Source organism: Zalophus californianus, chromosome 4 (assembly GCF_009762305.2).
Source record: "Zalophus californianus isolate mZalCal1 chromosome 4, mZalCal1.pri.v2, whole genome shotgun sequence".
In the NCBI taxonomy this organism is placed as follows: domain Eukaryota; kingdom Metazoa; phylum Chordata; class Mammalia; order Carnivora; family Otariidae; genus Zalophus; species Zalophus californianus.
This window is the reverse complement of record NC_045598.1, coordinates 29331918-29474770: the sequence shown is the minus strand read 5'-3', so window position 1 is coordinate 29474770 and position 142853 is coordinate 29331918. Positions and strand designations below refer to the sequence as shown.

Genomic DNA, 142853 nt, shown 5'->3' with positions numbered 1-142853 from the left:
TGAACTGGTTTATATCTCTGATCCAAGGCTCTCCCCCAACCTCCCAGTCCACGTCTTACTCCACAGTTCCACTTAGATTTCTCAACCACCCTGAAATCCAATATATAACCAAAATGAACTCAAGATCCTCCACTCACCCCATTCCACCAAAGCAAACCTGGTTCTCTTTCAAACATTGCCACCATCCATCCAGTTTTGCAAGCCAGAAAGCTGGCAGCCGTCCTTCCTCCTTCTCTCTTCTTCATCCCCACCAATCACTCTCCAAGTGCATATCGCCTCCTAAACACCCCTCACCACCTCCACTGCCTTCTCTCTAATCCAAGCAACCCTCACTTCTTTTCAATACTTGCTTATCAACTGGTCTCCACACTGGACCCCTCTACCAATTCCAATTTCCATACAGCACAGAGAGTGATCTTTTCAAAAGACAAACTTTATTCCTCTCCTGGGCCCTGATATCTTCCATGTTGACTTCTTCTTGGGCTCCAGGTGGTGACAGAATGGCTGCCACAGCTCCAAGTTGCACATCCCCTGCCTGTTAGTCCAGTTGCCTCTTATCCAGAATTCCTTGCAAAACCCCATCGCATCTCAATAGCTCTAATCTGACCCGGTGCCTATCCCGAAACCCAACACTACCAACCAGGGGGATGCAGTGTCATGAGTGGCTTAGCATGGGTTATGTACCCACTTTTGGAGTTGAGGAATAGACCCCCAAATAAACCACATGTGCTTAAAAAAATTGGGGGGGAGGTGGATCTCCAAACGGCTGTTTCTGCAGGCAGAACCAAAGGCTGTAGTACACCAAAAAACAGATGGTGTCCACTGTAGTCGCCAATACAAACATCAGTCGTGGTATATAAGCATTTCCCAGAGTGTGTTCAGTTGAATATTAACTTCTCAAAACCCTCTGGGATAAGGGCTAGGGGAGGAAAGATATTCATGGGTAAATAAGTTTGGGAAAAATTGAATTCTATCCTGCTGCCTTTAGAGAGGCACAGTGCATGTTCGCATATTAAGGGCACTGAAATCTCCTACAGCCAAGAAACCACTCTGGCTTTCTTTACCCAGCATTTCCTAAATATACTTGGGTGCACAACTCTTTCCCCCACTTTATACTATAAAATTAACTTTGAAAAACCTCACTGCATTGAGTTCTTTTGTCTGCTTTTAGAGTTTTTCTCTCTTCCCTTACTTTCAGCTGTGATTTCCTGCTGCTTCCGGTGCTTTTGCTTCTAGAAGCCACTCTACACCTGTTCATTCTGCCTCTAAATCCTCTACAGGCTGCACAAACAATAGCAAGCACCATCAAAACTTTTTGTAAAGTAAGAGAAAGGAGCTCGAAGCAAGGTTCTGGTGTATCTTCCTGTGCATACAGTGTGTTGATCCTGTCGCATTTTGTCTTTGTGGTTCTGATTATTTTAGCTTTTGATCCTTGACTATGTTCCAGGGAAGATGGACTGTCTGAGAACTGGGTTCTAGATAGAAGACCGCTGTTCTACCCTGACCGCTCTTTGTAATACAATGGTGGGACCTGAGACAGGAGAATGCTGCAAGGCAGGGAGACAGCAGGGTGACCTGAACACCTATCACGTAACACCCAGGAGGCAGCCGGAACAGCCCCAGGATTTCCAGGCTGGCTGAATTTGAAATGCTGAAAATGCATTTCAATAGGAAGCCCTCTGTCAGGTTCAGGAGAGATTTCACTGGGAAAGGGACAGAGCAACCAACAGGAAGAACCATTGTAAAGCAGAGTCCAAGAGAGATCCTGGAGCTCTGTGCGTGTGTGTGCAACTACTCATGCATGCATGTATACGCAGAGATGAAAGGTGCCTTTGGAGGAGCCTAGGGACACATATGGGGAGGACTGCATGTGTGTAAGAGAAAGGCAGAAAGAGACTTGGCCCCATCCGACCAGAGGAAGGGCACTCAGATAAACCCAAGGCATAGTGCTGCAGCGATGATGTTTCCCAAATCCTCAATCAGGAGTCATGGACTTCTCTGTGGTCTGATATGTGAGTTTCCCCCCAGTGTGTCTTGTGATCCTATTCACTATCTGATACATAATCGGACCCATGGACTGGCCTGTGGTCTGATTTGTGGTCTGCCGGCGTGGTCTGTCGCGGCTCCACCACGAGATCGAATGTCCAAAATCTGGGGCCAGGCGCAGGACACACAGGTGCCCAGGGCTGGGAGGCGCAGCCCTTCTGCAGTCTGTCCAGGCCCCCTTTCGGGAGAGAGGCATCGATGGCCCCTGTGAGTTATGACTTTTATTATGCAGAAAACAGGCACATTAACTTCAGGTCCTTTGAAAAATGTGGTCCTGTAATCAGAGGCTGTGTCTGTCCTGATGCACGGTGGCACAGGGCCAGGGAAGTGCAGGCATGAAATAAACATTTGGAAAGACAACTGCATTTGCAGATCTAAGAATTGAGTTATATTCATTTCTGACAGCTTCCTGAATCACAGCCCTCGTCTCCGCCCGGCAAAACTGGGACCTGGCCCTTTAACTAGACTCCATTTCACATAATTAAAGACTCACAAAATTAAATGGCCTGCATGGAAAGTGGCTTTCAGTGGACTAAATGCCGGGAGCAATCTCCTCGCCAGAGTGGAAAAGTGACACTAGCTTGCAGATCAATATCATCTCTGTTATTAATATCAAAAGCACATTACTTTGTTTTTGCCTGGCTCCCCTCCAAGCCTCCGGCCCTGCCGCGGAGCAGTCATTTGCTCGGGCCATAATTTACTTTGGTGAGTTTTTAAGGTATTGTTTTGTCAGGACCAATCACCGTGACGTTATAAATGGCTGGGAGGACTTGCACTCCCCCTCAGTGGCATATGCAGCAAAATTAATTTTTAAAAGTTTCACGTCAATTACTCCTGTCCTTGAGTTATGCAAGGGGACAAAGGAGCAGAGACGTAAGGACGTGAGTGATCTCAAGCAGATGAGGTAACGACACACAGAAGCCGGGGCTGCAGACCAGAGCAGACATTACACTATCTTTAATTGATGCATTGAATTAAACAATGCTAAAGCCAAATAAATATTGACCACTTAGCAAAAGAACATTGATTTTTATGATGGACCACAATGCCATGCTCCACTTTGCCAGTTGCGGGTCTCGAGCTGGGGTCTCATCGGTTCCCGAACAGTCTGTGGCCACACTACACAGAGGGATGCTATCGCCCTGTGGTCGGACTTGGGGCATAAATGTTGTCGCTGCTTCTTGCTGCGTCTGGCTTGCCTGCCCTCGCTCTGGTCTGACCAGGTGCTCCCTCTTTGGCTTGCTCGAAGGAGAGCCCAGGCGGGGCCCTGCACCCTCCGCTCCCGGGCGCCAGGACAGAGGCACCAGGCAGGCTTTCCCTCAAGAGTGCCACACCATTTCCTGTCCTCCTTTACACTGCCCAGAAGGCTGTCCCTGAACCCAAAGAAGTAGCTCACCTATAAGAGATTTTCAGGGCAGTAAAAAGATTCTGTATGATATTAGAATGATGGATATATACACGTTTGTCTGAACCCATAGAACACGCACCACCCAGAGTGAACCCTACGGTACACCATGGACCTTCGGTGACAATGAGGTGTCGGGGCAGGTTCATCGATTGTAACAAATGTACCATCTCCTGGGGAATGTTGACAATGAGGGAGGCTGTGCATGTGTGCGGATGGGGGGGGTGTGGGAAATCTCTCTGCCTTCCTCTTAATTTTGTTGTGAACCTAAAATTGCTCCCCCGACCCCAGAGAAAATTCGGTCTCTTATTAGATCTCACCTTCAGCCCTGAGCACAAAAATATGAGCTCTCTCATGTCTTCTCTGCCTGCAAATCAGGGTATCTCCAACTTGTGGAGCACCCGGATGCGCCTGGCCCGAGACCACACACTACGCAGATGCTAGGTTCACTGACTCTTCCGGAGACTTGAAGGTGGACATTCACTTTCAGGAGCGGGCATCCCAAACCTATGGGCCTTAGGATTTGAACTCCTACAACCTCACAGACCTCAGCTGCCTGTGTGTTTCTACCCCAAAACTTCTACCCTTCTCCCGCTGGGACGCAGGCTCTACGAGGGTGGGGACTTGTCTGTCCTTTCCTGCTATATTCCCGGTGCTGGCACAGTGCTTGCCCACTGTAGGCGCCTCGGGACTATTTGTGGACTGAATGAATGTCACAAGAGAGGCAGTAGGAGGTAAAGTTCAACATCATCATTAGAGAGGGACGGGTCCCCATTTGGCACCCAGTCACAGGGAGCCGCCTGCCAGGATGCCTTCATTCTGGAGGAGTAAAGCGAAGAACAGGTCAGGTAGTGCTGTGCTCAAGCCAAGTACGCACTTCAGCTCTCTGCACCAGGGTTAAGAACTACAGAGTCTGGTCTGGCTGGGAACCTCCCATCACACTGGGCTCTGAGATGTCTGAGCGAAGCAACCATGGGATTTAACCAGAGGTGGGACAGGTCCTTTTTCTTGTTTCTCTACACTCAGGTCTCAGTGGCCAAAGCAGGATGAAGGTGGCAGTCAGATAGGGCCCCTGGGCTTTGGAGAGCGTCTTACATGTATTATGATCCCCATTTCACACCGAAGGAAACTGGAGCTCAGAAAAGCTACAAACTTTGTCCAGGGACTTGGCATCTCCACCCAATAGTCAAGTAAAGACTGTATATTTCAGTGTTCAAATTGTTTCCCCAAATCTCAAAGCTGAGCATTGCAATGATCGAGTATGCAGATCTTGGGACACACATTTCAGCATTCCCCCAGAGGTTGCCAAGTCTTGTGAGCACAGCCCAATCTGTGCCATGCCCACAGGGCTGCCCTCTGTGGGCACTTCCCGGAGACGGCTGGTGTGCAGGCAGCTCAGCGCCCAGGGTATGCTAGGGGTGAGCAAGGTGCCCGTGTAGGCCACTATATCCCTGTGGTGGCAGGAAGGGCAGCTGAGGGTAGTGGAGGGAGCTCTGGCCTGGAAGTGCCAAAGGCTCACCCCCTTCACCCACCAACAAGCATTTGATGCCTGCGCTGTGGTAAGTGGGGACCGTGCTAGGGTTCCATCAGCAAATGAGGCTGCCGTGTCCTTGCCTTCACCTGGCTCATGGTTGGTAGAGAAGGAGACACCGCATTGCTTCAAAATTCTTTAGCTTTTATTTATATAAATCTCAAACAAGGGAGACAGCTTTTAAATACATTCCTAGCCTAGTAAGAAAATGCAGAGTCCCTCTACATAGGTAGGTTAATTAGAACAAAATCAGGGAACCTATGCAGTGACAAACACAGGTTTACAATCAAGTATTTACAGGAAGTATTCGAACAAATGTGTTCTTTCAAACACAAGTATTTACAAGACGTATTTTAACAAATGTATTCTTTAACCAACATTCATAGTCTCAAGGTAACAAGGGAACAGTCCTTGAGGGAGAGCTATTCACATTTGACTAGCACAGACTATTAGTGCTTTTAATAAATACTTAGAAACTTAACTTCCAGATGCCAAAAACCCTAGTAAGTATAGATTTAATGTAAATGTTATGGTAAACAGTATACAACCACACTTCTAATCTTATCTATTTAAACAAAGGGTGCTTGCTCATTTAGTGCTTTTGTCGATTACTTGGGTGCTCAAAAAGCTCTTATCCACCAGAAAGCATTTGTCAGGCACCCACCCCGGGCTGGGCTGTGTGGGACCCCGGGTCTCAGAGCTAAGACAGCCACAGTCCTCGTGCTTGAGGAGCTCCTGGTCCAGTGGAGAAAGGGACACCAAAACAGGCATCACGGTGTGTGCTCATGGCAGAAACTGGGGAAGAGCAGTGACAGCATGAACTTACAGCCTACAGGGGAACAAGAAGGAGTCACAGGGAGGGTGTCTGGGAGCTGAGTCCCAAAGAGTGAATCAGGGTGCTCTAGGAAGTACAGGGAAAGGCATTCTTGGCAGAAAGATTTATAGGTGCAAAGGTCTTGAGGTCTGACATTGTGCGGTCTATTTGGAGAAGAGTTTGGTGTCGGTTAGCATTTGTGGCTGTCTTAATAATCCACTTTCTGCTCTCAGCACAGAGGGGAAATAGAGTCTACAAACGTAAACTGGATGATGTTTCTCCCCCGATCCAGCCCTCCAAGGGCTTCCCATTGCGCTTAGGATAAAATCTGAAGTCTGACCATGGCCTACAAGCTTCTGCAGGATCTGACCCCTGCCTGTCTCTCCCCTTGGTTGCCTATCACCCTGCCCCTCACTCTCTGAGCTCCAGCCCCATTTCTGTTCCTTGAGTTGGTATAGTTCGTTCCTACCTCTGGGCCTTTGCACATCTTACTCCCTGCATGTGGGATGTTCTTCCTCCAGATCTTCCTTCATTTGGCTTCTTCTCATTCAGATCTTGGTTGAAAAGTCCCTACATGCTACCCAAAGCAGCGTGCATGCACATGTGTGCACACACACGCACACACACCCCAGCCCCATGTCCTCAGTCACTACCTATCACACCAACTTGCCTTACTGATATCAAGGCACATGTTACTATCTAGGATCATTGTGTTTATCCGTTTGTTGATGGTAACACCGCCGAGGATAATCACCTGGTCTTCTCTGTTCACTGCTTTGTTTCCAGCCCCTAGAACAGTAAATGGAACATATTAGGTACTCAAAACATATTTGTTGAAGGAAGGAAGGAAGGAAGGAAGGAAGGAAGGAAGGAAGGAAGGAAGGAAGGAAGGAAGGAAGGAAAGAAGGAAGGAAGGAAGGAAGGAAAGAAGGAAGGAAGGAAGGAAGGAAGGAAGAAGGAAGGAAGGAAGGAAGGAAGGAAGGAAGGAAGGAAGGAAGGAAGGAAGGAAGGGAGTAAAGATCCTGGAGGAGTCTTGTGCTCCAAATCTTGGAATATTTGAGAGAGAAGGAAAGCAGAAGAGGAGACTCCTTCACCCCCATGTCCACACTGTGGGAAGCAAGGGAGAAAATCCCAAAAGATGGAGGGAAGGACAGAGGCAAGTTTGAGAGCACTGGGTCAAATCCAGGCAGGCCTGATTCATCCATCACAGACCAGCAGGCAGCTCCCCACTTCCCTGGTGCTTGAAGGAAGTAGGTGAGCATGACCCTGAGAGAGAGAATGTGGGTGAAGGTGATGGAGGCCTTGGGGAGCAGCCAGTGCACAGCCTACCTGCTCCTCCCCGACCTTGAACATCTCTGCAACCCAGGGAGGTAGAGCCAGGATTGCACTGCGTCTGACGCCAGAGAGAATTCAGGACTGCCTCTGGCCAGACTGAAACGTTCACATCCTTCAACAGGCCTTGCCCTTCCTTGCCTCCATGCTATTCCCTCTTCCTGGAATATGGGTTCCCGTGGTTCATCTGGCAAATCCTTACTCATCCTCCAAATGTCAACTTAGAAATCACCTCCTCCAGGAAGCCCTCCTTGACACTCTTCTGCCCCCTGTCAGGCTGGATTTGGAGATCTTCCTCATTAGAGCAGTTGTCATCCTGTATTGTAATTGCCTGCCTCCGGGGTCACACATACCCAGGTTTAAGTTTCAGCTCAGCCAATTACCACTCAATCTCTTTGTGCCTCAGTTTCCACATTTATAAAATGGGAGAAATAATATATATTTTGCAAGTATGTTGGGAGGATCACTTGGCATGATTTCTATAGCCAGTGAATGATAGGTATTTAATAAATATTAGAGATAATATGAAGAAGGAAAATTTCCAAATCTATCCCAAATACCTAATGGGTGTGGCAAAAAAAACAAAAACAAAAACATCCACAGGACTTGGAATCCAAAACCCTTGCTCTGCCACCATTAGTATGATGTGAGTAGGTGTCAAACTCCCTCTGCTTCCAATTCCTCCTCTGCAAGATAGGATTTCTAATACCTTCCTCATGGGATTGTTGTAAGGACTGGACTTCTTCAATGGTTTTTCAACTATGTAAAGAGCACCTGTTAGGTGCTTGGCACTGGGCTCAGTACTAGGGTTAGATGTAAGATGACCAGAGCCTGACCCTTGTATTCATGGGGGGCTACTGGGGCCATTAGACTGGCAATGACAATGGTAGAGCCCATGCATGCTTATGTTCAGTGGTATTTATTGAGCACCTACTATGTACAAGCTGGAAGCAAAACTATCAGGTAAGGCTCCTGCCCTAATAGTATTAAAAATAATAGCTAATATTCATTGAGCATTTAGTGCATGACCCGAGGCTTAAACTCTTTCTGCTTTCTAAAGCACAGAAATAACTCACAGCCACCTCCTAGGATGGCAGGGAGGAATATGTGAATTAATGCATGTGAAGCTCAGAGCAGAGGTCCTGGCACCTCATAAGTGGTCAGTAAATGGGAGCCATGATTCTATTTATTAGCTCACTAGGTAGCAGCCTTAGGTTTAGAGCTTTACATGTTATATCTCGTTTAACCATTTAATCTGGGGTGATAAGTATTAACATACTACACGTGAAATCGCCTATAAACTTAAAAGCCTTTACACCTCTGAGTATTTGTTACCATTTAAGGGGGGCCATCAGAAGACTGAGGGATGGGACAGGGTGGTGGGCGTGGGGCGAGATCAGCTAGACACAGCGCTGCTGCTGGAAGGTGAGCCTGGATTGGGGGGGGGCGGGTTGGAGAGCGGGATGAGGGAGGTCTGAGCCTCGGCGGCGGGGGGCACAGGGTGGGGGTGGCAGTCTCTCTCCTGCCAGCCAAGCCGCCAGGGCGTTTCTGCCGCTGCAGAAGGCCAGATTCAAACAGGGCAATTTAAAAACATGTACAAGGCATAAAGCGAGTGCAGCTGTGCGCAGATGCTGCCGAACGCTCCGTGGCTGCCTCGCCGTGGACTCTAAATGACAATAAACCTTCCACCCCTTATAAATTAAGCAGACTTTCAAAAAAACCGTATCTCCTCCTGCAACTTTTTATGGCTGTTTGGCAACTTTAATCATTTTGCAAAATGCAATTCCTGGCCATAAATTCTCTCCCAAGTACAGATTTAGGGAGATCTAGAGGCCTGCCGCGGGTTGATAGGTAAGTTTTAATCTGACAAGGCCAAAAAGTCTATTCGATTTATAGGGAGGCGGCAGATACCCTGTAATTACACCAGGCCCGACCTCCAGGGAATCTCAAATGCGAGGGGGTGGGGAGAAAGCGGGGAGGAAGCTGCCGGGGGGCAGCGGCAAGGGCAGCTGGGGCCCCCTCCATGTGCCAGCCCCTGGCCCTGATCCATGGGTCACAGACCTTGGTGATTTCCCACAAAGGTGCCAAGACCTTGGGTCCCAAGTCATTGAAGCCCCTGATTGATGTATGTGCATACACACACACGCACATCCACACACACGCACTATGCCTGTGTCCGGGGCTGGTGCCTGTCAAGAGAATCTGAGCTCTTTGGAAGGGGGTCATATATCCCAGAACAGGGTAGAGAGTGAGCCAGAAGGCACTGGATTTCATTCGTTTATGCATTCAACAAATATCTAGTCCAAAACTGTACTGTGGGTCATGCGCTGGAAGAGGCGCTGGGGACAGAACCATGGACAGTGCATTGACTGTACCCAGCCCGGGGGACCTGAGAAGAGAGCTCAAGTGGGGCTGTCCTGTGCCCCCACACAGGCTGCTTCAAGCCCAGAGGAAAGACAGCCTTTCCTGAGCCGGCTGCCCAGGGACATGCCTGTGCCTCTCACCGGGGTGCTGGCCTCCCTGCAGCCCAGCTCTAATCGGGGCAAGCTCATAGTCGCACAGGACCCCCAAGGAGCATACTGGCAGTCTGCAGGCTGAACATGCCACCCAAGGTGCTATTTGGCCAGCAGCGGGTTTTAAACATTTTTTAATTCGAAATGAGTTTTCTCTGGCCACGGTGCTGCCACTCTTTTTTATCTTACACCCAGAGAATACATTTACATGAGCTCCTGGAACCTCAGGGCCTATGAGTGTGAGACCCCCGGAAGTGGGCTAAGGGTGGTGATGGAGAAGTAAAGGGATCCGCAGGAGCTCCAGGCACAACCCAGACCCCCCGTGGAACTGTGGTGGGCAGGTGACTGGCCCCAAAGATAACCATGCCTGTCTTAGCCTGTTTGGGCTTCTGTAACAAAACATCTAGACAGAGGGGCTTAAACAACAGACATTTATTTCTCAGGTCTGGAGCCTGCAAGTCCAAGATCAAGGTGCCGGCAGATTTGGAGTCTGGTGAGAGCCCACTTCCTAGCTCACAGATGCCCATCTTCTCGCTGTGTTCTTCACATGGTGGATGGGACCAGGGAGTTCTCTGGGGTCTCTTTTATAAGGGTACTAATCCCATTCATGAGGGCCTTACCCTCATGACCTCTTCTAATCCCAATTGCCTCCCAAAGGTCCTACCTCCTAACACCAACACACTGCGGGGTAGGGTGTCTCTAGGAGACCCATAAACATTCTGTGCATAACAATGTCCTCATACCTGAAACTCTGAATATGTTATGTTACATGGCAAATGGGAAAACAAGGTCGCAGATAGAATTATGGTTGCTAATCGCCTGACTCTAAAGTAGGGAGATTATCCTGGATTATCTGGGTGGGCCCAGTATCATCAAGAGGCAGAAGAAGAGTCCAATCAGAGGGATGAAATGTGAGAAAGACTCCACTGGCCATTGCTGGCTCTGACGATGGAGGAAGGGGCCTTGAGCCAAGGAGCACAGCTGACCTCTAGAACATGGGACAGGCGAGACAAAACAAAGCAAAACAAAACAAACAAACGAAAACAAAAACCAGTTTCTCCACCCCCCAGGCCCTTTAGAAGGAAACACAGCCCTGCCAACACCTTGATTTTAGCCCAGTGAGACCCACCTGGGACTTTTATCCCCCAGGGCTGTGAAAAAATAAATCTGTGTGTATTATCGCTAAGTTTGTGGTGATTTGTTACAGCAGCCATAGAAAACAAGTGACTTTTAAGCTGAGGCTAAGAGATCCATAGATATGGGCTGGGAGTGTTTCTGGTGAAGGAAACACGCACACCATGTCAGTCCTCCATCTCATCTTCTTGCTCTCCAGGGCTCTGGGGTTGGGTCTGGTTATCCTGGACACATGAGGCATTTGTGGCTATGGCCTCCACCTGGGGGAAGGGTGCAAGCAGAGGCTGCCTAGGGAGGACAGGCCATAGCCAAGTCAGTCTTTGGGGGTAACACTTTTTAGGTCTTGTACCAGGACCTGTATGGATGTTTTATGTGGATTATCTGCACAAGCAGTGCTCTGAGACAGGTCTTACGGTGGTCAAGAGCCTGGGATTCACGGGCAAACTCTATCTGCTACCGACTGTGTAATTGTTATTGAACCTCAAAAAAACATTGTTACTGAACCTCTCTGCTGCCATTTCTTCATCAGGACAGTGGTGGTAATGACAGGACATCATGGGGCTATTGAAGATTAAATGAGATAGTCCATGCAAAGGACTTCCAACAGTGTCTGGCGCTAAGTGGATTCAGGCTGCCATTGTCGGCCATGGTGAGCAGACTCTACGGTGATCCCCACCTCCCGGTGTTCACGCCACATGCGACCCCCTCCCATGAGTGTGGGCTGTACCTGTGACTTGCTTCTAATCCATAGAATATGGCATAGGTGATGCCATCTCACTCCCATGATCTGTACTACATGATATATCCAGCCGTGTTCAAACCCCCAACCCACAGGAACTCTAAGAAATGCGTGTTTTGTAAGGCCACTAAGTTTGCGGTAATTTGTTAGGATTTGCACAGAAATAGACATCAGTTAAGTACTCTTATTTTCCCATTTGTAAGGTGAGGACCTCGGAGAAGGTAAGGACCTTGCTCAAGGTCACAAATCAGTAGAGGCACAGCCAGAACTCAAGCCCAGGACCGTCTAAATCCAGAACCCTTGCCCTCAGTCGCCATGCCAGGCTGCCTCCCTCCCTCCAGGGTAGTGGCTCACCCAGCACAGGCCCCTTCATCTGTTTCTTGCCTTTCCTGTTCTCCCGTCTCTCCTCCAACCTCTCCCAATCTCACCTTTCTCCCTCACCTTCTCCTCTTTCTCCTCCCTTCCCCACCAGGGGACAGTTGCCTGGTAACAGTCCTGGCCTTCCCAAACCCCTCCCTGCGGAGAGCCCTCAGGCACGTCGGAACAGAAACAAGTGGGCAATCTAGAGCAGCCTCAGCATTCCTAGCCAGGACCTGGATGCCCACACCACTCTCCCCTGACCCCAGCAGAGAGCCTGAGGTCTTCTTCCAAAGGGCCAGAGGCAGAACTGCCCAAGGCAGGGCTCTGAGGCTCAGACCAGCCCATCACACATGCTCCCAAGCCCATGCCTGCAGCTCTGGGTGTGGGACAGGCCAGCACCCCTCAGCTCCAGCCCATCTGCAGGTCCCAAGCCCCACCTCCCTTCGCAGTAAAGAAAGAGGGACTTCTTTAAATATGGAACAGAATAAAATATAGATAAGCATTAGTCAAATGAAATTAATGCTTTCAATATTGTTTTAGGTTTGCTCGTATGCATCAAGCGTTTATGAAATTGCAGTTTATCACGTGGGGATATTGCAGTTATATATTAGCTGACTGTCTGGTGGCCACTCCAACAGCTCTCTCTGGACCCCGGGTCGCCCTTCACAGGCAAAGTCAGTCTTGCTGACATCCATCTCCTTCCTCTGCCGACTCATCCCCAGATGCTGATAAAAGGCCTTGCCCCCAACAACGTATGAATATTTAAATGACAGTTAATTATTCAGCATATAATGATATTATTAGCATCCACTTCATTGCTGGCTGTGGGCCCAGCTCTAAGCCTTGTCCCACACTAACAGGAGTCAGGGAAAAGCCAAAACCCAGGCGAGCCTTGGGTCTGCTGCATCTGCAGGGGCCTGTTATCATTTGGGGGAGATGTCAATTCACAAAAATGATCACCAGGATCTCCCCCACCTACTCCATGTCAAGTCATGGGCTGGGTCTAGGGAGGAGATTTAACCAACATAGTCTCTGCTCACAAAGTGCTGACAGCCTGTGGGAATTCACATGCACCCTGCCACGCACTTGACACAAGCATCAGTAGATTCGTAGAACAACCTTATGGAGCCAGAACCATTATTATCCCCATTTTCTTATAAATGGGAAATCCAAAGCTAAGATTGCTAAGGTGGCATGAGTGAGGTCCCACAGCCAGTGACAGAGCCAGGGTGCAAGGCTGGACAGCCCACTCCAGGGCCCTCACTCTGCCAGCCAGCAGCCAAGCTCTGCCCCCAGACAACAGGAAAGATGTCTGACAGAGATACAGGCAAAAGGCTCTGAGATCTGGAAGTGAGGCTGAATAAGGGTGGAGGTGAATTGGAAAAGACTTCTAGAAAAACATGGAGCTGGACCTTGAAGAATGAATAGGCCTGAGGCTGAGGCTGGTGGTACTGGGTGGTTGCGGAGAAGGCATCCCAGAGGGGTCAGCACATGGAAAGGCCTAGAAACTAGTGAGATTCTGGAATATGCACAAGGCAAGATTTGCATGGGGTATGTAATGGGAAGGCAATATGGGAGCAGATGACAGAGGGCACAGAACGTAAGGTAGGGAATTTTGGCTTTATTCTGAGAAGACTGGGGATCACATAAGGTTATGGTAGACTATAAAAATGGACATAAATTTTCCCTTCCTATAAAGAGGTGGAATTTGTCTCTCCACCCCAGATCCCAGTTACATCTGGGCTCAGCCACATGACTTGCTTTGGCAAGCAGGATGTTAGCAAAGGTGAGGCAAGCAGAGCTTTGTAAAATGCTCATATACTGGGGCTTACCCTCCTGCTATTCTTGGAACCCAGAGACCACCATGGAAACAAACCTGAGAGTTTGCGTGGAGAAGAAGTGAGGTGTCCCAGCAGAGCCCAGCCCAAATTGCTGACAGCCTGCCAACAAGTTGACATGTGAGACCATCCTGAATCATATACCCACCAGCGGCCACCAGCAGATCCATGATAGAGCTTAGATCAGTGAGCCAGCCCAGACCAAGACAACGACCCAGCTGACCAAGAAAATCATAAGCTAAACAAAATGGTGGTTGTTTTAAGCCATCATGTGTGGGGTGATTTGTTAGGCCGCAACAGCTAACTGATACAAGGGTTTCACCAGGGATGAGCTAACCAGTTGTTTTACAAAGACAACTGCAGGCACAATGTGGAGGACAGGTTAGAAGTGGTGAAACAGGAAGCTGGAGACCGTCGAGGAGGCTGACATCAGAGTCCAAGTGAGAAGATGGTCTTATCAAGGCAACAGGGATGGGTAGAATGAGAGTTGTCCCAGGGTCTCCCAGGGAGACACAATGATGTTAGGGAAGCATTCTTTGAGGCTACTCCCTACGGACACAGATAGATGCACACACACCCAACACCCTTGGCTGCCTTGGGGGTCCCACACTCAGAAAGAGGCCCCACACCCAACCTTCTGCCTACCTCCACTTCCATCATCCCATCCCCTCACCCCTCTACTTACTGTCCTGCTCCAGATCCTTATCCACCCCAAGACAGGATTACATACATAATGGAGGCAACAGAGTGGAAGCTGCAAAGAGCACTGTACAAGGAGTCCAGAATCTCACCTGTACTCCATTCCTAGCTGTACCTCCTACTGTCTGTCTGACCTGAGGCAAGCCTTTGCTCTTCTTTGGGCCTTGGTTTCCCCAAATGCCTTCTGCTTAGACTCTAGGTTTGTGACCTGGTACTTTGGGTTCCCAGGATTAGGAGGTCTCCGCAGGCCTCACTGCCACCTTATTCCATCTGTGACTGAATCCTTAGGAGAGGCAGAAGATGTGCCCACTTATGGGGCACCTGGGTGGCTCAGTCACTGAGCATCTCCCTTTGGCTCAGGTCATGATCCCAGGGTCCTGGGATCGAGCCCCGCATTGGGCTCCCTGCTCGGCGGGAAGCCCGCTTCCCCCTCTCCCACTCCCACTCCCCCTGCTTGTGTTCCCTCCCTCACTGTGTCTCTCTCTGTCAAATAAATAAAATCTTAAAAAAAAAAAAAAAAGATGTGCCCACTTACCCATCCTGCCCCACTGACCAAAAGCGTCTTCCTCAAAGGCCCATCCCAGCGTCCAGCCCCTCCGAGTCACTGTTCAGGGCCTTCTGGAGACATGAGCTCACTGAGCGCACCCAATACAATTAAATCTGGGCAGCAGACTAGTTCATCCATTGGATGAGCAGAATCCTGAAGGTGAGGGATCCAGGGAGATGGGGCAGCACGGTTGGACAGAAAGAGCTCAGGACTTTCTGGGGATAGGAACATCTAAGTGTGAAGTTAACTCTGCCATTCAACTGAATTTGTGACCATTGGCAAGCCACTTAACTTCCCAGAACTGCCTCCTGCATGAAGTGGGCATCATAGCATAGATGGAAATACCAAGTTCCATGCCTGTCACCCAAAAGTTCCTTGGCAATGTATGTTTCTTTCCCCACCACTGCCACCTCTGAGCCTCAGTTCTTCAACAATAAAATAAGGATCTCATTCTTCTCTCCTCAAAATTGTTTTAGGAGTCCAGATAAGATAACTATGCAAAGTTCTTGGTATATAATATGCAACCATTAAAGCTTATTTCATTCTTTTAAGGTGAACTTCAAGAAAAGCCCAAAGAAACTAGGATGCCTTGCTTATGTGTCACAATATGAAGTGTACCTGGGACATGTTCTTGTGAACAATGTTTAATTTGAATCTAATTAAGCATCTAGGACTAACCTTCAGTTTACAGGATAAACTAGGGAAGGGAGAACAAGTTAAATGACACCAGATAAATTTAGTGTCTAGAATTTTCCACAAGAAAACTGGCCTCCATTCTTCAAAAAGTTAATGTGATAAGGAAAAAAGTTAAGAGTTAGATTATTGTAAATTTTGAAAGACCAAATGTAAAACATATACTTTGATTGGATTCTAGTTCAAAAATTTTTTGAAAACAGCTATAAAAAGCATTTTAGGACAATGGGGAAATATTAATATGAACTATAAATTGCCTAATGTTCTGGAATTACTGTTAATTTTTGCATGTGCAATAACGGCACTGTGGATATGAAGAAGAATATCCTTATTCTTAAGAGAAGCATGAGAAGTATTTAAGGATGAGGTGTCATGATATCTACAACTTATTATCAAATAGTATACCAAAAAGAAAGACATGTAGCAAATATAGCAAAACACTAACAGATGCTGAAACTAGATGGAGCGTATATGGGTAATAATTGGACTATTCTTTAAACTTGTCTGTAAGTTTAGAAACTTCCGAAATAAAATGCTGGAGGTGGGGGGTGGGGGGAATCAGACAGTGGATCCAGAGCTGGGCAAGAAACTCAGCCAGCTGCAGAGGCCCTCCTGGCACTGTGTGGCCAGGCCATCAGAGGACAAGGTCTGAGTCACTGTTGGAAATGATTCTTCCGGCTCTGGCTCAAGCTGGAGAGGGCAGGAGGGCAAGGGGTTGGGGACCAGCTGCAGCCCTACATCCCCCACCACCACCCATCTTGGAAAGGTCAGCTTTCCAGGCATCAAGGAGGGCCCTGTCCCTGGGGAGGCTGGAGCAAGGAGCATTCTGTGAAGTTCAATGCTCCCTGGCCGGGAGGTGACCATGGTCACCAGCCCCTTGGGACAAACATGCTTTTGTTTTTGTCACTTTGAGCTTTTGGTCCCTGGTGCAAGAGCTGCTATTGGTTCTCACTTCCAAATGCTCCTGTAGCAACTTCTCCCCACCTCCTTATCTCTGCTGGAGGATGGGGGAGCAGCTATCTAGGCCAAGAGATATTTGTGGCATTCAGAGGGATGTTTGGGGATCACAGGGATTTCTAGACTGCATGGGTTGGGCCAGGCAGAACAGAACTAATAACCTGGGGGTGCTCAATGAGGGGGCCTCCAGGAGACAGGACTGAAGAGTAGTTTAGGCCCCCAGAAAGAGTGCAGATGGGGCCTGGATAAACTCTGAGGCGGGCAGGGATTATCATGGGCTTTCACCCATCCACAAGGCTGCTGGAGGCTCCCATACAGCCTGGAGCCCTGAGACTAATATTAGCCAGATCTCAGAATCCAGAGGAGAGAGCTGTGGGACCCACTGAGTCTGGGGTAAGTTCTAGCACCCTCATCAACCTGAGTGCAGACACAATAAAGGGACGAGACCGGTGCAGCTGAGAGCACATGGCAGCTGAATATTTATTGAGCCATTCCCAAGTGCCAAGCACTATGCTAAGCATGGTTCATGTATTAACCCATTCAGTTCTACCAGAAGTCCTACTTATGCTCTTTAACTATAATCAGAGGATGGGGACCATCCTTCTCCTTTGGCTGGGTATGGACAAATAATCGTGAAGGAAATACTAAGTAAAACAGAAATGGTGTCTAGCTCATGAAGCACGGTGAACCAGGACTTGACCCAAATGGATGGTCACTCCTGTTCCTCTGAAAACAGCACCAGCTCCAACCTAGCACATGGACAAATAGGGCATCAAAAATTCAAGTGCGGGCCATAGTGAAGGTTTTCCAGAGTGGGTCTGATTGGACATGTCTCCCTGAAGAGGGAATTCTGGGGTCAAATGGGCTTAGGAAACTCCACAGACTACGTTTCCCCTCTTGGAGAGTCACAAAGTACCTTAGCACCTTGTAGGCTCTGGAAAGTCCTGGAGTAGAGACCCTTCCAATCCTGTTCAACCCAATGCTTCCCAAAACTATTCACCCTCCACACCCTTTTTCTTACATAACACTTATTAAAGCTCCAGCCATAATGTATTGGAGCACCTTCAGAAAATTCTGCTACGGAGTCACCATTGTAGCCTGTGGAGTCTACAAATCTATCTTACAGAGAAGCTTACTCACTGAAAGTCCTCCCAACACATGGGACAGACTAAAATTCAGTAAGATGTAGACCTGAACTCACCCCAATCCCTGGAAAGGGCAGATATAGGGGGAAAAAAGTCCTTCTGAGATGGATGCTGAGTTGGGGATAGGGGAGAGGAAGAAGGGTGGTCTGGGGAATTAGTCAGTCCTGAGACGGTTCTCCCCTTTTTAAATCAGATCACAACCCAAATGGAACAACAAAAGTGATTGTATGAGCCAGAGTCTAACCAGGAAAACAGAAACCCCCTTAAAAATTTATAGGAGGGGCGCCTGGGTGGTTGAGCATCACTCTTGATTTTGGCTCAGATCATGATGTCAGGGTCATGGGGTGGAATGATCATCGGGCTTCATGCTCAGCGGGGAGTCTGTATGTCCCTCTCCCTCAGCTCCTCCCCCTGCTCACTCTCTCTCTCTCTCTCTCTCTCTCTCTCAAATAAACAAATAAATACAATCCAAAAAAAAAAAAGAATTTATAGGAATTTAGTGCCAGGAATTGGTTTACATGGGTGATAGAGAAGCTGAAACCCAACCATGTGGCAGGGAGGTGATTAAGAGTTTAGCAGGAAGCCACTGTCACCTCTGGATTGGAGAGACAAAGGGGGGAGGAGTGTGTCACTGGAGCCCAGGGGCCAGGGTCACCAGCAGAACTGGAACCACAGAACGTGGAGGAGTTGGAGCCACGGAAGAGAAGCAGCCTCTGCCAGAGAAGCCACCAAGGCAGCAGAAAGAGAAGGAGAAGGGCATCCTGGATTCTCCACCATCCAATCTTCTGCCAGTGCCTCTTACTGGTCCAATCCAGAGGTGCCTGGAAATAAATGCAGCCTGCAGGGGTCAGCTCCCCAGCATAGACAGGCTTGGGATCCCACGACCCCAACAATCAATATTGCACATAAACTCTTGAGCCTCATTTCTTCATCCCAAAGGCCTCCACAAAAGAGGGAGTGTTGGGGATCCTCCAGCCCCATCCCGACTGCCCCAGGTGCAAACAGCTCACTCCTCCGAGCACAGGCCAAAATACCGAAGGTAGACCTGCATGGGAATCATTGTGCTGCTTGGCAAGCCTTCCCTGCCTGCAATCCAGAGCTTTGAGCTCAGTGGAAGTTGTGGATTGGATTTAAAACCCAGCAAGGTCCAGGCAGAGGGCACCTGAAATCTGACCACCTTCAACCTCTACATCCCAGCTAGCCAGCACCAGCCAAGGCCATTGCAAACTTCGTCAGTATGAAATATAGTCTAAAATGTTCACCAAAATAATCTGAGCAACGAAATGCTGAAAAGGGCCCAGCTGGCTGATATAAATCAGATTCCCCAGAAAACAGACTCTGGGATGGGGAATCTGTAAGGAATCCAACACCTGTCGGGAGTGAAGGAAGCAGAAGTGAGCAGAGGCAGAATTTGAACTGTGACACGGCCTCCACGAAGGCTTTGGCTGATCCCCCCACATCCCATAGAAACGGGCAGAAGAGTGTGAGAGACCCCACCTGAGCATGAGTCAAGGATTTTCCTCTTTTCCCACGATGTTGGTGATACCCGGAAATGTATCTTGTTATGTGAAGAAACGAGGTGTCCTGATACTGGGGCTTTTAAGCCAGTAATATATTGGAAGGGTTCTGCCCAAAAAGGGGGATGTGAGTTTTATGGCTGCTAGCCAGAAACCCTGCTTTTAAACGGTAATTAGCTCTTGGATGCTCCTGGTTTGTTAAAATAAAGTCATGTCGGTGGCATCCAGGAGACTGCTGCTCTTTTCCTTTGGAAGTGAGAAGACAGGCACCCAGCCGCCGAGAAGCTGGAGCAAGCATTTTAATAGAAATTAGCATAATTAGTGGTTCGGAACTTATCACTGTTCCAGCCCTGATCAGTCAAGAGACTGATGCTGCTAACCTCCCCTCTTGACTTGTAGCAAAAACTGGTCAGTCTTGACCCAGTGCAATGGTTGTATATGAAGGGATCAGACCATGGCCTTAAGAACATGCAATTCTTTCCATAAGGATATTTTTCAGGCCAGACGGTATCTGGAAATGACCTTATCCTACAAAAACCTGAACTGGTTATGATTCTGCAAGCCACACCCTCTGCCCCGGCAGCCCAGTCAGGCCAGCCACAATGTAACCATGAGAAAGGCATTTGTATGTAGACTAGACCCCCAGGTAAATAGAGATGCCCTCTCCCCAGGTAAACAGGCCACGGCCACAGGGAGGAGGAAAATCACCTCGTTAGAAATACAGTTGACCTGGGTGCTATATTTGAAATTTGAACTTTTCAGACCAAGCCTGGGAATTCTCTGCTGTTAGCATTTAAAAGAAGTGACCCTGCTGGTGCCAAGATGTGAGACTTGAGTGTGTGTGTGTGTGTGTGTGTGTGTGTGTGTACACACACATATACATATATATGTAATATGTATGTATGTACATATATAATTAAATTATATATGTGCGTGTATGTACACTATGCATTGAGTTAAGCACAGAGTAAGCTCATTCCAGAGCAGACTGTGCTGTTCTCAGTTAATCCTGTGGTTGACTCTCTACATCACAACCCCCTTCAGATATCGTTTCCCATCATTGGGGTCCAGAGTAAGCAGCGCAGGTAAGAGCCCTCACCCAGATCAGGACTTTAGCCAGGGAGCATCCTGTCCAGACACACCATATGTTATACTTGCTTTGGGGAGTGTGTATGAGTTTGGACAAGGATGTGCCTACAGGCCTGTAAGGGAGGGCATGAAGGCATGCAAGGATCTCTGTATGCCTCACCGTGTGTGTGTGTGTGTGTGTGTGTGTGTGTGTGTGTGTGTGTGTGTGTGTGTGTGTGTGTGTGTGTGTGTGTGTGAATGCTCTGTGTTCTGCCAGGGAGGGGGCGGAGAGGAGCACCTCATTTTCCTGGGTCGGCAGTTTCATGGCTCAGTGCCTCTGGGGTCGGGCGCACACTGCATGTCCTGGTATTCCTTACAGCCGTTTTGCCTGCAGCAGTCACACAGTTGAAAAATCTGGGTCTGTGTGCTTGCTCAGAGACTCTGCAAAGGCAAACAAGTAGAATTCGTGGCCATTTTGCAATCCCTGCTCATTAGACATGTCTGGGGCCTTGCAAGTGAGCTCTGAGGATAAATAAGTATAAATATTATATTTGCCTCCAGGTTATCTTTTAAAAATGTATTTCCCTCTCCCTCTACCTGCCCCCTCCCAGCCCCCACCACCAACTGTCAGTGCCTTCTGAAAACTCGTGGGTATCAGAAGGGCCATAAGTGAGAGTCTAGGGTCTTCCTAAGTTGTTTGCTTCCCTGACAGCTGGCCCCCGTCACCCAGTCCATGGGGTGGCCAGAGGCAGCAGGCCACCCTGTGAGCTTCTTAACGTTCCCCTAGGTGGGGAGGAAGGGTGTGAATGTCCCCTTTGTGGTGAGAGTCTGAGCCACCAAGCAGCATCACACACAGAGCTTGTCAGGGGTTTCTTCCTCGCCAGCTGTGTCTGGCCAACATGGCCAGGGTCACAAAGGAATTAGGGGCAGAGCCAAGGCCTATGGGTGCCAACCCTCAGCTGGCACGATGCCACTCCCTAGAAGGAACTAAGGTCCCCACATCGGGGCAGAGGACGTTCAGGCACCTCCAATTTGCAGGTCATTTGGTTTTAAGAAAGCAAACCTACTCCAGTAATTCAAGGAAAAGGGGATTTGAAGGAAGCATATGGGGATGCTCACCCCCTGAGATCTCCTGAATCAGTAGTGTTTTCATGGGTGAGATTTGGGAAGTGGTATTTTTAGAAAGCTGTCATGTGATTCTGGTGTTCAGCCAGAGTTGAAAGCCACTGGTGTGAAGTGAGAAGAAAATGGAGGGCAGAGCCCCGCTCGTCAAGCTTTGGATGACTGCAAGCATCAGAATCTGCATTGTGGCAGATAGCCTTCTGGGGCTCCCTCCCTCCTCTCCAGCATTACAAAAAAGTGTCTGCTCTCTGCCCATGACAGCCTTTCAGTGGTCTAAGGAAGAAAAGAGTCCCCAGCATGGATCCTCTCCCAGCTGAGCTGCCTCAGCCCTGCCTCATGGGTCAGCATTTCCAGTCATCCCAATGACCCCAGCTCCCAGACAGTATCCTCTAAGTGAGCCCCATGTGCCGCTGTCACCTAAAGTACGAGACACAGTGGGATCTGCTCAGGGTGCAGCCAGAATAGCAGGTCAGGGGCTGCTCCAACCATCTTGGGAGATGGTCCTCCCTCCCTCCTTCCTGCCCTGGACTCAGGCAAAGAGATCTTCTTGGTCTCTGTATATGGGAAGGGATTGCACCACCCTAGCAATAGGAAAAAATGCACCCCGCCCCTTGCATAGCAATAACAGCTGCCATTGGTTTAATACTTCCTGTGTACCAGGTAGTCAACTGATTGCTTTACATGCATGATCTTATTTAATCTTTACTATAACAAAGATAGCATTATTAGCATTTTGCAGATGAGGAAACTGAGGCCCAGGGCGGTTGGATAACCATCCTAAGATTACCCTGTTGGCAAGAAGTAAAGACAGGCTTTGAATCCAGATATTTCTCTTGACCACCATTTTATATGGCCCATAGAATCTTCCTAAAGCAACAGTCAGCTGCTATGTGGACCCCTCTAAGTGCCACTATGGGGAAAGGAGCTTCAAGACTCCACTTGGAGCTCAGGACTTCTCCAGAATTCTGGGAAGAGACAAAGCATCTCTACTTATAGGAAAAGGACTCATCTACACCTTTTGCCTAAACCCAGAGTCATGTCATTTGACCATTTGAACATTGCTGGGCTCCCTAGGGTGTGACCAGAGACCATGGGCTACACCAAGTCTAAAAACAGAATTTGGGTAATAAGATGAGAAGAAGGTCAATGAGGGAAGACCCCTAGAAATCACCTGTTCCAACCCCCCTCATTAGACACGGGGAAACCCAGACTTAGGGAGGAGGCTTTTCAGTGCCATCAAGCCACTTAAGAGGAGCAGTGGTGATGGGTTTCATCTCATATACCAGCTCTTAGCAGGTGGCTGCCTTTGAGCATTGTGCCAAGAAGAATTCTGAAGCCATATCAGTGGGAACTGATGTTCTAGTTAACTGGCAATGACCACCATGGTTTCCAGAAGAAGTTAGGGCAGCAAGCGTGTCAAGTAACACCAGCCCTGTGTTAAAGCCATGAGTAAGTCTCAGGTCTCCTGACTGCAAGTGTTAACACCCATCAGGTGCAAGCATACTAGTTGATTAGGAAACATGCTGGAAAATTGTGAAACAAGGTGTCTCAAAATGTCTCAGGGGTTGTCTTAGGCATAACATATTTGGTTGCCAAAACAGGAAACATTCTCAAGTTAGCTTAAATGAAGGACAATTGGTTGTCAGGATATGATAGATCTCATAAACCCTCAAGGACAGGAAACAGTGCATCCAGCCCACAAGAGTCCCAGAGATAGAACTGTAACCTCAGGGACAGAGACAATTCTCTTTGCTTCTTAAAGATACATATGGCAGAAACTAGTGGCTACCCTATACGATAGCTATGCCCCCACCTTCTTCCTTGCCAGCAGAGCACAGACTTTGTCCAAAATTCAGGTAATATTGAGTCTAGCCCAAGGAATGTATCCTGACCGGCTTAAATCAGTCTTTTTTTTTTTTTATTTTTATTATTGACGTATAGGTGGCATACGATGTTATATTAGTTTTAAGTATACAACATAGTGATTCAATAATCCTATATGTTACCCAATGCTCACCATGATAAGTGTGGTCACCGTCTGCCACATACAACATTATTACAATATTATTGACTATGTTCCCTATGCTCTACTTTTCATTCCCGTTACTTATTTTATTTATTTTTAATTTTTTAAATTTTTAATTGAATTATAGTTGATATATAATATTCAATTAGTTTCAAGTATACAGCATAGTGATTCAACAATTATGTACATTGCAAAATGCTCACCACAATAAGTATATTACATTATTGACTAAATTCTGTATGCTGTACTTTTTTTATCCCTGCGACTTATTTTATGACTAGAAGTTTGTACCTCTTAATTCCCTTCACCCACTTCACCCATCCACCTTCTCCCCTCCCCTTCAGCAAACACCAGTGTGTTCTCTATGTTTAATGAGTCTGTTTCTTCCTTTCATGGTGTCGTTTAAACCAGTCTGGATAACCCTATCCCACCTTGCCAGTGGTTGGTTTATTCCAGTTCTGGGGGATGACATGGAAGAAAGTCTGCAGGGAGCTCAATGAAAGAAAAAGACACAAGAATAAGCTTACCCTTCCCTTCCTACCTTAGATGTGGCCATGAGGTTGTTGCCATGTGATTGGTCCCGGCTGGTCAGGTGTTTACTCCTGGTCCAATCATTGGTGAATAGGTGTGGATTAGCTGTTATAGCCACCTTGCCAACACTAGAGGAGACATCAACGCTAGCCAGCATCAATGGCTACCCAAAGTGTGCACCATCTTGGACATCCAGCCCAGCTGTTTTGAAATAATACTAGCCCTAGCCACACTCTGACTAGGACATCTTGAGAGACCCCCCCCAATGAGAATCACTTAGCCAAGTCCAGTCAACCCATAAAACCATGACAGATGATAATAAATTGTTTTAAGGCATTAAGTTTTGGGCTGCTCTGTTACATTAAGTAACTAAGACATTATTAATATAATTACAACATAATTGTTATTCTCTCTTTCTGTGTACTTCCTTGTAACTCCAACTTGCATGTGAAGGGAGTGTGTCCCAAGAACAAATGGACAAGCTGGGGAATCCATCTTTGGCCCCAACTCTACCTTTTTGGTTCTAGTGCCCAAGTAGTACCATCTTACTGATTTAGTCCCTGTGTCAGTGTCTTGGTTCCAAATGCCTAGGAGAAAGAATCTAATCGGTCAGGTTAAGTTAGGTGTCCATCCCTGATTAAAATCATTTCTGATCAAGAATAAAGGTCACATGCTGCATAATACTGTTGGGAGTGGGGTGCAGAATTCCCTAAGAAAGTTTGTGGCTATGGAGGAAATAATGGGCATTTCTTGCAGGGTATCTCTCAGCTCACTTCTTCTATGTTGCTTTTTTCCCTCAAGCTCCACATGGGGCCAAAATGGCTGCAGCAGCTCCGGCGACTACATCCTCTTGAATTCAAGTGCAATGAAAGAGAACCAGGCTCTTCTGATAGCTCCTCCAAAAGTCCTGAACCAATTTGCAATCAAGGGCAAGACATGCTCTAATTGGGTAGGCCTGGAACATAGACTCCACCCACGGAATCTAAAACTCTTTCCAAAAGAAGGGTGAATGGATATTGGGGTGTGTGTGTGTGTGTGTGTGTGTGTGTGTGTGTGTGTTTGGGGTTGGAGGGGACAGATAATAACTCTCCACTGTACTCACCAAATACCAGATTTGGAGATTCCCAGGATCCTCAAAAGGATGAGGGGGGGTGTTCTGAGCAATGGATGGTGTGTGCTGGTCACTGGAAGGCACAGCCCCTCTGTAAACAAGAGTAGGTCACCTCTTTCACCTCTTAGTCTTAGGCAGTTTTCACCAGTCTCAGTCTTGTCTTCTTCAGGCTCTAAGTTCTGGCTGCTTCTACCCTCCCTCATGGATCTCTGTCACACTGCACCATGATTGCTGGACTAGCATCCTGCTCCTAGAAGAGGCAGCCACCAGCAGTACTGCCCGGACACCTCTTCAACACTAATTACAGCAACAATAATAACTTCTCTAGAAATCCACGCCATCCTGTCAGTCACTGGGACGGGCTGGAGGAGGGGAAGACAAGTCCCTACTTCCCCAGTACCTACCTTATCCTGGGTACTTCTGGCTATTTCTGTTCCCCTCAAGGTCCCCTATTTGACATTTCTATTGACAACTGGTTGTAACTGCCCCCCAGTGAGGGTCAGTTGGAATACCTGACTTCTTAAGACTGACAATTATGTTGCATGAATCAAACAGACATCCTCAGCCCCAGGATGGCTCTGGCTGGTGTGGGAAGTAGCCAGTCTGGAGGGAATGAGGAGAAGTAGGCATCAGAAACCCAAAATCCTGTATTGGCCTCAGAGCCATTCATCAGAGGCTGATATTTCCTTCATTGCTGGCCCAGGGCCAGGGGAGTGAGTGGCTCATTTCTGTTGCATTACGGTTTGAGTCCACATGCAAACCAGAGGGCTGTGTCTATAAATAAGATATTATAGTTAAATCAATATTGATTATTAGGAGTTAGTGTTATATTTAAGGCCATAAAACTGAATAAATATTATGGTAAAAGTGTCCTAAATCTCATGGGCAAAACCATTGAGACATAGGCCTTGGACTGATGGAGCCATGACCCTATTACCCACTCCCTAAAAGGAACTGTCAAGCAGATGACTATCCCTGATGGGGGCAAGGGAAAGTCAAAATATGGGACAATGGTGATGTCCTCCAACACATTTTTCAGCCACATTCTTAATTTTATTCAGACCTGGGTACATGTCACTCAGTGTATGCTCAGCTGATTCTCATGACCGGTAGTAAAAGGGTAGATTGTTCACAATAATGACAACTGTATTTACCAACTTTATTTTTCTAAGAAAAGCATTTTTCGGATTTAAATAGTATTTCATGTTAGAAAATACAAGATACAAGATAGAAAATAGAAAAGACAAGATAAGCAAAAAGAGGATATTAAAATCCACCCAGAAACTTATTCTCCAGAAATAATCACTGCTAGCCTTTCTGGTATATATCCTTCCAGTCATTTTTCTCTGCATGTGTGTATGTATGTGTGTACATCTTTTAATAGGGTAGGGTAGGAATACACAGACTATCCAGACAGATTACATTCTATTGTGCATACTAAAATCTATTTACTTAGCCCCTTATTACTGTATATTTAGATTGTTTCCAATACTAATTAAATTACTTTTCAGTTTTGTTCATTCGTTTATAAATAGAACTAAAAAGTTCTTAACTTGAGGAAATAAGCCTTTATTTTTCCGGTCAACTAAGAGGAATGAAACCTGGGGCACCTGGGTGGCTCAGTCGTTAAGCGTCTGCCTTTCAGCTCAGGTCATGATCCCAGGGTCCTGGGATCGAGCCCTGCATCGGGCTCAGCGGGAAGCCTGCTTCTCCCTCTCCCACTCCCTTTGCTTGTGTTCCCTCTCTCACTGTGTCTCTCTCTGTCAAATAAGTAAATAAATAAATCTTTAAAAAAAAAAAAAAAAAGAGGAACGAAGCCTGAGACAAGAACAAAGTGCCATGTCCGGCAGAACACAGGAAGTCACTATGCTCCTGCTTGTGCATGGAGCAGAGGCAGAAGCACTCAATAACTAGCTCTAGTGGACCTCAGTAAGGCCTCCCCCACCAGTCTCTGCCACGCATTGCCTCTCCCGGCAGAACCTGGAGTCCTCCAGAGGCCCTGCACTGCCCCATCACAGAACTGCTCAGCCTGAAGAACTTGGGGCTGTCTTCCTCCCAGTGAGCATGGGTTGGAAATAGTCATTATTGCATACAGACATGACAGGAAGTAAATGTCCATGTCTACTGCCCACTGTTCTTCACCAACTATGCACATAAAGACCATCATACCCTTCATCCATTTGAGGGACTTGGGGGAGACATGACCTAAAGTCTGCCAGTAGTCACTGTCTCCCAGGACACTCGATCTTGAGCAAGTGCCATAAGGATCACAGGGCCCTTTGAAGGTGAATTCCAGCAGCGTCAGAAAAAAACCATGTCACCAGTAGCCCTTTCCTCTCCTATCTGCTCTTGCTGAGGACCGGTTTCTCAGCTCCCTGCTTCCAGAATCCCAGGCTTCCTGAGCCTCGTCGGTTCCTGCCTTCCAAAGGCCTGCTCTCCCAGCTCCCTGTTGGTTAGTTATGCTGAGTTAATTCTGTTGCTTGCACACAAGAATCCTAACTGAAACCTACTTCATCCCCACTCACTCATCCTTCCAGGTCAAGTCAGATGTCATCTCCTCACTGAACGCTTCCCAGGTGCCCTAAACCTAATCAATAGTATCTTTCTGCTTCACTGTCACACCCACAGCCTGTAAATTTTACGGCCTGGTATTTACCTATATTAGAGGTAATTTTTAACATGACACAGAACCACGGTCGTGTCTTATACCACAATCATGGGAGCTTGTTGAATTAATAAATAAATAAACAAACATGCATATCTGTGAGACTAGGAATAACATATTTTGTGTTCAGCCATCAACTGATTAACAGATGTTAACAGAGACACTGGCTGTTGTTCAGTATTTAGTTCAAATGAAAAGTCACAAGTGTTTCCATCTTCTGCAGCTGTGAACAGTGAGGTAGTCCTGGTCAGTTGGGGAAACACGGACATTAAATTGTAGGTATTTCCTAGTGCGTTTTTACTTGCATTCATCATTAGTTGGTGCACCTGGCTATTATTAGACCCAAGTATGCCTCAGGTCCCTCTGCAATTCTATATCAAGCATCATGAACTGGCCACCCGGAGGCCAAATGCCTCCCAAAAGCCTCCAAAAGCTGCCTGCAGCTTTGTTTGGTCCACATTGGTATTTTTTTAATTGATTAGCTGCCAACATTTAAAAATCAGATTACACACACACACACACACACACACACACACACACACACACACACACTTTTCTTGAAAACTCAGAGGATCTGGCAATACCGGTTTCCATTCCCTACATGTCAACCATCTGCTAGAGCTAAGCCTGGCTACCCACCCCCAAACCTGACTCAAGCCTTTTATGGAACATAAACTCTCTGCAGTCCCCACAAAGCCCACTTCACTCATCACCCACCTGGCCCCTGAATACATTACTACTCTTGGTCTCTGTTTACTGTGGCTGGTCATTACAGATGGAAAGACGGCTGGATGGGGGTATTACAGAAAAGCAATGTCCTCCTGTTGAGTAGAAGTTTCAAGAGTATCATAGTCAGTGATAGGAAAAGGCATATGTAGATTTTCTCCTTTCCATCCCCACCTTCCCCATTGGAGGACTCACCTGCTTCTGTGAAACTAAAACCAAGAGGCACCTGGGTGGCTCAGTCAGTTAAGCGTATGGCTCTTGATTTTGGCTCAGGTCATGATCTCAATGTCGTGAGACTGAGCCCCACGTTGAGCTCCACACTCAGCGTGGAGTCTGTTTAATATTCTTTCTCTCCATCTCCCACTGCCCCTCCCCACAATGTGCTCCCTCTCTCCTTTTCTCTCCCTCTCTCTCTTTCTCTCTCTCTCAAATAAATAAGTAAACTCTTTTAAAAATAACAAAATAAAACCAAGCTTCTCTTTTCTCTGCTAGCTTCCAGAGGCACAAGTCTGTCCTTCCCAATAGGCCAGGGAGGGGAATTGTGACACCCAGAGTCTCCAAAGTCCAAATAGAACCAGCTCAGGGTAAGCCTTCCCATTCTGCCACATAGTAACGTAAACCACAGCCCAGTGAGCACCACTGGGCTCCTCAGCCTTCAAGGTCACATAAGGAACACTGCCCACCACTTGCCTGGATAATACAGGGCAACAGGGTTGAGGCCTGACGGCTCTCTAGCCCTGTTGCTCTCAGCACAAAGCATGGTTGAGGGGGCAGTGGGAGGATGGGAATAAGACTGGCTGGGTCCAACCCCTCCTCATGGCTCGGTCATGATGAGTTCACCCAGTTGGCTCAACCCTAGGCCAGGCTGCCGCCACACAAAACAAGTTTGATCCTCAGCACCCCTCTGAGCTGGCATTATCAGAGCAGGAAGGAGAGGGTAAGTAGTTGGAACTCTGGTGTGACCCTGAGTGCAATAGGAAGAGGACTTAGGATGCAACCCCAGGCAACTCAGAATCTAACAGAGAAGACAAAGCAGAAGGGGTAAAGGATCCTGAGAAGGAGTGTCTGAAGATACAGAAGAGCTGGGAGAGTGTTGCTAGGAAAGTCAAGGAGAAGGGAGTGGTCAACAGTTTCAAAGGCAAGAGAGATCCTCAAGATACAGAGTGGGAATACTGCCTTTGCAATTTGAGGATTATTGGGGGCCTCCTTAGTGTAGTGGTGGACTCTGGATCACACCAGACTAGAGTGGGTTGAGGAGTGAATCAGAGGGAAATATCCAGAGACAATGATGGAGTAGGAATTCCTCCAATCAAACTGGCTTCAAGCAGAAAGTCCAAGATACAGTAATTGCCAGGGAGGACAGGAGGACAAAAGGTCAAAGAATGGCTTTTAATTGGAGGGCACCTGGGTGGCTCAGTCGGTTGAGCATCCAACTCTTGATCTCAGCTCAGGTCTTGATCTCAGAGTCATGAGCTCAAGCCCCACATTGGGCTCCATGCTGGGCATGGAGCCTACTTAAAAAAAAAAAAAAAAAAGAATGACTTTTAATTGGAAAAGACTGGCATATATGTGGCCCAACCTTTGATTGTACGTGACTCTATAACACAGTTTAAGTTCTTTCCCAAATTCCAGGTACCAAGTTCCTCCACCGACATGGGAGAGTAAAAGGAGCAAATGACTGTGAAGAAGTATTGAGTGATGTTGTAGATAATATAACCCTCAACTTCTTGGGAGGGGTGGAGGGTGGGTGCTGCGTGCTTCAGGGCTCTGCTGTAATGGTCTTTGAATTTCCCTCCCTGGCTCTGATAAACAGAAGCTGAGCATAACAATGTAATAATAATAAAAAGACGCTGCAACTGTTATCTGGAATCTACTTCCAGCTTTATCACCAACTATGTGACCCCTCTTCAGGCCTCGGTTTCCCCATCTGTACTTTAAGGACATTGACCTAGACATTTTCTGAGATGCCACCACATTTGACACTCTCTCTGAAGTCAGTCTGCCTGGATTTTAACCCCAGCTCTGCTATGTTCTACTTGTGTGACTTGGGTGAGTTACTTAATTTTTCTGTGCCTTATTTCCTCATTATTAAAACAGGGCTAATAATTGTCCTACCTCCTGGGGTTGTTGTGAGGATGAAATGAAGATTAACATATATAACATCCTTAGGGTAGTGCCGACCTAGAAAAGCACTATACAGGCATTGACTAATGTTACCATTATGGTAGCCACTTGGCCCAGGAGAGACCCCCAGTGAGTGAATGAAGCATTCTGGTCTCATTAAAAAGGGCAGAAGAATTGGCAATGATATGGATGGAGCCAGAGAGTATAATGCTAAGTGAAGTAAGTGAGTCAGAGAAAGACAAATACTGCATGATCTCACTCATAGGTGGAATTTAAGAAACAAAACAAATGAGCAAAGGGAAAAAAAATAGAGAAACAAACCAAGTAACAGACTCTTAACTCTAGAGAACAAACTGATAGTTACCAGAGGGGAGGTGGGTGGGGGTTGGGTGAAATAGGTGATGGGGATTAAGGAGTGCACTTGTGATGAGCACAGGGTGATTAAAATAAAAACTTAAGCGGGGGTGGGGGGGGCAGGAGAAAGGATCTTCTAGAACAGTGGTGGACAAACTTTCTGTAAAGGACCAGATGGCAAGTATTTCAGGTTTTCTGGGGTATCTGGTCTCTATTGCTATAACTCTACTGTTGTGCTAGAAAATAGCCACAGACATGTTAACAAATAGGTATGATTGTTTCCCAATAAAACTTTATTTACAAAAATAGGCAGTGGGCCCAATGTGCAGACCCCTCTTCTCAGACAAGGGACCCGGGGAAGAGGGATGGTTGAGTATTCCCCTCTCGAGAGTAAAACTAAGGGATTTCAGGCCTCCAGACCCAGACCAGAGGTCTGACCACTCCTGGTTACAAACTCACCAAGAAAGTAAAGCTCCCAACTCACAGAACAAGCAAATAATAAATGAGTTTTGAAAATAATTAAAATTGAAAATTGATTGTCTGGGCCAGAGCAGATTTATGCAAAGGGCCCCTGCTCCATGGGGAGTGGAAGAAGGGTTTCTAAGCTCTGTGTTGAACAAGCTAAGCATTTTTTCAGATTATTCCCAGCATAATATGCCAAAGGGAATAGGCTCCATTTATTATTTCCTTAAAAAAATCAATGGGCTGAAACATTCCCTCTAGACCTATAATATTTATTTCAATGTTCTGTCAATAAATATAACAAGGTTAGCTTTCTATCAGTTTAGTTGGAAGAATCATTTGAGGGAAGTTCTATTTGTTAAGCTCGATTACAGAAAGCAATCAATAGGGAAAAATTCCCTGGTCACTATAGGCAAGAAATATAGAGCTCAGAGGAGCCATCCCAGAAAGGAGATTGATGCCACTGTCCCATAATCCCTCCCTCCTTCCCCCAGAAGTAGGAGTTGTGGGTGCAACATTGAGTTATGGAAGGTCAGGCTGGAGCAGTTCCCGTCTGGCACTGGTAAGGAAACTGAGGCCCAGAGAGAGAAAAGGAATTACTCAGAGTCCCTGAGTAATGTAATCTGAACTAGAGAATCTGAACTCTAGATATTCTGATCTCAGATTTCTCCCAGGTCATGAGTTGTTCAGTTGACTGAGGTTGAACAGTGGAATAGAGAGACCCATGGAGAAAGAATATTTTTCTCTTTCATTTGAATTCAGCTTCATTGAATAGAACTTTCCAAAACACAGCAAAGATAGAAGGTCTCAGAAGGGTATTGAAAGGTCAGAGGATGGGTGCCTGGGTGGCACAGTTGGTTAAGTGTCTGACTCTTGGTTTCAGCTCAGGTCATGATCTCAGGGTCGTGGGATCGAGCCCCATGTAGGGGCTCTCCCTCTCCCTCAGCCCTCCCCGCCACCGTGCTGATACTCTCTCTCTCTCAAATATTTAAATAAATAAATAAATAAATAAATAAATAAATAAATAAGAAAGGATAGAGGAGAAATATGCCCTCTGTGAGTTGGGGATTCCTGGAGATGTGGAGATCTGGGCGAGATGTTTCACCATTTTACCCTCACCCTCCAATGCACACGTACATGCACACACAGGCACACACTCGTATGCATCCCTGGTTGGGTCGGGCAGTACATCCTCTCTCCTAGAACCTGAGTCTCACCTTTAGGCATTGCTAAGGAATGGGCTGGAAGAACTCACTCAACTATACCTAAGCCTTCCATGAAATGAGTCATGGGGGACATGGGATTTGGGATCAGAAGACTTGACAAGGTGGCTCACCTACACCATCTTCTTGGGTAGGTGAAGTCATTCACTTCTCCAAGATTCTGTCTAATGTGTAAAATGGGAATAACAATGGTGATATTTTACTCATAAAGTAGAATGAGTATAAGGAATATATGATATTGCTGGAGAGATTGAAATAATTATGAGTATGATTGACTTGTTTATTATTAATAGAATTTACTGAATGCTTTCTGTGTGCCACACATTGAGCTGACACATGTTTTATCACATTTAATTTTCACAACAAAACTATAAAGAAGATGACATGAATATCTCCATGTTACAAGTATGGGAAATAAGGCTTGGAAGTTAAATAACTTTCCCAAGGTCACGAAGATAGGAAATGGTGGAGTGATGTGAACCCAAGTTAACCAACTCCAAAGCCTGTCCTATAACCACTACAATCAGAATTATAGTAGGTCCTGATCCAGAGGAGGAAGTTGCCTTCTTCACCCTTCCCCCACCCCCCAGTCACCACCTCATTCAGAAAAGCTGGGTCCTGGATACATGTGGGTCTTCATATCCCACCTCTAGGTCTCCATGGCTTTGAATATCCAATAAGTCTTCAGTAAGTCAATTGTTTTGTGGACACTGTCCAAAGCCATACCCCTTCAGTAGGAGACCTTGCATTTTAGCTAACTAGTCTTTTACCTAGAGACTAAATGATCCCAAACAGAAAGTAACGACTGTCCTGATTATCACTGAGGTTGGGTGTTGGTGGGGAAGTGGGGGAGAAGAATTTAACTAATGTGGTTGAACAAATATTTATTGAGTTCCTGACATACCAGGCATTATTTTAGACAATACAGATACAAATATACCCAACAGACTGCTAACATTACTACTTTGGTGTTCCTCCACATATTTAAAACTAAATTCAATATCCCCACAACCAGTCACCCAAGCCAGAAGCCTGGGAATCATCAGACTCTTCCCCACCTCTCACCTGGTCCAGCATACATTTCTTGCCCCTGGTACAAATACAGTCACATTACTTTGCTAACTTGAAGCCCTCAGCTAACTGATAGCAAGAAATCCAGTCTTTTGAAGAGTTATCTTCCACTCTACTTCCTTGTACCTCTCCTACGAAGTATTTCTGGGAATCTTAAGGGCTGCCACCATCTTCCCACAAATCTGTCCTGACTCCTGCTCATTGCAGTGATAATCAGCTAAATACCATCACCTTGGGACCCAAGAGTCTTGCAGAACCATTTGAGCAGAACTAGAACTCAGAGACTTTGCTGTCCTAAAGAGAACAGTCTCTCTGTGTTAGGCTGAGCTGGAAAGGTCCCACCACGAAGTTCTTGAGCATCACATTTCTAATATTCAATGATAAATGTCTTTGACTCACACATACAGCCCTTTCCTCCCAGAAGGTAACTGCCAACAAAAGATCTCAGCAGGACTTGGCCTAGAGCCACTGACCAGCCTTAGAGAGAACAAGGAGTACACAGACAAGCATGGGCATGCACTAGGATTAACAAAGTGATCTGAAACAGATAAGAGAACACTTACTGTCCTATTGGTTCTTTTCCCTAAATATCTCAAGTACATCTACTCATCTCTCCATCTCCACCACCACCATCATGTGAGTTCAAGCCACCACCATCTCTTTTGGGACTCTTGTAATTGCCTCCTAACTGAATTCCCCAGTCCACTCTGGCCCCTCAAATCCATTCTCCATGCAGCCACCCAGAGTCATCTTTGTAAAATGTAAATCTAGGGACGCCTGGGTGACTCAGTCATTAAGCATCTGCCTTCGGCTCAGGTCATGATCCCCCTGCTGGGATCGAGCCCTGCATCGGGCTCCCTGCTCAGCAGGAGGCCTGCTTCTCCCTCTCCCCCTCCCCCTACTTGTGTTCCTGCTCTCGCCATCTCTCTCTGTCAAATAAATAAATAAAATCTTTTTTAAAAAATAAATAAAATAAAATAAAATGCAAATCTGATCATGTACTACCCTTCTTAAAACCCTTCAGTGGATTTCATTGCGCTTAGGACAAAATTTAAAATCCTACCGTCTTGGGTGGCTCAGTCAGTTAAACGTCTGCCTTCAGCTCAGGTCATGATCCCAGGGTCCTGGAATTGAGTCCTGTATCGGTCTCCTTGCTCAGTGGGGAGCTTGCTTCTCCATCTCCCTCTGCCTGCTACTCCCCCCTCTTGTGCTCCCTCTGACAAATAAATAAAGAAAATCTTTAAAAATAAATTTAAAAAATAAAATAAAATCCTACTGTCTTATTTTTTTCCCCCAAAAGCAGACCCTGAGACGTAGATTTAGGTGTAGGAGATAGTCTCAAGGAGCACAAGTAAAGTAGGGAATGGGGACAATTCATAGGAAGTAGAAGTTTTTGACTTATTCCCTGTTGTCTCCATTATGTAGCAGCTACCCTAGCTCCTTTCCTCCTGTATGCTGGTCTGGCACAGCATGAGGAATCCAACACAACTAGCTAGAAATCTTTGTTCTAGGTTCAGTGAAATCCTTACCATTTTCCCTGGTGGAAGTAATTCACCCCTAGGGACCAGGACCTCTAGTCCCACAGAGCCTTAAGATCCTAGGACAGGAAGCACTAGTTTCCCCAGGTTAGTCCCTGGTGAGAGGGCCCAATTCCACTTTCACCCCTTGGTTTTCAAATCCATATACTCTAGCTATTGCAACACAACACCACTTAATAGCCATTGGTGTAATGTATATGCTGCATCCTGGCAAACAATCCCAACTTGTAGGGTACCACTTCTCAAGCTGCCACCTTACTGGATTTTAAGAGGCCATTACAGCATTCTATCAGGCTGACAGCTTCCTGCTGGTACGATATATAATAGGACCAATGAATCCCAATATCATGTACCCATTGTCATACCTCCTTTGCTGAAAGGGTGTTCCTTGATCAGAGGTGGTGTGGAATCCCATGTCAGTAAATCAAACACTCTATAAGCCTTTGGATAGCGGTGCTGGAATAGATAGTTCAGGCAGGGAAGACAAACCCATATCTAGAGTGTCATTCTCAGTAAAGACAAATTGTTGCCCCTTGCAGGGGCACTTGCCACCAAGTAGGCAGTCATTCTCCACGAGGATCAGTATTATACTGAGAGTTCAGTGTTGGTCTCTGCTGCTGACAGGTTATACATAGAGCAGCCACATTAGCTAGATCTACCTTGGTGAGAGGGAGCCCATGCTATTGGGCCTATGCACAGGCTACATGCCCACCACAATGCTACTCTTTACATGGGCCCATAGTGTGTGTATGGAATGGCTGAGGACAGAGACTGGCTGACATGCAATGGACAAGTCTTCTTGTCCCCCAGTTGTCTAATGCCTATTCTACACTGGATACTCTCTGGTGAGCATTAATGTGAGATATAAAAATCTGAAAATCTTGTGTCCATTCCTACGGGGCCATCCACACCTCTTATTTCCAGACTTCTAATCTCTTAATATGCAATCTTGCTTCTTCCAGGCCCTTGACCAATTAGCCAAGCAATTCACCTTTGCCCTATAGTCTATGTATATGGTCACCTGAGACCACATGACCCTCCATAAAAAGTTGACAACCAAATAGGGGCGCCTGGGTGGCTCAGTCAGTTAAGCATCTGCCTTTGGCTCAGGTCGTGATCCCGGGGTCCTGGGATCCAGCCCCACATCGGGCTCCCTGCTCAGTTGAGAGCCTGCTTCTCCCTCTCCCTCTGCTGCTCCCCCTGATTGTGCTTGCGCTCTCTCACTCTCTCTCTGTCAAATAAATAAATAAAATCTTTTAAAAAAAGAAAAAAAGGTTGACAACCAAATATACTACCTGAAGCTCTACCTAGTTGAAGATTTTTCTCTCAGCATTGTCCTTTTAGGGCCACCAACATATTGAGTTGACTCACCTATGAACCAACCCAGGATTTTCCCTTCTCCATCAGCTGGTCATGGAAATCCCCTCACAAGGTGATAGATATGAGCTGAGAGAAAGGTGTTGGTTCAACAAAGATGGATGACATGGGGGGCTAAACCACCTGACCTGTACTTACTTGTGCCCTCTTGACCTGTTCAGATCTGACTCAAATGAACCATTTCTATCATACAATGGATTACTGATGTATCTACCCACTTTATGACTCAGATTTTTTTTAAAGATTTTATTTTTTTTATTTTTTATTTTTAAAGATTTTATTTATTTATTTGACAGAGAGAGAACACAAACATGGGGGGTGGCAGGCAGAGAGAGAGGGAGAAGCAGGCTCCCTGCTGAGCAAGGAGCCTGACGTGGGGCTCGATCCCAGGATCCTGGAATCACGACCCGAGCCGAAGGCAGCCACTTAACCGACTGAGCCACTCAGGCGCCCCAGTCTGACTCAGATTTGATAATACCCAGCTCGTGATGCGCAGCTCTGGCCATATAGATACTTAATAGTCCATTATCAGGAGTTCTGTCTCTGCTAGGACCCAGTAACACCCCAGGAGTTGGAGTTGTTTTCTGCAACAGACGACATAGCCTAGCTCCATAACTTTAACCCAGTGCTCCTCCTAATAGGACTTGCCAGAATCCACCATAGATACCTCTAACACTATTGTAGTTACCAGGTCACATGGCCCAAGCAGGAGAGCAGTTTACACTGCAGCCCAGACTTGTTGTTGAACCCCCTTTTGATCTAGGACCCATTCAAAACTAGCAACCTCCTAAGCCCCTGAATAAATGGATTAGAATATTATTTCCAAGTGTGGCGTGCACTGCCTCAAACCTCCAAAGAGTCCCACCAAGCACTGTGCCTCTTTCTTAGTGGTAGGACATTCAAGGAGCAACACCTCTAATGTGTCAACCTATAAATCTTTTTAGGACTTATCTCCCACCTCCTGACATGCTTGTCTCTTACTAGGGCATCTTGAGTACTTGCCACTTCCTATTCATTGTGTTCACTGAGAACAATGCCACCAACATAGTGGATAAGAACGGTGATTTTGGACTATCAAGACAATCAAGGTCCCTTTAGACTATATTATGACAGAAAGCAAAAAAATGAACATAGCCTTGGAGCAAGACAGTGACTATATATTGCTGCCCTTCCCATATGAATACAAACTGCTTCTAATCTTTCTTCCTGATACAAATTGAAAAGATCAAATGCTGCATATTAAATGCTGGAGGCTATGTTGATCTGTTCTAGTAAAGATACCATATTCAGCATAGTAGTACAACTGGGGTCCCACTTGTTTTGGTAGTCCACTGTCAACTCCATGACCAATCTGGATTTTTCAGAGGCCATACCAGTGAATTGAGTGGGAATCTGATGGGGAAAATCAACCCTGAATCTTTAAGTCTTTTTTACTGACACTAATTTCTACAGTGCCTCCTAAGATACGGAATTGCTTCAGATTTAACATCTTGGCCAAGAAGTGAGAGCATTTTTAAAGGCCTCTTCTTGGGCTTCTTACCCTTATGGTTAGGGAACCAATGTAAAGGTTTTGGCAACTACTAAGTATATCTATTCTAATTATATACTCAGAAACCAGGAAATGAACAGAGTCTATGTAGGTTTAAGAGTCTAAGCTAGGGCTCTCAGTATGCCCTAACTCAAAAATGGGAGCCTTTGTGGCATTTGGGCTCCCAGCTCAGACCCTAAATCCAAAGGCCCTCAAAAGAGTTTCGTGTTCTTCCTTCCCCTAATGTTACTCTAAATAATAGTCATAGGTCCCTTTGAAGGAAGATTGGGGAAATGTTTATTGTATATACTTGAAGTGATAGTGCAGTGTCCTTCTTCAAGAGGACTTGGCCTCTTCTTCAATCAATGGACTTAGTCTGAAAAGTGGCTCTGATCTAAAAAATGAGTAAAGATTAGTTATTTTCTATTGGAGAGGCTGCCATAAGCCTTTTACTCATCTGCTCTTGGTCTTTTTTTGGTTACACAAGCCAAGTGACACCCTTGTTGGCTGCCCATATAGCTAGCCCCTAGGAACATGATCTATTAGCTATCATCAAGATCCCTTTGGATCAAAGCCCCTAGCTGCCACTCCAGCCTTCGCTGCTTATTGTGATATTGACCCTTTCCTCTGTCGTTATCTGCTGGCACCTGACCTCTGCAATTCCAAAATTCTATCCTCCTTATTGCAATCAGGGAGCCCAGTTCCATGGCAGCATCTCTTACCATCAACCCTCACCTTCAGAAGATAGCCACCACTGAGACCCTCAGTGATGCTGTGTGCTCTTAACTAGCACATTCCTTATTGCTTTAGTGAAGGGAGTAGCCTCTGAACCCTTTCAGAGAACAGAGTAAGTTGGTCTCATAGTCTCATACCACATCCCTAAATCTTCTGACCATTTCCTCAGTACTCCACCAGGACATTCCAGCATCTCCACCTAATTTACTGCTAGCAACCATTATGTCCAAACTTCACAGAGACATTCTGTCAGTATGTTAGCACTGGCTCTAATGTCCTTGCCAGACATGAAATTCTGATTCCCAGAAAAGCATTCATATAATAATAAACACTCCCTGATCTAGATATAGTCCCACCCTCCCCCACCCTATTCCAAAACCTTCAGGATCTACCTCTATGTGTATTCCCCTGGTACATACCAGTACATACTGACAGTTCATGCAGCTCTTCCGGTAAATAAACTATTTCCTTCTGGCTCAGGATCTGTACTCCCCTGCTCAAGCTATGCTGAGAGCTGACCCCATTTAGTTTTTCTACTCCCATGGTGAACTTGGGAGTCACATATTAAAGATGGCAGAGCCACAAGATGGAAGGAGCCTGGGAACCTAACTGGCACTTGGTAGAAAGTCACCAGTGATCAGAAACCCCTATTTTGGAAGCAAGAAATAATCTTTTATTTTGTTAAGATACTGAGATGTTAAGGTTTATCTGTTACAGCAGCTGGTTAAAACTAATATAATATCAGTTACCATTACTTATATAACCTTACCTAATAAAATGCTCTAGTTACCCGCCCCCCCATGCTTTAAAACCCAGAACAGACTGACTCAAGGCTCCAAAGACAGAAGGAAATTTTTCCTCAAAGCTAAATTCTACTTCAGACCTCTTCATTTTTTGCTCCAGGATTAACCTCCTCCCAGGATGATTGAAATTGGGAATGTCAGTCCCTTCTAAAAGAAATCTCACCCCCCACACACACACCCACAAATATATGATCAGGCCTAAAGCCCCAACTATATAATTAAACAATAATCTAACATTAATACATTTCCCAAAGTCTGAGCTTTCAGTTTTAATATGGGTCCTCACTGGCCCACAAGTCAGGCTAGGCTGTGCTCAGCCCAGTTTCTTTGTACTCTCTCATCATTTCAAAAAGTCTTACCTGTGCTCATCTTATTTCAAAAAAAAAAAAAAAAAAGATTTTTTAACCAAAAGGAAAGGAAGGAGGAAGAAAAAGATGAAAAGGAGAAAGAGGAGAGCTAAGAGGACTGTTTGTAAAGGATGCTACTGCACTCTCTCCATCCCACAAATCACCCACACTGGACACTTCAGAAGGCATCTCCTGGGACTTCCATTTGGAGGCATCTTTGAGCTCACGCAGTAGACACCATGAGCAAAGCTCACCCTCCCGAGTTGAAAAAATTTATGGACAAGAAATTGTCATTGAAATTAAATGGTGGCAGACATGTCCAAGGAATATTGCGGGGGTTCGATCCGTTTATGAATCTTGTGATAGATGAATGTGTGGAGATGGCAACTAGTGGGCGACGGAACAATGTTGGAATGGTGGTAATACGAGGAAAGAGGATCATCATGTTAGAAGCCTTGGAGCGAGTATAAACAATGGGTGTGTTCATCAGAAGAAATCAACTGCTTCCACATGTCCCCTCCATAGTACCTGTTTTACTACAATATAAAAATCAGGTCGTGTGCATTTTCATATTGAACTTTTTCGTTAAATAAACTTTTATAATAGTCAAAAAAAAAAAAAGAAGGCATCTCCTGTTTCATCACAGTCAGGACTGAAAGGTAGTATCATGGTTGAGAAAGGACTCAGTATCTGGAGTCTGAAGAACAAACTCTGGACCTGAATCAGCTGCTTGCTGGCCCTTCGTCTTGTCTACTCACTGGGTTTTGGGTTTTGCATCTGGAGGTAATTCTCATTTCCCAGGCCACACAAGCCAGAGGTAAAAATTAGATCAAATAATAACCCAAAAGAGACAGAAATGGATGTGCCATCACCTATGCCAATGTCACTGCCATTATTGCCGTCATTGAACCTCTATCAGCAGTATTCAATCATTCATGCAGCAAATATATATTGCATGTGCAGGGATACAAGAAAAACAAGGAAGTCACAGCCCTTGCTCTAGTGGAAGAAACAAGTTCTTGTCAGATAATCAAATAAATTAGTGTATAATTACAAACTGATGTAAATATTCTGGAGGAAAGCAAACCATTCTTGAGAGCAAATAAAGAATAAGTTGGCTTAAATGCTTCTCTGAGGACATAACACTTGAACTGACATCTGAAGCGTGAGTAGGAGCTAACAAGGCAAAAGAGAGAGGGTGGAGGAAGAACATTCCAAGCAGATGGCATAACAGGTGCCCAAGCTCTGCAATGGAGGGACAGGGACATGAAAGGATTGGTGGACATAAAAGGCCAGCATGGAAGGATCATAGAGGCCAAGGGGAAGACAGCCATGAAATGAGGCTGGGAGGCAGGCAACGGCCAGGTCCTGTGGGCCTTAAAACCCATTAAAGAGCTTGGTCTTCCTGGTAAAACAAATGAGAGGCCAGTGAAGGATTTAGACAGGGGGAAGAAACATGACCAGATTGGTATTTGAAAAGGATCACTTCGGCTGTGGTGTAGACAATGGATTGGAAGCAGCAGGAATAGAAAGAGAGGTAAGTGAGGAGCCCTTCATAGTAATCCAGGCAGGAGATGATGGAGGCTTAGACCATGCGTGTAAAATCAACAGGACCTGGGTGGTGGGTGGATAATGGGTGAAGAGCAGCTGCTGCTGACATCTTGTGCTCTCAGCATCTCATGAAATTTGCAAGGTTCTTTTGGTTTTGAACAATGGAATCTCATTTTACATAGGGGTGAGATTTTTTAAGTCTGTGCATAAGGACAAGAATTGCATATAGTCAAAAGTATCATTGAAAAACTCTTAAACCACTCATAAAGTCCAATATCCATGGGTTCATTTACACAGCCATGAAGAGGAATTTTTAGGCATGCTACAGGTAGAGAGGCATTGAACTAGAATAAAGAAAGCCACAGAAGGAAAGCCCATATGCAAATGCCTGTGCATTCATTTCTCTCTGTGCTTAAGACAACTATTCAAATCCCTAGCAGTGAATGGGGGGAGCTTGGCTGGGGATGTGGGTGGGGGAGTAATTAATATATAGGAAGAAAGGGTAGGAATCTTTAAAATGCTCCTACTTCCCTGAATATTTATTTCATTCAGTTTTAATAGCAAGCCTTTATAACTCTAACACATACTAACACTAGTTTCTTATATTAGGTGGCCTGTGTGTAGGACTCCCCCCTCAATCTATTCCAACCTATACTCCTCCTTCCCCAAAGGTAAGTTCTTTCCCAAGAGCCCTGCGCCCATCCCATTCCAGAGCTACCTGAATGCTAAGATGAACTCAGCTTGAGTCAAGCCAGGACCCTGGTATCAGTCAGGATACAAGGTCATGCTACTGTGACAAACAACCCCCAAATCTTAGTAGCTTCAAACAACAAAGATTGTTTCTTATTCAGGCCACTTGCATATCATGGGTTGGTTGGGGCTCTGTTCTATGTCTCCTCACTCAACTAATGAAGCAGACATCATTTCCAACATTTCCAGTCACCAAGGCAGAGAGAAGGAGCTCTGGAGAGGGCTTAACACAACAATTAAATGCCCAGACATGGCACGAGTCACTTCCACTTAAAACTCATTGGCCAGAATTAATAACCAGGCTTCACCCAACCACAAGAGGGCCAAGAAGTACAATTCTTCCATGTGTTCAGCAGGTGCATAGCCAGAAATATTTGACAAACAACACTAATGACTTCCACATGCTCTAAATGTACAATAACAAGAGAGAGGAAATACGAGCTTTAATTATTAAGTCTGTGTTTGGATCCCAGGCCCTGTGCAACCATGTGGCTGAATAAAATGTGCCCCACTCATGCCCCAGGGGGTGGAGTCTATGCCCAGAAATAGACTTCCAAACAGCATTTGAATCATCTATCTTGGAAATTAAAGAGATGTTCCAATAGAAGCAGCTGACAGCCTGGGGCTTGGCTCCACTACCTCTCTACCCCCTCCCCAGGCTCTATGGGGACCAACACAGCATGAGATTTCTTGGGGTTGGAGCTTACTCTGTCACCAAAAATCTCTGACAGCTCTTAGAAGTGCCTGGGCTTAGGGGCAATGGACATACAGTTGAATCCCTGCCCTTGAGGAGCTCCCAACATAATGACTACTATGTACTGTGGTAGATAGTTTCCAAATATGGTCATCCCAACCACTCCCTTTCATTCCCAGACACAAAAGATGCTGTTTCCTTCAACAGGTGGAACATATTTCCCCTCTCCTTGAATCTGGCAGGCCTTGTGACTTGCTTTGACCAATAGAATGCAACAGAAGAGAGGTTCTAAACATTATAAACCCAAGACTTTAAAGGAATGGCCATTTCCAGTTCTTCCCTCTTGAAACCCAGCCACCATACTGTAAGGAGGCCAAAGCTAGACTACTGAATGATGGGAGGCCAGAGGAGAGAGTCCATTTGGACAGTCCAGTCACAGCAGGGCTCCCAGCTGAGTGCAGCCACACAGGTGACCTCACTACACCAGATGGAGCAGAACTGCCCAGTTGAGGCTGGCCAACCCAGAAAATCATGAGCAAAAGTCAATCGTTACTTATAAACACTAAAGTTTTGCAGTGGTTTGTTTCACAGCAACTGATAAATGAAAAACACACTATTATCAGATGTATTTGCACAGTTCTGGGAGAGCCCAGAGAAAGAGGATTTTAAGAGGTGTTTTAGATTGGGTTCTTTGGAAACAGACATTGAAATAGAGTTGCACGAGATGTATTGGGTCACACAGGTCGTCCTGGAGAAATGTAGCTATAGGAGTGAGGAAACTAGGATTGGACCGGCAATGTGGTTGCATCTGAGGCCTCAGCCAATCCTATGAGATGCCCTAGAGGTGGAAAGAAATTCAGAGTTGTCCCAAATTCGGGCAATGGAGGCTGGGTCTTGTATCCCCTCCTCAGGCAGCATCCACTGTGGGCTGGCCCTGGCAAGGAGGCATAACCTTAGTCAAGACATTGCTCTGCAGCTGAGGACAGTCCCAATGGAGGGATGCAGCTGTGAGCCCTCTGAGCCAGTATTCTCAGTAGCTGAGGATAGAGGCGCTAGCCCAGAAGAGGAGAGCTGGGAGGAGCACACAGTATCTTCCACAGGCAGCGATTCAGTGGCAATTGAAAGGGAACAGGGAAGTGCCTGGTGAAATGAGGGAGGGGAGCAAGTTTGCAGGCAAAGGAAACAGCAAAAATGAAGGCTCAAATGTGGGAATATGCATGGCAAGTACAAAGAGAAGAATGCATAGAATAGATATGAAGCAACACCAAGCATAAAAATGTGGACTTTGTCCAGGGGCAGGTTATGTTGTTGGGTTGCCAGAAGGCAAGGGGAAGTAGACCCTGGAGAGGTGGTTCGGGGTGGCACAGCCATCATGTGATGCAGAGCACCTTGCGGGGTAGAAGCTTCTGCGTTACCTTCAAGCATGGGGAGGTCATGGGGACACTGTGTTGCCTGAGAGGACTCAGTGTGACCTGGGATTTCAAGGCATTCAAGTGCATCCACCCAACTCTTAGGGCCCCACTCCTTCCCAGTCAAGGCCCTGACCAATCAAGGCATAGCCAGCTTGCTATGTTAAGAATTCAATTTTCTCTGGAAATCTACTACCCTTATAATTAATTCCTGGGCCGAACCTTAGTTTTTTCCTGCCTTCCAGCTGCAGAAGAAAGTCTCTTTATCTGATGGCAAGGAAGCCCTCTGGCTTTCACACTGCACCTTAAACTGGTGATTAATCAGACTTTAGTTGTCTTTTTCCAATGCACCGATCACCCCCAGAAACAATCGTCTGATTCCATAGTCTTTATAATTACTACTTCTTCTGAGCCCTCTCAGATGCCTGTGATAATACTCCCACCAGTTCACCACTGGTAAAAAGTTTTAACAACTTTTTTTAACAATGTAGTTTTAACAGCTACGCTGCTAGAGCATGTCAGGGGCTGTTAGTACTTCTGCCCACCTCCAGTGAGAGGCTTCCCATTACCAACGGGCCAGTGGTGATACAACTCCAAAATCCCATTTGAGAGTCTGTTTCCTAGGAACCACTCCCAGCTCCAACTGTAGTAAGTCAGGTTCTCCGGAAACAGATGGAAGATGGAGACTGGCATGCAAAGGGCTTATTGGGATCTCAGTAACAACATCTGTGAAAGAGGGAGGACAGCAGGACTGGGCAGAGGGGGGAGTTGAACTCTGATGCATTTGCAACAGAAATCTGTCAATCCCATGGAAATCTCTAGAGCAGGTATGGCCCTTTAGAGATGTCCCAAAATGAAGGGAGAATAATTCATTCAGTCATTGAATTTGAGCTGCCTCCAGAGAGGGACATAACCTTGGGAGGGGCCACTCCCTTTGGCCAAAGGCAATTCTTAGGGAGAGATCAGCTGAATGCTGTTGGCCACCAATGCTCCCATTGACTGGAAGAATGAGTATTCCAATTCCGAGGAAGGAACCTGAAGGCACACCACAGCATCCACTATACCCACAGAGTGATCTTCGGCAACACAAGATGGACAGCGTTGGTCAATATCAGTTGTTGCTGAGGTCAAGTAGGTGTCCGCTGGATTTCACCACAAGGAGGTCCCTGGAGACTAGGAAGCAAGCTCACTCAGGGGAACAAGGAGGGAGAAGCCCATGCAGAAGGCACAGAGTGAACAGAATGGGGAAAGGGGAGATGACTCTTGACCTCTTCAGACCCCACTAATGGCTACCTTCCTACGTGGGCCTAATGCCTAGAACAAGTTATCATTTAGAATGTATGGCTCTCAGTATGGCCTGCATTATCTCCATACAAACATGTATACAGACGCATTTCCACACTCAGGTACACGTTGAGATTTCCTGAGGCGGGGATTTCAGCCATCGGCTTGTGAGCAAGTTTCTATCTTCATTAGCCCAAAACTGAGCTCTGCACATCAGACTTGCAGAAGCAGAGCTCACCTTTTCCTGTATACCTGGAAGGTCAAGGTACCCCAGCTAGGGTCCCAGCTTTGTCATTAAGCCTGATCAGAATCCTGGCAGCAACCCAAGGCAAGGAGATCCTAAGACACTGAACAGCACCAATGACAATAATGTTTATTGATTACCAGCTTTGTTCGGCACCTGCTAAGAACTTTAGAAGCATTAGCTCATTTCATCCTCCCCAAATCCTGTGAGGTGGGTATTTCTACTATTCCATTTTACAGATGAAGAAGCAGAAACTCCCAGAAGTTAGACAAGTTGCCCAGGGTTGCACAGCTGGTTGGCAAGAGAACAGGGGTTTTGATTCCAAAAAGGCTGATTACTTCGAAACAAGTAAGACACTGAGAATGGGCAGGCTCATTCACTCATTCAGCAAATATTTAGGGCCAAAACTGTTGTAACTTAGGAAATATCAGGGAGCTATGCCCACACTGAGCCCTTCCCTCCTGGGGCTCATTTTCTAGCAGGAGAGACAGCCATAAACATAATACAGTAACGTTTACTCATTTACATATGTTAAAAGGTTCTGTGCAGTGCTGTGTGTGGCTCCCAGTTTCCCCACTGAGGCATTCACTCACTCCCCAGCTGCTGGGAGTGCTGGTAGCCCACAGCAGTCAGCTGAGTGTCTCTCCTCCAGAACTGCCCTCGGAGAAGACAGCTGCCCCAGCAAAGACCTTTCCCTTCCATGGGGAGCCCACAGCCAAGGTCTGGTGCATAGGAGGTCCCAAAGGCCCCAGCGCTCCCTCCTCATCGCGGAGCGACTCCCAAAGTCATTCCAGCTCTAACCCTTTCCTCTACCTGGTTCTGCCTCCTCCCCTCCCACAGGTCTTGACCCGAGAGCCCTCCCCAGTAACCTTCCTGCAAGCAAGGCTGCATCAGAGCCTGTTTCTTGCGCACCCAACCCATGACAGAAGGCCTACGTTCTGTGGGAGAAACAAGAAAACCAGAGCCAAGTAAGGGACTTTGGGAGGGTGGGGGCTGAAGGCGCAGCAGATTGTAGAATTCAATAAAATAGGTGATGGCATGAAGATGTAATGATTGGGCAAAGACTTGAAGAAGGAAAGGGAGCGAGGTCCTCAACTCCTTCCCTGAAAGGAGCGGAGAGCTTACAAGACCCGACTTGAAACTTCCTGGGGCTGCTGCATAGAGAAGGGCGGAAGCAGGCGGGCCGCTTGGGAGGTCCTTTCAGTAAAACAGGGAGAGGGCTTAGTGGATTTAGAGAGGGTGGTGGCCGCCGGGGCGGTGAGAAGCGCTCAGAGTCGGGACGTAGTTCTCAAATCCAGCCAGCTTAATCTGCCGATGGACTGGAGGTAGGAAATGAGACACAGAGAGGAATCGAGAACGATGCCAAGGGGTTTATGATATTTCGATTTATAATAAGAAATATATATTTCGTCTTCGTACACATTCCTGGCACAGAGCCCCTAAAATTCTTGGAATTTCCTAAGTGTTGACAGCGATTAAGCTGTCCTTTATTATGTCAATGAGGTGACTTTTGGAAAGCCCCTAGGTAACCCCGGGATGGGGGCCGGTTGCCAGGGGAACCAACCACAGGATTAAAACACTGGAACTTTCAATCCCGCTCCCTGCCCCCACCCCCAGAGAGAGGAGTGAGGCTAGAGATTAAATTTAATCACCAATGGCCAATGATTTAATCAATCGGGCTGAGGTAATGAAGTCTCCATTAAAAAAAAAAAAAAGGATGAGGTTCAAAGAGCTGGTGAACATGTGGGGTGCGGGGAGACAGGGTATGGAAGCTCCCCACCCTTTCCCCATACCTTGCCCTTCTGCATCTCTTCCATCTGGCGGTTGCTGAGTTATAACCTTTTATAATAAGCTTGTGATCTAGTAAGTAAATTGGTTTTCTGAGTTCTGGGAGCTGCTCTAGCAAATTAATCAAAGGAGGGCTAGTGGGGTGGGAACCTCTGACTTGTAGCTGATCATTCAGAAGCACAGGTGACAGCCTGGACTAGCGATAGGCATCTGAAGTGGGGGGCCCTCCACTTGTGGGACTGAGCCCTTAACCTGTAGGATCTGGCACTATTTCCAGGTAGAGGGTGTCAGAAATGGGTTGAACTGCAGGACACCAGCTAGAGACTTGCTTGGTGGTGTGGGGGAAACACGAGTTGTAATTGGCGTGAGAATCACAGAGTCTATGGCCTGAGCAACGGAAGGAACGACTTGCCAAGAGCTGAAGTGGGAAAGACTGCAGGTGAGGCAGGTTTGGGGAGACCAGGAGGCCCCCTCTGGACATGCTGACTCTAAGGTTTGCAGAGTACCAACCCCAGACCAAGTAGCCAGCTGAGCTCTGTGACACGGTCCAGCCCAGTTGGGTCCAACAGATGGGGCTCAGGGACATAATGGGAGTGGGTGACATGGGGGGCTCCAGGGCACGGGGGCCTGACTCTGTAATCCTGTCACCTGATATTCCAAGCTACCATGGCACCCAATTCTGGGAATGCCAGACAGAAACACTGACAGAGAAGTCTCCATGTGACAATACGGAAGAGTCAAACTGTGCACGCGTGGGACTGAGTGGAGAGTGCATTTGGAGGTAAGAGAGGGGGTCTGTGCAAATAGTGTATCCCTGTGTATGGAGGTGATGATTGTGAGTACGTGTGAGTGATTGTGTATGTGTGTGTGTGCCTGTGTGTGCATGCTTTTTTGAGTGTGTGCGTGCTTCCTAGAATGTGTGTGTGCACGCATACATGCTTCTATGAGTATGTGTATATGTCTGTATGTGCGTGCGCCTATGAGTGTGTGGACACGTGACAGTGCAGTCCAGGGGCTGGACACCCTTTGGAGTGTGCAAGTGTGTATGGGAATGTCACAGTGGCTCTGGCAGCTGGGCACACACTGATATGGGCGAGCAAATGTTGCCATCTCTGGGCCTGGCACACCATAGATACACATAGTTGTGGAACAGCTTCTATCAGCATTCAGAGCACTTGGGTCACCCAGAGGGTGGGGATGGAATGCCTCTTAGCCACCCTGTGCCATACCGGGTCCCCTCGAAGTCCCTTGCAGTTCCCCCATTCCGTGCCCTCCTGCTCCCCTGGGCTGCGATCAAGCAGGATTGGGAATACTGCCGACACAGCTCAGAGGAGGGAGGCTGGTTAACTCTCCATTTGCCATTAAACATAATCAGGAAGAAATCTGTGTGGAGGCCACTGCTCTGGCCAATAAGTGATTCCCCAGAACAACAGATAAAAACCTGGCACTAAAGTACAGCCAGAAACGATGTGTAATTGGGATGAGAGAACCCTTAAATCTGCATGCTGCCTTTAACTTCGGAGGTTTAAATTACAATTAATAGTTCCCTTGAAGAAGGCAGGAGGGGAAACAGGTTGTGAGCTCAAAGCCCTGGGCTCCATCCTCACTCTTCAGTGTTTGGGGGGTGCTGGGAGGGGTAAGAAAGGAGGATAAAGGGGGGCCTTTCAGGGTCTCGGCCCCCCCGAGGGGTTGCATCCTTTACAAGTCCCAAACTTGCCAGTTCCCAAACAAGCTCATCCAAACCCCTGGACAATTGTCCAGTCCCCCCTCACAGCATCCCTCGGATAATGCCAATGGCAAAAATTATCGTCCCCATTCCGCAGGTGGGGAAACCATGGAGAAATGCCTGTCCTAGGGCTCTGGGGTACAGGTAATTCACCTGCATCTCCAAAACTAGGAGAGGTCTGAGAGCTCATCCCTCTTTACGATTCCCTGGGGTACGGAGGCCCAGAGATGAGAAGGTATTTGCCCCACATCACACAGGACAACCATGTGCACTATAACCCAGGCCTCTTGACTCTGTTCCTTCCTTTGCACCCCTGGCCAACGAGCCCAGAGTTCTCTGAGGAGAGCATGGTTCTCTGCACCAGCCATGCAGCCCCTTCCTTCCCCCACCTGCTCCCAAGGGGTAGAGACCGAGCCCTGACTGCACTAACCTGAGGAAGGCTGGCAGTACCCCCTGCCCAGAACTGGGCCTGCCCCCTCCATCTTTGCCAGCCCTGCTCTGGGCTACCCCCCTTCAGCCCAGCACACAAACTTGCCAAGTTTCCCTCGGCCCAGGACTTCCTGCTTTCTGCTCCCACGTCACGCCCTGGGGCTTTTCCTCTGGGGTCCAGCCCGAAGGGCAAAGCCGTTAGCAGTAGGGCTGTGGAGAGGTGTTCAGGTGGGTGGTACCTGGGCACAAATCAGAATCATGAAGCTGGCTGGCTGTCCTCCAGGAAGGAGGGTTTGGGTCCTTAGGCAATACCACCAGAGAGTCAGAGGGAGCCCTGAGAGCTGCCTGGGCGTTCATGGTGCTGGCTGAGTGGCTGCCCCTGCCCCTCGGCAGGGAGCACAGACTCCTGTGTTGGTGGGAATTCGAAAGCTCCCTCACATGAGCTCATAGTGGCTGTGCGTCCAACCCTGCAGTTCATGGCTTTGGAATGTGTTCTCCAGGCTGGCCTGCTTCAGTCCCCCTATCTCGCCACAGCAAGTCCTGCTGCCTGTGCTTGGCCCTTCAAGGTCAGGCAAATTCCAAAAGACCTTTCTTCTAAGCCTGTCAAATTGTGTAAGCACATACATGCATGCATTCGTGTGTGTGTGTGTGTGTGTGTGTGAGAGAGAGAGAGAGAGAGAGAGAGAGGGCGAGGGAGAGCAAGCCCCATGCCTAGAGGCATCTGTGTGCATGGGAACTCCTGTCTATGCATGAGTGGGCATATGTGTGCATATTTGTGTGCATATGTGTATATTGTGTGTGCGTGCACACGTGTGTTCTGTGCATGAGTCGTTTTAAAAGAACGCAGCGGAATCCGCTTGGGGCCCTGTATAGCTGAGCCTTATTTATAGCTCTCCTCTGTCTGGTTCGTTTCCTCTAACTTCCCTGCAGAATGATATGAATGAAAATGACACTATTGACTATCTTGGTAACCATAAAAGACCTTATAGAAATAAGATTTTTATAGTTTGTGGACTGGGAGAATCAAGAGACTAAGAGTTATGGACCCGGAGGATAGGGGAGAAGCAAGCCGAGGCGGTAGGAGAGGTCCCCATGGTGGGTCGTCTGTGGGTTTTTTAAAACAAACTCATATAAATAAAGTGATTGTCTTGAAAGAGTTATGAGAGCCCTGAAGCTGGTGGGCAATATCTGCGCGGCCTCTGCAAAGGCAGGAGGGCGGGTGTGCCGGCTGCCGAGAGGGAGCCCCCTCTCAGCTGAGCTTCTGCTCCGGGCCTCCCAGCGGAGGCCAGAAGGAGGCCGGCAGGAGCAGCGCCACTCTTTTATTCCCCAGCGGAGCATGAGAGTGTAAAGCCCGCGTGGGGACGGCGCCTGCAGGGTCTGGGTGGGCAGCCCCTCCAAGCTTGAACGGGAAGACCACCCGCTTCCAATGGAGGCCGCGCATGTAAGCCCCATGAAGCAGCGGCCCTGCCCCCACATGTTCATGACAAAGCCACAGCATCACCACCAACCACGCGGTGAGCAGCGGGAGCCCCTGCAGCTCCCAGGCTGAGCCTGCCCTGCTCCACTGTCGCAAAATTCAAAGCCACCGGCATAGAGTTCTACTCACGAGTGCCCATTTTTCATTTGTCCTTCAGAGATGAACGAGACCCCATCCTACCCTCAAGGAGCTCCCTCTCCTGTTGGGAGGATGGAGAGGGGAAGGGTATGTAGGAGGATGCAGAGGGGAAGGGCAGGAGGCAAGTGAAGACGTGCCCGCACACGCACACACGCACACACGCACACAGGGACACGGGACTGCAACTACAGATGGAAAGCGGTGTTGAAACTTGGCGATGAAATTTCTGCTGTTGTTCATCCCAGCAAACGAGGTGCTGGGCCCTGGGCACGCAGAGCTGTATTAGACTCAGCCCCAGCCCTAGAGGAGATGTGCACACCCAGTGGGGAGGGGGACACTGATGGGGACAGTCACAGCACAGATGGTAAGGGCTGAATTGCACAAATTGTCCAGGGAGCAGGGACTACCTCTGCCTGGGGGGTCAGAGAAGGCTCCTCAGAAGAGTAGACATTTCTGCAGAGCCTGGAAGGGCAGGGAGGTCACTAGGAAGAGGAGGAAAGGCATGCCTACAGGGGGCATGGTGAATGCACAGGCCTGGACGTGGGAAAGTACAAAGCAGTTTGGGAAATGGCTCCAGTGTCCAGAAGGATCGCCAACTGGGGGCTTGGGGCGGGGTGGGGGTTTGTTTGGAGGGAATATTAGGGCTGGATCTTGATTATTCACCATAGCTCATTTCCTGGGGGAAATAGGGCCACATGGAAGCACCTTGTGGGGAGTGGGGGCAATGTTATGGTCAGATTCATGTCTTGGAAGGGTCACGGTGGACACAGGGAGGTCAGGGAAGAGGGGTGACCCAGCCCAGGCATTCAGGCACTGGCAGTGACATTGGAGAGTCATGTCAGAGGTAGAAAGTCAAGGAAAGGTGGAAGGTGCTCCTCCCCAGTTTGCATCCAAGGACTGCTCCAATCCGGCTAATGGATTTTCAGACAAAGAGCGGGATGGCGCACTTAGCAGCCAAGCAGTCAGCAGCCCAGCTTCCCTGGTGCGTCTCCTTAGCTCTCCTCTCTCCTTCCGGTCCCCCCCCGCCTCCCCGCCCCCAACTTGTTTCCAGCCCTCTGGAGCAACCCCACGTCCCTGCCCTCTTCCACGTAACAGGGACAACTCTGAAAACCAGACAGAAGCCACTCCATCTGGTCAGGGGGCCCCTTGGAAATAACAGCCGGGACCAAGGGGCCACCCTGCCTCCCGATTCCTCCCCCTAGGGACCTGGGGACACAGTGTGAAGGCCAAGGAGTGCCCATGGACTTGCCAACACCCTGACTCCTTGTCTGCGGGCATCGATCGCTCCCCTTCCTGACCTTTCAGGAGAGGTGCCCTGAATTCCATGCCAGAACAGAGCCTGGAGCCGGTGGTGATAACTCCAGGAGCCCAGCCCCCTGGCCGCAGCCCCTCCAGGGATAGGGTGCATCTGGGGGATCAGTCTGGCTGCTGTAAGCCGGCCTGAGCATGTCTGAATCGAGGCTAGAGGAGCAGGGCTCGATTCACACATACTCGAGCCGTAGGCGAGTTTATGGTTCTTGATTACACCCAGCAGGGAGGCCTTCTTAGTGATGAGAGAGAAAATATTCCACAACCTGTCTTTGCAATGTGCTGATCTCTTGGAGAGAGGGAGAGCGGGAGGGAGTGGGGGAGGGGTCGGGAGAGAGAGATTTATGAAATATGAGAGAGTTTTTTAATCCAGGGTTCCCCAAAACCTCCTCAACATTTCCTCTTTCCCATCATTTGTTTCTGCTTCCATGTAACTTGGAGGCAAAATGACCCCTGTGGGCCTCTGGAGGCAGGTGGAACTCTTCAAAGGATGTGTACCTGGCGGCTCTCACGGCTCCAAGCTGCTTGAGAGGGGACAGGGGCAGCGCCGCCTCTCCCGGAGCCCACTTCTCTCCTGCACAGGCTCCTCACATTCTGCTTGGTATTCAAGCTGCACCTGCCGCACTCACTCAGTGCCCAAACAGAGCGCTGGGCTCACGGTCATCGCTAAGCCATGAACACAGGGAAGAATGGCTTTGTATCCGCTCTCCCTCCCTGGGCGGAGACCTCTCCTGCCTCCCACAGCCCAGGGCCAGTACCTTGTACAAAGTCAGCCTGGGATTATATGTTCTCGAGAAATGAGGAAGCGCATGATAGAATCCACACCCTGTCGGGCTTCCACATGCTGGCTAAGCTGCCCTTCACTCTGCATGCTATTTCTGAAGTTCATCCTGGTTTTCAATGATACATCATATGCCCCCCAGAAAACTGCGATACCAGGGGAAGAGAGGGGGGTTTTGTGCTTTTGCTTCTTAAGAATTAAGAACTAGACTTTTAAATCATTGGATCTAAAAGCACCTCCCAGGGACTGACCATGGTGGGGTGGGGGTGGGGGGGGTCCCTCGGCGTCTGCAGGATCTCTGAGGTCTTCCTTTCCAAGCCATCAGAAAGGAGTCTGGGGTCTTTCCTCCATTCTCCCCTCTCAACTCCCAGCAGGCTCCCCTATGGCTCAACGAAGACCCCTGCCACTTCCCTCTGCCTCAGTCAGCGTGCTGGAGGGATGGAGGGGGGCCCCCTCAGAAGGAAACACAAACAACAGGATTCGAACCTCCGAGACACGACCTGGGATCCTCTCTGGGGGGACAGAGCTGCCGCTGCCAAGGGTGGGTGGATGGTACCTCTCCACAACCGGAAGAGGGGAGGGTCTCACCAGGACCAACCCTTCAAGGAAACTACAAGATCTTCAAAGCCTCCAAGTTCAGTGTGTGCTGGGAACGTTAGGCATCGGGCATCTGGTGGACCCCGAGGCGCCCCGGGTCAGCCCCAGCCGGGCCAGCGCCCACCCGCCTTCCTTTGCGGGGGGGGGGGGGTGCATCCTGAGGCTGCCGACGACCCCCGTCAGCCAGCCCCTTGCCTCTGGTTCTGTAAACCCTGGTACCCACCGAAGGAGGAGGGGGCCAGCGCCACAGGGACGATGCCTGAGCTCGGAAACTTTACACTGAAAGTTAATCCACTGAAGCGTAGCCCAAAATAAGCGCGCTGCCTAATGAGCCGGGAACTGGCGGTCGCAAGGCCAGACTGCTAGCGGATGTCTGTGCATCTCCGCCCGGAGCCTGCATTTAGCGCCAGCGAGGGAGTCTGGGCTGGAGCGCTGCTTTCACACCGACTCGAGCCGTGAGTTTATGGATCTTGATTGCACCCAGCAGGGAATCCTTTTTAGTGATGAGAGAAAAAATATTCAACAACCTGTCTTTGCATTGGGTGTGTTGGACACACTTCCCTGCTTCGGAATCAGACATATGCCCGTGGTGGGAGTAAAACTGCTGTCAGCAGGCCAGGAACACTCCTCTCCTCTCCCGTCCCGCGGTGGGGGCTGCGGCCGGCCCAGCTCCTCGGGGAGCGGAGAGGCGGGCCCCCCCCCCCCCCCCCCGCTCAGCGCGCCCTCCCCCTCCCCCTCCCCCCCCTCCCGCCTGGGCCGCCGCCTCCCTGCCGGCCGCGGGGAGCGCGCCTGGGCAGTCCTCGGGGAGCCGGCTCCCGCGTGGGGCCCGCTGACAGCGAGCCCGGTGGAATATTGTATTAGTTGGTTGTGAGCTGTGTTCTCGTCAGGGTATCTGAGTTTCACAGAACAGACGGGGTGAGAGTTTTTGTGCTATATCCAGATTGGCTTAAAATAATGCCGTTTTTGTAGCTTATTAAACCACAGAAACTACACCAAAGTCATCTAGGCGGCTGCCAGCAAACTCTCGGAGTTGGGGTTGGGGTAAGAGCTGAGCTCAGCCTGGGGCTCAGGCCCCGCCGCCGCCCAACTGGGGGAGCTGGGGGTGCGGAGGGGAGAAGGGAGGCGGCCATCTTCTCCTGATGCTTTCTTTGAGAGCCAGCCTTGGCGGGGGGGTCCGCCTGGCCCCCAGGACCCCTCTGGGACATCTGAGAGAGCACGGGGATGGAGGTCTGTAGGCACAGGGGCCCCTGGGAGCTGAAGCGCTGCGCTGAGGCCCGAGAAGGTAGACGGAGGAAGGGCAGGTCCGTACCCTATCTGGGAAGGCGGAGTCTAGGCGGGGTGATGGGCACCTGAGTTCCAGCCTCTGTGCCGGGACTGCAGGAGAGAGGTGGGGCCTGGGACACCGGGAAGGGGAGGGGCTTGACAGGGGAAGGGTGAAGCCAAGCAGTAAAGGCTCATCGACACCCCTCCCTGGCCAGGAAGACCGCCCCTCTCTTGTCTGCCCCCCTCAGTTCCCAAAGAAGGCTCTGTCCCCTCCCTCTGGGGAGGGTGGAAATAAGGGGGAAAGGGGTCCTGCGAGAAATGCCAAAACAGCCTTGTTCTAGGTCATCCTGCCCAGATCTGGGCAATCATAACGAGGGCTGCCATGTAGTGCTTAACTACTGCAATCTTCACAGCAAGCCTCTGAGATATCTGCCATCATGATCCCTAATTATCAGAAGAGGAAACTAAGGCTCAGAGAGGTGGAGTGATTTGCCCACGAACACACAGCTGCAGAGTGGTCACATTAGAACTTGAACCCCCAAACAACCACAGGAGAAGAGCTCTAACCACTGTACTCTGGTCCTCTAGCACTTGAGACTTAAGAATGAATCATGTACAGCTCTAGTTCTCGTACACGCCCACGTGATGTGTTTAGAAATGGGAACACCTGAAGACAATGAAAAGGATTTGAGGTGAAATCAATACTCCCCATTTCCCGATGCGTCCACTGGCCATGCTCTGACCTCCTGCCTCCCTAGCCTACAGAGTCCGTCAGGAGAGAAAAACAGGGCCAATTTGTATCTCTCCAGGGCCCAGCGATGCCCTGGCCACTTCTCAGGGCACCTTGTCTCGGCTACCAAGGCCATAGGCATCCCTACCTTCCGGAGGGACCCATGGGTGTGACAGGAGCTGCTCTCCTCCCATGCTCTCCACCCTCCCAGATGCCTGCAAACCTAGGAGCCGATTCTCAGCAACTCCCTCACACCCCCAGATATTCAGGCTACCACCACATATGAAGGCTTCGACCTCCCAAAGTGCAGCCCCTCGCTCCCGTTCTCCCGCCCTATCCCAGCCTAGGCCTCACCACTCAGCTCACCAGGCCCCCTGGCTCCAGTCTCTCTCTGCTCTACGCGGTCGCCAGTATGACCATGGTAACCATGCCACCCTCCTGCGTAACACCCTTCCTGAGAGCTCCCACCACCCACACGATAGGCTGTAGGTCTTACACCTTAGCCTGGCCTGCAAAGACCCTTCAAAAGCCACCCTACTCACCTCTCTGCCTCACCCCTGTGCTTTCCCTACACCAACCATGCAGAGTAAATGGCCCCCCCAAATCCAGGCTCCTTTGATACCTCCCTGCTGTGGCTCAGTTAGGACCACCTGCCTGATATGCAGGCTTTATAGGGTCAATTTCATATTCCCCCCCAAAAAAGTCCTGCTCTGAGAAAAAAGAACATGACACAGAGATAGAGAATCAAAATAGTGGTCCAGAGGCTCCCCATGTGAATCAGAGGCCACACCCTCCAAGTCTAGCAGGCAGTGCCTCTCAGGCGTTAAGATTTAGGCCCAATTCCCAGCCCTAGTATTTGGGCACATCATTTAAAAACAACAACAACAAAACCGGTGCCTCAGTTTCCCCATCTGTAAAATGGGGTGATAATAATACTTAACTCCTAAATTGGTTGTGAGGATTAAAATAGGTGATATAGGGCACCTGGGTGGCTCAGTCATTAAGCATCTACCTTGGGCTTGGGTCATGATCCCAGGGTCCTGGGATCGAGCCCTACATCAGGCTCCCCACTTGGTGAGAAGCCTGCTTCTCCCTCTCCCACTCCCCCTGCTTGTGTTCCCTCTCTCGCTGTCCCTCTCTCTGTCAAATAAATAAATAAGATCTTTTAAAAAAATAAAATAGGTGATATATATAAAGGGCTTGGAATAGGCTTAGCATATAGTGAGCGTTATATAAGTGTGAGCTGTCATTGTTATTATTATTCCCATCATCACCATCACCATCATCATCTCACATGGCCCATCCGAGCCTCTCTTCCTTTGACTTTGATCTCTGATGACCCTAACAAATTCTTTCTCCCTCTCTTTTCCTCTCCCCTCTCTCTCCCTCTCTCTCATGTGCCCATCCTCACACATGTATGTACCCAGATTCATACATTCAGATGCACACGGGCACACGCGCACACATCCATGTGTAGAAGCCACCCACATGCTCACACACCACCTTCCCCACCCTCAGATCTCTTCTTGAATATTGAGGTCCCTGCAGCCCCTGCATCAGGGCCCTGGGCTCTACCTCTCTACGCCTTTGCCACATCCGAATCCAAAGTCAGGAGCTCCCCGAGAGCCCGGACCAGGCTCCTACGGCAGCCCAGAGAATTAGGCACAGCGTATCCCCAGCCAGAACCTGGCCAGCTGCGCTGCTCAGCGGCTGGGGTGCTGGTGCGTGGTGGACAGGGGATCGAGGCTGGTGCAGCGTGATCAGCAGGAACGTGGGCAGAGGGGGCTGGTCCCCAGGGGGCTGGGGAGTTCCTTTCAGAATGATCCTAATTCTGCCGCGTTGCCCCCCTTTTCAGCTCCCGCTCCAGCATGTCCCAACCAGTCCTCCACGTCAGACCCGGGCGCAGGAGGTCCCACTAGAATTAGAAATGTCTGCTTCCTGGGCAGTTTGTTGTGGTCCACTCTACTGGAGCTCTTCATTCACGAGTGGTAGACAGGACTTCCCTCACAACCTCACAGAAGCTTCTAGGCAGGGCCCTTTCACACCAGGAAGCTTTCACAACACCCAGCTAAGGCTCACTTTTATGCACCCAAGCCTCTACGTCGGGGCACCGGGGGGAGGACTTGGAGTGGGGCAGAACTGAGTCCAAACCATAACCTCCCTACTGTGCGATTTCCAGGACATCACTCGATCTCTCTGAGCCTATTTCCTCCTGGAGACAAGAATCTGTACTAGGTCTGTTGTGGGGATTGACAAGGAAAATGAGTAAGAATATGCTAGAGAATTCTGGAGCACCAGACCATGAAAGGTTGTTTACCGTCCCCCTGCGGGCTGTGTTATCCATCCTCCTTTTGCTCCCAGCACCCAGATCCATCTTCTGCCCTGCTCTGTGCCCCAGGAGCCTCACCAATATGAAGGGTGTCACCCAGGATCCCCACCCACTGACTTCCAGTCCAAGCCAGTTAATGCTCAGCACCAGCAGGAGATGGGAGGGCAGGAAAAGAGAGAGATGGGGAATGTATCCCTGTGTCTTCCCGGACTCACTGCATCCCAGCACTGGCTGTGGTGGTCCATGCTCTGTCAAGTGGTCCGTCTCTCTGTCCCTCCTTCTCTTGCTCAGGCCTAAGGGTAGCCACAGCTTCCTCTCCCAGTGTGCAGATGGTTCGCCATCCTTTGTTGTTTCTCTTATACCTGCTCTCCCTCTCAAATCAAACCATCCTCGGCTAAGCCACTTGGGTGTGCCAATTTTCCCGTGCCAATCCCAGTGCCGATCATAACTGGACCTACCAGCATCTTCCCTGCTCACTCTAGCTGTTCTGCGTCTTGAAGACGCCCTGGGCACGCAGCTCTGCCACCCCTGCTTGCTGAGTCTCTGTGGCTTTGGGTCACTAAGTACTCGAAGGATAAAGTCAGAGAAGACAGGAAGGGACTGGAATAATTCTAGGATGCTCACCCCACTATTCCCTGCAGGGGAAGGAGCCTCATCCCATGCCCTTGCTGCCAAAGCTGCCTCCAGGCAGAGCGGGCAGCCTATCTGGGTGAAGACCTGCCCAGACCCTGCAGCCCCTGGGAGACCCGTCCAGGGGGCAACCTTTGTCCCCCACACCTGGAGCTCAGTGCCTGCTTTTCCTATGCAGGGGAAGCTCTGGTTTAATTAAGGATCTTAGGAGAGAATTCTCTCTTGTTATTTTCTGAATAAATTAAGGAAGTAACTTTGATGCAATATCATTTTCATCTAATCAGGAACATTCTGAAATTACCATATTGTTTTCCATTAGAAACCCCATCAGCCCCCAAATCAGATAACCAGCCTGGAGGTTGCCAAGGCCCCTCTGTCCTGGGGCGATTGCGTGCTGTGGGGACAAAACAGGACTCGCAGCCCCTGACACGAACCCTTGTTGGGTTCATGAGACTGCTCAGGGCTCTTGACAAGGTTCCTCAGCCCTGGCCAGGGCTGGGGAGGGGTCCCCCAGGCCAATGGCAAAGGGGGAGAGGCCCAGGAGCCCTGCAGAGCAGGTTGGGTGGGATGAGAATCCGCCTCGGAGCTTCCTGGCCGTTGGGCTGGGAAGGAGGAGAAGTCAGGCAGCTAATCGCGGGCCCTCACTCTCAGCCCGGGCAGCCTCACAGGGACAGGAGGAAGGGGGCTTATGGGGTCCCACTTGGCACCAAGGGCCAAAAGAAGGCGGACCTGGGGATACAGCTTCTAAGGAAAGGCTGAAGACCGCCCACGCAAGGTGGGGCCAGAGGCTGCTGGGAATTAGCGAAATTTTCCCTGCAAAGCTGATTTCCCATCTCTGACATAGCTCCCTGAAGCCTCGAGCTGAGGGTGTCAAGACCACAGCAAGCCAGGGGCCCGTGGAGGGGAGATGGGGGGGGGGTCCCAGCCTGGACTGCCCTTCAAGGAGCCTTTGCCCTTCCCAGCAGGCTGGGAGCTGAGGCCAGCAGGAGGCCAGGGCTGACCCCAGCCGCCTTTCTGAGGCCCGCTCCAGGGCTACACCGTGCGGGCAACATCCCAGCATGCGCCAAGAAAGACCCAAGTCCACCTTTCAGAGAAGAGGGTGATTTTGTTAGAAGTGCTTGGTGACCAGGTCAGAATCTCCTTCTGTTGGTCTGTTTGTCCCTGTTGTTTTGCAGTGTCTGTGACTTTCTTTAATGCCCATTTGTCTCTGCCTCCTCTCTCCCTACCCCTCCTCTCTTCTCTCTCCCACTCGTTCTTTCCTGTATCCACTTCCCACCACGCTATGGGCCCCCGAGAAGCCCAAGAGCCTTACCCAGAACCCAGTGGGCACACCCCACCGTCACGCCCCTCCCACCCCTGCAACCGCGGGTTCTGCCTGGCTCTGCATCGCCCAGAGCACTTTCCAAAGCTGGAAAGTGAGGGAGGGGAGATGTTAGGGAGGAATGGGAGCCTCCTCACAACACTCCTGATGCTGCCTCAGAACCAAGAAAGTGATGTCATGCCAGTGTGAAGGAGGAAAACAAGGGGGTGCAAGAGAATGACAGGGAGGAGGAGGGTGGCTGTCACGTGACAGAGAAGAGTGTGTGTGAGGGCAGATGGGCGTGAACAGGTGGGGGAGGGTCCGGGGAGGATGTAATCCCAGGACAGACTGCGAGCCTTAAGGGTCTTGTTAAGCCCCAGATGTTCTTTGAAAGTGGTGAGTTATTCTCCTTGTCTCTGGGCCCCAGAGCTTAGCAGAGAGGCCAGGCACATGGAAAGCCCAGGAAACACTTGCTGAGCTGGATCAATAACTCAGAGAACAATACGAACTACGATACAGCCCTGTCCCTTATCAGCACATGGAAGAAAGGGGCTCCGGACTCTGGATGGCAGCTCTATCCAGGAGGCTGGGGAAGGCAGCCACCAGGAGGCACTGCGGGGAGCAAGGTTGTGGCCTTTGGCACAGGGACAAATGCGGTCTGCCCTGCAGGGTTTGGGACTCTGAGCCCACAGACACCCAGCGTGCCCAGAAAAGGCCAGCAGCTCACAGGTGGATCCATTCATTCGTTATGCAAAGGTATCTCAAGGTGGCTGTTTGTACAATGCCCTTGGGTGAGGTCCGCTTGCCTCCCTGTGAATGTGGGTGTGGGTGTGGGGTGCGCATGGAGGTAGTGGGCACCAGTGTAGGTCAGTCGGGAGTGGGTGCGGCTGTAGCCCGAGTGGGACGAGAAGCATGTGTGGGAAGGACCTGCGCATGCCTGCGGGCTTAAATGGGAACAGCCGAGGGACAGGACAGAGCCGGGACAGTGAGAGGGGGTCCAAGGGCACCCCCCAACACCAAGACTCAGAGCCAGCTTCCACGGGAGCTGCTTCGCTCACTTTCTGCTTTAGCCCATCAGAGGTGGGGGCATTTTCTCCTAGGGACCGCCACCCAGGATTCTGCAGGGCCCCCACAGCTCCTCACGGGGAGGAGCCCCTCCTCTCTGAGCCCACGGTTAACCACTTGGCATGAACCTCCCGCTTTACCACATGGGCTCAATCCGCAGTTACCAAAAGGTGTTTTAATACATCTGGGTCCATGAGTACCTCCCACAGTCTCTTCTGGGCTTTTCGGCTTTGATTTCCAAATCCGTTCTGGCTAACCAGCTGCCTGACACACAGTAGGCGCCCCTGCTGGCCACACTGGGGGGGCACCGTCTCTTCCTGATCTTCACCTCCTGCCCCAAGCTGAGACAGGCCTCTAAGCTCCCTCCACCACTGGGCAGGAACAACTTCCCTTCTTTCCTGACCACATTTCCGGTCCTGAATAGCACTCCCCAGCCTCAGGCCTCCCTCCCTGCTTCTCCAAATGCCCCAGTCCCAGGGAGCCAGAGAAGGGCCCCCCGGATCCCCTAAGAGACCACAGCATTGGCCCCCAGACAGCCTAGAGGAGGCTCCCAGAGAGGTCCCTGGCCTGAGCCCTGGCTGGGACCCAGCCCGGCGCGGAGGGACGCCCCTGCTGTGGCTGGCTGAAGCTTGTTGTCGAAGCCGGCCTGGGGGTGCCTGGGAGCGGGCGGGGAGGGTGGCCTGACGAGGCTCCGAGAGCAGGCACACCCTGGGTGAGGTCATGCCTGCCTCACACCTCTGGTATTCCGGTTGATCGCTATCTCCTCCCCCCCCCCCCCCCCCCCCCCCCGCTGCCTCTGCCCAGATGCGGCCCAAAGAGGTGCTGATAGTGCACAGCCCCGCTGGAAGCAAGAGGGAGCCGTGGACGCTGAGCCTGGGCTGCTGGTCTGTGGTTCCCACCGCCGCCCCCGCCATTCCTCCCGCCGCCAGGCAGATGGACAGACAGTCAGGGCCTGCTGCCCCGTGGGAGAGATGTCTGCTCCCCAGCGCACCACCTCCACGAGGGTAAACCCTTTCCCCTGGCTGGCTGTCCTCCCTCCCACCGCTCACCGGCTCACCCGGGAAGCCAGGCCGGGAGGAGGGAACCCAGGGGTGGGGGGCAGGTTGCAGAGGGCTTCCCCCTTGGAAACACACCTAGTTGCCTCCTACCCCGCCCTCGAGGCCCGCTCACCTCTACCTCAACCAGACTGGAATCATTCCAGCAGCCTTTATCAATGGGGGAACCGTATGGTTTGTCGGGTAAACTTTTGAGAACTTTTGAGAGGATGAGAATCATCCCCTGAGATCACGCGCTGAGCTCGTCCCAGGCAAACTGGGTATGAGTGCCCTCATGACGGAGGCCCACTGTGGGCCGGAGCTCCACGAAGGCACGTGGGCATTTTAATGAGCTTTGGCTCTGAGAAAACCTGATTCTTTGGCCTGGGGTTCTTGGAAACAAAGAAGGGTCCCGCTCTGGATCCTTTTTCTTTTAATATTCTTTTTTCTTAAATTTTTTTTTTTTTAAGTAATCTCTACGCCCAACATGGGGCTCGAATTCATGACCCTGAGATCAAGAGCCATATGTTCTATCGACTAAGCCATCCAGGTGCCCCTTCTTAATAATTTTTTTTCAGCCCTGGACCCTTTTTCCTAATGGAATGGTGGGGTAGGGAGGGGAGCTCCTTCGGGGACAGAAAGGGAGGACAAAGGCCAGCAGCTCTCAGGAAACTTGCTTATGTTTCCTGTTCTCTTTACTTTCCTCATGACTAGTCCCTCCCCGAACCAGGGAAATTGAGGACCTAAAAGGATGGCAGGCCACACTTTTTGGGGGGACCTGATCTTCCCGGGTGACTGCTGACGTCCCCTTCCTTCCCATCCTCATACCCCCAATACACACGCCCCTCCACTCACTCTCCTTCTGTCTTCCTCATACACGACATCGAAGCCAGTGGTTTTCCAAGTGTGGTCCCCAGTCAGCTGCATTAGCAGCTCTCTAGGAGCTCCCTAGAAAAGCAGATTCTTGGGCCCCACCCCACACCTACTAAATCAGAAACTCTTAGATCTGCATTAGTGGGGAAGCACTGCTCTACCCTTCTCAAACTTTAATGGATGCACAGATCACCTGGGGATCCCATTAAACTAGAGATTTGGAGAGGATGCCGAGTAACTCAGAAGGCCTGGGAGGGTCCTGATAGTCTGCATTTCTTAGAAGCTCCCAGGTGAGGCAGGTGATAGTCCACGGACACCCCCCCCTTTGGAATAGCAAGGCTCTGGACACCCTGATTCTCAACCCTGGCTGCACTTTAGAATCACCTGGGGAGCCTTTAAAACCACCACTGCCTGAGCCTGGTCTCCAGAGATTTGGTTTAATTGACCTGAAGTAAGACTGGGGCATGGGTAGGTCTTTAAATCTCCCCAGGTGATTCTAGTACAATCCAAAGTTCTCAGCCAAGGGTGGTTGACGCACAGACACCCCACCCCACCCCCCCTCACCGTCTGTGATCCTCCCTCTGTCTTCGGTCTTCCAGATGCCCTCCCACACCTCACAGACATTTGACACACAGAAGCACCAGCACATGGACACACAGAGAAGTGTGAGGACAGACAGACACTCTGACACAGAGGAAGCAGGCGGGAGGAGGCTGCAGGCACGAGCCTGCACACCCGGGCAAACGCAGACATGGATAATCCATTTGTACAGTATAGGTATTGTAAAAACCCGCAGGTGTATAGAGCGAGACGACGCAGATGGGCAAGCATACACCCTTCAGGAGCACACACCAGCCGCAGGAGAGTCAAAGACCTCCTCCCGCTGTCTCCAGTGCTGTGACTCTTGGTCCCGTAGTTGCTCCAGACGAGGGGGCCTATGTCTGTCCCTAGCAATATCAGCAAGTAGGAAGCCCGGGCTTAGGTCCCCTCCTCTCCGTCAGCACCACTGAAGTACTGTGCCCTGGCCAGAGGCCTCCCGGGGAACCCATTAGTGGCCGGCCGACTCAGCCTCAGGATCTCCCCGGGGTTCAGGAGGCCGACGCGTCCTAGGGGCTGTGGGTGCCTTCAGCCCCTCGGCCCAGCACAGTGCTGCTGTGTTGGGCCCCCTTTGAGTTTCAAATCCTGCGTCCCGCCCCCCACCCCGTGTGCTGGGGCCCTCGGCAGACAGGCCTGATTGATGACTCAGGGGGACTGTGGCTGCCGCAGGCCTATTTTATGATGTCATTAGGCAGCCCCAGCCGCGGGAAGGAATCCCTCCTGACATCATAAAGGACTTGATATTTCGCTAATGTTATCTTGGCGGCGTGTCGCCCTGACATTTTCTCTTTGCAGCGCTCCCCCCAGGACCAGGAGTTGTCTAACTACAGCCTGGAAAAAATGCAAAACAGACAAATGCCCCCTCGGGGGACAGCGGGAGAAAGCTAATAGACCAGTCCCTGGCTCCCCACCCACGGAGGTGGTTTAGGTGGGAAGCATGATGTGTTTGTCAAGGGGGACCCAAGGCTGCCTTCCTACGGCAGCTCTCCCGCCTTGGGCTGGAGGAAGGCAGGTGCTGATGATCCAAAACCAGCTCTGCCACCCAGAGGCTATGTGGCTTGGGCTAAGCCCTCACCCTCCTGCATCGAAGTTAGCCCTTCCACACCACAGGGGTTTGGCCCAGACCATTTCAGACGTCTCAGTCTCTGGGGAGAGCAACAGTGCCCCACAGGTAAGAAGGAGGGACCCCACCCTAGGCTCTGATCTGAAACTCTAGACAGCTGCGGGGAGGCTGGGTGGTTTGGTTTTCAAGCTCCCCCCCACCCCAGGAATAGTTTTGGTGAACAGACTCAGAATAGCAAGAGGTTTGGGGGACAGACGCAGAATAGCAAGAGGCTTCCCCAGCCCAAATCCCAGTGTCTTCAAAAGACCAAGACCAGCTGCTGATTGTGAGGAAAAGCTGAGTTGGCACTGGTGCAGTTTGCTTGCCCGGGCCTGGTAAGCAAAAGCCAGAAGAAAGTGCCATCCTCCCCTTCCCAGGTTCGCACAGGTGGCTCAGGGCTTGGAAAAGGAGAAAGACCAACAGCCACAGGTACACCTCCTAGATCCACCTCCAAAAGGACCTCGGGCTAAATCAACCAAAAATCTCCCCCGCACCCAGCCCGAGCAGCAATTGCCCACTGCACCCGGACCCCAGAATCCCTGGCAGATGGGCCTCCAGCTGACCACCCCCGGAGGAGGGGAGCTCATTCCTTCCCCCAGGCAGCCCAGCCATCTCCCTCCCTGTGGCTTCCCCTGAAGGGTTCAAACTCTGTCTTGTGGGCATGGTGGGAGAGGGCTGCTCCCTCCACCCCAGGACAGCCCTGCCAAGATAGGCACGAACACCTTGCCCCAGCACCCCCCTCCGAGTGTGCAGGAGGAGAAGCCAGGATTTATGCTCCTTTCAAAGACCGAAGTATCTTCAAAGAGCATAACTGGCCATTTTAACCTGGGGTCCAAGATTAGAACTACAGTTCAATAGAATGAGTTTCTTCTGTAATCCTGTGTATCTTATGCATTTAAAATGCTGTTTGAGAAGGTTCCACAGGCTTCACCAGACTGCTAAAGAAGTCCATGGCATTTGGGGGAAAAAAAAAAAGTTAAGAAGTCTGTTCCAGACTCCAGACAAAGCCACTTTTAGCCATGAATATGTTGTTTGGAGAGATGGCTCTGGTCTGGGTGTGTCTCTCACCTCTGGAGAAGCACCCCGCCCCCATCTTTGAAGAAACTACTTTAAAGTAAAGGGTAAGACCAAGACCCACTTCCAGGTCTGACCTTCACCATGGTGTTGCTGTGCTCTGAGGTGACTACACCACCAGACTCCTAGACTCCTGGATCTGAGCAGAAATTGATGGCACTGCTGAGGGCTGAGCGCGGTCCGAGACAGGCAGGCAAAGAGGGACCGGACCCAATCCCGGCTTCGGAAAGTTCCCACCAGGTAAGTAGGCATACTCCAGCCACACCCTGCTGCCCGCCCTTCCCTAGCACACCAAGGGCTTCCTACATGCTCAGCTCTGCCCGTGCAGCTACTCCCTGAGCCTGAGCGCCCATCCCGTGCCCTCCTAGTAGCTAACCCTCCCTCAGGCTCCCCGAGCCTGGCTGGACTACCCACTTTAGCCTGAGTGCCCTTATCCCATGAAGAGACCCAGCTGAATGTGAGCCTCCAAGAAGGACCACCTTGGCCTTGGATGCACTTGTAGCTGTGGTGTATGGAGATAAAAGAGAATGCCAGGGAGCGGGACACAGTGTTGACTCTCAGGCTGGGTCAGGAATCAGCACTTGGGCGCTTCCTCCTGAACTGGATGCCCCCAAGCAGGACCATGGGGGCGGGGGGGGGGCAGGTTTCCTCTCAAGGACCCCCACTGCCTTGCTAAGGAAGTCATTCTGAAGCCACGCTCCCCCCAGAGCTGCCAGAGGATAACCCCTGATTGCTTGCCCAAACTGGTAGATAGCCACTTGACACTCTCCAAAATGACGAGCAATTCATTCATTCAGCAAAAATTTATTGAGTGCCCATTATTTGCCAGGTGATGGAAACAAAGACAAAAATCCCTGCTCTCAAAGAGCTTACATTCTCAGGGCGCCTGGGTGGCTCAGTCAGTTGGGCTGCCAGCTCTTGATTTCGGCTCAGGTCATGATCTCAGGGTCCTGGGATCAAGCCCTGCATCAGGCTCTGTGCTCAGTGGGGAGTCTGCTTGAGATTCTCTCTCTCCCTCTCCCACTGCCCCTCCCCCCCACTCACGTACTCTCTCTCAAATAAATAAATAAATCTTTATTTAAAAAAAAAGAGCTTACATTCTCTTGGGAAGACAAGCAACATAGAATATAAATAGGTTAAAAGTATAGTATGGTATTCCTAGAGTGTTATAAGAGCCATACATAAAACTAAGTCAGAAAGAGCAGGGTGTTCCTCACAGAGAAGGTAACATTTGAGTAAAGACCTGAAGGGGATGATGGAGGGAGCCAGGAGGAGATCTGGGGGAAGAGCATTCCAGCAAAGGACACAGCACATGCAAAGGTCCTGTGGCAGGAATGTGGCTGGCACATTTGGGGAACAAGGAGGGTAGTGCAGTTGGAGGGAAGTGAAAGGGAGGAAACAGAGACCCTCGCAGGTGGGGAGATTGAGCATGTGGAGCTTGAGGTTGCTGTGATGACCTCGGCTTTCCTCCACAGGATGTGGGAAGCAGTGAAGGTCCTGAGCAGGCGAGTGATATGCTAGGACTTGAATGTTAACAGGATCAGTGTGGCTGCTATGTAGGGACCAGACCACTGGGGAGCAGGGAGGATGCCGGTGTGCAGCCCTCTGCTGGGAAAGCAGCGGTTGGGGATGGCAGCTGGGTTCTGGGTGCATTCTGAAGGGGGAATACTCTGAACACCGGGCATTGCTTCCAGACCTGGCATTATTTCCGCACAACTGATCTACAAAGCAGGTCTTTTGTCCCCATCATAGAAAAGGACAAAAAAGGAAACTCAGGTCCAGAAAGGTCACACAGCCAGTGAGTGAGTCAATGCGAGGTTATCCCAGCCTGAAGCCCGAGTTCTTCACACTTCACTTCAGCGCCTGCCTGGGCAGGCTTCCAACAAGGAGGACATCTAGCCAACAGACCCCAAGAGAGGAGAACAAAGTCAGGACACATACCAGCTGAGAAGTGTCCCTAAAATGTCATCTTACCGAGCTTTCTCTGTACATTAAATCTCAAATAATACTTATTGGTCTTAAGTGCTTTTATTTTCACTTACACGGTTTCCAACTTTTAACCAATCTTTTTTATTTTAAATTCCATACAAAACCATCGGTAAAGGGAGAAAACTGTAAGGGGGTGGGGGGAGGCACTGGATGATGGCAAGTTAAGAACTCAGGCACTGGCATGATCCATCACACTCCTGTTCCAGCACAGCTGTGGGCCGGGGCTTGGGAGCCTGGGGCAGACAGGGAAGATAGTCCCCGTCCCTGCGGGGCAGCCGGCACGTGCGGGGAACCATATCCAAGTGAGGCTGCCTGGGAATGACCCGGGCAACTGGGCAGGGAGGGCCAGCCGGGGAAGGCTGGAATCCAAACCCAGGCAGGAGGGGAGGAGCCCCAAGTCACATCCCAGAAAAGTTCCAGCGATGGCAGAGTGACCATCGACAAAGAGCTGAGTTGGGGCACACGTGCTCCAAAGTCCAAGCCGACAGGGGGTATAGCTCAGGGGCAGAGCATTTGACTGCAGATCAAAGTCCAAGCCGACAGATCTTCCAGCGGGTGGTGAGGCCACCCTTCAGCAGGTAGGAGGAATGGGAGGGACACCTCAAAGGGAAGGAGAAAAAGACATGAGTTCTCGCTCTCACTGCTGCTGGGGGTGAGGATTAAAATGCAACGGGGAGGGCGACAACTTTAAAAAGCCAGGAGCGGGTGCCTGGGTGACTCAGTTGGTTAAGTGTCTGCCTTCGGCTCAGGTCATGATCCCAGGGTCCTGGGATCGAGCCCCGCGTCCGGTCCCTGCTCCGCGGGAAGCCTGCTTCTCCCTCTCCCACTCCCCCTGCTTGTGTTCCCTCTCTCGCTGTGTCTCTCGCTGTCAAATAAATAAATAAAATCTTTAAAAAAATAAAAATAAAAATAATTAAATAAAAAGCCAGGAGCCTGTGTGGCTCTGGGGCTGAGTCTACATGGGCGATGGACATAGGGAGCCCCTCTCCAGAAGCTGAAGTGGGCTTCCAAGTCTCATCTGTCCCCTCCACAGCAGCCTGGGCCAGGTCTGCAAGAGTGAGTTGAGAGAAGGGAAGGAAGGAGGAACGGAAAGAAAAATGGAGAGAAAACAGGGAGCTATGGCAGCCACATCCAAGAGTCCATCCTGCTCACCTTGATACAGCCATGCCTGCATTCGGCAGTAGATACCAACACCCTCACAGGTAGACGTACATACCCAGAAATGCACCAGCCAAGGGGCACAGCCATGGAAGCACTCGCTAATGCAAGTACAGGACAGACCGAAGAACAGAATCCCTGGAAAGGTCACACATGCTGAACAGTGATGCTTTCACTGATGCCAACAGAGAGATGTGGAGCCGTGTCCACAGATACTGACAGGTGGCAGACAGACATGCACCAGGATGGACGCACCGGTGTGCACACACCTGCACAGATACTGAAAGACACATACGCACAGACACCCGCGCATACGGGTGGAAATGTATAGACACACATATACACGGATACTGACAGATGTGTACATGCAAGCAGTTCACCTACACACTGATGTGCAGACACACACAGACACACAGATGTACACAACTACATAGCTCTGCCTATTCTTATACCGATATGTGATGCATGTACGCACATTTATAAGAACCCATGTTCCCAGATGTATCCTGAGATGCATGCGCACACACAAAGTCACGCTCAAGGACATGCTCAGGCACTGCCAAGAGCCAGGCACACGCACACAGCTGGGCTCTGTTCTGAGCTCAGCATCCCCGAGCTGGCCAGTTTCGAGCCAGGTGCTCTCCGGACCCACCCCTGCCAGCCACCAAGCCCTGGTTGGCTGCCTGGTACTCAGGCCCTCCCACCATCTCTTGTCTGCCCGTTGGCCCCAGGCCAGGCCCCAGGCTCCAGGATGGCAATTGCCCCATTCTCCCAGGTGCCGACTCAGCCAAATTTCACACCCAGAAGTGGAGCCAGGCCAGTGGGGCCTGTTGCAGCCTGCTTGGGGCATCAACGCGGGGGTGGCGGGAGGGAGCCAAGATCCTGTAGTGGCAGAGAGAAGAGCAGCCCCAGCCGCTGCGCAGGCCTGCCTGGCAAGCCTGCTTCCTCTACTCCAAGTCATCCACCTTCTGCAGGCCTCGGGCTCCCCACCTCTGAAATGGGACAACGTGCCTGTCCCGCGGACTGTGTCAAGGGTTCGTATCACCTCCCAGGTGAAAGAGAGGTTTTGCTTCACCTTCTCTTGTCTCTTCCTTACAACAGCTCTGAGACACCGGTCGAATTGCCCCTGCGCTACACTAGGGAGCAGAGCTCTGGAAGGGGGAGTCACTTCCTGCAGGGAGCAGACAGCCCGGGAACCCAGGTGCCTGCTGCAAACTCCAGGTCATTCCCCGTCAGTAAATACACAGCATAGGAGCTGCTGGAGTCCAATCACTCACCCACAGCAGACATCATTAATCGATCACAGTCTCTTCTGGGGAATCCGACTTGGCCTGGAAATCCTCTTCCACGCACCACTCCAGGCAGACGTTCGTAATTGGCCAGAGTTGGCAGCCAGGATGAAGCTCACTGCCATGCTGCCACTACCTCTAATTCATCTAATTCAGAGGGCGGATGGGGCGACCGAATGCTTCGGAAGAACACAGGCGATGTGCCTATCAGAGGAATTTTAGTACCGTTTCCAAAGGCTATTGACATCCTAGCCGCCCCCCCCATCCCCCGGTCTCACTACCTACACTGGGGTGGGGGGGTTAGGGACAGGTCACTGCCGTTGCTCTATTTCACAGAGGGAGACACTGAAGTTCCGGCGAGTACATCCAGAGTCACACAGCTAAGAGCCAGAGTGGGAGTGGGATTCAATCACTGACTCCTGTCTCAGTGCTCTTTGACCATCCCTGGCCCCAGCCAGACAGGCCAGGCCGGAGGGTGTGGGCCTGGGGCAGCCAGGGAAGGAGGGGGGCAAGAGGGGCCAGTCTCCTCCCAGCAGAAAGGAATCAACCCTACAACTAATTGGTTCAGAGTGCTTCTTTTGACCCTAATTAGCTATTTGTCATGTCTCCATTTGCATACCAGAAAAGATGCAAATTTGCATATTTGTAAATGAGGCTGAGCCTGGATGTGGGTTCTGGAAGAGCTTGGCGGTTGCTGGCAGGCAGGGAGGCAGCTGGCTCTTGCCACTGAAACATGGGCCATGGAGCGAGGAGATTTGGAAGACAGCTCCTTGGCTTGGGGCTGCAAGGTGCTCACAGAGGAGGTCAGACAAGATGGCCCGCTTCGCTCCCTCCCCTGGGGCTAAGTGGTGGGCAGGGAGAATGGGTGAGCCTAACGCTGCTATTTTGATTAGATGAAACAAGGAGGGGGGAATATAAAGTAATTTCAGGACGCTCTGTGCTGGGAAGCCTTCTGTTCCCGTCCTTGGATAGAATCTGTAACACTTGCAAAGGCGGGGATGTCTCCCTCCACCTCGATAGAGAGCATGAGGTTTGGAAGGGAATGGAGGTCAGGGAGAATCACACCCTCTCTCTCTCTCTCTCTCTCTCTCACACACACACACACACACACACAACACATGCTCCCAGACTCTCAGATGCACACATACACTTATACACACACATACAGTTCACTTGCACATGCACACATACACACCACACACGCAAGCCTCTGCCCCCCAGGAGCACCCTCACACACGACACCCCAGACCCACAGAGATACACACACAGCTCTAACTGGAGAGGCACATTCGCACATGCAGACATTCCCAGACTTCCTGCCACACACACATTCACGCCCTTACACATACAGACACACACTCAAACACTTGAACATAGATGTAGGCATACACTCACTTAAGCTGTGCGTAAATATTTACATACACACACACACACACACACACAAGATATACATGAGAACATCCTTGCTAAGACCAAATTCCCTGGCAAATTCTGGAAATTCTGAGCCTTTTTGCCAGTTTCTGGTGCCTCTATGGGAGGAGACAAAAGAAGCTATGTGGCCATCCTTCCTAGAAAGGGAGCAGGTGTATCCCCAGGGAAGTGGACCTCAAGTAGGGATTGGTTCTTTCTCTAGGAAAGCAATGACTAACCAATGCCCCGGTGCCTTCTGGGTTTTTGTCTAGGGCTTCGAGCAGGGTCCGGGAGGGCCTTGACAAGCATGGGAGCATGGCGGTGGGGGGGGGGGGCAGGGGGAGCAATGCTATAGTATTGGGGCCTGCCATGCTTTGAGCGAGGAAAGCATCATGCTTCCTCCGATTTGCATGTGGACCTCAGCAGCCAGTGTGGAACGAGGTGGCACAAAGCTGCTGCCGCTTCAGGCACGTGGGCGCCAAGAGGCCAAGCTCAAAGGGAGCCCCAGACCCATAAGGTTTCCCAGGATCTGGCGCCCAGGTGCTGGACACAGGGACCTAGAAGCCCAGGGTCAGGGACCAAAGGCTTCCACCACTCTTCCCATCCCCAGCATCTCCTCCCCAGTGCCTGCCCCGCAAAAGGCAAGCTAAATAGCTCCGTATTTGTAAATTAAATATAGCCGTACTCCAGCTTTCCAAAGAGCTGGGAAGGAGAGAAGGAGAAAGAAAAAGAGAGAGAGGAAGAGAAGAAAAGCTGCCGCCCTCAGGAAAGTCTGGCTGGTACAGATTGCCTGAGTCATGAATATTCATCTGGCGAATGAGGAGAGCAGGAGTCTGCATAACAGCTCCACCCACCCAACTGAAAGAAATGTCACCGCCTTTGCCAATAAAGTGCCAAAGGAAGCCGGTGGAGGCTGCCAGCCAGACGGTGCCAAACTGCTGACTTCCACTCCCAGGCGTGGAGAAAGCACATTGTTTCCGGCCCAAGGAGCCGCCACTCGGGGCTGGGGGAACGGAGCTGGCTGCGCGGAGAGGACCGGGAAGAAAAGTGACACCCGCCACCGCCACCCACGGGAAGCCTGGTGGGCAGCGCGCCTGGGCCACAGCCCTCCCCGGCGCCCCTCCAAAGAGGGGCTCGAGCCAACCGTTCAAAGGCACCCACTCTGGCCGACCAGCACCCGGCAAGAGCTCCATGAAGGAGTCTCAAGAGGGTCTTCACAACTCCTGGATGGTGACCAGAAGCCAGAGGCTGGGGGACAAACTCGGTGTTATTTTGGGGCCTAGAAGGCCACGGTCACCTTGGCCCCATTTTGCAGAAGGGGACACCCCAAATGCAGGTGACTCTTCCCTCTCTGGGTCAATCCTATTGTCTCTTCTTCCGGGAGCTCTTCTCTGATGCCTTTCTCTAAGACAGAGTCTGGCTCTCGAGCCTCAGCACCCATCCCCCCACCCCCCGGTCCTGAACACTTGCCTGGATGCCAGTCCTTTTCCTGCCCAAGGCTGCTTCCCCACCCCGGGGGCTGTGAGCTCGAGGGGCAGGGGCCGTGGCTGACGGATGGGCCTCAAGTGTTCCAGCCCAGCACAAGATTCAGAGAAGGCATCTTGAGCAGTTTGGCCAACAGAGGCATTTTCCTCCACCCATTCCCATCCCCAGGCCTTTTCCGTGGCCCTGGGTCCTTCCTATCGCCCTGACCTTGCTTGTCAAGTCCCCAGGAGGTCAGGCCTCCTGTCCCAGCAGCTCAGCCTGGGCCCATTGGGGTGGGGACAGGTGCTGAGCGGCTGGCCTCCTGTCCCCAGGCCCTGCTCCCCATGAAGAGAGTAGAGAAGTTCCAGGGCCCCTCAGCACCCCATCCTCGTGGCGGCACCCACTCCGTGGTGTTACAAACCGGCCTGGCCTGGCCGCCGGTCTGCCACAGCTGGCTCTCTCCAGTAATTACCTCGATGAATGGAATAAGCAGAGCTGGAGAGAGGACATTCTCTTAGTACAGAAAAGCAATTAGGGCTGTGGGCGTCTCCAGAGCCGCTGCTCCGGTTATGTAAAGTTTGGGATGTGTATTTGGGACTTAATGAGGATATTTATGTGTTCGCATCTTACCTTCACAGACTGCTCATTTCAAGCATCCCAAGTACTCTCGGGCCAAGTACATAGCAATACAAGCCAGGGGACAGGCTCCAAGGGAGCAGTACTGCCTCTGGGTAGCCCCTCTCTCAGGGTTCATGGACCCCCAGAAGTCAAGGATGACACCCACCTGGAGCCTGGCTCCCTTCTTCAGCATCCTCGGCAAGTCCGTATTCTGCTCGAGGCCTCCGGGGACTGAAACTCCTTTTTTGCCTCTTTCGTGGTTAAAATATCAGCAATTGTTGCGAAGTTCTTCCTTGAACTGAGCCAAAATCTGCCTCTTTGCAACATCCCTGAATTGGCCCAAACATTGTCCCTGGGACCACACAGGACATGTCACTCCATCTGTCCCAGGTCAGCCACGAGTCCTGCAGAAGGTAAATGGGTGTTGAATTGGAAAAGTTGCTGTGGTTGGGAAATTCTACATCAGTTTCCTTGCTGCGGGACTTCCCTGGGCCATGGGGCGCCTGGGTGGCTCAGTCAGTTAAGCATCTGCCTTGGGCTCAGGTCCTGATCCCAGGGTCCTGGGACCGCGTCCTGCATCAGGATCCCCGCTCGGCAGGGAGCCTGCTTCTCCCTCTGCCCCATCCCCCTGCTCAGCCTCCCTCTCCCTCTCCCTCTCAAATAAATAAATAAAATCTTAAAAAAAAAAAAAAAAAAGGACTTGCCTGAGCCTTTACTGTGCTCACACACACTGAGCTGAGGGTGAATGCATTTGCTCACAGAAGCCTTTTCTGTGAAACAACCTCACAGAAACCAGGGTTTCTAGAAACCAGGGTTCTAAAGAGCACATTTTAGGAAACACGGCCTCGGCACGTTAAAAGCAAACATTTAATTCCTTGGCCTGAGCTTCAACATTTCTCCTCCATCGGGCACAATGCCTGGGCCTCTCCCCACTCTGGTCCCCCGCTGTAAGAGAACTCTGCCATATGCCCGTGTCCCTCCACAGCTCCAGACAAGCTCTGGCCACCGACTGTCCAGAAGAGCCTTTGCCTTCACTATCCAAGACCCCGCTTTCCCACTGATGTGCTCAACACACCACTGGGAGGATGGGCAGCCGAATCCCACTGAGCGTCATCCCTGAAACTCTTCCCCCCTAACAAGCCACAACTGAACCTCAGCTCCTTATTCTGCTCTCAGACCCCACATTTGGAGCCCATAGGCAGACTTCCTATATGCCAGGTGTTCCTGCTGTGCCTTCCCCGGACAACAAGATGGTAAGCCACGGTGAGCCCCCAAAATATCTGGGCACCAACTAGTAACTCCCACACGGTTCGGCTTTTTCACACCATCACCCAAAGCATACATTTGTCGCAGCATCTAATCCCCGCAGACCCACCGACGGAGCACTCCAAACCTCCCGGGCTCCATACCCGGAAGTCCTGCGGGGCCAAGGCCGTAGTCCACACCTGCAGCGGGGGGCCCTGGCTCCACCGGGCCTCCCGTCTCTACCTTTAATCACTCCGTCCATGCCTGCCTTCTCATCATCCTTCAAGTATGTGTTCAAGCCCAGGCACGGAAAAGAGGCTCATCTCACTGGCCCAGTCCAATAGATTCTAGTGGTTCCCTGGCCTGGCTGTTGGGAACAAGGCGTCGAAACTTCCTCAGGTTCTGTAGACTGGTTAGTGATGCCCGCTAGTGTTGGGGAGCGGTCAGGGTGGCCCCCACGCCAGTTAATGCCATCCCCCAACAAAGCTCAGTCCCTTTCCCTCAAATCTACTCCCCGCAGGCTACAACCCTCCTTTCTCCCACAACAAACACCCAGCTCCCATACATGCCCACGCGTGGCCCCGTTCCACCACCCAAATGGCTCCCTCCAAGGTCACCAACAGACTCCTATTTGTCAAGTCCTGTACCCTCTCCCTGGTGTGAATGCCTCTGCAGCATTAGATATGGTTGACCTTTCTCTGGAAATTCACCGCCGCCCCGTGGAATTCCAAGGCGATCTATGTCCCTGGTGGTTCCTCGCCCTGCTGACAATTCATGTAGCTCTTCTCCCATCTCATACATGTGCCATGTTCCACGGCCCGATTTCCAGCCTCCTGCTCCTGCCGACACACGCCCTCCCTCTGAGATCTCACCCACAGCTTGGTCCTTGGGAAAAGCCCCCTGTGCCCCTCACATGTGCCCCTAGGATCAGCCCTGCTGCCTACAGGCCACCGCCACAAGCCAAAGATCTGAAAAAACCCAGCACCTCCTCTCTCCTCCAGGACTGACTCCCACTCTGGATTTTCCGCAATGCATAATCCTCCCAGGCTCCCGGACCAAATTCCTGGCTTGCGTCTTGATTCCTTATCGGCATCCATTAAACCACCACGTGCTGAGTCTTCTTATTTAATATTTATCTAATTTCCAAAATAAAAAATAGCCTTATTATTTATTCTGACTGAAGAACATGATGTATTGTTAGTGTAAAAAAAAATCAAACCAATACTTAAAAGCATGAAAAAGAAAGTAAAAATCACTCAAAATCCTACCACCCAGATATAACCACTCCAGCATTTTGGTGAACAGCCTTCCAGACATATCTCTATGCATATCTACACATAGAGATCTATGTATATAATTTATAGATGAGGGATTGTATTATACATACTGTTCTCACTGACACCTGCTTTTCTCTCTCAACAATATGTCATAGACATCTTTCTATGTCAATAAATAGAGCTCTGCAAAATTATTTTAATTACTTCATAGTATTCCATTGTATATATGTATCATACTTTATTTAGCTGGGTCTCTATTGATCCTTTAGAATGTTGTCAAGATTTTACTCTCATAAACAATACTGTGGTAAATATCCATGTGCATATCTCGTTGCTTATTTTTTGCAATTATCTCCTTAGGATAAAATCCTACAAATGATATTGCTGCATAAGAGTATACTATGTCCAATTGTGTCGCTCTGCCCTTCCACAAATGTACAACAGTGTACTTCTCAACAGTGCCCCAGCTTGTCTGCCCGCACCCTCTCCAGCCCCGGGTTTCGATGTTTGGCCAAATCAACAGATGGCAAAAGACACTCATTTTTACTGTCTTTGCTTAAATTATTAGTGAAAGTAAATGAGTATTTTCTTGAGGGTTTTTTTTTTTTTGTCATTTGTAATTATTTTCTTTGTGAATTGCCTGTTCGTGTCTTTTGCCCATTTTTCTGTTGAGATATTTATCTTTTTCTTAATGAGTGGTAAGAGTTCTTCGCACATTTGAGATCAGATTAAACAACTATCTCTCGTGTATGCTTGCCCTTTCCTCGCTTTTCTTTTAGTGGTCTTTCTGGTACTTGAATTTTTAATCTTCATATATTCAAATGTATCAATCTTTTCTTTTATGATTTCTGGATATCCCATCATGCTTAGAAGGAAAGTTCCCACCTTAAGATGACCAAAATAGTCATTTGTATTTATTCATTTGTATACATGAAGACTCTGTAGTCTCCACGGCTTGGTCTTATTGGAGTAAGATAGAAAACGAGCTTGTGTTGTAATGGCTAGCCCATGCCAACACCATTTATAAAATAGCCCATATTTTCCCAACTCGATAGAAATGCCATTTTATTATACACAAAATTCCCTTAAATACTTGGATCTTTTCCAAACTCTCTATTCTGTCCCAGTGAGCTGTCTATGCTTACATAAGAAGTTTAATTATTGTCCCTTTATAAAACATTTTAATATTTGAGAGGGTAAATATTCATCATTTTTCTTTTCAAGAATTTCCCTTAACTACTCTACTTTTTTACTCTTCCAGATTAGCTTCATAATTATTTTTGTCAAATTTTTAAAAATCCTGTTGGGGTATTGATTGGATTATCTTAATTTTGTACATTCACTTAAGGAGCGTGGACAGACTCATAGCATTAAATCTTTTCACCCAAGAACTAGGGATATTTATGCAAGTCTCTTTTGTACCCCTCAGGAGGGTTTTCTGGTTTTCTTCATGCAAATTCTACACATTTCTTAAAAAGCTTATTTCCAGGCATTTTGTGTAATTATTTTCTTCTTGACAGTGTGGACGAGGCCTTTTATTTTACCTTCTAGGTAGTCATTTTGTAAAGAGAAAAGCTATTGGTTTTTGTATATTGTTTTATTACTGGCCATTTTACTAAACTTTATTTTCTCTGATTGTTTTCAGGAAATTATCTTGGGTTTTCCAGATAAATAATCATCTTATCTGCAAACTATGATTATTTGCTCTCCTCTTCCAATATGTATCTTTTTCATTTCTTGTCTAATTATAATGCTTAGCACTTTAGGAAAAGTGTTTTTACAAATACTGATAACAACAGCTGCCATGGTCTAGTTTCTAACTTTAAGAAGAATATATCTAGGGTTTCACCAGCCCAATGTCTCCTGTGCATCCTTTCTACTCCTGTGACCACTACCCTCATCCAGCCCGTATTAATTTGTCATCCATGTCATCACAAACGGGATGAACAAGGGTCCAGGCTTTGAAGTCAGATGACCTGTGTTCAGGTCCTGACTGTCATTTAGCAACCAGACAATCTTAAGTTATTCGAGATTATTGAAATTCAAAAAAAACCGGGAGGGAGAGTTGTTGTAAGGACTAAGTGAGATAATCCACACGCTATGTGCAGTATCCGTAAATTATCATGTTTTAAGTCTTAGCCCCCAACTTCTCCTTCCAGTCCCACCTAGATCCCACTCTTAGGTTGACCTTCCCCAATACCACTGGCTCATAGCACTCTACCACACCCTCCCCTGCTCACAAGTCTTCAATTATCCCCCACTGCCTACAGAATGAAGGTCCAAACTCTAAACCTGTGTCTGAGATCTTCCATTATTCAACTCCAAACTTTCTTCCAGCCTTACTTCCTGTAGCCTAATACCACCCCCGCCCATCACACACCCCTCCCAACCCTTTACTCCAGCCTAGATGTTCTCCTCCCTAATGGCTGCCTCATACCAAGCAGGTCCTCACTCTCCACTCAGATCCCTATATCAGCACTTAGTCACAAGTAATACAAAATTAAAATCTTTTTTTTAAGATTTTATTTATCTATTTGAGAGAGAGAGAATGAGAGATAGAGAGCACGAGAGGGAAGAGGGTCAGAGGGAGAAGCAGACTCCCCGCCGAGCAGGAAGCCCGATGTGGGACTCGATCCCAGGACTCCAGGATCATGACCTGAGCCGAAGGCAGTCGCTTAACCAACTGAGCCACCCAGGTGCCCCAAAGCTAAAATCTAAATGGGTTTAACAAAGTGGATTTAGCAGCTCACTTAATACAACAGTCCAGATGCAACAGGCTTCAGGCACAGTTTGATCAGGGCTGGAACAACATCTTTCTGTGATGTTTCAGGCTCTTCCCCCCTCCATATGTTTACAGTAGTCTCCGGTTGTGTTCCCAGTCACCAGATGCCTGCCAGGGATTAGATCCACAAGCTACCTCATTCAAATCCAGAAAGATTGGATGTCTTTCTCTAGTCATCTAACAAAAATTCTGACCTTCGTCTCACTGGGCCAATCTAAACCAATCCCCGTGACTGCATGTTGATTGGTTTAGAACCAACCCATGTGCCAAAAATGGGTCTAGGGGGGAAGGATTATCTTCATTGCCTACCAGGACTCCTCTCCAGAGCCACAGACACCATTGGAGATGGGTTGGCTGTTGATGACCTCAACTGCCCTACAACCTCTTCCGCATGACTCTCCCAGGACTCAGGCTTCCTTTAAGGCCCAAGTCAAGTCCCAGAGTTCTGATAATGTGTCCACTCCCTTTTAGCTCCCACAGTCCATATTCTCTGCTCAACACACGGTAAGCACGGCCATATAGCATTTATTTATAGAGTCATTGTCTATTCCTCCCAATTAGTAATCACAGAACTGATTAATAAAGTCTACAAAACACTTTATACAAGGTAGCCCTTTCGACCTTCACAACGATCCTCTGAGACTCAGAGAGGTTAAGTGGCTTGCCCTATGTCACACAGCCAGAGATGATGTTACCCCAAACGCCACTGCAGTAAGCTCGTGCTCTCTCTTTCTCTCTCTCTCTCACACACACACCCCCCCCCCACAAGCCCTCCTCCAACTGCCAACTGAGGCCCAGCCCAAAGATGCAGAAATCCTCCTGGCACCACCTCCTTTTTCCCACTTCCCCTCAATTTCTAGAGCTCTTAGACTTCCTCCCAAAAGTACAGAGAAAGTTTTCTTGCCAGACAGCAGTTTCTAAGATTTGTGTGACAAGGCCGGGTACAATTCAAATGACTCTGGGTGATTTAATCTGCTTGGGGCTGGGGTGGTAAATCAGTGTGGCCCAGGCTGCCACCGCCGCCCCAGAAACCCACGAGCCGAGCGGCTGGTAGGCGTTTATCTGCAGATCTGCAGGTGCGTGAACCACGGCCCGGAGAGTTCCCCTCTGCTGCACTCGGAATACATTTAGAGGGTCCTACAGCCTCTCCCGGCCTACATGTTCCACCAGGAAATAACATTCCCAAGGATGCAGCCCCAATTCCTCCCTCCCTTCCCTCGCTGCCCCCCCACGCTGTCAGAGCAGCTCCCCCCGCCCCCCAGTCCGAGCCCGCACCGGACTTCTCAGGGAAGGAAACCAGCGTGGGTCAAGCTCCCACTGAAACAGCCGCCTCGCTGCCAGGTCCTTGTGCACCCACACACCCATTACCTCATTTCATCTCCACAACAACTTAATGAGGGAGGCATGTCCGTCCTCAGTTTACAGGTGACTTAATTGAGGTTCAGAGCGATTAAATAACTCGCCCAAGGTCATTACACAGCGAGCAGGGGAGGGCAGAGCCAAGATTCAAATCCAGATTCATAAGACTCCCCAATCCTCCTGTGGCATCCACCCCTCTGTGGAGACCAAGGAGAAAGTAGAGGGTAGCTGCCCCTGGAACCGTGTCGTTTGAGAAAAGAGAGGGAACGGTCCCCGGCTGAAGGGGAGTTGTTGCTCGGAGTGAATGAAACAATAATTTTTCCCACACAGGAGAGATGGCTAAGGAGAAGGTAGTCACACTTATGAGGCTCCTACTGTATGCGGAGCAGACGTGCCTACATGGGAGCCATGCACCAGATGCTCAACACCCAGCATCCTCCTCAGGAGTCCATAAACAGTGGGAGGCTGGTAAATATTTCCCAACCAGCAGGCTGGAAGAAACAGAGACCTGGCTTGTAGCATTTGCCCATTTCTGGGGTGTAAATACTCCCACCGCCGCCAACTTGGAGCTACCCATGGGATGGTACTGACCATTGAGTTGAGAAGAGATGCCCTCGGTCGGTTGTGGAAGCAGCCAGAACCCACTCCAGCACACCACTGCTGTAAGAGAGGTTTTATTAAACCCACTCAACAGCTGAGATCATACAAAAAGGCACTCGGGCCTGAAATCCATTTCTTTACAACTTTCTAAATCCACGTTCTGTCCACAGCCCCATATTCCCTGAGCCAGGGGCAACACAGGGAGCCAGGACCACCAGCCTCTACTCTCCGAAGGTGGGCAGAGGCCTGTGAAGCCCCGAAGGGCAGAAGGAGACCAGTGGGTCGAAGTCCAGCAGACCGAGGTTCAGCATCAGGGAGAACTTTCTGAATGCCCCTCCAGGCTGCCAGGAAGCAGCATCTCGTCATGCCTGGCACATAGTGAATGCTCAAGAAAGAATGAATGAAGAAATCAGTAATCGAATGAATGACAAAGCCATTACACTGACTTTTCAAACTCACCAAATCCAAAACTGAATTCATTCATTTTCTCTCTCCAGAGATCTATCCCCCCGCCTCCCGCCCGCAGTGTTTCCTGTCTCAGTGAGGACCACCAAGCCAGGAACCCTGGGGGCCCTTGACTCTCCTTCTTCTTCACTCCTCACAGGCAAGCAATCAGCAAGTTCTATCTCCTCCACGTCCTGGTTCCCCCTGAACAGATGCTGTCCATAACATACCCTCTCTGTCCCGTGCCTCAGAGCGCCACCATCTCTCCCTGAGCAGACCCACGGCGCACTAACTGCCCTCTCGGCACTCCCCGCCAGGCCTGTCTGTACCCACTCCCAGCCCCTATCCAATACATCATCAAAGCTGTCCACATGATCTGTCAAAGTTGCCCCTCTGAGCATGTCCCTCCCAACCCTTCCATGGCTCCCCATTACCCAGAGGATGGAATGGAAGCCCCCTGGTCCTCCAAGGTCTGGCCGCATCTCCGGCTCCCATTTGATCCCTTACCTCCTTGTCTGCTACACACTGGTATTGATTCTGGAATAACACCAGACTTCATGGTGTCCTCTACACACCATCCAGGCCCTGCTCTTTCTACACCCCCTCCCACCTCCCTTCCCCTCACCTCAAAAACTCCTTTAAGGCTGAAGTAAGATGATCTAGAAGATGATTCCTGGGGGCCTTTTAGACTAATATTTCATGATGACTCTAATGCCAAGTCCTCACAGTCAAAGCCTTCTGGATTTTATAGTCACCTTCTCTCTTCACGGGACCCTACAAGGGTCTTTAGGGGCCCTCTAGTTCAAGTCCATTGTTTTATAGAAAGAAAATCTAAGGCCCAGAGAGGGAAAGGGATTTGCCCAAGATCACACAGCTAGTCAGCAGCGGCAGAGCAAGGGCAAGAACCAGGCACCTGCGTCGCGGCCCAGGATTCTCTCTTGGCATCACGCTCTCCACCCTGATCCCCTGATTCCAACACAACCATCCTGACTACCCCACCCCGACTCACCTCCCCACACCCAAGCCAGATTAGCATCTTCCCGGCTTTTGTTCACATGGCAACAAGGCCCTTCCCTCACCTCCATTCAGCTTCCAGGGCATTCCACCCCCAGGAAGCCCATCCCGGTTATCAAGCCAAACCCACCCACACCCCACATCCTTCCCCAAACCCCCTGTACTGGTCAGAACCCAGCAACTGGGGTTTGGTTCACTCACAGTGGTCGGTGTCTTGCTCCGTCTCGCCAGGTAGGACACCCAGTCCTCAGGGCTGACCAGTGTCTCATCTTCTTGTTCTCCTTCTCCTCCTCCTTCTACATCCTCCAGCTCGATACACAACTGCTCGAGGTAACAAAGGAGAGTGAAAAGAGCACGGCGTCTAAGGTGAGGCCCATGCAGGGTCAGATCCCAGTTCTGTATACCCCTCACTGCTCGATCTTAATCCATCTGCGCCTCAACCTTCCTTATCTATAAAATGGGTCCTACCTCCCAGGGTTGCGCTGCAGACTGAATGACGTCACCCACAATACAGGCCTAGTACTAAGTGGGCTCTTGTTAAACGACAGCCTCCTTCCCCACTGCCTTGCTCAGTGAATCCCCGAAACACTCGGAGAGAAAAGCTCCTCTGGGCTGGGAGGTGGGCAGACTTGTGGACATTTTCTCTCACTCCCATTTTCAACAGGCTATGAGCAGCCTGTGTGCAGAAACATGGGGCATATCCAACCCCCTTCCCCACCCCCAACAATCTGCTTTAACCTTCCTATCTCAAATGTCTTGTTTATTTTAATATCACCCGTTTCACTTTTCTGTGCATGCAAAAAAAAAAAAAAATTACAAAAACAGATTTAAGAGGAAAAGAAGTATTTCATGAGGAAAACTGTCTGCAGCCCTGTTTCTCTCTCAGGAAAAAGTGGCTGTGATTCTGGCATGAGAGAGGGAAGCTTAACCACTTCTCTTCACCACAGCTGCCAGGAGAAGTGCATTTCAGAGTGGAACAGAACCTCCAAATGAAACAGTATGTCTCCCAGCCAGGCGCTTCCTGTGCCCAATTCCGCTTGGCAGGTGACACCCCCAGCTCGAGCAGGGATCCAGCCCCGACATGAGCAACTCGCAAGACTCTCTGTTTCTGCCCACCTCCCGCGCAGAAGAACCAGCCCAGCCAGGCCCTGGCAGGCCACTGACCTCCAGGATGAGGCTCTGAGAGGGAAAGGAGATCACTGAAAAGGGGGTGGACCTGCCTGGCCAGTAGCCAAGGGGACCAGGACCCCTCCCAGTCCCTGAACATTCAGGGACCAGCCCTTTCCTCTCCCCAGATGAGGGAGGTTTAGCATAAAGATCAGATCCAAGACTGGCTGCTCAAAACAAAGTTCAGAAAACTCGCTGCTATTTCCCCTCTTTCAAAGGTGTCATTTTGGAGGGCTACTCTGGATGCAATCCAAGGGTTAAACTTCAGAAGGGCTCTGCCCCCCCCACCAGCACCCCCCCCACACAAAAGATGAAGAACTGAGAAAGCAGAAAATAGCACATGACCTCCAAATATGCACAACAGAGACTGCCCCAGGGCAGAAAGCTGGCTGGGCCAGGACGGTGGTCCCCCTCCCTTATCCCAAACCCCATACCTTTATTAATGTGGCCTAGTGACTTGTACTGAACTTACTGTCCCTTGAACTCTTATTTCCCTTTCAAATTTTTTCTAGTAGTCAAGACGGGCCCCAGCATTTATCCCTGTGACATTTCATCATGCTAAATTCCCCTCATCACTCCATGTTGTTGAGATCTTTCAGGATCCAGTCTTTCCCATCTGAACTTGGCTTTGTCGTTTTTCTCTGTTCTATCACCTCCTGCTCTTATAGGCCTACAACCTTTATATCTCCTTTTGGGTCCTTGACATACACTGGTCAGAACAGGGTAGAAGGCAGAGCCCCACCGCTGCCTCTGAAGACCTTCGCAGACTGACCCAGTGCCACCTCTATGAACATCCCAAGGTTGTCATTCAGCCAGATGGGAGCGCCCTCCATGCCCTCACAGCCATCCACCATGTCCTCGAGAGCAGGAGAGACCCTACCTCGTGTCTCAGGAGGCAGTGTGATATGACAGAAAGTTCCAGGCTTGCGTCCCCACCCCATCAGTCTTGGGAAAGTCATTTAACTTCCTGGATCCTTCATTTCTCATCTGTAAAATGGAGACCATCACCTCTCGTGCACGACTTGTGAAGATGAAGATCGTATATGTGAAGTAGCCAGCTCACAGCAGGTGCTCAGTAAATAACATACCCCTCTCCACTGCACACAAGCTCGTTTTCCTCACCCACCAGTCACGAAAGCCATCAGGAATCTGAAAGATTTGCCTGGTCTCAGTGAACCCAGGCTGGCTCTGGGAATCACTGACCTCTCTAAGTATCACAGATGTCACCATCCATACGAGGCCCTCGCACTAATCTGAGATCAGCCAAAGTCCTGGACCTTTTTTATGTGAACTCCTATCAAGGCAGTCTTCCCTTCCTGGATCTGTGCAATTGTTTATTATTTTTTTATTTTTTTTTTTAAAGATTTTATTTATTTATTTGAGAGAGAGAATGGTAGTGAGAGAGAACATGAGAGGGAAGAGGGTCAGAGGGAGAAGCAGACTCCCTGCTGAGCAGGAAGCCCGATGCGGGACTCGATCCCGGGACTCCAGGATCATGACCGGGGCCGAAGGCAGTCGCTCAACCGACTGAGCCACCAGGCGCCCCTACACAATTGTTTAAGTAAAACGGTAACAGTAGTAATAACAGCCTAATCCTTCCAATCCTACCATGAAATAAAAAGTAACTCCATCTTTCCTATGAGGAAACTAAGGTGCAGAGACCTTCGAAAGACCACACAGCGGGAAAGTGTGAAAGCTAAGCACAGCTCTGTCTGACCCCGAACACCATACTCTCAATATTAGACAATATTTCCTAAACGCCAGCCCAGGGGGCAGGGGAGCCTTTGTCTCTAGCCCTCTTGCACTCGTCCTTTTTGGCTTCCGCCGAGTGCACTTGGTTGAGCACCTTTGGGTCCTGATACTGTCAGCCACAGGGGTGGCCACGCCTCACCCCCACCTCCCGGCAGCTCTGTGCCCACCACCTTCACATAATAAAAGGGACTGGACTGAGGCACCAACCCATTGCTGCCTGAGACCGGGACCAGGGGGCTCCTTGTCTTGGCCCCAGGGACTGATCTCCACACATACACCCTAAGCTCCTTGACTCCTGGGCCCTTGACTCCCCCACAGCCTAAGCCCGGGGCCAGCCTGGCCCCTCTTCCCCAGCTCTTCACCAGGACCCAACCACCTGCTGCCCAGCCCTGACACCTCTGAACTGACCACTGCCTCTTGAACCCCCAGTGGCCAGGATCCCCACCTGCCCAAAGGGCACCCCAAGACCCCTCCTCCCAGCCACGTGTCCAGACTACCCAGATGCCAAGCCCAGCCACCCAGGATGGGGTGGCTATCCTCCAGCACTGATGACCAGCCTTCACCCCTCTGACTCCTCCCGGCCCAGGGGGCAGACTGGTTGCAGGGTGAGGGAATTCCCTAAGTTTGGGGCCCAGGCTGCCCATGGGAAAAGGAGGGAATGGACCCAGGAAGCTGCCAGGGCTGGGGCTTAGGCCCATGGCCACCAAGGGGACAGCCGGTCAAAGAAAGGACTCCTGGAGATGCCAGGGGAATCTATTGTGGGTCTGTGGGCAGAACCTTGATGATGTCCAGTCTTGGATGCCCAGAACCTGAAGCCTCTATCAGAGGACTGCCCTACAGGCCTCAGAGGATGGAGCTTTGGAGCAAACCCACCTGCATCCCAAACACAGTCACCCCACAGTCAAAAACACAGCCCCTTGACACTCCCATCCCACAAACACTCGCTTTACAAACCCACTCACAAAACACACTTTGCAAATCCACTCGGACAGAAGCCCATCCAGTCATTCAATAAACACGGGCCAAGCACCTGCCACCTGCCAGATGTCGTGCTGGGCATGGGGGATACATCAGTAGCCAAACTGGACAAAGATCCTGCCCCTTGTGAGGTCTCTCATTCTCACAGGGACACCAACGGTAAAAATGAACTTAAATAGGGGCCCCTGGTTGGCTCAGTCGTTAAGTGTCTACCTTCAGCTCAGGTCATGGTCCTGGGGTCCTGGGATCAAGCCCCGCATCAGGCTCCCTGCTCGGCAGGAAGCCCGCTTCTCCCTCTCCCACTCCCCCTGCTCGTGTTCCCTCTCTCTCTGTGTCTCTCTCTGTCAAATAAATAAAAAAATAAAAATAAATAAAGTGGAAAAGGGGTAGGAGGGGGTGCAATTCAAAACAAGGATGTCTTCACGCTCACGAACACTTCCACTAAGCAAAACATACCCACAGATCATTTCTCAAACTCACTGTCACACACATACACACTCACACTAGACTCACACAGAGTCCTCTCCACCGTGAAAAGTGCACTCACACAAACACACCCACACAACACACCTCCACATGAACGTGCACACAAACACACTCTGCGCGCGCGCACCCCCCAAGCCCAGCTTACTCAGAAACACCCCGTCAAGGTCACCAGAGACTAGAAAGGCGGAGCTGGTAGGACCCTCGGTGGCCAAAAGAAAAGGCAGGCCAGAGAGGGACACCAGCTTGCCCGAGGCCCGCGGCAGGCTGGATGTGACTCTGGCCCCAAGTTCTTTCCCATACACCATGCTCTCCTCTGTCCCTAGCCCACCGACCTCAGCATGCGACAGAGGTTCCCACACTTGTCAAAACCCACAGGCAAGCACACAGACCTGTGCGCAGGGACATACATGCAGACATGCACATTCACACCAAAACACAAGCCTCATTCCCCTCTTGCAGGCAGCGAGGTGGGGTGAGATTTGGACAGCTTCTCGCAGTTTTAGCTCATCCCCTTCAGTGAAGCTCAGCCTCTCACCCCCTCCACTCCCCCTGCGCATGGCAGCCGTCCCAGGCACCACTGCATTTCCCTGGATGGCATGCATGTGGTATGAAGGCATCATATGCGAATGGGTACACGTGTGGTTTGCAAACGGGGTGGGCACATTTGTAACTATCCATGCATGGGGGGGCGTTGCCATGTGTGAGCACCTTTATATGTATGTGCAGGTGCACGTCTGTGCACATGTGTGTGCACGCTCCCAGGAAGATGGAGAAATTTATCATCTAAATCTTGCTTCTCGGGGGGATGAAAGCAAAGCAAAGTTCAGGTTTAAATCACACCACCACGGGCAGGAGGGGTTCCCTCGCCTTACATGATTATCTGCGTGCGGTGTGCAGCGGAACGGACTGGCAGGCAGGAGGCGGTGAGCAACCCGTCAGCGGGGAGTCATTTGTTGTCTCCAGGCCCTTGGGACGTGCCGTGGCTGCTCCAGGAGCGGGAGACCCGGAGTGCAGCGGCGAGGAGCCCCTGCCCATCCCAGGTGCCGGGAGATGGGGGAGGAAGGGACTGACATCCGGCTCGAGCTTCCCAGTGCTACAGAAAAAGCAGAGACCAGGCAGGAACCTCCAGGCCAGAGAGAAGCCCAGGCTGGAGGGAGGGTCCAGGCAAAAGGTAGAATAGGTCCCAGGGCAGCCCCCACCCTGCCAACCTCTCGCAGACCAGGAAAACACCCGCAGGGCACACCCGCAGGGCTCAGGGAAGTCAGAGCCTGAGGCGGTTTGCCTGACTTTTCTCCCTGGGTCGGCAGCTCTTCCCCATCTCCATCTCCATCCCTCTCTCTTTGTTTTGTGTGATTGCTCTTTGTCTCTCCCTATCTCCCTGTCTCTGGGATTCTTTTATCTCTTTGTGTCTGACCCTTCAGGCTTCTCCCTCCATCTGCCTGTCTTGCCCACTTCAAGTCCCTCGATCAGCTCTTAACTTCAAGGCTTCCCTCTGCGGACCCCTGTCACCTGTGGCCGTGCTTGTGACACATCACACACCTCCCAGGGCATGTTTTCCCCCCTCGAGCCCCTTGTCATTTGGGGAACAGGCTGAGAGAGCCGGGACTGGAAACCCCACTGTACAGATGAGGAAACTGAGCCCCCAGAAACTAGGAGGCTTGCCCAACACCAGGCAGCAGGCATGGAATTAAAAATCCAGGTGTGTTTCCATTGTGTGACCACACCACCTGGAAGCATGAGCAGTTCTCCCCAGTACCCCAGACCCTAAATCGAAGAGAATTCAAGAACTCAGTGCCAAAAAACAGCTCATCCCCAGACCAAGCCCTGAAACAGCCTTCAACTCATGAACAGTCGTACAGAACATAACCACTGAGATGGGAGGCATGGGGCCACTGTGTGTCCTCCCACGGACGCCCCATCACCACCCGACTCTGCCCCCAAGTCTGAAGTATCTGTATGTCCCACATTCCCTGGGCCCACCTGGAATGGACAGGCTTCCTGCTTCTTGAGAAGGTGCCTCTCAAGGTCTCAGTCTTCCCATCTGTACAATGGGAACCGTGGGTCTTGCTCACACTGCTGAGCCAGGCCCCTGCACCTGAAACACAGCACGTCCTCTTCCTCTCTAGGGCCCCGATCCCTAAAAGACCTCTGACTTCAGCCACCAAGAGCCCTCGGCCACCTCTGAAGGATCCCTGTGCTCCCATAGGCCCACACTGGCTTTGACCACGTGGGCAGCCCGGCAGCGACCGCGAGGCTGGGGCCCCAGAAACCAAGCCCCATCTGCGCAAGGTCCACCAGCCTCCTGAAGCCTCCACCGCCGCCTCCAGCCCCCACCCAAGAGGCGTCAGCACCAACGACCCGCCAGGGCCTGCCCATTTTCCTTTCTTTTCATTGCTGGCTCCGTGCGCAGTTATAGAACCAGGTCTCCACAGAGTAATTTACTGGCAGAATCTCTCCCAGAATCCAGCTTGAAACCAAGCTGTAAAAACAGCTTCGAGTGTAAATAATTCATGCAGACAATATGACTTTTTTATGTAAATTCGGTGCATTAACCCTCTATTATAATGATGGACGACAGATAGGGGCGACGTTGCCTTGGTAAGAGCTAATGGATGGCCGCCATAAATTCACTGCACATTTTATTGTGTTGCTGGAAATTGTGCCTTCAGGCAATGCTGTTTACTTTTATGTAAAACTCTAGGTTCCCTAAATATTACAAATATTTTACATCTAGCTCCTCAGCATTTGGGCTCTGCCCACAAATCAAGCTTTCTCCATGTGAGTTGTAATTAAAGGTTTGTTGTTTTTTTTTTTCCTGGGACAATTATCTCCAACTATAAAGAGAAATATTTTTCCCCTTTAGATGTTCCGTCATTGACTTATTAACAAATCCTTTGAAGAAGGAGGTTGTAAGCGACTCGCTGTGGTACTTGGCACGAGTGGGTCGGCAAGAGAAGGGGCGCTGTGGGTCCGAGAGCTTAGTGGCTGGCTTTTATGTCTGCCCGCCACTCTGGTTTATTTACACATATGATATTCTGGGCCTTCCTCCCCTCCCCCCCGCTTCCTTTCTATAATTCATGACCACTTTAGCAGGGTAATTCCTCCTGCCACCTTTGCAAGAGATTGGCCCCTTGCAAGCCCCCTGCCCACGCTCCTCGGGGGGTGTAGACGGCGGGGCCTCATGCCTGCAAGGGTCAGAGCAGAGTCTTCCTAGCTGGCTGCCCATACACAAGCTGATTCATCCCTCTCTTGCCCCCCAACCCGCTCACAAGGCCCAGAGCGCCCGGGACGGAAACTTGGGTTTCCTGCATCGATTCCCGTCCAATCCGAAGTGTTGGAGTTGCCTTTTTGGCTCAGTCCCTGCCCAGGCAGAAGTCATGAGGATGCCACTGAGTCTTGCATGAGGTCTGGGAAGAGGAAGGCCGAGAGCCTCAGAAGCTGCTTAATGAAGGGAGGCAACAGCTGGAGCAGCAAACCTTCTTAAAAATAATCCTCACACTTGTTTATTATGGTCATCAATATTAATGGCCACTCTGTTAATATTCATATAGCTGCATTAACATCATCCGGAAGCTCCTGGGATCTCTAAGCACTTCTAATGGCATGTGGATTCTGCCTCCAGGGCCCCCACCTCTACACCTGTCCCTCCCCACGGGCATGACACCCATGCAACACAGGTCCCAATCCACCCTCCCCTCTGAGCGGCACCTGCCTTTGCAAAGCCAGAGCCACGTGGGATTCGGAGTCATCTCCAAGTCCCAGGGGCTCTGCTGTGAGGAGGGCACGGGCAGACGTTTCCTGCCTCTCCAAGGGGCACAGGAAGGTTCTGACAAAGATGGCTCAAGAAAGAAAGATAGTTCATTTCCCCCTAAGGGCTCATTTCCTGCAGAGTCAAAAAAAAAAAAAAAGACACGGTTAAAAACAAAGATGAGATATCATTTTTCACCCATTAGATTGGCAAAGATAATTATAATAATAATGGCAACAGCAGCGACGGGCTTGCTTCCCATACATGAGCGCTGTGCTTAGCCCTCCGTGCTGGCTCTTGCTGAATCTCCTGACACCTTCAGCTCTTACTGAATCTCCTGACACCTTCGAAACGCAGACTCTGCTTACCCTCTGACCCAGCAAGTCCATTTTAGGCATCATCTGCATGTTAATAGTTGAAACCGCTGCTCCCTCTAAGTGACACCCTCTTGCTGTTACCCTCCTCCGCAGCCACCTACCCTTCCCCCCTCCATCCCCTGACCCCGTCTCTTGCCCATTCATCTTCGGACCTCATTGTCACGCCTCAGAGAAGCCCTCCCTGACTCCCAAGTCTAGGTTACCTGCTCTTGTCTTACTCTCTCACAGCTTGAACTTTTCATTCATGCTTTGAGCACTTTTCCTTTGTACTTCGTATCACGTGCTTCTTGGATCATTATTTGTGTAAGTGCTTAAGACATAAGCTCATGGCACAAAACCGCTGTCTCCCCTGCTGGCTGGGACTGGATGTCCTGTCTCCTCACTACATCATAAACTCTGTAAAAGCAAGGACTGATCATGTTGTTTTACTCACCCTTTCGATCCCTAGCCCGGCCCTGGGTTGGCACACAGAATGCACTGGATAACATCTGTGGCGTGAATCGAACGAATGAATGAACGGGCGAATGAATGAATGAAATTCACAAAGATATATGCACATAGAAGTTCATCGCGGGGATATTTATAAAAGCAAAACAATTGGAGGAACACACATCACCATCAGCTGGGGGCTGGGTCAGTAAAGTGAGGCACCTCCATGCACATAATGCAGGCATTCAAACTGAGAGGTGGATCTCCATGTATTGATATGAAGGATGTCCATGACATATTGCTGAGTGGGGGGGGGGGGGGGGGGGAACAGGTGACAGAACAGCATGTGTCGTCTGATCTCACTCAGGGTAGAGCTGCATACGTGGAATCTATTTGTGTATATTTATGCACAGAGAGAAGTCTGGAAGGACGTTCACCAAAATGTTATGTGGTTATCTCTGGATGGTGAAATCTGAGGTGATTTTTACATTTTTCTTTGAACTTTTCCATATTGTCTGAATTTTTTGCAGTGAGCATATGTATCCTTTTTTACAAAATGATAAAACTGCTTTCAAAAGAAAAAGTATAGGTACGTTGGGCAAGGATGGGAGGGGTGCCTTGGGAGGGGCTCCATCCGAGGCCAGGGGGACCAGACAGAAGCTGGGGCCGGGGGCTGTCTCCCCTCTGGCGTGGGCTGGGCACACCCCAGAGGCCCCAGCAGAGGGACATTTAGGGCCAGAACCCCCCACCCCAGCCCTTCTCCGGGCACACCACGCCTGTCCAGAGTGGAGTTTCTAAATAGGGATTTCCACATTTGATTCTTCTGACATGCTTTACCGCCTGAGAGCTGTTTTGCAAAATTCATCGCGGTTTTCACAGGCTCCAAGCTTCCTGGGACCAATTCCATTCTGAACAATAGCAGAGTGTCTGCTTGTGGGCGGGGGTCGACCCACCCCAGAGCAGCCTCCCAGCCTCTGTGAGCAGGGACTGTGGGGCTGAGTGCCGAGGCCACGGCATGAAAATACATGAGCTTGCCCTTGTCCCTGTCGCCGCCCCCCTCCGGTGGAGGGGAGGGAAGGAGAGCAGCTGCCCCCCTCCCTACCCTCCGGCGCCTGAGGGGACTCTCCCCCCAGGAGGTGAGCGAAACAAAGCCCTCTCCAACATCCCTCTCTTTCTACCTGGATCACCTCCTGCGGGGGTCTCCTGACCTAAGAGCCACCTAAAGCCCTCAGAAGCTAATTGACTTGGCCAAGTCAGGGTCACAGGGCAAGATAATGGCAGGGTGCAAGATGGAAACCAGAGTTCCTGCTGCTTGCCCAGTGCATGCCTTAATTTTAAAAAGGCTTGGTGCCCCATTCCTAAGATCAATCCAAGAGGTACAGCAGCACGGTCATTACCCCCAAACGAAGCCACAAAAGACCCATTACTGGGCTCCCTGTCCTTAGCCCTGCCCTCCCTCAGTCAGTACCCAGGATGATTTCTGCACAATTTACTCACCAGCCATTCCTCTGCTTAAAAGGTTTCTGTGGCTCCACGCTGCCTATTGGGCGGGGGAGTGGGGGGGGGGGTGGGGGGGGATCTAAGCTCCTTAGCCTGACACTCAAGGTCTTTTGTGATATGGCCTCAGTAGCACTCCAACCACACCCATCCCCACTCCTCCCCCTGCACGCTTGCGCTCCAGCCACACTGAATGACTTCAAATTCCCCCAGCCTGCCCTGCCGTCCTACCTCCACACCTTGGCCCATGCTGCTCCCTCCCCACTTCCCCTGGATAATTCCTACTCATCCTCTAGGACCTGGGAGTCACCTCATCTGGAAAGTCTTTCCTAATTCGCCCCTGCTCCCAGGCAGATCCCATCAATCCATGCCTCCTTCAGCTCCCCAGACCCCTGTGTGACTATTCATTAAATTGACACTTTATTCAACAAGTATTAATTGACTACCTACTACGTACTGGCCCTTCTCATGGCCTCCAGGACGCATAGTGTGTGTTTCTGGAAGTTCCTTAAGGGCAGGAACATATTACCAGGGTCCAGCCTCATTCTATTTCCCAACTACGTGGTAAAGGCACAGAGCATCAGCCCCATTTCACAAATCAGAAAATCAGGGATCCCTTGGCAGGCTACAGGCATGGGCAAGAAGAGAAAAGAAAGGGTTTCCTAAAATGCAAACCTCACATGGCAACCCCCAACTGTCAGTGCCTGCCCCGAACTGCCATCCCCAAACATTTCACCTGTTCGCCCCACCTACAGGCCCCTGCAAGGGCAGTCCTGGCTCTCTCCCCTCCCTCTGCTACATTCTCCCACCTTCCTAAGCCTTTTATTATTCTTCCCAGACTCCACCTCTTTTCCTGATGGGCCTCTGCACCTGATTTTATCCCCTCCTATGACAATTTTCTGTCTTGTTCATCTTGGTCTCTCAAATGCCTGATACATAGTGAATACATGAATAAATGAATTAATGAATGATTTCTCATAGGTGTTGCAGCCTCAAGACGTCTAGAACTCACCACCCTCCCTCCAAAGAGAACCCCTTCCTTCCTCCTTCTGTGTCCACTCTCTCAGTGGACACCCACATCAACCATCCAATCACTGGGGCCACAGATCAGGTGGCACCCCAGCTCTTCCCCTCCACCCCCCCAACTCATTATCTAATCAGTTTCTGCCTGCTCTTGATTCTGACTCAGCAATTGCCTCCCCTTTATCCCCACAGCCTGGGCTCAAGGTTATCCCCCAGCGGCCGGGCCCTTGTGTTTCCCTTCCAGAACAGCCTCCTGCTCTAGTCCTTCCTCCTTGCAGAAGCTACGGCGATGCTCCGCTCCAACCCTCACCTTCTTAAAGGTCTTCACTGGCTCCCCATTTTCCTAGTATGTGCCACCCTGGATGATCTACTCCAGGTGCCCCGACTCCTGCCAGCTCGCTCCTGCGGGGTCTCCAGCCTGTCTACTCTGTGTCTGCACTCCTTCAGGCTGGCTCACCCTCTGGGCTTCTTCATGTGCTAACCCCTCCTCATCCTCCAAGATTCGCTCAACAATCACCTCCTCAGAAAAGCTTTTCCTAACCCCACCTCTGATCCCACAGCATCTCCTACTCAGGGCTGAGTGCCCTTCCTTGTGGCCCCCACCCCCGTGCCAACACCTATTCATGGGTTCACCTCCCCCTGCTGCACTGGGGAGCTCCTCGACGGCGGGGCGTCCAGTGCCCAGGGACTATTGATTATTGTTGTTTGGGGCACGGTAGGTTTCATTAGTCCCAGCTGACACACGAGGAAAGCCAGGGGCAGAGAGTTGGCGTGACTTTCCCAGGGCCTCAGAGCTGGCCAGCAGTGGAGTCCCAGCGTGACCCCAGCGGTCACTGTTTGCAGCGGGCTGTTCTTTCCACTGCATTACAACTCCCTCTCTGAACTGCTCTAGCAAGCATCTCACAAACGCATGTGCACACAAGCACACACACATTCACACACACACTTCTCCATGTATAGGAAAGCATATGGCATATCCAAACACATACAGAGGCGCACACAGCCCTCCTAACACACAGATGCACATACACAGATAGCGGACCCCCCCGGGCATGCCTGATGACCCCCACACACAGGCGCCTACACACAAGCACTCACCGAAGTCTGCATATGAACATGAACATACAGATGTGTGCACACAGTACATGCATGCAGAACCCACACGGATGCACACAGACACACACTGACATGCACCCAGACATACAGACAAACACGCACACCTACCCGGTCACAAACAGTAAACCGCCTGCAGGCACGGCCCACAGAGATTGGCCATATACACACATGCGTTCAGAGATGCACACATATAAATCCACCTGTGTGAGACCAGCGAACAGGCACACACAGACACAGAGATGCCCTCATGTACCCCATATGTGCCTTCATACGGACACAGGCCACACATGCGTGTGCACGCACGCACACGCACACACACACACACACACACACACACAGATATGCATACCCACAGACCTTCCTAAGAGGCAGCATAGACTTGGGCCGGCGTGCACAGAGACCGGTTAGTGAGTGCCAGTGAATGGCACGGGTCAAATGGAGCTGTCTGCTAGGGGCGGGGGGGGGGGGGGGGGGGGGGGGGGGGGGGCTGTCTGAGGTACCTTGGGGCGCTCACATTTTTGCAGCTCAGGAAGGCAGCTGACATACCAGCCCGGCTGTGATGGTATTTTGCATAAATGCTAATGTATTAATTACCATGTACAGTACACAGAGCTGCCATTTAAAAGAAAAAGTTAAGACTTTTTAATTCAAAAGCCCCATGCGGGGTGGGGGTGGGGGGCCTGCCCCACATGGTGGGTGGAAACAGGCAGGGCAGCCATGCCCACACCCACGGTCCCTGCACCCAGGTCCCCGCCTGTTGGGGGGGGCAGCCAGCCAGGCCTCTGCCTCAGGGGGCTTGGTGCTCTTGGGGGGCCATGAAGGCGCCTGTGGAGCCCAGAGTCTGGAAGAGGGGTGGGGTGTGGAGGGCAGGGAATGCCTGAGTTGACAGAGGTGTGGTCCTCTGGGGGGAGGGGGCAGGAGCCCATCAGGACTCTTTCTTCCATTCACTGCAAGACAACTGGAGTAACCTTTTAAACAAGTGCATCAGCTTCTGTCCTGGCCTGGCTTTAATCCTTTCAAAGGCTTCCCAGGGCTCCTGGAGTCAAGTTCACACTCCCTAGAAGGGCCTTCGGTGCCCGCTCCTCTCCTACCTCCTGAGGCCGCTGCCACCACCCTCCTTCCTCACAAAACACCTAAGCTGGCCGGCCCTTCCGCTCAGCGCCCCCAGGCTGCCGACTCCCGCAGCTGTCCCGGGGATGCCCCTGGACCACCCCGCCCCGGAGGAGCCCCCTCTCTCCGGTCGCTCTCCTCTCATCACCGGGGGTTTACGCGACCCTCTTTGTTGATTTTCTTTGCTCAGCACTTCCGGCCACCCCCACCGTAGAGGCAGCTCTAGGAAGCCGGGTGTTGGCAGAGCCTGCCTCATCTCTGTACTGCAGCCCCTCGGACGGAGCTCGGCACTTCGCAGACGTTCGGTTAACTGTTTGTTAAATGAGAGAATGCGCCGGAATGAGTGAGAGATGCCCTTTCCAGCCGGCCCCACTCAAGATGCGAACTCAGATAGGAGTGTTCTCTCCACCTGCCTGGCAGGATGGTCCTGGCTCTTCTACCTCGCACGGCGGGCTCATGTCCCAGAGCACCAGCATCCCGTGACATTCTGGAGACCAGTGTTGAGGGCCCCTGAGCCCTCCCTGCCCCCTGTCGCGTGAAGGGAGCCTCGAGTGATGCTTTAAGCAGCTGCAACAGGTCGCTCCTCAGCCTCTCCCTACGTTCATATCCACCATCTCACACGAGCCCTGCCATCGGAAGAAATTCAGGTTCCGGGCCATAGGCGATTCACCCAGAGTCCCACAGCTGGCCAAAGGAGGCGGGATTGAAATCCGTGTCTGATGCCCAATGCGGGGCTTCCTCCAGTGTACCACTAACCTCTCCCCTGCACCCTCGGGGATGCTCCTGGCAGCTGAGGCACAACAGCGACGGAAGGCCCCAAACGTGCCTCACGCACCACACCTCCTCCTCACAGGGCCAGGGCAGCCAAGGGGGTCGTGCCAGGCAGGCGAAGAAAGCACCTGGGACCAAGCAGGCTCACCTCCAACCACAGTGGATGCTGTGCTGCTCCATCCCTCCCAACCCCAGCATCTTCTCCTCAGGCCTAATCCAGGCCGCACCTCCATCATCTCTCATTTATACTCCTGTGACAACCTCCAATCCAGACCCTCAGATCTGCCGTCCACCCAAAGCCATCTTCCCTCAGCTCAAATCCTATTTCCCTCTCCAATGACTTCCCCACTCCCCACACCAGCTCCCCCTATTACTGCCCTTAAAGTGGTTTGTAAATGTGCATCATGGTTAAGAATACACACTGAGTTCAAATCCTGGCTCTGCCACGTCCTAGCTGTGTGGCCTTGAGGGAGTTACCCAACCTCTCTGTGCCTCAACCGCCTAATCTATACAATGGGCATGATCACCATATTGCCCTCAGAGGGGTGTTGTAAGGATGAAAGGAGTTAAAATGTATAAAGCTCCAAAAACAGTGCCTAGGATCTGAAAAGCCCAGATGTAAGAGTTTGTTGTTATTTGCAATTGGTTTTTGCAATTACTGGATTCCTGTCTTTCCTCTCCGTGAGATTATAAACTCCGGGAGGATGGGGCGGTTGTGCAGAGGCTGCTTTGAAGCAACTCCAGCCCCTGGTTCCCTGTAGCCTTTGTGCTACTTTCTCCCTTCTGGCTGGGTGTGGGCCCCGGGGGGGGGGGGGGGGAGGGAAGTGGGGGAGAAGAAGAGCATGCCCTCAGCAGGAAATGCTGTCGGCCTCGAGTTCCAGCCCTGATGGAAATGAGAGGCGGCAGCCAGAGAGGACTGCTCCCCGGGGAGGGCTGCATAGGGGCTGTACCCTGCAGAGCCCCAAGTTTCCCGGGAGCCCCCACAGGGCCCCAGCTCCCTTTGTCCCGAGGTCAGGAGCAGCTGACCAGCCATGGGGGAGTTCCGCTGTCCCGCTCCGGCCAGCAGTCCAGATGTGCGTGTTTGCCCAGCCGAGCCCGGGCTCTGAAGGAGCCTTGTTGGGCATCATGAAAGGGGGCTTGTGTGAGGCAGACGGCCTCCGCACCCCAGCCCGCCTGCCTCCAAGACAGCGAGCAGGAATGCAGCCCGCAGGAAGCCCTTCCTAAGAGGCCTGCCAAGTGCCCTTCTCGTGCCTTGAGAGGTCAGGGCCACTACCAGGAGTGGGTGCAACGTGCCAAGTGCGGACTAGATGTCTGGGTTCTGGTCCTTCCTCAGTTTCCTCTCCTGTAAGCTGGGGGAGGCCCCAACCTCTCCCTCCACTCGGTGGGGGTGGGGGGACGGTATGTGGAGTATGGGAAGCCTACAGCCTTGTAGGCAGAATAGCAGCGTGGCTAAGAGCTCTGGAGTCAGGAAGACCAGCAAAGAATTTTCACATCTGTGGACCTCAGTTTTTTCACCTCTAAATGAGGATCATACCTACTGCCTCCTGGGGCTGTCCTGGGGATGAAATGACATAATGGGAAGGAAGGACGGAGCATGTGCTGACGCAGAATAGGTCCTCAATAGCCCTGTGTTCTCGCTCCTTCTCTATTCACTGGGCTCCAAAACAGGGGATCTGAGGTTGTTGCCTGCACTGAGGGTGTGGGCTCCTTCCTCCCACTGTCCCAGAAGAAAAGCCACGGCCAGAGGCCCCCACGCCGGGCATGGTACCAAGCATCTGGGCAGCCTGCATGCCAGGCATAGGACTATTTCCAGGTAGAAAAGTTTCTGCTCCCCACCGTAGTCCCTGGGCACAGCTGGTACCTGGGCACAGGGAGTCTGGGATGTCCAGATACAGCCCATCCTTGTGGCCAGTCCAGCCCTGGGCAGCGCCAGGCCCTGCGTTCAGCTGGTTTGCCAGGCAGTGCCATCCCTGAACACAGCTGGTCACTGGGCAATGTTAGTCTCCGGACATAGATGGCCCCTGGAAACAGTCTTTGATCACAGATTACATACAGTCAGTCCCTGGGCACAGATGTTCTCTGGCATAATCAGTCCCTGGGCGTGAGTGGCCCATGCATCCAGCCAGCCCTCAGGCAGCCATGGAAGACAAAGTCAGTCCCAGGGCAAAGATGAGCCACAGACATAGTAAGTCCTCCAAGGGTCTCAGAGAGTAGGTGTTCCCCAGAGAACAGTTGCTTCTTGGCTCAGTTGGTCCTTGGGCACTGTGGGTCCCTGGGCATTGTCATTACATAGGCATGGTCAGTCCCTGGAGATGGCCGCTTCCTGGGCACAGTCGCCCCCCCGCCCCAGGGCACAGCAATCCCTAGGCATGGGCAGTGGTCAGTAACTCTGGACTCCCGTTGTTTCTCGGTTCAGTTGGTCCCTTGGAGACAGTCAGTCTTTGACCTTAGGACAAACTGGGCCCCAACACAGTCCCTTGAGATCCCCCCCTTGATTAACATGCTTAGACCCATCACCCCTCTCCTTTGTGGCCTCCATCCCTACTCCTAGGGCCTGAAGAACTGGGACCCACAAAGGGGATAGGAAGGATCCTCTGGGGTCCCAAGAGCCCTGGCATGACCTGCTTGGTAGCAGTTGGAGGAGGCAGGATAGGAGAATGGTGGGGAGAGAACCAGGCCGGGAGAAGCAAAGGACTAGCTCCTTCGAGCAGTTTGCCTCAGTGCACGGGTGGGGGTAGAACACATGGTAGAAAAGGCCCTGGCCTGGAGCAGGAGACCCTCCTTCTCTCTGCCCTCCCCTCTCTGTGTTCTCTAGATATACAGAATGGATCCCACAGGCCTGTGGAAGGAGCAGGGGTTGGCCTGCTCCTGAATGTCCGCCTTCCCATGGGGACAGGTGCTTGACGAGTTTCTTCTAGTTCTGAGGAATTCATTCCCAATCAGGTGGCCATCCCTGTTCCCTCACCAGTATACTCACAGCCTTGGGCATGGGAAGGGGGAGGTGGCCAGTCCCGGGTATTGTCAGTTCTGGGCAACCGCTGGTGCTGGCTTTCTGATTCTTCCTGGGTCTGATCAGTCCTGCAGCTCCAACCCTCTACAAGCCAGCTGGGAACAGAGCAGCAAGCCCCGGGGGTGGGGCTCCAGCCCACATGGAGGCCCCGTCCCCAAGCCTGTTTGGTACTCGTTCCCTTCAGCCCACGTTATTCTCTGAAGGGGGCATGGTTTCTGCAGGATGATAATGTGATGTGGCATCCCATTAGCCAGCACCTGCCCTTTCTGCCCACCTTCCTCCCCCAGCCCCCATGCACATCAATGTTTAATTGAATTGCCAGTGTAGTGGTGCAAGTCACATCTGTTTTGGGGTCTGGGAATGAAGTGAGCAACACTCGCCCGTCACCCATTACAGGGGGCACCACCCACACATGAACCCTGCCATCGCAGACAAGCCCATGCTCAGGGACCATTCCAGATCACACACTTGGATATCCCCTGGGTTTGCACCCTCAACAAGAAACCGAAGGTAAAGCTGACTTCTAGGACAGGAATGTGAGGGAAGAGCACGTGGCAAGGGGATTCTATAGGGACGGAGAAGGGAAATTGACGACAGGGTGCTCTGGCAGAGTTGGCCAAGCCAGGACTCCCCAGCTGAGGTCTTCCGGCTGCAGACCCCCAGGGTGCAAGGGCTGGCCCCTGTGAGGTTAGTAATAATCTACTTACACTTTCTCTCTCACTGGCATCCCAACGAAAGCCATTTGACCAGGTAGTCCAGGAGAAGAATTTCCACAGGGAGCCAAAAACCCTAAGGCTGGAGACACAAACAGACCTAAACTAGGTCAATCCAGTTCAGGCTGGTCCCAACTGGCTGCAACTAGATCTAACTGATCCAAGCTGGCTCGAGTCACACCAGACCTGTCGGGGCCAATTCAAAATGCGTGGAGCTGGCCAAGACTCAGTGAAGTCGAATCCAACTGGTTGTGACCTGCTCACACCACCTGGAGCCCTGGGAAGGCCAGCAACTCAACACCCACTTGTTTTTGTGCTGCCCTTTGCATGGTAAAGCTTTACATGTCCCTTCCTCTGAAAACTGTTTGAATTCTTTTGTGTTTGGTATGATTTGTTTTTATTTTAATTCCAGTATCATTAACATACAGTGTTATAATGAATGTTTTAATCCAAGCATCACATCACAGTTGGAGGATGTAACACGTATATCTTCCCTGCTATTAAGGTGATTAGTTGGTTAAGTGCAAGAGTTGTCAATAACGTGGGTTCAAGTCCCCACTGCACTTTCCCGGTTGCGAGATCTTGAGCAAGTTACCTACTCTTGCTTATTCTGTCTCTCGTGTAAAAAATTCAGCTCTTTCTAGGACTTGCCTCAGAGAGGACAGTTTTGAAAATTAAGATTATATATAGGGGCGCTGTGCCTGGCATGTAATAACCACTCAATACATAGAAGTTATTCGTATCTTATTATTATTCCTTGGCTCTGACCTCACACAGCACAGCCTCAGATGACCAAGAGTCAGAGTCCTACACTGCCGCTGCCTCAGTGTGTGAACTTGGATAATTCAATCGAGTTCTCTAAAGCCTCAGTTTCCCCAGTTGAAAATAAGAGCACTAACACCTGCCTCAAGGGTCATTTTGAGGATTAAATAAAATGAACCAAGCACTTAGCACCATGTCTGGGACATGGTAAACATGTCCCCCATATATATTAGCTATTACTGTATTAATGACCAACACTTAAATGATGTTAATTCTGTGCTACATGTTCTATGTATATTCACTCAATTAATCCTTAGAACAACCCTAAGAAGTAAGTTCCAGTATGATCCCCAATTTCAGCAGAGGAATCATGAGGCACGAAACAGATTCTGAAATATTTTAGGAAGGAAAGGAAATTGTGCATTTGTCAAGGTGGAGGGCAGTGAGAGATTGAGCAGAGGACAAGTTTTGGGAGTCAGATGGTGATCAAAAAGCAGGCAGGCTTTGAAGTCACGTCCCCAGCTCAGTTTCTAGGCCTCAGTCTCCTCATACCTCAGATGGGAATAATAATCATTATCTCAGAGAATTGTGAGAATCAAATTAGACACCATTTATAGCTTGCACATAGTAGGTGCTCAAAAATGGAAGTTCCCTTTCTTCTTTTCTTCCACAACAACATTAGGCATTCAAAATTGTTGTGCACGTACACAGTGACATTTGTCTGGGGTGACCCCTGTATAGCACACCATCTTCACATGACATCTGCCCATGTGTACTGTCCATCTCTAATGTGGCATCTGATCCAAGCTGCCTGTGTCTTATAGCAATACTATCTGGAACACATGGCTTCCAGGTCACCATGGCAAGGAAAAAGAGCTGGAATGTCACTCACCAGCTCTTCAGTGTTTCATTCCAGAATGTCACATATAACTTCAGCTCACAGACCACTGGCCAGATTGATCACATGGTTCTGCCGGGACACAAGGAAGCCGGGAGATATGAAGATCACATGAATTCAATAAGAAGTACATTTCTCTGGGGCGCCTGGGTGGCTCAGCTGGTTAAGCGACTGCCTTCGGCTCAGGTCATGATCCCAGGGTCCCGGGATCGAGCCCCTCATCGGGCTCCCTGCTTGGGGGGAAGCCTGCTTCTCCCTCTCCCACTCCCTCTTCTTGTGTTCCCTCTCTCGCTGCCTCACTCTGTATCAAATAAATAAATAAAATCTTTAAAAAAAAAAAAGAAGTACATGTCTCTGCCATAGGATGAAGCTATCCATCCCAGTTGGGCTGCATCATTAAAGGTCTAATATCCAACCCGAAGAAGCTGATGGTTCTGAGAGCTCTACTAGTCTCAAGCCATATCTAGAGTGCTACATCCAGTTCTAGGTGTTGTATTTTCAGAGATCCCCAGACACATGGGATTCCCAACAAAAGAGAATACCAAATCAAAGACGGGGCTTGAATTCAGGTCTTGTGAGGAAGAGTTGAAAAGATGTTTGGCCTGGAAGAGAAGAAGTCTCAGATATCTAGTTTCAGATTCTTAAAAAAGCTGTCATGGAATATAAAAGAATGAAACTACCCTGTGGGGCTCCATAGGCAGAGCCCAGACCAGTGGAAGTTACATGGACAAGTCCAAGAAGGACATTCGGGGCTGAGCACAGGAGAGAGTGAATTCCCTGTCCCAAGAACGTGCAGAATATGCAAACAGAGTCCAGAAAGCCATTTGGTTGAGATGCTATAGAAGAATTCAGGTATCTGAAGGAGTTGGAATAGACATCCAGTAAAAGTCTTTATAGATAGACTTCAGATGGCAGGGGTAGGGAACACAGCTCATTCAGAATCTAAGCTTAGTCTCATGAGGAATCAGGAAGGACGACAGCCCTCAGAGCCCCTGTTAGGTTAGGCTAAGCTTTGCTACAGGAACAGCACCAAAAACAAAAAACATAAGTTCCATGGTTTAACAAATACAGGTTCATTTCTCTGGGACAGGATGGACTGTCCAGACATGTTGTCCCTGGACTCCTCCCCCACGCTCCTCTGGTGAGAAACCCTGCCGTCTGGGTGCCTCTCACTCTCAGGGACACTTATGAAGGACACCCAACGTGAAAACAAATAAAAGTAAATCACCCCATCAGAGCTATAAGTAATAATCAATAATTCAAAGCCTTGATAAAGTCTTGCTAGAGAGCGCTTCAGAGAGAAGGCACGGGCTGAGTTTCATGGTTAATTCAATGTCAATTAGCTGATTGCTAACTTCCCTCCAGCGAAATCGCATGCAGTGCAGGGGAGAGAAATCAAACGTGCTCTCGCTTTAACAAGCCTGGTGTTTCAATCATTCATCTCTGGCCGCGGGCTCAGAACCAATGCCAACAGACGTTCCTTCACAGTTTTATCAACCATTTCTGCGTGTCACTGTGTTTTCAGCTGCCCTTAATTGTCCCAGGACCATCTCTGGGAACCAGGGCTTCCTGAAATCCAAAGTCAGGAGAGCAGCTTTCTGCTTTCTGGAAGGTGTGGGACCCCCACAGCTCCCGAAACTCAGTTTCCCCAAGATAATCTCTTCCTCCGAGGGATACTGTGATCAGTCAGTGTGACAATGCAGGTAAAGTAAAGAGCAGGCAGACTGGTGCATAGTAGGTACTCAATTAGGGTAGTTTTCCTCTGCCCTCATTCAAATCCTGGGGTGGGTACATCTCTCACCTCCATACGTCCAAGCCCCTGTAAGAGGCTGCGGCCGCCTTCAGCACCATGGCCAGAGTCTCTGCCCCAGAGGCTGGAGAAGGGAGGGAGTGAGCAGGATGGGAAGATGCTGCAGGGCTCAGAGCTGGACGACCAGGGGAAAATCAGTGTGACGGGATCCTGGGAATCCCTGAGGCACACTGCTTCCCTTTGCATCGGAGAGAACAGGCCAGAGAGGGTGAGGAACTTGTCCAAAATCACAAAGATGCCAGGTCTCCTGGCTAAGCATCTCTATAGCTCATGCTGTCCTACAGATGGAAAGGTCAGGATTCTGAGTCTCCTTCTTCCTGGGAATCCCTAGAGGGTAGAATCCGGGAGGGGAGCTATTGATGTACACAGACCCTGAGGGAGCAGATGGCTGCAGGAGATCTGGGCTCTCCCTGGGGGTTCCGCCCCGGGCTGGAATTCCTGGAAAGCACCCTTGGCTTACCTCTTGTCCCCACAGTTCTGAGTTGGAGGTTTAATAGGTCATTCCCATGCCTAGCACTGGGCACGACACTGCAGAGTAGGGAGGAAGGCTCCTGACACACATCCAGCACCTTCTCTTGGAAGGCAGACATATATCTCTCACAAGTGTGTAGCATGCTGTGATGGTTAGTTTTATGTGTCAACTTGACTGGGCTAAGGGATGCCCGGAGAGCTGGTGAAACATTATTTCTAGATGTGTCTCCCAGAAGCGATTAGCATTTGAATTGGCAAAGTAAAGAAGATCATCCTCACCCTGGCAAGGGGACATCAATGAACCCACTGAAGTCCTGAATAGAACAAAAAGGCAGAGGAAGGACAAATTTTCTCTCTGGTGAGCTCAGACATCCGTCTTCTCCTGCCCTTGGACATCCGTGCTTCTGATTCTTGGGCCTTCAGACCTCGACTGGGACTTGGCTCTCCTGCTCCTTGGGCCTCTGGGTTTGGACTGGAACTACTCCACCAGCTTTCCTGGGCCTCCAGTCTGCAGATGGCAGACAGGTCTTTGGACTTAGCCTCTATAACTGCATGAGCCAACCCTCCTAATAAATCTCTTTCTGTATATCTACATATATCCTATTGTTCTGTTTCTCCAGAGACCCTGAGCAGTACACATGTCCAGACCTTTTGGACTGTGCCCAGGTATGTAATAACTACAGATATTTTGTCCTGGGCAAGACTGAGAATGTTCCTTCTGTGACACACAGGTCCTGGCACCCCCTCACCTTCCCCGGGGGGTGCATGAAGGCCACCCTCCCCAATCTCCTCTCTCCCAAGCTGCCCTTGGGTTTGGATCCTAGCTCCACCATGTACTAGCTGTGGGATGCTGAAAAGCTACTGAAACTCTCAGAGCCCCAGATTCTTCAAGTAAAAAGTGAGGCTCATGAGAGTACCGAAATCATCAATTGTTGAGGGGATTAAATGAGATAACTCACGTAAAGTGCTTAGCATGGTGCCCAGTAGAGAATATGTGTTTCATAAATAGTAGTGACCTTTTCTTAGTAAAAGTTTCTCTTGGAAAAATTCCAAGCCTTCAGCGTATCCCAGGAGGTCTGTCCACAGCAAAATTAGTATGAAAACACTCAAGGGGCCCCTGGACCCCTGGGCCCCCCCGGGCCAGACGGTGTGAGGCTCAGTCTGAGGCTGTGTTCAGGCATTAGTGCTGGGCCAGGTTCAGGGCCAGTCCAGGCCTCGGCTAGGGCTCTGTGTGAGATCAGAGTTCAGGCTCAGTCAGGGCCTAATCAGGAGTCCACCACTGACTCATAACACAGCCTTGGGAAAGTGTCTTCTCTATTGGCCTCAGTTCCCTCGCCCATAAAATGGAACAACAACCCCAGCCCAGCATGCCTCACGGAGGTGTTAGGAAGGTGCCATCAAATCATGCACTCAAAGGCTCATGTAACCTCAGAGATCAGCTTCACTGCTCAGCCTTACCTGTATTTCTCTGGACCCCAGACCTGCTGGGTGGGAGATTGCTCTCCTTGTTTCCAAGCATCCATGGTGGAAGCCATTCCCAGGATCAGAGCAATCAGGCAGGGGACCGGGGTGCAGGGCGGGGGGACCCCCAAGGCTCTGCTGTTCTTCCCAGGAGCTGGGAACAGAAGGCTTAGAATTCACTGCGCACATATTTGCTGACTTCTCTGCACTCTGCCAGCTTCAGGCATTCACTTCCCAGAAGTTTATTTGAGGAGACGCAGATGAGCCGGATTTGGGTTCAGCAGACCTGCCCAGACAAACAGGCTGAGCCCTTTCTCACTCCCTCTCTCACACACATTCCACCTCGCTCAGTTTCTCTTTGTCTGTCTGTCTCTCCTTGACGACCTGCTCCTCAGTCTCTCTTGCTCCTGGTGCTGTTTATTCTCCATTTGATCCCCTGCTCCAGATTCAATCCCTGCCCTTCTCAGCCCTGCTTTGTGCCCTGGGAGGCTGACCCCGGCAGACTGTGTGGCCTGTGTGCCCCTTGGTGGGGTTCAGCTGGCGGGAGACACTGGCAGAGATTACTGGGAGGGGGAGGAGGTCAAGGATTCCTTCCCCACTCCCTCTCTCCTGGGCAACATTTTTAACAGTAGCTACGTTTCTCCATGACTACAGTTTGCACCAGGCATCCATCCTCCACAGTACCCGCCCTTGCTGGGCTGCAATAGCACCATCTCCCCCACCTCGCCCCACCAGGCCTAAAGGTGGTTAGGGCTTCGGATTCTTGTCAGCCTCTGGGGCTTCACCATCCCCTGTTGCTCCCTAAACTCCGCCCATGCCTTGTAAATAACCCATCCATTACAGTCTCTACATGGGAACGATTTGAGGTGAATTCGGCTTCCTGCCAGGACCCTAACCAAACACTCCTCAACCCCTTCCACACTCTTCGGCAACCTCAATATCCCTCACCTTCTCTCCACTCAAGTTCTACTAAACCCAGGGTGGGAAATATTAAGATTGCTTCTGTCACATCCTTTAGTGGAGGCCATTCCAGGGAGGTCCCTGCCTTTACACACACACACACACACACACACACACACACACACACACACACCCAAGAGCCCCTTCTCATCTTCCCAGCAGGTCAGGGAGAACTAAGGACAGCTTGGAACTCAGAGTCAGAAGAGCTGGGTTATAGCACCCCCTTTGCCACAAACCAGCTAAAGCATTTAATAACCTCCATCTCCTCCCATAGAACATAAACGCACACTTCTCAAGCTGTTAGAAGATCTGGTGGGCTGACGAATGTGTATGTGGTTTGCAAACTGTAACCACGACACAGCAATGAAAAATTATTACCGAGACCCCACAAGGAGCCAACAAGACTGCGGCCTCTATAAGTGGGGCAAAGGACGGCAGACCTACAGGACAGCCACCACCCAGTGACCACGGCCGCTCCCTGCCCCATGGGCAAGAAGGAGCCACTGCTCTTCCAAGGCTAGTGATCTTGAGGTTAAGGTTGGAGCTGGACTAAGCTGAAACTGGGGGTGAAATTCAGGCTGGGATCAGATTTGGGATGGGGCTGAGGTCTGGTTAGTGAGGCTGAGGTCGGGGTTGGATGTGTGTTCTAACTAGGGCTGAGATCCGAATCGGAGGTGGCTTAGGGGTTGTGGCTAGAGTTGGACGTTGAGCTGGGTCTGGGGGTGAAGGAGCTGAGACCGGCACTGAGCTGGGGCCTGGCCACGAGCTGCCAGACCCCTCCCTGCCCACGCAGACCTCCGCTGGGCTGTGGGACTCTAACTGACCTGTACAGTGGAAATGTCAGGATGCTGACCACTCCTCCTTCCCCACCTTGGGGGGACTACCTCATTCATTTATTATTCCATTCATCCATTCAATGAAAAATGTATTATTTACCACCTGTTACATGCTGAATACTGTACCAGATGCTGGAAATGCACCGGTAAGCCAAGCAGATGTGGCCACTACCCTCGTGGAGCTTACATTTTAAAAAGGGAAGAAAGACAAGAACCTGACAACGACAGAACTGGATGTATAATTACAAGTGAGCAAAGGGCTATGAATCAAAGGCCAGGGAGCCATGTGTTAGAGATCACAGCACATGAAGGGCCATGGAAGGCCACTGAATATTGATAAAAATGCCCAACACCTTTCAAAGTTCATATAGGGGAACAGATGAGAGAGGGATTGACTCCAGCTGGTAACCAAGGAACGCTCCATGGAAGAGGCTGCGTTGTGCAGGTTCTCCATGGTCTCCTCCATCCATGACACTGGGAGGCAGTGGATGCAATGGATCTGAAGTCAGTAACCCTGGACTCAAAGCCAGACTACCTAGGTACAAATCAGCTGAGCTGGGTAGCCTTGGAGAAGTAACTTCCCCTCTCTGAGCCCCATCCTATTCTGTACGATGGAGACAGTATTTCCTACTTTGTGGGCTTGTGTGAGGAATCAAGATGATATGTGTAAAGTTCCCAGCACACGTGAGGTGCTCAGTTAATGTCACCTCCCTCCTCCTTTCCAAGGCAAGAGGATAGCAGGAGCTCAGTGCAAGCAGCCGACCACGCAGGGTCCAGATCTTCAGGCTCCAGCTTTCACCCCGACAGGCCCAGGCGTGATTTCTCCCTGGAGTTCCTGCTCCCCAGAGTGCAGGCGTGATTTACACAGCCATCGGGACAACTCCAAATTGGACTAAAACCTAATGACTGGAAACGAAACGAGTAATGAAATTCTACGCAGAAAATTTACGGGGGAGATTTATTAGGTAGGTTTTATTTACGATGCTGAGCACTTAGGGCTCAGGGTGGGGTGTGGCATCAGAAGAATAAATCCAGTCCGCATACCCCCGGCTGGTATCACCTCCTCACTCAGCCGTCCTAGACGCCTGATAGGTAGGAAACCTTGCAGCATCCCCGGCACCCACTGAATTCACAACCTCCCCTCGCCTGCCAGGCTCTTTCCCACTTTACTGCCTCGTCTCCGTCCCACCAGCCTCTTCAGACCCCGGACCTCTCATCGTCTTTGGGAAAACAGCTGTATCATTCTGGGGCAGGCTGTGCCTGGAGGCTGGACCTCAGAAGCACAGGGGGAGTGACTGGAAGGCAGATGCTTCAGTGCTTAGCCCCTAATGAGCCGGACCTTGGAACAAGTCTTCCCTGAGGTGTGAGGGGGGCAGGCAGAGCAGGCCACAGAAATGCAAGGAGAAGGATGGTGCCATTCCAGACCAGCAGTGGGCAGGACTTTCTTGCGGTTGGGATGGGGGAACAGCTGGTAGGAGTCTAGAGGAGACACAGCCAATTCTGTGCTGCATCTGGGCCTTGTAAGGTGCCAAAAAACCCAGTCGAGACTGCAAGACTGTTTTTAGCTACAGAAAGTGGAGTCCTCTCCTGCTGCCACCCCTCACATCTGTCCCTCTCCTAAGCAGAGGGCAAAGTCGCTGCCTCTCTTCACCCTCTCTGTGCCTCCTCCTCGAAAACACCCACCTGCCTTTTCTTTCCTCCACCTGCTTCTCTAGGCTCCAATAACTCTGCCCCTATTTCCCCCTCCATTCACCTTACTCTAAGCACAGTGGCCTCCTTGTTGCTCAAACATGCCCAGTAAAGTTCCTGCCTCAGGACCTTTGCACTGCCTAGAATGCTCTTCCCTCTGCCCCAAGAAACAGCATAGCTTGCTCCCTCACTTCCTTAAACATCACCTTCTCAGAGAAGTCTGACAGGTTCCTGACTCATTAAAATTTCAACCTCCTCCTGGATACTCCCCGTCCCCCTTCCCTGCTTTATTTTTTTCTCCTAAACATGTCTCACTAAATGTTTTGTATTTCTTTATCTTGTTCACTGTATGCCTCCTCCACGAGAACATAAGCTCCAAGAGGACAAAGATTTTTGTCTGTTGTGCTTGCCACTGTCATCCACAGCTCCTAACACAGAGCAGGGCATATGGAAGGCACCGGTACAAACTTTGCTGGGTGATCGCGCCTCGCCCCTAACAACCATAAAGTGCCCCTCATGGAGTGTACAAATGGGTATGTACAGTGTGCCGAGCACTATGCCAAGGGGTCCCTGTCACTGCCTCTCCATGAGTGGCTGCTCCTGGGCCAGGTACCGGGGGCACCAGGTGAATCAGACCCAGGCACGGTGCCCGAGGAGCTCCCAGTCTGGGGGTGGGGGGCCCGAGAAATCCAGACTTGAGAAGAGCAGTCCCGTGTGTTCAAAGCACAGCCCCTGGGAGACGACAGAGGAAGTCAGCCAGGGAGGCCCAGGTGCCGGGACAGCTAGAAGGACTCCTGCAGGAGGCAGCCCCAGGCGGCCCTCAGAGCCAAGCAGAAATGCTCCCGCAGCTGGCGGCGGAGGCCACAGAGCCAGGGAGGGGGCTCAGCTCTGCCATCTGCCAGCTGTGGGACTTCAGAGGCTCCTCCACCTTTCTGTACCTCATCTGTAAAATGGGAATAATGCAGCGCCTACTCACTGCATGGCTGTGAAGATGAATGGAGTGAGTAAAGCTCTTTGAACAGACCCAGAACATAATTAATAAGCACACAATAAGTGCTGGCTATCATTATCACTGCTTTTATTATTGTTAATAAAAATTGACAAAGTGGAAGAGAAAAGAATTCTAGGGAGCAACTGGGCAGAGGTTAAAGGGAGAAGCACGGCACGTTCAAGGTGAGAGAAAAGCCTTCCACGCCAGCCTCAGGACTGAGCTGCTCAAAGTCTACCCCTGCACCCCGGTTTGGGGGGGCGGGGAAGGGTCTGATTTGCAACATTTGTCCATTTCTGTGGGGTAAATACTCCCACCGAGGCCAATTTCAAACTACCAAGTGCCATCACGGAATAGGAAGTTGGAAAGAGATGCACAGTGGGGCCCTGCAGGCCCACACACTGACCTCAGCCTGCAGGGAGGTTCAGAAGGATGGCCTCCATCCACCCCATCCCACCCCAATCCCTGACAGGGTCTACTCCATCTGTACCCTGCCCTTGGCCCTCAAGTTAGGATCTAGAAGGGAAAATGATGAGGCTCTGGGGTGGGGGGCAGGGAGAGACCAGCTCTGATGTGGCCTGAGATCCATGTGTGGCTGGACCTGAGAGGTCCCCGCTCCAGGGAATCTTGGGAACCAGTGTGTGCGTGTCTCCTCTCTCTGTGTGTCACACACACACACACACACACACACACACACACACACACGCACACCACCCCTGAATCCTCAGCCCTGAGCCCCATGCCACCTAGATATGAGCACATCTGCCTCTGGGGAGGCCAAGGTGATTGGAGCCCTTGGAATCCTAGAGGAGTCAGGGAGGGGTCTTCCCAGAGGCCTACCTCCCTCACATATTCCCCACAGAGAGCCCCAGTCTCCCCCTGTGGGCTCAGATGGGGGAAGCTCTGGAAAGCAACTTCAGAGGCTTGGGGCTGGGCCAGCCCCCGCAGAGCAGCTCTACTGACTGGGGAGGGGCCCTGGAGCTCGGGCTTTGCCACCTTGCTCCCTCCCTCCCACCTACCCTCCCCAGCAGGTTATCAGCGTGAAAACAGGAAGGCTGCCAGTGCTATTAATAATACATGAAGCCAGCTCTGCCCCCGATCAGGCGGGCAGGCAGAGGCGGAAAGGCAGCTCCAGCCCCCAGGGAGGGAGAGCGCCAGGCTGCTGGGGGCCTGCCTGGCGGGGCCATGGGGGGGTGGGGCGGGCGGGTAGGGGTAGGGGGAGCCACGCTCTTCCTTCTCCCATTTGCTTTGTGCGTGTCCAACACTCCAGGCCAGACACGGGCGCTCCCTCCATTTTGTTGACTGTCATTTCCCCTCCTCAGAAACACTGCCTGGGGTCCTGCAGAAGCTGCAGCCAGTGGAGAAAATCTTCTGGTCTGGGAAACAGGAGACCCGGGCTCTGGGACTTGGGAGGCCACAGAGGGTCAGAGGAATAACACAAGCTTTGATGTCAAAGCTGAATCTGAATCTTGGCCCAAGCCCACCTCCTGTGTGACTTCACAGAAACGACTTCACCTCTCTGAACCTCTGATTCTTCATCTACAAAATCAGAGACTACTAAGGAACTGCTGAAAATAAACAAAAGGATAAGTGTTAAACTGCTGCTGGTTCACAGTAGTTACTCAATACATGGCAGTGGGGCAGTATTATTTCTATGACCATGAACTTGGGCAGGTTTCTTTCTTCCGTGAGCCGTTATCTTCACATCTATACAATGAGGAGGCTGACCCAGGTGATCTCCGAGAACCCTCCAAGTGCCGGTGGGATTTCCATGACTACAGGGTAAGAAATCCCAGGCCAGAGATGGGGTCTCGGATGCCCCCAAGACACCACAGCCCTCTGGTAGCCCCCTCTCTGGAAATGCTATCCCTGCCCCCGGAATGTACCTGCACTAAGACCCAGGATGTCTGGTGTCTGGTCCACTCTGACCTCCGTTTCCCTAGCTATGATGTAGGGACAGCAAGGCTGTCTTAGCTCCCTGAGGAAGGGGTGAGCAGAGGGCAGGTCCAGGAGGGGAGAAGAAAAAGCCAGAGTGTCCTGGGGAGACCGAGGCAGGCTTGATTCTGAGTCATCAGCAGAGAATCACAGTGAGCTCAGGGCTTGGGGGATCACCAATCCTTTCCACCTGCACTCACTCATTCATTCATTCTGCAAATACTCCTGGAGCCCCCTCAAGGTTTTGGTAGCAGCTCTCTGCCCTGATTCCTCCGTCTGCCTTCTGTTTTTCCCTCTGACGCTCCTTCGCGAGCTCCTTTCCCTCAGCTAGCCCTTTAAAGGAAGGGGTTCCCTGAGTTCTGTTCTTGACCCTTTCTTCTTCTCACACCCACTCTCGCCCCATCTTCCCCTCCCCCCCCCAGACTCATCTCTCCCAACAGCCCCAGACCTCCTTCCCCAGAGTGGATTTCCCTCCAGCTCCAGACCCGTGGATGCAACTGCATCTCCATGCTCATACTTCACGGGCACCTCAAACTCAGCAAGACCCGAGTCCAACTCACCGTCCACACCAGCCCCTCCCTAATCTGGTCTCTCTGTCCTCCCGCACCTCCTCTGAGCCCTACGCACACCCTGGGCTTCAGCCTCAGGGCTCCCTCCAGCTCCACCCAGCTCCCCACAGCTGCCTGCAGACTCACCCGAAGTATTGCCCATAGAGAAGCAAAGGTCATTTCAGCCCTTGGTTCCAAAAAGCCAAGGGAACCCTGGCCTTGGAATCAGAAGATAAAGGTTCAAGCCTCGGCTGCGTGCTTCCTAACACTGCCGCCCAGAGAGCCTCACAGAGCCTCCGCTTCTGCAGATGGGGATGACAACACACCTGCCTCGTGCTGCGGGGTCCTCATAAGGATTAAGTGATCAGCTGCGGAGGACGCATTTAGCATGTGCCAAGAACACATCAACAGGCATCAAGTCTGATGATGATGATTGTGGCAGTGGTGGTGAAAGTCTACTCACTACCAAGCCTCAGGCTGGAAACACAGAAATAAACACAGACCTAGTCCTCGAGGAGCTTGCAGTCAAGCAGGAGAGGTTGTCATACAAAATAATAATAATAATAATAATAATAATAATAATAATAACTATAAAGTAAGCAACGAATGCTTACACACTTGTAGGAACAATGAGCCATTTGGGTGCTCAGAGGAGGGTAGAACTAACTCTGCCTGAGAGTCAGGGGCTCTGCACAGGGAGAGGGCATTTGAGCTGGGACCAGAGAGATAAGGTAGGAGTTCCCAAAGCAGAGAAAAGGCAGACCAGCATCCCAGGCTCCAAAGTCCCACTCATTCTGAACAAGGTGCCCCTTGTAAGGAATGCAGAGGATAGAGATACTAGTCAGAGCCCAGAGAGCACTCTTACCCCCATCGTGGTGGGCAGGTGGGTGGGCAGGTGGGCCAAAGGCAAACTCAGCACAGCCTGAGCTGCCCCAGGTACCAAAGCAGCAGAGACCCTTACAGGGTGGCTCACCCGGCAGAGGGCTCTGCAATTTGCTCCAGCCCCCATGTTGAGTTTCTAGGGTTCCTCTCTCCCTTCTGCTGTCTTCCCAAACCCAAGGTCTGTGAGGTTTGGTCTCCTCACTCACGGCCACAACCTGCTCTCTGTGCCCCACGCTCAGCCCCAGGCACCGTGCAGAGCAGTGTCCTAGCCTCGCTGCACAGTGCTCTTGCCTGAGCCCTGGGAAGACCACACCCCCTATCCCTATAGGCTCATTGCCCTCCACCCCTGCCCCAGGGTCTCCTATGCACCTGTGAGCCTGGATGCACAGGGGAGGGGACAACCAACGGCAGCTGAGTCCCTGTGCATGGAAGCCTCCAGCACTCAGAAAATCAGAGATGCCAGAAAACCAGTCTGCTGTCTCTCCACAACCAGCACCACCCCCAACGTGACAACTGCATTTCCTGAGCGATGGGACCAAAGGGGGAAGAAAGAGGCTTGCAGACAGAACCTGGAGTGGGCAGAGTGTAGATTCTGGCTTCAGACAGTCCTCAGCTCATCCCAGCTCAGACCCTGCCTGGCTGTGTGACTTTGGGCACAATTTTATCTTTCTGGATCTCAGTGTTGTCATCGGTAACTTTCAGTCACTCGACCAAGATTCATTGACCATCTATTCTATTCTGGGCCTAATTCTAGGAACAGGGGCTATTTTGGTGAATAAGACAGACCAAGTTCTGGCTTCATAAGGTTTACGTTCTTTTTTTTTTTTTCCGAAGATTTTCTTAACGTATTTGAGAGACAGGGAGAGAGAGCACAAACGGGCAGAGGGGGAGGGAGAAGCAGGTTGCTGGCTGAGCAAGGAGCCCGAAGCGGGGCCTGATCCCAAGACCCTGGGATCACAACCTGAGCCCAAGGCAGACACCTAACTGACGGAGCCACCCAGGCGGCCTCACAAGGCTTACATTCTAACTGGGAAAACAAACAACCAAAATGTAACCAATTGAATAAGTAATGTAATGTTACATGAGGGTAAATGCTCTGCCCAAGGAATTAGAGAGGAACTGGCAGGCATGTGTTTTAGCCAGGGTGGACAGAAAAGGCCACCCTGAGAAGGAGAAACTAGAGAAGAAATCTGAATCAAATGATGGAGTGAGCATGTGAAGAGCTGGGAAAATCACTCTTGGCAGCCAGAACAGCAAGTGCAAAGGCCCTGAGGTAGGAATGAACTTAGTAAGTTTAAGGAGTTTCAGGGTGGCCAGTATAACTGGAACATGGGAACAAGGGAGAGGATAATAGGAGAAAAGATCTGCAAGGAAGATCTTTTCAGAGCCCTCAAAGCCATGGTAAGCACTTAGGTTTCACCCTGTGTGAGCATTTAAAGGTTGCAAGCAGAAGAGGAAGATGACCCATCCAAAATTTAAAAGGATCCTTCTGGCTATTATGGCAACAACAGACTCTGGGGCAGCACTGTCCAGTGGAAATACTATGCAAGCACACATGTAATTTATAATTTTCTAACTGCCACTTACCAAAAAAAAAAAAAACAAGTGAAATTAATTTTAGTTATCTATTTTAGTTATCCAAAATATTATCATCTTAATATATCACCTATATTAAAAAATTATTAGAGGGGTGCCTGGGTGGCCCAGTCGTTAAATGTCTGCCTTCGGCTCAGTCAGGGTCCTGGGATCAAGCCCCGCATTGGGCTCCCTGCTCCGCAAGGAGTCTGCTTCTCCCTCTCCCACTCCCCCTGCTTGTGTTCCCTCTCTCACTCTCTCTCTCTGTCAAATAAATATATAAAATCTTTAAAAAAATTTATTAGAGATATTATATATATATATATATATATATATATATATATATATATATATTACACCAAGTGTTTGATATCCAGTGCGCACTTTGTACTTGCAGCACATCTCCATTTGGACTAGTCACATTCCAAGTGCCTACCAGCGGCATGGGGACAGTGTGAGGGACAGTGGAGCTCTAGAAGGTCAGGAGTGAAAACAGGACGGCCAGGTAAAAGGCAACTGCCAGGTACAGAAAGGCAGGGCTCAGAACTGAGTGGCAGCTGTGGAAGGAGCTAGATCACTGGGCTCAGTGCCAGGGGCTCCTCCTTAGAACCTCAGTGACCTCTCCTCTGATCACTTAGAGACCCAAAGAGGCTAGCCCCTGGCCCCCAATGACAGAACCGGGGTCATGGGTATGATCCTGGAGCAGTTGTCACCTCTGAGATAGTCCCACCCTGAGCAAGCACAGCCCCACTGCCTGCAGATGCCGCCAAGACTGCTGGGACCTGTCCGGTCCCCTGGCCCTGGACCCCAAGAATGGGGGAGAAAAGAGGCTTGAGTCCAGCCTAGGAACTAGACACCGGAACCTAGGGCTCCCTCAGCCTAGAAGCAGCGTGTGGCTGTGGGCCGCCCCCTTGGCCTTGTCTGCAAAGTGAGGGGCTTGCAGAGCACGAGTTACAGGCATGCGGGGCAACACGCGAGACCCCTTGCTGACCTAAGGAAGTAACTGCTCGCCTCACGTGTGTGCGCCTCTTAGACGCAGGCCAGTGCCGTCTCACCAACCTGCAGGAGCGGGTGTTCTTCTATGGATAACAACAATAATATTCAGGATAGCGAACACTCACGGGCCACCTTGTGTCAAAATCAGCCTCTTCGAACCTGCTGAGCACCTCCCCTGTGCCAGGCGGCACGCTGGGGCCCTGGCCCTTGAGCTTACCCACAGGAAACAGGTTCCCTGTGATTTCTCTCCTGGGGGTGGGGAGAGAGTGTCTGCCCAGGACGGAGGCGGCTGGACGGTCAACCCCTGCCGCTCCTACTCCTCCCAGATCTACGCAGACACCCTCGCACAGAATCCAGCCTAGTCCAATGGGGATGAGGATTAAGACAAAAATAAGGCTGTTGGGGAGTGAAGCTAAGTGGCGCCCAGGCTGGGGCCTAATAGTTAGACTGAGTGCCACGGGTCAGATTCCCTGGAAATGCTCCGAGACTATGAGCTTTGCATGAAGGCGATTTGCCATCCTGTACTCTTGGGAACAAGGGCAAGACAGGGAAGCAGCACTGGGCAAAGGGAGAAACGCCCGGGCAGTGCACTCACACCACGGGAGCCGGGCTCATGGGGAGCTCTAGAGCTGGGATGGCCCTTCACAGGCGTCCCAAGTGGAAGCAAGGGGACCTGACCTTTGCACACCAACTGACCAGCCACTCGATGCAGGCTGCCCTCGGGGAGGGGGCATAACTTTGGGCAACATGCCACCAAGTCACCAAAAGCAATTCTCAGAGACAGATTCAGCCAGCAGCCATCAACAGCCCACATGACTACAGTCTGGCAGCCTGGGGACAGGAGACAGAGGACAAGAGAGAGAGGCCTCCTGACCTGGACGGCTTCCTCCTCCTTGGATGAGGAGCAGCAGTGCCATGGTAGCAGGAGCATCAAGCACCAGGCAGCCAAGTCCATAAATGGCCACTGAGCACAGCCAGGGAAGGTTCGGTCACCGGAGGGACCTGGGCCCAGCAAGGGGCTCTGTCTCTAAATCCCTACAGGGTGGGGGCCCCTCCTGGCCAGTCCTCAGGTCCCCATCCCAGCTTTGCAGCTCCCCTCCCCCACTGCTCCCCACAACAGAACACGTCCCTGCCCCCATCCAAGTCCTTCTCAGCGGGCTATTGTGAGGCTTGAATGAGTTTAAGCAAGTGGAAAAGTTTTGTTCGCTGTTGGTGCTATCCACATGGGAGGGGGCTGTTATTAAGCTCTACACTTCCTGCCTTTGGAAGAGCTGTTCCCCTGGGCCTACAGCTTTCTTCCCTTGCCCTGGCCTTCCCTCCCCTGGCCATTCTCTTAGCCCTTCAAATCTTCCTTCTCCCACCTGATTCTGTCTCGGTCTTTCTCTCTCTCTCTTTGAACCTCAATCTCTATATCCCTCTGCCTGCCTCTCCGTGTCAGTCTGTCCTCCTTTGGGTCTTTGTCTACGGCCCCTCCTGCCACAGTTTCACCTCCAACCAGGGCAGCTCAGAGCCACCCCACAGATGTTTGCTGCCCATCTCTCCAAGCCCAGGTCTGGGGGGAACAGGGGCCAGGGGTGGCTTCAACTCTTGGTTCCGTAGCAGCTCCTCAGCTCAGAGCTCAGCCGGCCACCTCTCCTGAGTCCCCGTCCCCCCACTCAGTACCTGCTCTTGCCGACAGGGCATCCAGCCCCTGCCCCTGGTTTCCCAGCCTGATTGTTTAACTACAGCAGTGTGGAGAGGCTCCACAGCGACACAACTTTCCCACTCCCAACGCCCGGTGCTGGCAAGGGGCCAGCAGCTCCTGCAGCAGTGCAGGCAGGCCGCCAAGCAGCAAGGCCCCGCCCCTGGAGCAGCACAGCCTCCTCCAGGCTGGGCCACAGTGAGGGTCACAAGCCTGGCCCAGCAGGGGTAGGAGCAGCATGCAAGATCCCCCTTCCCCAGGGCCCCAGGGTGCCCAAGTCTGGCAGCTGCTGACAACCCCATAGCCAAGACAGAGCTTTTCCTTCTTGGCACAATAGAAAAGGGAGCCCCACTTCCCAAGGAGCTTCTCTAAGGACCAGGTGGGGAAAGGAAATAACATAAACAGAAGGGTCACAAATGTATAAACACTGAAAAGCTCTCCAACAAAATGAAGCATAACTGAACCAGTGACTATGACAGGCATTCAGTATGCAGTGTGTCAGGTAGATGGGTGGGTGGGTGGATTGATGGATGGATGGATGGATGGATGGATGGATGGATGGATGGACGGACGGACGGACGGATGGGTGAATGCGGGAATAGGTGGATGGATGGATGGACGGATGGGTGAGTGGATGAACAGGTGGGTGGGTAGGTGGATGGATGGATGGGTAGGTGCCTAGGTAGGTGGATGGACAGATGGGTGGGTGGAGGAACAGGTGGGTGGGTGGATGGATGGATGGATGGATGGTTGGACAGACAGACAGGTGAACAGGGGAATAGGTGGTTAGATGGATGGGTGGGTGGGTGGGTGATGGATGGATGGGTAGGTGCCTGGGTAGATGGACAGATAGGGGTGGGTGGGTAGATGAGTGGATGGGTGGATAGGTAAATGGATGGAGTCATAGTTTGCAGGTTAGCAAGCCCATCAGTATCAGACCTCCCTTTTCCTTCGGCCCACCCAGAAAACTCCCTTTGCCAGATTTCTATATTCACTAAAGACTGACTAAAGCACCAGACTCCCTCCTGGGCCTCTGAATTTCAAACAACTTTTCTATTTCCTCTACCTGTCCCTTTTCCTATGGGAGAGAGCGAGGAGCCCAGATCACAGACACAGGGTGGGTGGGTGGTCAGGAACTAAGAGGCTCACTGTGGCTGAGGCCTGTACCCTGACTATCTTAAGGAAAGGACAGAGGAAGTCAGGTAGGGTAAGCACCACCCATGCAGCCTCCAGCAGAGTTAGCAAAGCACAGGGAGTGTTTTGGGACAGGGCCATCAGACGGCAGGAATGGCACCTTGTTTTCTCCCTGCCAGGAGCCTCAGCCCCAAGCTGAGAATGGGCTCCCTGAGCAGAGCCCCGAGGACAAGGCTTGAGCTATGCAGGGGGCTGGAGGGAGCCAGGACCTAAGCGGTGGAGGGGGAGGACAGGGAGGATGTGGCTGAGAGCCCCAGGGAGAGGAAGTTCTGAGGCAGGCCTAGCTAGATGGGATTAACGGAGGCAACTCACCCTCTCTAGCTGCAGTCTGCTGGGAAGCTTCCAGGAGGCTCTGGGCCTGACCCTGAGCAAGGTCTAGCCAGAACCCGAAAAATTCTGGAGCAGAGATGTTCTCAGGACCACCCTGCCTCACCCACTGTGGGGATCCTGGTCTTTCTGGGTGGCAGCAGCTAGGTGCCCCGATATGGCTGGGGGATGGGAAGCGACTGGAGGAATCAAAAGGAGCCCAGCTGTCTCCCCAGGCTTCCCCAACCCTTGTGTTGTTGCAAAGATTAAAAAAAGTAAGATATGTAAAATGCTTAGAAACAGAGTCTATGCTCAATACGTGTTCAGCCATCAGTACCTAGGATGGTACCTGGCACAACGTGGGCACTACATATTTGTTGAGTTGATGTATAAAGGAATGTAGACCTTGAGGGCGTTATGCTAAATAAAATAAGTCAGACAGAAAAAAACAAAAACCATATGGTTTTGCTTATATGTGCAATCTAAAAAACAAAGCAAACGAACAAACAAAACTCATAAATACAGAGAACAGAATAGCAGTTGCCAGGAGGTGGCAGCGTGGGGGGGGGGGGTGGATGAAATGGGTGAAGGGGGTCAAGAGGTATAAGCTCCCAGCTATAAAATAAATAAGTCATGCACAGCATGATGACTATAGTCAATAATATTGTAGTGCATATTTGAAAGTTGCCAAGAGAGTAAATTCTGAAAGTTCTCATCACAAGAAAAAAAAAATTGTGACTTTGTATGGTGATGAATGGTAACTAGACTTGTGGTGATCATGGCCCAGTGTATGCGAATATCGAATCATTATGCTCTCTGAAACTAATATATACATATATTTTTAATTGAGACATAGTTTAAATATATACGTATAAAAGAAATTTTCTGTACTCCCCCCCAAAAAAGGTATGAATGAATGAGTGAATCTCGCTCCCACTTAGCTACTCTACTTCAAACATTAGAAGATATAAATCAATATTGTCTCTATAGCTACCAAGGAAGATGTACACATTAAGCCCATTCCAACCCCAGGGCCTTTGCACTTGTTGTCCCTTCTGCCAGGAGTGATTTCCCTCACATCTTCACATGGTTCACGCCCTCACTTGATTCCAGTCTCTGCTGCTGGAAATGAGAAAGGGCCCTTATCATTGTCCGCTCATAGAGCTCCCCCCTTCCCAAAGTTGTCTTTCCTTCCCCCGTCAAGGACTCTCGCCAAGTACACACACACATACATACACACATCTAGGCAATCCTAACAAGAGAGTTTCAGTGCCCCCACCCTACCCAGAGCTAGAACTGGAGCCATAGGGGCTCTGGCCTGGCAGATGATCCCTCCCATGCACTGGTGACCATTTGTGTCCATGCAAGGGCGCACCCAACTCACAGAGGAGGTCACGCTCTGTCCCCAACCACACCTCCCCTCCCAGTTAGCCTTGGCAAAAACCATGGTAGCATGCAAACAGTAGAGTCCAATAGACCAGAATTTAAGAATCCTTGCTCTACTACTCTACCACTTGAGGGGAAAAAAAAAAATCTTTTATTGAGCACTTACTGTGCGCCAGCCTCTTTGTTAATCTCCCTACACACTTGAGCTCATTTAACCCCCACAACAATTAGGCAAGGTAGGTGTTGTCTTTATTTTACACCTGGCTGAGGCAAAAGAAACTGGCTAAGTGCTAGGGCTATGGAATGAGGCAGAGCTGGGTTCAAATCTGAGCTCCTCCACTCACTTGCTGTGTGGCCTTGGGCAAGTCACTGCAGCTCTGTGTCTCTGCTCCCTCCTCTGTAATGAGGAGATAAGACAGTCACTGCCTTTGATCCTGCTGAGGATCAAAGGAGGTAATGGATGAAAGTGCCGCATGGTGCCAGGCATGCAACCTTCAGTGAAGGTCGGGGCCTGCCCTTCCCTCCTTATCTCGCCAGCTCCCCTGCCAAGGTTTGCAGGCTGGGACTGGTCTTCCCCGTGGTGCCAGGCACAGGGCTGGGCACAGCCAGCACACAGAATATTCTTGCTGATTGGCAGATTTTCCCAAGGCCTTGATTGCAGAAAGCACTCCCTCTCCAGAGCACCCCAGCAGGGACTCTTGCCCTGGGCAGCACCAGGGGGAGGAACTCTGGAGTGAGTCCCCCTCCTACCTCTGATCCTCTGCCTTGTTTGGAAGCCCTCCACCACCATGTGTCCCACCCTGAAGCCCAGATCCTGCCCTGGTTCCTCGGGTCTGAGTTCCTACCTAGAAAGCTTGGCTGGCACCCTGGGTTCTCCAAGACGGTGGCCACCCACAGGCTCGCCAGTCACTCACCCCAGTGCCTGGAGCTCTGACCCTGCCCCAGCCCCTCTGCTGGACCCTGCTGTGTGCTGACAAACACCCCCCACTCCTACCAGCTGCCCAAATCACCCATGCCAGAACCCTGGGCTCCTGTCTGCCCACAACTCAACCCTCCAGCCGCCACCCACCTATCCACAGCTGTCACTTTCATCCTACCCAATAGCCCACACGTGCACACTCCGAGCCTACAGCCAGTCCCCACTAGCCACGCCCTCGGCAGGACCCAGAAGCCCGGCAGAAAAATCACTGAGGCACCTTGACATGAATCAAAGACACTCATAAATAAATATGTGTAAATCACATGTAAACCAAGGTGGGAATCTACATCTTTCATTGCTGGGTCAGCATCTCCCAGTCCCAGGGAGGCTGCCTGCGGCGCAGGGGCTTCGGAACGAGAGCCCTCTCATCTAGGGGTCCACTGAATGATCCCAGATTCATCATCTGAGATTCTCGAACTTCCAAGTCAGGAATATCAACCACCATTTGCTGAGTGCCTACTGCATGCATTCTCCCAGACGTTAGCTCCTGCAGACACTGAGGCAGCGTGGGAAGTACTTAAAGTAGCACTGGGCGCCCAGTAAGGACCCGCCACATTTCGACGACAATCACTAATCTCATCTTGGAACTTCAGTTTCTTCTGAGGGCTTTGGTGAGGCTGCAATGTATGAACCCAGGTAGGAGCACTTAGCACAGTTTCTGTGCGTAGTAAGCACTCAATAAATCTTCGCTATTATTAAATAGCATGTGTCTATGCAAACACGTTCTGGAAAGACATAGCCAGTAGGAGTAGTTACGAGGGGTGAGGCAGAGAGATTAACGAAGGGCTTCCACTTTCCGTTTCATGTATTTCTGAGGTAAAGAATTTTTACAAAAACATGAGCCTGTATTGCCTTTATCATCAGCAAAAACTATAAAGATGTTCCTATTTGGTGGAATAAAAGCTACCAAGGCAAAGACCCTGTCCTGGGAGCTACCTCCCCACCATTCTGCACCTCTCTCCACTCTCCTGGGAATCCACATCCCTCTGAACCTGGCAGGTGCCAGGTAGGTTCGACCAGGGGGAACAGTTTGCTCTGGACATAACATTTATATTCATAACACCTTATATGACATCCCCTGTCTGGCAGGAAAAGCGAAACTAGGAACCCTGGAACTTTCCCGAACACCAGCTAAGCCTGGCCTTGGTTCTCCCACCTGCCGTCAAGGATGGGGCCCAGGGCAGGGAACTCCTTGCTTAGATTCAATCCCATCTCCATAGTCCACGGAGAGGCTGTTACATCTGGATTCACCTTTGCTGCTCTTGTCTGCTCCCATCAGCAGCTGCTGTGTGGGATCTTTGGATCCCATACATCTTTCCCCTGGTCATGGATAGAGAACGCTGGGCAGGACCAGGCCCTTGTCCCAGGGTGCCCTGGGCCTGGGACCCAGCACCCCCTGGCTTGAGTCAGCTCACCAGGTACGAATAAGAAGATACGCCCTCTTCTCTGAAGCCCACTTCTTCTAAGACCAAAAGCCAGTGTCTACTTCCTTCTGATACTAAAAGCCCGTATCCACCATTTCCAAGTCCCCACCCCACCCCCCATTTACAAAAAGAAGGAAATGAGATCACAGTGGCACACCCATGTGCTCATTTAGCAGATGTTCTTGACTGGTACCACTACAGACCAGGGACTGGGCTGGGTGCTAGAGAGACAGAGATGAAACAGAGCCAGCTGCCCCCAGGATCTCCCAGCCCCGGAGGACAGACAGACGCCCAGAGGGGAACGATGGTGCAGAACGATCCAGAAATGCTACCGCCAAGGTGGTCTGCACAATACAGTATGGAAGCAGGGCCGAGGTCAGGGTTTCCTCTAGAGTGGGAGCAAGAAGACTTCCCAGAGCATAGGACCCTTGAACTAGGACTTGAAGAATGGGGCAAGAGGCATTCCATGGAGAGAGAACTGCACATGCAAAGCTAGGGCACCCTAAGGGCCCCGTGTGTTTGTGAGAACAGAAACTCCATGCTGCTGGATACAGAGGGTAGGCGGAGGCAGGACCCCTGGGGACTTTGGACCTAACAATGTATACAGTAAGGAGCAGTGGAAGGCTTCTCGGGAGACAAGTGACATGTCTGAGTTGTGTCTTGGGGGAGCACTCTGACGTGACTCAACACAGGGACTGGAGGAAGGGAGACTCATCCTAGACATCCTAGACCAGTCGCCAGACTTTCTGACTTACCCATTCCCCTTACACATTCTTTCAACATTACTCTCCTGGAGCCACTGAGGTGTAGGCTTTGGCTCTCCCTTAAGGTGCCCAGAGCCAAGAGGCCATAGGGCCTACAAATGGAGGTAGACTGAGGCATTCTACCTAAGGGTCCTTGCCTGGTCGAAAGGAGAGCAGGGCCGTGAGTCTGCCATATACTCTTTTCTCAGCTACAAGCCAAAGTTGAGGCTCGAGGGTGATTTTATCTGTGATGACAAGTCCAGCCCCGGGCTCAGACAGGTATTATTCCGGGCTCTGCAGACATCCCCAAGTCAGACAGATGTCCAGGGCTCAAACAGACATTGCCCCCAGGCCAGGAAGATGTTGCACCAGGCCCAGGCAGATGCTGTGCCAGGTTCAGACACATGTCCTGGGCCCAGACAGAAGCTGTCCCGGGGCCAGATAATGTGCGGGCTCAGCCAGGTGTCCCAGCCTCAAACAGATGTTGTCTCTAGCCCAGGCAGATGCTATCCTAAGCTCAGACAGATGTCTGCCACCAGACATACATAAAGATGCTAAGAGGTCCCTGGGAAAATATAATTCCTAAATCCTCCTTCGCCACTTCCACCCTACACCTGCTACCCTCAAGAAAGCTGAGGACGGCCAGCATGGAGCCCGACCAACTCTCTCCGGAGCCCGCAACTTGTAACAGCCAAGGAGCCCTACCATTCTGTCCCTGCCTCGGACTCCAGGCGAGTCTGTTATGTGGAGGGGAGGAAGGCACATAGAGCAAGGCGATGAATGGGACACAGGCACATGAGTACAGGGTATCTGTGCCATGGCAGACAGTCACACCCAGGCTCCCCGAGCTGACTACAGGCAGACGGGGCTGGGGGGGGGGGGGGGCTAAAGGAAGGAGTGGGTGGATGTGAGGACCAAGCCCACTAAGTCTTACTTCTAACCTACACTCTGAGCCTGGCTGGAAGGCAAAAGTCCCATGACCTCATCCCCATACTCCTATCTCTGCCCAACACCCTAAAACTGTCATTACTCGCTCATTTGAGGGTAATTACTTCTCCAGAGCTGGGCAGCATTAGGCTAGAGAGAGGGGAATAGGAGGCTGGCCCAGTGTGGGCATAAAGTGGGAGACCGTCCCATTCATCAGCTTGGTCTTCCAGCTTGGCTGGAAGAATGACCCTCCTCCCAGAGCCTTCACAGGGGCACCCCAGATCAAGGAAGGAAAGAGATCTTTCCCCTCACAACCACAGAGCTCCTGTCAGGAGCTAGAGTTGTGTGTACTTCAGCTGTGCAGAAGTGGGGGTTCAGGAACAGTGGGGTGCTGGATGTTCCTGGTCCATGGGTGGAGGAGGCAGCTTCTAGAGGTGGAATGGGGAGAGGTGTTTCAGTGAGAGCTTAACCCCCCCATCTGCCCCGGAAGGGGGGTGGCGTGGCTGGGGGCTCCCTCGGGACTCAGTCACTCGGAGCAGAGCTGGGGACCAAGCGGTTCGTGAATATCTAAATTAGCCTTGAGCCAACCCCCAGCAGGTGAGGTTGGGACCTTCCTCCAGCTCTCTAGAGCTTCCTGGAAGCTGAGAAGGGTGAGGGGTGGTCTTTGAACCCACTCTCAAACAGAAACACTTTCTGACACAATTACAAACACTAATGCACACACATTAACACCAACCAAGCACAGGGACCCTAACACAAGCACACAAATACTTTAGGGACATCTATGAAGTACAAACACACGAATGCATGCAAGCCCACCAACATACAGTCACCACACACACAAGCACACCAAGCCCCACACACACTATTGTAAACACTGTACCACACACAAACACAAGGGAACCCCCTTCCTCCCCTGCACCCCACACAAGCTGCCCACTCCCCACCTTCAGTCAGGGCACAGAGTCAACACCTGGGGTCTAGCAGGCACCTCACTCTTCTGATGAAGATGACAAAGACTTCAATTATCATTCACTGCTCCCACCCCACCCTGTGGTGGTGAATTTTGCAGCCATCCAGATAAAAAGTGTGTTTAAAAAAAAAAAAAGAAAAAAAGAAAGAAACTCAAACCCAGCCCCAGCCTTTCAGAGTGATTAATCCCCGCTAATGATTTAGCGATTTGCAGAGAGCGTGTTCTGCATAACCGGAGTGTGGGCATTAACCCCATCCCAGAGGCTGCCGGTCTGCTGAAACTGAAAGTAAATTTTAAGAGCAATTGACCACCCCTAATTTGAATATTCTACTGATGCCCTGGGAGGACCCCCACCCCCACCCACAGGCTCAGGGGCTGAGGCAGGGGGAAAAAATGCAAGGGAAGGTTCATCCCTAAGAGGTATTTCACCTTCCATCCCTCCTTCCCTTCCCCCAGACTGAGAAATAGAGACCCTTAGATTAAATTGGTGCGGCTGTTGCTTCCTCCTTTGCCACAGGCAGCAGCGCCCCTCCCGCCCCTCCCCTCCTCTTCACCAGGCTCCTGGCTCCTTCATAGGCACCTGGAGGGGTTGAGTACAGAGGGTAAGAGGTGAGGGCTTGACAGCTCAGAAGAGTGCTCCTATCCCATGTGGGAGAGCTCTCTGGATGGTGGCAGGCACTGTGAATCTGGCTAGCTGGCCCCAACCTGCATGGAGGCAGCGGACAGACACGGGACCCCAGCACTGCCCCAGGTGGGCATCTGTGACCACAGGACCCTGCCAGACTCTTTCCCAGGAAGAGCAGGGTGTGGGCGTGGTTGTTCCCGACACCGCTGAGCAAGAACTGGTTGGGGAGCAGGCAGGTTCCACTCCTGCTCACACAGCCTCTTACTCACCCCAAGCAGCCGGGGCGAAAAACCAAGTCACACTTCCCAAATTTCCATCGGGGCAGTGATCTCATCTCGCCTTCACAAGCAACCCACCAGGGACCACCCTGCCCAGTTTATAGATGAGGATACTGAGGCTGAGACTGGTCCGATGTCATCCAGCAGGACTGAGTCTGAGCCAAGAGAGAACCCAGGACCCTTTGACACTCTGAAAATGCAGGATCCAGGGCGTGAGGAGAAGCCTGGCTGTGAGGGCTGGCCTCGTCCTGTCTCCCACTCCCCGCAGGGCCTGTCTCCTACCCCCAAACCCTCAAAGCCCATGCACACAGGAGGGTATCCTAGGACCCCTGCTCCCATAGTAGCCCTCCCCACAGGCCCAGATCTGCCTCTCCTCAGCTTCTCTTGGCAGTCATGACTTAACAGTAAGGAATCCAGGGGGAGGGTCCTGGAGCCTGTGTTCCCCCCAGCAACGAAAGGCCTTAGGTCTGCAGATGCACCTGCTCTCAGCGTTTCCTGAACTCCAAGTACCCACCGACCGGACTGACAAGACACAGCACAGGGACTCAAAGGCCAAGGCGGGGGAAGCAGCCAGCTCCAGCCACCCCCTCTTCCTCCCTCCCAGGTCTTGCTCAGTATGCCGATGTGTTGGCTTGCCCGTCTGGGGTGTGTGTCTGGAACACTACAGTCCACATGTGGCTGCACGGGTGCTGATGGCGAGTGTGCTTGTCTTGTAGAGGCCATGTCCGAATCTCTCAGGCGGGAGTGTGAATGTAGATCACAGAGTTGGTGTCTGTGACTCAGGGCTTTGCAGAGAGAACACGTGGGACTGGAGTTCATCCCTGCAGAGCCTCCCCTGCCGCCCCTCCGGCAGTGTAAACCCCCACAGGGAGGGCCCCATCTGCTGGAGGCTCGGTGACCTGTGTCAAATGAGCAGGCGCTCGGTCACACTCCAGAGCCTGGAGGAGGCCGCACTGCTCTGGGAAAGCCGGGGCAGCTCCAGGGTTGGGGGCAGGCTGAGCAGGGGCCCCGCTGAGGAGGGAGGCCCACGAGCCTCTGAGACTGGCGGCGGCCTGGCTGGGAGCTGCCCTTCACAGACAAGGAAAGTGAAGAAGAAAAAATAAAAATAAGAAAAGAAAGGGCTTCCCTGCTTCCTTGGGACCCGCACTGCTGCTGAATGGCACGGGCCAAACTCTGAGCTGGGCATGGGCCCTCCTCTGCCTTCTGATCTGTTGTGTGGGATATATTAGTTCCCTGGGGGGGATACTTCTGTATGTCTCCGTGATGTGCAGGCTTGGCCTCTTTGTGTCTGAGCACTGGGGGAGAGAATGTGAGTGTGTTGGTGTGTTCACGTTTGCGAACACCAGGGTGTGCCTATTTGTGGGAACTGGCCTGCCAGGTGAGAGCTTCCATGCTTGTGACCCCGGGGCCTGCAGGTCTCCTGTATTTCTGTGTCATGAAGGAATGTCTACTCGAGCCTACTGCAGCCTGTGTGCATGTTCTGGGCGCATTTCCTTTGGGACACATGTCTGTTTATCGTTGTGTGTCTGTTTGTATGACTATGAACTCCAGCCTAATAGGATGACTCCATGTGTCCCTACTGTGCATCTGGATGTTTGTCCCTAGGCTAAACTGCATGTCTGTATCTGTGTGTTGTGTGTGTGAATGCACATCCATCTGCATGCCTAAACCATTTGGCGTCTGCGTGGGTCAGGTGGGCATCTGAATGCTATGCCCCAATTTCTCCCCGCCGGCTCTCTGAGGGTGGGGCTCCCAGAGAGAGGGGCTGTTGAACTGCAGGCATCCCTGCCAATGGGCATGTCACAGCCCCCGGGGGTCCTACCCAGAACCTCCAGGAGCAGAGGCAAGAAGGATGTCAGGACCTCTGGGGGGAGCCTAACTCTCAAATACAAGAAAATGTTGACTCCAGACTAAATCCATGCATTGTAGAGTCTAAACTTCTAAGAAAGGAATGCTACCCTTCCCTAGTCCACACTGCCAGCGCAGAGGCAGTATCTAACACTAGAGCTTTGGAGCTGTCCTGAGAAGCAGGTATTGCTGTCCTGTTTTTAAAATGACAAAACTGAAGCTACAACCAGCAAAATAGCCAGCCAAAGTCACAGGGCTGCCGGCGGTGGGGGCAGGGGGAGGGGGGGGTGGAGACTGGGAAGGAGCCTTGCTGGCTGACCAGCTGGTAACCTAGGAGTCTGGCTCTGCTGCAGACACCTCTCAATTCAGCCAGCACACACCTGGGAACCCGGCTTCGGAAGCCCCAGCTGGCCCTGGCCTGCCCCCAGAGAGCTACCAGAGATGGGGCTGTGGGTTCTCTCTGCTGTGACAGCCAAAGCCACTGCCCCACCGGCACCCGCCCCCACCCCACAGCAATGGGAGCAAGCGTGATGAAGAGTGGGACCTTCATAGGTTCTGCTGCCTCGGACAAGCTCAGTTTCTTCATCTCCGCCCTGGGGATAATACTGTCAGGGCCCTTCTACAGGGCTGAGGTGCGGGTAAAATGTGAATGAATGCAAAAGCACTCAATAAAGCATCGTGCTCATGGATCACTGTTCTTCAAATCTCAGTGGCCATTCAAAGGCTGGACATCGTAACACCTGACCGCTGTCCAGACACTTCCCTTCCTCCAACGGGAACTGAGAGATTCATAGAATCAGACCATCACAGCTACAAGGGACTGAGAGGTCAGCTCCTCCAAACCTTCACAACCTCACTCGACGGATAACGAAACTGAGATTTGTTTAGAAAGGGGGAGTGACATGCCCGTTCACCGGGCACTCACAATAGAAACAACCAGGGTAAAAGCCCTTCCTGAGAGCTTTCACCCCCCATTATCTCAGATCACCCACTGACTCCCCTCAGTGAGGCAGGTGGGCTGCCTACAGTAATGTTAGTCCCAATTTACAGGGAGGAAAACCAAGAGCTACAGAGACTAGACCACAGTTATTCTTGCCCAGAAAGATGGTAGCAGGTCCAGGTAGGAAGCCCAAGCTTCAGTGTCATGCTGGCCTGGTTAGGGCTGGCGAGAGAGGAGTCTTCACTACAGAATTCCCACCTTGGCCCTACTTCCTGGGCCTGGGGAAGGGGCCAGGAAGGCAAGTGCTTTACGATCTTATTGAGGAAAGGTGACGCAAGGTGACCACATCTTGGGCCAGAGTCCAGGAAAGCCAAGCATCCCTAGCTGGGTTCAGACACAGAGCTCCATCGCAGCTCTTGCAGCAAGGTTGGTACCCAGGAAGACTGCTCAGGACAGTGGCCAAAGGCCACACAAGGACCGTGCCTTGTCCCACTCCATCCCTTGAGGGCTAGCCAGAGGCTGGTCTATGGGCGTTCAGGGTCTGGAAGGAGCAATCTGTACCCAGGATGACCCCTGTCACTGTGGACTCTACCCCAGCCACCCTGAGGACCAGTCCCACTGCAGCTGCCATCTGAGCCCCCATCACCCTTATGCATTCACTGAGGCTCTATTTACAGTCCTAACTTGCCCAGTAGGGTCTAGGTGGACCCCCAGCTCAGTTCTGTGATCTGAGACTCCAGGGCCCATACCTCCAATGGATCCACTGGAGGTAAGACCAAAGGGGGTAAAAAAGAGGTGAGCTATCAGCTGGAAGACTCCCTGGGACTCAAGCCTCAGTGCAGGAAAGAGGTAGAGGTTACAGTTTGCTACACTCGCCCTCCAGCCCAGTGTGGGGCTTAGAAGCACAGAGTAGCTGAGCTGAGGTCCAAGTCCACTCAGGATTTTCAAGGAGTCCTCAAAGAGCTGGGGAGAAGAGGAGATCCCCGAATTGCACACCTCACCTTTCTAACAAGGCTTCCTCCATCTCAATTCCCTTTTCAGCTGCCCCCCTCCCCCGCCCCCCGCAAGTCCGTTAGGCTCCAGCCCAGAGCTCCAGGCGAGGCTGGACAGCTCCCGGCCTGCACGCAGGATTTCTGGAGCCGCCCTTCCCCAAGTCCATGCCACTCCTCACCGGGAGCAAGTTTCGCGTCCGGGCGTGACCCCGTCATGACCCCGGCCAATGAGCCGGTCACGCAAAGGGAAAGAGCGAGAAGGCTGCGGCGGCGTGGGACAGATACCCGTGGGCCCAGTATGTCCACCACCCCCGTCGGCGGCGTTTTCCCCGGAACCTCGGTCTGCACCTCGAGGTCCTCTCCCTCGGGAAGCCTGGAACGCGGCCTGGTTACGAGAGCTCCCGTCTCTCCGCAGCATCGCCCGCGCGGTACTCACCTGGTCGGCGGAGCCCAGGAGAAGGGGAACCCGCATGAGGCAGGAAGCCAGGGCGGGTCGGGCGTAGGTCGGCGGAGTTGCGACGCTGGGTCTAGAAGGAGAAGAGGGAAAAACGAGACCGGCCAGGGAGGCGCGCAGAGGAGAGCTCGGTGCCGGCTGGAAGCCGCGGGAGGCGAGGCGGCCGAGGAGAGCAGCCGCGCCGGAACCGAGCCGGGACCCGCGCCGCCTCCCGCTCGCAGCCGCCGAGACCGCGGGAATCCCGGCCCGCCGGCAGCGACACTGCGGAGGGAGGAGCGCGGGGCTGAGCTGCTTCTCGGAGCCCGAGCGCCTCCCGGAGCCCGCAATCCCCGCCGCCGCCTCTTGGCCGCCCGGGCAGGAGACGGGCGGGAATTCAGTTCGCGTGGAGTGTGGGACCTGCCGGGCTCCGAGTCTCCTGCGCCGGGGGTAAGCGGGGCCCACGCAGCCAGGACGAGAGGGGGTGCGGTCCCAGTGCCACCCCCGCGCCACTCCCCACGTGGCGGCCGCGCCCCCGGGGCGTGAGTAGGTACGCGGACGGTAGGGGGGCCGTGAATGAAGCCCCAGCGACCAATCAGCTCGGTCGGCGCGCGAGACCCCCGGTAGCGAGGCCCAATGGCGAGCTCTGGGCGGCCCGGCCGGGCGGCAGGCGGACGCGGGGGGCGGGGGCCGTGGCCGGGGGGCGGGAGGCGGCTCCGCGGGCAGCCAATGGGCGGCGGGTGGGGTGGGGCTCCGGAGCGCCGAGCGGGTCGGGGCTTTAAGCCGGCGGAGCGCGGCGGCGGGGCCCGCAGACGGAGCGGAGCGGCGGCGGCGGCGCGGCGCAGGGCGCGGGGCGGCATGGCCACCACCGCGCAGTACCTGCCGCGGGGCCCCGGCGGCGGAGCCGGGGGCACGGGACCGCTTATGCACCCGGACGCCGCGGCGGCAGCGGCGGCGGCGGCGGCCGCCGAGCGGCTGCACGCGGGGGCCGCGTACCGCGAAGTGCAGAAGCTGATGCACCACGAGTGGCTGGGCGCGGGCGCGGGCCACCCCGTGGGCCTAGCGCACCCCCAGTGGCTACCCACGGGAGGAGGAGGCGGCGGCGACTGGGCCGGGGGCCCGCACCTGGAACACGGCAAGGCGGGCGGCGGCGGTACCGGCCGAGCCGACGACGGCGGCGGCGGAGGAGGAGGTTTCCACGCGCGCCTGGTGCACCAGGGAGCGGCCCACGCGGGCGCTGCATGGGCGCAGGGCGGCACGGCGCACCACTTGGGCCCAGCCATGTCGCCGTCCCCAGGGGCCGGCGGGGGCCACCAGCCCCAGCCGCTCGGGCTGTACGCGCAGGCGGCCTACCCGGGGGGCGGCGGCGGCGGCCTGGCCGGGATGCTGGCGGCGGGCGGCGGCGGTGCGGGGCCCGGCCTGCACCACGCGCTGCACGAGGACGGCCACGAGGCGCAGCTGGAGCCGTCGCCTCCGCCGCACCTGGGCGCCCACGGACACGCACACGGACATGCACACGCGGGCGGCCTGCACGCGGCGGCGGCGCACCTGCACCCAGGCGCGGGCGGCGGTGGCTCGTCGGTGGGCGAGCACTCGGACGAGGACGCGCCCAGCTCGGACGACCTGGAGCAGTTCGCCAAGCAGTTCAAGCAGCGGCGCATCAAGCTGGGCTTCACGCAGGCCGACGTGGGGCTGGCGCTGGGCACGCTGTACGGTAACGTGTTCTCCCAGACCACCATCTGCCGCTTCGAGGCCCTGCAGCTGAGCTTCAAGAACATGTGCAAGCTCAAGCCGCTGCTCAACAAGTGGCTGGAGGAGACCGACTCGTCCAGCGGCAGCCCCACCAACCTGGACAAGATCGCGGCGCAGGGCCGCAAGCGCAAGAAGCGCACGTCCATCGAGGTGGGGGTCAAAGGCGCGCTCGAGAGCCACTTTCTCAAGTGCCCCAAGCCCTCGGCGCACGAGATCACCGGCCTGGCCGACAGTCTGCAGCTGGAGAAGGAGGTGGTGCGCGTCTGGTTCTGCAACCGGCGGCAGAAGGAGAAGCGCATGACCCCGGCGGCGGGCGCCGGCCACCCGCCCATGGACGACGTTTACGCACCCGGCGAGCTGGGGCCGGGCGGGGGCGGTGCGTCGCCGCCCTCGGCGCCCCCGCCACCCCCGCCGGCCGCGCTGCACCACCACCACCACCACACACTGCCCGGCTCGGTGCAGTGACCCCGCGGGCCGGGCCCCCGCCGGCGCGCGGCGACGCGCCGCGCGGCCTGAACTCTTTTTGTTCGGTTGCTTTGGATTTTACAAAAAGCCCAGAAACTTTCGAACAAAACCAAACACCCGGACGACCCTCTCTGGCGAGCGGCTGCGTCGCCCGAGCCCCGGGAGAGAGGGGCGAAGATCCGGAACGCGCCAACTCACCCCGGGCATCCTGCCCGCCGCCTGCTCCCTGCCCCCATCCCCTCGACGACCCCCCGCCCTTGCCCCCCCCCGGGCTGTTCGGGGCCGGATCCCGGCAGCGGCCTCCCCACAGCGACAGGTAACGCGGTACGGGGTTAGGGATTCCCTGGGAGAGAGGACGAAGAGAGGAGGGTTTCCCTGTCCCTCTCCCCGGCGCGGACTCCCGAGCCTGCGGGTCGAGGGTGGGGGACTGTCACTTAATTCGCTCCACGCCTCTTCTCTCCCACAAGGATGCGCCCCATCCCCCTTACCCTTCCTCCGGGCTTGGTTTTTTACGGTTTTTATTTATTCATGGAGCCTCCCGGTTCCTGGGGTCCTTCTAACTCCGCCGGCGCCCTTAATTTAAATCGCTGTATACTGTATTTATCGGGGCCCCGGAGGGGAGGCCGCGAGAGCCGCGTCTGTGTATAAAAGCAGGAAATAGCCAAAGCTTTAATCTAGCCTAATTTATTTTTTTCCCTTACCTTCCCTTGCCCTACCCCCTAAAGAGCAAAACAAAAACAACAAAAAAAAAAAACTAACAAAAAAAAATTCGAGTGTTCATTTTTCGTTTCGTTTTATCCGAGCTGCGATTCGGTTCCCGGCCACGCGGGAGGGGTCTGCGCCCCCACACACAGCCCCCGGGAAGAGGCTTCTGCCCCGCCGCAGACTGACCGCTGCACAGCTGGGGCCCCGGCTCCCCGCGGGGCCCTGCCCTCCTGGCCACCGACAAACGAAACTTGAAAAAGTTGGAGATATTTTTTAACCAGCTGTAGAAATAAGCCGTCCCCTGAGAACCTTCTGCCTGATTCCCTGCAGCTTCCGCCTGCTCCCTTTCCAGCCCCACCTGGGATGCGGGATGCTGGGGCGGCCAGGAGAGAAATTCCCCAAGTTTGGGGTGAGGTGGGAACCATGTAAATATGTGAGATATGTACACACATTTTGTGCTTGGTTTTTATTTTTGGTTTTTCCGGGCTGCCCTCCATCCCCATCCGAGAGGATTTTGTACACCGAATAATCCGAAAAAAAAAAATATTTTAATATGATTTCCAGATTTCTGACCCATCTCTATTTATTTTCTGGATGTGTTCGGAGCTTCCCCCTTCTCCATTTCTTGTTCTGTTTGTTACAGTTTGGATTTAAATTTTGTCATTTTATTTTTATTATTTTTCGGAACAATGTTTTGGTGCATTCTTTGTATCTTTATTGCAAAAAAAAAAATAATGTAGACTGGGAAGTTCCCTTTATATTTATGTTATAGTAAATATTTTATTACTCACATAAACACGTAGCCCAGGGCTGTGTCCTGTCCTTTCTACAACCAGGGTTGGGTCGGTGCGCGGGTCAAGCGTTGGGATACCCTGGCCCACCTCCCCTAAAGTCCTGGCTGCACTCTCTTGGACGAAGGTGACCACCCAGACCTTCTTTCAGGCCAGTGTGAGGACTGCCTGCTCCTTGGGCAACAGCTGGACCCCTGCCTCAGGCGAGTGAGCGTAGGGAAGATGAAGCTGCCTCGTGTCCCCTCCCGTAAACAGACTACCCTGAAACCAGACCAGGGCCTCCGACACTGCAGACACCACATTGAATTTGGGACAGCCATTCCTCAGGCACAATTCAACTGCTTCCCAGCCAAGGAAGAAGCCTGCCTCACCTGGACCACCAGCCTGGCGTCTCTGTGTTCCCCACCCAAGACGCCAGGCCCCGGCTTCAGTTTCACTTTGCGCTCCAGGCATGGAGTCCAGGCCAGCTCTACCCTTCCAGGACATGGGGCGGTTGGAAGCGGGGTCAGGCCACACCAGCCTGCCCTAGCTGGCTCTCCATCCACAAAAACATGGTACCCAAACCTAACCTGGATCCACTGGGAGTCCTAACAGCTTCCACAGCAGTGCTGCAGGAATTAAGTGGGCCTGGGAAGGGAGTCCTGCCTGTTTGCTTTGGCAAAGCCGGTCCCACTCCTCTGCAAATAAGCCACCTGGCCCAACTTCCCTCGTGGAGGAAAGCGGGCAAAGACAACTGTGCCCCCACAAAGCCCTTCCGTCTCTTCAGGGATGGGTACCCAAGGAACCCCCCCCCCCCACTCAGGGAGTGATGCATATGCCCAAAGGAAGACTCGGCAGTTGTGTAGCCCTGACGGGCGGGGTGGGGGGTGGGGGGAGACATAGTCTCAGACATCTCCCCTCCCAAGCTTTCAGCTCCAACTTCTCCCCCTCCCCAGAGTCCTGATGGTGGGGGCAGAGCTGAGTTCCAAGACCTATGTCCCAGTCAAGATCCTCTTTTTCCTTTAAAGCAACTTTTAAAGATACGAATAAAATAGCTCTTCCTGCTTCCTCCCTAGATGCAGTTCCTTTCCCTTCTCAGGAGAAACCACATGAGGTTTCTCTCTTCATGGACACAAAGCCTGAAGCAGCACAACCGCTTGATGGGGGGAGAAAGTTGTGTCCCTAGTGAGTGTGTGTGTGTGTGTGTGTGTGTGGCCCCCTCCTTCCAGGAAGTGGCCCAAGCCCAGGGCTGGGAGAGGACTTGGCTCCAGCCGATGCATCTTGGGCACCCAGATAGGTGTTCCCAGGCCTCCAGCTTGGTGGTCTCTGGCCAGGCTGAGGCTTTGGGATGATGGTACCATGTTGAGAGTTCCCGGTGACTTTCTGGGCTCTGACCCTCAGCCTCAGGAGGAATTATCTCTGCAAGGACAAAAGCCGCCAAGATTTTCCAAGGCTCAGCGTCTCACTCACCGCTGCTTTCTGTTTCCTCCCTCCTTCAGTCCAGCCTAGTGGGCGATGAGTGCTCTCATGGGCACCCGTGTCCCAGCCATCGCCCACCCTGGCGGGCCAGTGAGCCTCCCCAGGCTTACAGACGGGGCCGGGGATGTCACAGCCAGGTGACAGCATGGCCTCCATTTCCTGCTCCACTAAGTACAGAACTTCAGATCAGTCCCACACTCCCCCACACTCTCTACTTATTTCTCCATTCCTGGATTTGTCCCAACCTCGGGGCCCTGAAATGGAAGCAAGCGAAGCTCAGAGCTCCCTGCTGCCTGCTCCGCCCTGAACCTCAGCAGGTTTGGAGGTTGGAAAGGCGACAGGGAAGACGGGGGCCTTTCACTGGCTTCTGCCTGCAGCTGACACCAATTGATTGATTGATTTCCTAATTGTCTGCTTAATCCCGTACAAGAGGGTGGATTTATTATTTAAGCAAGTCAACTCAAAAAACAGCAAAACAATGTGGCCTCCCAAGAGCCAGCAGCAGCTGAGAAGTAGAACAAAAAAGTGGGAAGAAAAAAAAAAGTGGAAACGAGGACGGAAGAAAAGCTTCCACTTTGTGAAGATTTTACTTAATGAGACAGCAGCCTGGGACGGCTACCCAGTGACCAACCCCTTGGCCACAGAAGTCCCCAGGGCTCCTCTCCCCAGTCTCCAGCCTGGGGAGGGGGGCGGTAAGAACCTCAGCACATGTGACTGTGTAAGGAGAAACCAGAGAGAAAAAGAGATTTTGCCCTGCAGTCTTACTCCCTGGCTAGAGTACGGTTTAGGAAAGGTCTCTCCACCCCATATGGATGTGGAGCCACCTGCTCACTCCAAGAGCCTCCGACTCTCCTCGTTCAAGAAAGGCAGATGGCCCCGGCATCAACCTGCAAGGGAGCCCAAGCATTCGCCAGCAGAGTGGCCATCCTCTGATCCCATCTCTCTCCCCTTCTCACTTGAAGAAAATTATTGTCCATGATCATGTGGCCACAGATTGTGTTCGTTAAGAGAGTGTCACTCTCCCCATGGGAACCTCTGTGTGTTGGTGTGTGAAGTTGTGTGTGTACCACTGTGCCTGCAAATCCAGAGCCACTCCCAGAGATCGGAAAAGGAAGGCCATGCTACACCAAGAATGCTTTGAGCCGGGAGAACACTGGCAGTGTGGGGGCTGGCTAAAACCGGAAGAAGGAAGGTGGCCATTGTGGTCACCTGTGCCCCCCAAGGCAAACACAGAAGGGACCTGGCCCTAAACCCCAAAGATGTCTGTATTCTCCCCTACCTCCTGGCCCAGGAGGTTGTGCTAGCTTGTATATGGCATGGCTCAGGTCCTGTGCAATCATCCCTTGGCCCCAGGACCCGCCTGGGTATCCACAGGACTAGCTGACTCCCAACCTCAGCTAGCCACACCTAGAGCTGTTTGGAATCGAGTCTCCTCTGGAGAGGCTCTGGGCCTGCATGTGGGAGGGTCAAGAGCCCAGTGATGACTCAGGTCCAAGCTTTCCCCAGCAGGGCTTGAGCTCCAGAAAGCTCTAGATACAAGACCCACCTGAGCAGGGGTAAGAGTGAGAGTAGGTTGGTTATCTGGCCCAGCGGCTCCCCCTAAGCTTAGCGAACAGGAGTCACCCGGGGCCTCCAGCTTAGTGACTGAAGCGAGAGGAGCCAGCAGTCTTGTCCCGGCCTGGCATATTTGAAGGCACTGGAGCCAGTGTTTGGCCGGCCCTTTGGGACTCCACGTGGGAGGACTGCCCTCTATTGGTCCCTGAGCTGGGACGTGGCCAACCTCACAGCTGAGCATCCCCCACAAAGTTCGGCTTCAAGTTGGCTACTCTATGGGGGGTGCCAGGTGGAGCAGAGGCAACTGTCAACCTCCAAGAAAGCAAGCCTGTGTCTCACACACACACACAGGTTTGCCTACCCCCTTCCTTCACCCACCACCCCACTCATTCCCCCAGCCATTCTCAGGAATCGCCATCACACCACCTCCTGTCTCTCGCCCACTCGCACCCATCCCTAGCCCTCCTCCCCTCAGCCAACTAAAACCCCGAGCATGCCCTTGCCAGTTTGCCCCCTCGCATACATGCTCACACACTCGCGGTCACACCCATTCCACCGTGATGCTGCCCAGTACCAGCCCTGTGGTCTCTGGCACCAAGCTCTCCAGAGCTACCTGGCGCTTGTAAACATTTGATTTAACACACATAACCATGCTCTGCAGCATTGGACCAGGGCCCTTTCAGAATTTGCAAGCACTTACCCCACAAACTGCTTTCCAATCCCTGCCCATCATTGTTCCCGGCTCCTCCCAGATCTCTCCTGCTCCCTTCAGATAATTAAAGTTAGGCTGTGTGTTTGTATGTATGTGTGATCTTATTTTTTAAACACACACCCCCACACGTACATATGCGTGTATATATACAAACACACACAGCAATTAGATCTATCCATTCCTGCCGTCGTCCCTCTTGTGCAGTAAAACCTCAGCTATGCACATGTCCCCACATCACCACGCGATGAACCATCACCTAGTCATGGGCTCCTGATGTCACGCGCGCACACACACACACACACACACACACACACACACACACAGAGACGCTTTCACACAGTTACACCCACCCCCAGCTCCCTGGTGTTTCTCCAGGGGCAGGACCCCACCTCCCACCCACCTCCAGGGCATCTGAATGGGCTCCCTTCAGATGAGCTAAGTACCAGGAGGGCTCTGCTTCCACGCCCCCCCACGCACACACCCAGTGGACATGTCTTTAGCTGAGCCTGACCAGGGTGGGTCTGGGTATTATTAGGCTGCAGAGACAGCACGGAGGCATATGGTCTCGTACACAAGAAATAATGTTCATGTTAAATCAGACCTCATGCATAATGCATGGTGCCTGATCTCACATTATTTTGGGTGTTCGTCAAAATCAGTGTTCTTTCTTGTGAGGGCTCCTGAAAAGAAGGGGGAAAGACGTTTGCTAATTGCACCCGCAGCCTGGACCCAGGGAGCTCAGAGCGCCCCGGGAGCGCCCCTCTGGTCCCACGTCACCCACCAGCGGGTCTCGTCCCTCCGTCCCCTCTGTCTCCTCTGTCTCTCCCCGTGGAAGGAGGGGCTGACTGGGGTTTGTAGCAGGCGTGAGGCCCCGTGTTATTTTTATTTCTTTTCTCTCGGCTCTCTGTCCCTGGAGGGTTCTGGGGAATAGCAGTGGCTCCGTCGTTCTCACACCCGATTCATTTGCCGTTTTATGAACTCCCCGTTGATTCATCGCCTCCCTAAGTCAATGATTCACTCCTGATGGCTTTTCAGAAATCCTTCTTCAAAGGCTCCAGATTATTCAGCTCTGAACAGGAGCAGACCTGGACCCTGCGCGGCTACTGCTCTCCTTGCTTCGGGTGGGAAATTGTCACCGTCCTTGGCCTTCCCTGGGGCTGGCCGCCCTGGGAGGACGGAGTGCTCCCTCCATGCGGAAGCTGCTAGAGTTGACCCCAGCAGCTTGTGGACAGACCTGGCTCTCCAGGAAGGCCCCCTCCAGCTGTTGTGGGTCACCTACCTTCTCCCATTGTCATCAAAGTCCCTAGGGAAGCTCTCTGCGTCTTATGGGAGGCAAAGAGCAGAATGGTGACACAGAAGATCTGTAGGACCAGACAGATCTGGGTACAAATCCTGGCTCTCCCTCTTTTCAGCTGTGTGACTTTAGGCCAGCTACTTACCCTTTCTGTGCCTTGGTTCCCTGATACATTGACAAGGGCAATTCCCACATCATAGAGCTATTTTGAGAATTAAGTGGGATGATGTACATAGAGTGCTTGGCATAAGTAGGTGATGAATGAAAGCTGTTTTATTGTGGGGCCGATGCAGGGCATTGTACAGAAACAAGTGAACGGGAAAGAAAACCAAAATGTAATAAACTTTGACCATGGCCCCCACTCTGTCCAAGGCATTCTGACGTAATACTTATCCAGCACTTACTTTGCACTTACCTTCATTATCTCGCATTAATTACTCCTATTTTGCAGATGAGCAAACTGGTACCCAGAGAGTTAGAGACCTGTCCAAGGCAGCATGACTAGTTAACGATAAAAGCTGGAATAAAACCTACTTCATCTGACACCTGGTATCCACCCAGACTTTCATTCTGGCTACACCACTTGCTGCCCATGGGATCCCCGGACAAGCTGCTAATGCTCTCCATACCTCAGTTTCCTCATCTATCAAAAGAAAATGATAGGGCGCCTGGGTGGCTCAGATGGTTAAGCGTCTGCCTTCGGCTCGGGTCATGATCCCGGGGTCCTGGGATCAAGCCCTGCATCGGGCTTCCTGCTCCTTGGGAGCCTGCTTCTCCCTCTGCCTCTCTCTCTCTCTCTCTCTCTCTCTGTCTCTCATGAATAAATAAATAAAAAGTTTAAAGAATAAATAAATAAAAAGTTTAAAAAATAAATAAATAAAATAAAATAAAATAAAATAGCCTTCTTTTAAAAAAAGAAGAAAATGATAGTACCTGCCTGGCAGGATTGCTGAGAAATTATATACATAAACACTTAAAAGAGTGCCTGGCATGTTGTAAGTACACATTAAATGTCAGCTATAAAATTAATTTTATATGTACAATATGTATTATTATATTATTGCTGGGCTGAATCAGTGTGGGAAAAACCATGCCTAGTGCCTTTATTCCGCCCCCCCCCCCCAGAATTATTGCTCTTTGTTCTCAAAACCACTCTGGAAAGACAAGTTCAAGCTCTCCATCCCCACTCCACAGATGAGGAAATAGGGACCCAAGGATGTTGAGGGACTTGCCCAAAAGGACCCAGGAAATTAGTAGCAGGTGCAATCTCCCAACTTATCCCGAACTTCTGCCTCTTCATGGTAACCCTATGTCCCCAAGAATGTGCACTGAGCCCCTTCTATGGCTCCGTGTATGATCTGGGGAGATAGCACCCACATGGTCAGAGAAAATCTCATAGATCGTGGTACCATTAATTGAGCTGGGTCATGAAGAATGAATAGGGGTTTACCTTGGGGCTCTTTGCTCAGGACCTGATCCCAAGGAGGCAAAACCACTCAGCCCCAGTGCCCTCAAGACCCCACTCATTGCCCCTTCCTGAACCTTCATGCTTCTTGCTGCCCTGCCCAGGACCCTTCCATCAATGGGCTCCCACCTCCTCCTCTGATCCCAGCACAGAAGACTCAACTCAGGATTAAGACCCCTAGACCCTGTGGAGCCACCTACCATGAGACTAAATCTGACTATAGATTCCTTCAGACCCCAACTCCTGGTTCTACTGCCACCCTACCCAGAGGTTGATCACCAAACTATGCCACAGGGCATCCTAACATCAAAGATGGGGCCCAGGTACCTGAGTTCAGGCCTCACTCCACTGTCCATCTTTGGTATAACCCAAGTTGGGTCATCTCTGGAGTTCAATATATGAAGTGGGCATTCCCTCATTTATCCATCCATCCATCCATCCTTCCATCCATCTATCCATCCATCCTACACCCATCCACTATCTCATCTATTCATCAATCCACCCATCCACTCATCCATTCATCCATGCAACCCTCAACCACCTCTTCAACCACCCACCCATTCATCTACCCAACCATCCACCATCCATCCACTCATCCAATCATCCAATTTAACAATCAGGCCATATGTTGAGCACTGGGAACACAGAGATAAATCAGACCAGACCCCTGTCCTTAAAACACTCCTGGATTAGCTTCTTACCCTCCCTACCTCTCAGTCATGTAGGGTAGGCACGTGAGGGCCCAAGTGAGATCATTGTTGGGGAGGAAACAACAAAGTCTATTGTTACATCTGTGCATCTTGTGTATCAGAGCACTGAGAACCTCCATGCCCCAATCATTTCTTCAGGGCCCCACAGAAGATGCAGTCAGTATGGCCTCTGCATGGCCCTGTGAGGCCCTTAGTTTTGATTTCTCACTCCAGGGATGACAAATGCTGACCTGAACTAGAGAGATTTCAAAGGAAGTAGAGGACAGGAAGGCGCTTATAAACATAACTTCTGCCAAGGCCAAAGATCACCCCTGGGACTCAGTTTTTCTA

The 142853-nt window shown here is 51.4% G+C and overlaps 3 protein-coding genes and 1 long non-coding RNA gene across 4 annotated transcripts; 3 read left to right on the top strand and 1 right to left on the bottom strand.

The window, feature by feature from the left end:
• Window positions 1-40320: 40320 nt before the first annotated feature.
• Window positions 40321-40684, top strand: LOC113912889 (small nuclear ribonucleoprotein G-like). Its single transcript, XM_035726935.1, has one exon. It carries the CDS (start codon window positions 40321-40323, stop codon window positions 40549-40551), a length of 231 nt encoding a protein of 76 aa, XP_035582828.1. The 3' UTR covers window positions 40552-40684.
• Window positions 40685-64878: 24194 nt separating this feature from the next.
• LOC113910360 lies at window positions 64879-68243 on the top strand. The gene is made up of 3 exons (XR_003516020.1): window positions 64879-65249; window positions 66325-66494; window positions 68007-68243. It is a non-coding gene; the product is annotated as an uncharacterized LOC113910360 (long non-coding RNA).
• A 34-nt stretch (window positions 68244-68277) lies between these two features.
• LOC113926883 lies at window positions 68278-132477 on the bottom strand. Its single transcript, XM_027602273.1, has 6 exons — window positions 132380-132477; window positions 131624-132263; window positions 83105-83224; window positions 74349-74586; window positions 70679-70894; window positions 68278-68843 (listed from the first exon to the last, which is right to left on the bottom strand). The coding sequence occupies exons 1-4, from the start codon at window positions 132475-132477 to the stop codon at window positions 74443-74445; spliced, it is 1002 nt and encodes a 333-aa protein (XP_027458074.1). The 3' UTR covers window positions 68278-68843; window positions 70679-70894; window positions 74349-74442.
• POU3F1 (POU class 3 homeobox 1) lies at window positions 132476-135315 on the top strand. The gene is made up of 2 exons (XM_027568740.1): window positions 132476-134150; window positions 134638-135315. Exon 1 carries the CDS (start codon window positions 132476-132478, stop codon window positions 133832-133834), a length of 1359 nt encoding a protein of 452 aa, XP_027424541.1. The 3' UTR covers window positions 133835-134150; window positions 134638-135315.
• Window positions 135316-142853: the final 7538 nt, after the last annotated feature.

What these genes read in the sequence shown, in the direction of transcription:
- LOC113926883 (XM_027602273.1), bottom strand. Translation starts at nt 132,477, where the DNA reads ATGCCGCCCCGCGCCCTGCGCCGCGCCGCCGCCGCCGCTCCGCTCCGT. An exon ending in TCCTGGGCTCCGCCGACCAG is followed by an intron (nt 83,225 to 131,623) that starts GTGAGTACCGCG and finishes TACCTCGAGCAG; the next exon opens with TTGTGTATCGAGCTGGAGGA. An exon ending in GGAGCAAGACACCGACCACT is followed by an intron (nt 74,587 to 83,104) that starts GTGAGTGAACCA and finishes TACCTTCTGCAG; the next exon opens with GACTCGTGGCTGACCTGGGA.
- POU3F1 (XM_027568740.1), top strand. Translation starts at nt 132,476, where the DNA reads ATGGCCACCACCGCGCAGTACCTGCCGCGGGGCCCCGGCGGCGGAGCC.
- LOC113912889 (XM_035726935.1), top strand. Translation starts at nt 40,321, where the DNA reads ATGAGCAAAGCTCACCCTCCCGAGTTGAAAAAATTTATGGACAAGAAA.